This window comes from Dermochelys coriacea, chromosome 9 (assembly GCF_009764565.3).
Source record: "Dermochelys coriacea isolate rDerCor1 chromosome 9, rDerCor1.pri.v4, whole genome shotgun sequence".
In the NCBI taxonomy this organism is placed as follows: Eukaryota; Metazoa; Chordata; order Testudines; family Dermochelyidae; genus Dermochelys; species Dermochelys coriacea.
The window spans coordinates 67,522,837-67,644,732 of record NC_050076.1 but is presented as its reverse complement, the minus strand read 5'-3'; the positions used below and the strand labels follow the sequence as shown (position 1 = coordinate 67,644,732).

At 41.0% G+C, this 121,896-nt stretch overlaps 1 long non-coding RNA gene across 1 annotated transcript; it reads right to left on the bottom strand.

Annotated features, from left to right (window-relative positions):
• Window positions 1–740: 740 nt before the first annotated feature.
• On the bottom strand, window positions 741–103,841 carry LOC122455880. Its single transcript, XR_006274385.1, has 3 exons — window positions 103,503–103,841; window positions 3,259–3,385; window positions 741–1,790 (listed from the first exon to the last, which is right to left on the bottom strand). It is a non-coding gene; the product is annotated as an uncharacterized LOC122455880 (long non-coding RNA).
• Window positions 103,842–121,896: the final 18,055 nt, after the last annotated feature.

The following is a 121,896-nucleotide window of genomic DNA, read 5'->3' as shown; positions in this document are numbered from 1 at the left end:
CTGAAATGTGGAATGGTAGGCAAATTCATTCACTTTTGAGAAATTTAGGAGGGTGAGTACCTGTGCATGTGTGTAAGTGCAAGTCAGACTTATTATGGACAGCATATTTTCATTTTGGACAATGTGTGCCTTTACATGTTTAAAGAATACATATGATTATGAAGTGAATAACTTACAGAAATGTTCTGAATTTTTTTCAGGGACAAAAGAAGCTGTTTTGGAGGTTGGAAAAAAAATCAGAACTCTGCCAAAGGATGTTTGATCCCTTGCTAGATGATGGTTGCTGAGACTTCGTGGGAGAGTTTGGTAAGAAAATGGGGAATCCTGGATGTTAGAGTTGGACTCCAGAGGACCCCCAAAACATGGAATGTATAACTGTTTCATTACATGTCATGTCTGTCATTTTGATTGGTTAATGAAGCTCTACAGAGATTCTAAAAAAGGTACAACAACAATATGCAGATACATATATTAGTAAGCAGTATATAAGATTTTAGGTTTCAGAGTAGCAGCCGTGTTAGTCTGTATTCGCAAAAAGAAAAGGAGTACTTGTGGCACCTTAGAGACTAACAAATTTATTAGAGCATAAGCTTTCGATGAAGTGAGCTGTAGCTCACGAAAGCTTATGCTCTAATAAATTTGTTAGTCTCTAAGGTGCCACAAGTACTCCTTTTCTTTTTATAAGATTTTAGGTTAAAGCAAATGCAGTTTTCTAGCACATCATAATACAATTTGCACATAATTTTCATCCAAAATTCATAAGACTTTTTAAAAGCATTAACTATTCCTACACCCAAGATAGACAAATCAAGGTAGAGGAATTTTGAGTGACTTGGCCAAAGCTACAGTGAGCTAGTGTCTGAGACAGGATTAGAATACAAGGATCCTGACCTTCATCCCTCTGCCTTAATCACCAGAGTATACACTCTCTTCCATGATACACAAAGAAGGAAAAAACCACTCAAATGGGAGCTGGATAAGCAATAGGTTTTCTTGAGTGAAGACTCTTACAATATTTAACTCCTCTGCTACACTGCACCTGCTGTGTTGATGCATTCAACTGCAATCAATGCAATGTTCAGATCCAGACATACATGGTGCAATACGTTCAGCAGTACGGCAGATGCACCTTATCTGCAGGTTTGCAGTAGTCAAGTGGTTAATGTTTGACTAGAGTATGCGCCTTCCCCACATTGTGTGCAACTTTCTCATGACATTGTTTTAATTCAAACCCTGTAAGTTTAATTTTTTCCACTTTCCATTGGCTCACATTTTTGTGTTGATCCTCACCATTGCTATTTTAGAACACAGATGCACGATCAATACTTCACATCTTCTACTAAAAGTACTTTGAAAGCAAACCTTCAACCAGTTCTGTCACTGTTTTAACATTAAATAATCCAAACCCAAGGTACTGGAGTACCCATCTCTCCCCTTATGCTGGTCCAAGACAGATGTGATTGTATGGCTATATCCTTGCCCTCTGACCAGAGATTCTGTTTCTCCATCTGAAGCTGCCTGAGGGCAGGGTTTTTTCAGTTCAGGAACCATCTCTGTGGAACTCCCTTCCTATGGATGTCTGATGAATAAGTTTGCAGCTGTATTCAAAGCTTTCTGCAAGTAAGGCATTTCAGTTCATATCAGTTCATTTCTGTCCTTTTCTCCTCTTCTGTTCATTAATTGTTTTAGATTATTTTCTCTGCCCATGTTGCTTGAATGACTTATATTTCTTGTCTGTTGAGTCTACTATTTTAATTTTGTACTGAAGCTCATTTTTTGGGCAATGGATGCTTTAGAAAATAAAACAACAGAGGGAGCTATGTCAAGGTTAGAGGTTTTTTACTTGGCTTCTGCTGCTACATGATGTACAAAAATGCATAGTCAGAAGTTTTACTTCATACAGAAGAGTGCCCTGGAGAAACAGGTTATAGGCTAAGATGAAGATTTGTTTTGCTTAACATTATTTAATCCTCCTCCTCATCTTTGTGCTATCCATTGCCATTTTATTTTGTGGAAATAGCTTCACACCATAGGTTAACGAAGTTGACAACTGATAATACTTAAAGGGGGTATTAAGTTAATGCATTTAAAACATCAGAGGTTTACAGCCCAAAATTGATCATCCCAAGCCATTTTAAGTAAGAGAGATCAATACAATCAGCTCCTCCTCTTTAAGTGTAAATAAATGCTTTAATAGACATAGTCATAGACACTGGCTGTAGATTATAATCAGATTCAGGATTTACTTGCTACATATTGCAGAGAGGTCCCTTTAAATACCCAGATAACCAGCAACAATTATTAATGTTGCTTGATTTTCTAGCATTACAAATATTTGAATGAATACACTGGCACTAAAACCCTTGATGAAAATACCAGTTAAGAATCTAGACTAAGGATAAGATTTTCAAAAGTGACTAGTGATTTTGGTCTCCCAGATTTAGGCACCATATAGTCTTTGAAAATCAGGCCACACTGAGGTGTCTAAAAATGGGCACTCAAAATCACTACTCGCTTTTGAGAATCTTAGCGAAGGTGATTGTTTGATCTTTGTGCATGTTGGTGGGGACATATGCAGCACCATAGCCTGTGCTATACCTGTTACATGAATATATTACTTACTTCAGTCTCCAATGTTATCAGTCCAACACTTTTCTTCAAACCCTCTAAAATTCACTTTGAGAGGGAAAAATTAAGATCAGTTCTACCTTAAATCTTTTCTGGGGCCCCACGGGGGGACCACATCTTCCCCCTCCTCTCTCCCTAGTACTCACTCCATATGACCTGTGATTTTAAAATTCTGGGGACCAGACAGTTTGTTAGCTTGGAAAAAGCAGGAATCACATATTTTCAGAATCAATCCATATGAATGCCAGCCAATTTGTTCTACAGCCTGTGCCCATTTTAAGTGAAACAATGATAAACAATTTTATTGAAACCACCACTTGGATCACTCACCTACATCAGTATATTTATCACTTAATACACAGTGGTCAGAGAAGTGCATTTTATTTATTAAATATTTTCTTTTGGGTGGAACCAATATCTATTTTCTCAAAGAAATCAATTTTAACTAAAACCAATGCATTTTAAATTTTCATGCAAGTCAGGACTAAGTATTTATGTTATTTTTCTTTATACAGTACTGCATGTGGTATGTTTTACTTGGAAAGTTGAATGCATAGGAATAGGGGTTCAGTGGTATATCTTTCCCTCATACTCCCCAACTTTCACAAAAAATAAATTAGGTTTTCTTACTGTTTTGTCTTCATCATGACCAGGAAAATCTGCTGCTGGTGAAACTTTCCTTGTGATGCCCAAAGCCTTTTCAAACAGATCCTTAGTTATAGAAGACAGCTGTGGGGTGGATGTAACTAGCAAGCATCTGCAATAATTCAAAAAGGAAAGAAGCAATGTTAGTGCTGGGCAAATAGATTTGGATAAATAAAAACAGATCCAAATGTAATGGGTAAGTCAAACAGAAACTGAACCAAAAGATTTTAGGAAGTTCAATAAAGTTCAGTTAAACTAATAATAATATTTTTCACTTGTCTTTGCCTTTCATAGAATATCAGGGTTGGAAGGGAATTCAGAGGGTCATCTAGTCCAACCCCCTGCTCAAAGCAGGACCAATCCCCAATTTTTGGCCAGAGATCCCTAAATGGCCCCCTCAAGGATTGAATTCACAACCCTGGGTTTCCACCTGCTGGAATGGTTGGTGGAGGAAGTGCCAATATACAGCAAGGGAGGTTCTACTGGCAATCATTCCAGCCTGCCCAGAAGCTGGATGTACTGAAAATTTCCCCCAAAGAACCATTCTTGCAAAGTAACCACTATGGTTTGGATATACTCAGATATATCTGAGTTTTGAGAGTGGCTATCTGGTCAAAACCATTTTTCTTTTTTTTAGGTTTGTCTACTGCTAGAAAATAATCCAATACCTTCTAATCTCTATAGTTACCTGTGTAAATGAAAAAGAATTTTGACAGATTAGCACAGGGTTTATAAAGGACATGTAGAAAGACAATATGCCTCTGAAGAATATGTGACCTGAGGAAGAGCTCTATGTAAGCTCTAAAGCTTGTCTCTTTCACCAACAGAAGTTGATCCAATAAAGGATATTACCTCACCCTTCTCATCTCTCTAATATCCTGGGACCACCATGGCTACAACAACACTGCAAACAACAAGTCTCTGCTCATTTTCTATGTGCAACAGGAGACCTAGTGGACGGTCAATAAACAGGGTTGTCATTATGCCAAAAGGGATGAATAGAAGCGATGGGCCAAACTGGTTTGGTAAAGAAGAGATGTCTCTGAACAAATCCTGAGGGCTACTGTTAGGCAATATATTCCATCTATCTTGAATTTGTGCTATTTTTTGGAAGAGCCATCCTTATGTGTGATAATTCTAGAGATGATATATTAGACAGGAAGCGTGATCTAAAGAACACAGAACTGAGACTTAAATGTTCTGGGTTCTAGTCTTGCTTTTCCCTGCAGACCTCCTGTGTAACTTTATGGAAGTGCTTAACCCCACTGTGCTTCAGTTTTCAACTATAAGCATAAAATACATTCCTATCTCAAAAGGAGGTATGTCAGACTTAAGTCACTGATGCTGGTAAAGAATACAATGTACTTCTAGAATGCTCTCCATCTGAGAATTTCAAAGTAGGATCAAGCAAAGCCTACTGGAATATCATACTTGAAACTCAAACAGTCTTAGGACATTCACTAACAGCATCAGCTGAGAACCTGGTTGTGGGTGATAATGGTTATTCTTCAAGGAAAACACTTTACACCTGTGTTTTATTCTCTGCACAGGCTGCTATTTGACTGCCAGGTGAAATTATTGGTGCTGATAACTTACATGGAAAATCCTAAATGGAACAGACAAGGATAAAAAAGTCCTCTCCACCTCTAGCCCATTGTGCCACCTATGCTCATCCAGGACACTGCAACTCCATTGTTTGTGTGAAGTTTGTGGGAGTTGAAGGCAGGGCATTCCCATATCTCTGTAACTTGTTCCCACTCTAAGTATGCTTGGGTAAACTTGGATCTTTCAAAGCATGGCCATCTCTCTGCCTGGCTTTTCCAACTGAGTAAAGCTATGAAATCCTTTATCCTTCACTAACTGACTAGATATGTCATGTATCTGTGGAGATAAAGGAAGAAGGAGGCATGCCTCGGGGTCCTATTTCACCCTGCGGTGTTCACTGCTTCCCACAGGTGTACTTACCCAACACAGATGTAATGAGGTTAAGTGGTGTCCGTATAAAATAAGTAAGAACTACTAATTATTCCTCAAGAAAGGCTTTTAATGATTTTCAACTATAGTAACAGCATAAACAAAACAAGAAAAGGAAAACCATACACCAGCACTGAATAAGAATTAATACAAAAGGCAGATTATATTGAAGACAAGTTCAAGTACATGTAATATTGTGGACTATTTGCAAGTTTCTGAACAGTGACTCTACATATGCTGGTCCTGGCAGGTCACAATAAAAGACCCGAAGACAAGCATAAGTAAAGCTATTATTCACCAGCTCTATATTCCTGGTGACAAACTATTTCAAAGGCAACATAAAGCTGATGAACAACAGCGGTACATGCATTTGCTCGGACTGCTTAAAAGACAAGCACTAATACATGCAAAGCTATTATGCATCAGCCAGCTACTATTGATTTTATACTATAGTATCGATACAGCTATGATCAATTCGGCTCGAGCGACCAGACTTCTTTACTCCATAGACTTATCCGCATTTGTCCAAAAATACATTACCCTTCAATCGGCTGCTTTCCGCACTGGCCAGGTACAGACAGTTGAGAAGTGCACGTCCCTTCAGTTCAGGGGGTGTGGGTACTGAACACACACACACACACAGTCCTGTGCCTTCGTTCTTTTTATCTGATCTGATGGCTGTGTTTTAGAACAGATGAACCAATCAGGATGGGCCACATTGTTTATGTGGTTGCCCTAGTTGTAAAATTGATGCATATTTAATTTTTATGTCCAATTGTTAGTTGTTTGTATAATTGAGGCCTATTTGTTTTCGGTAGCCAATTAGATTTTGAATGTGGGTAATTTGGGGTTGATAAGCACATAGGAGTCAGCATAAATTATTATCTGGTTGCAGTGCGTCCTGACGACAAGCCACAAGCTTAAGTTTTGTTTTTGCAAGGCTTGCATTTTAAAGCATATGGAAGTTTGAGGCCTAACATTTGCAATACTTCTATTTTGTTCAAGCTTGACAAGACAGTTGCTTAATTTATTCAGTGTCTAAATGCAGCAAGCAGCGGGGAACCATTGTGTTTTGTTCATCTTACATTTAATGTTAAGTACTCAATCATGTGAACTACTGTGCTTAGAAACCATGAATGATGGGAGTTCTAGAATTGAATATTTAAATACTCCTGTAATTATCTGAATAGTGTATCACAGATCCTTTATTGATTTAGCTCAGGTTTTAGAGGGGCCTGCGCTTTTGGAGAAGAATAGTACTTCTGTTTCCCCACTGGCTGTCAAATGGCCAGGATGTTCATTGTACTGATGTATGTGAAAACATCATACCTAGGTAGCCAGGGCTTTGTTAAAATTATTAATATAGCTATAAATATGCTAGCCAGCATATATTAGCCAACACGGTATTTAGTACATATGACAGTTTACACTTTTAGCACATTGTAAACTAACTAATCCTCACTACATTATCCCTATTTGATCTATAAAGTAGAATCATAGACTTTAAGGTCAGAAGGGACCATTATGATAATCTAATCTGACCTCCTGCACAACGCAGGCCACAGAATCTCACCCACCCACTCCTGTAACAAACCCCTGACCTATGTCTGAGCTACTGAAGTCCTCAAATCATGGTTTAAAGGGCCTCTTCCAATCTGCCCTGGAGGAAAATTCCTTCTCGACCCCAAATATGGCGATCAGTTAAACCCTGAGCATGTGGGCAAAACTCACCAGCAAGACACCCAGAGAATAAATTCTCTGAAGTAACTCAGATCCCACCCTATCTAGTGTCCCATCACAGGCCATTGGGCATATTTCCCGCTAATAGTCAAAGATCAATTAATTGCCAAAATTAGGCAATCCCATCTACCATCCCCTCCATAAACTTATCAAACTTAGTCTTGAAGCCAGATAGGTCTTTTGCCTCCACTGCTACCCTTGGAAGGCTGTTCAGTACTTCACTCCTCGGATGGTTAGAAACCTTCATCTAATTTCAAGTGTAAACTTCCTGATAGCTAGTTTATATCCATTTGTTCTTTTGTCCACACTGGTACTGAGCTTAAATAATTCCTCTCCCTCCTTGGTAGTTATCCCTCTGATATATTTATAGAGAGCAATCAAGTAATTGTGTCTGATTTGGAAGGACTCCAAATGACTTACATTGGAGTTGGATTAGACTCTCAGAGATGCTAACTATCCCTATGAATCAGTGGAGAAGAACCAGGATGAGAACTCAGGAGTTCTTGGCTCCCAATCCTATGCTATTAGCCACTAAGTCTCATTCAATGAACATTCAGCACATTTCACACTCCTTACTTGGGAGGACACCACTAATAGAAGAGGGAAAACATATAATTTGTCTGTATCATAGAATTATAGAACTGGAAGGGACCTCGAGAGGTCATCTAGTCCAGTTCCTTGCACTCAAGGCAGGACTAAGTATTATCTATACCATCCCTGATAGGTGTTTGTCCAACCTGCTCTTAAAAATCCCCAGTGATGTAGATTCCACAACCTCCCAAGGCAATTTATTCCAGTGCTTAACGACTCTGACAGTTAGGAATTTTTTCCTAATGTCCAACCTAAACCACCCTTGCTGCAATTTAAGCCCATTGCTTCTTATCCTATCCTCAGAGGTTAAGAAGAACTATTTTTCTCCCTCCTCCATGTAACAACCTTTTATGTACTTGAAAACTGTTATCATGTCCCCTCTCAGTCTTCTTTTCTCCAGACTAAGCAAACACAATTTTTTTTCAATCTTCCCTCATAGGTCATGTTTTCTAGACCTTTAATCATTTTTGTAGCTCTTCTCTGGACTTTCTCCAATTTCCTGAAATGTGGCACCCAGAACTGGACACAATAATCCAGTTGAGGCCTAATCAGTGCGGAGTAGAGCAGAAGAATTACTTCTTGTGTCTTTCTTACAATACTCCTGCTAATATATCCCAGAATGATGTTTGCTTTTTTTGCAACAGCGTTACACTGTTTACTCATATTTAGCTTGAGATCCACTATGATCTCCCAGATCCCTTTCCGCAGTACTCCTTCCTAGGCAGTCATTTCTCAGTTTGTATGTGTGCAACTGATTGTTCCTTTCTAAGTGGAGAGTACTCCACTTGCATTTGTCCTTATTGAATTTCATCCTATTTACTTCAGATCATTTCTCCAGTTTGTCCAGATCATTTTTAATTTTAATCCTATCCTCCAAAGCACTTGCAACTCCTCCCAGCTTGGTATCATCCACAAACTTTATAAGTGTACTCTCTATGCTATTATCTAAATTATTGATGAAGATATTGAACAGAACCAGACCCAGAACCGATCCCTGCGGGACCCCACATGTTATGCCCTTCCAGCATGACTGTGAACCACAGATAACTACTCTCTGGGAATGATTTTCCAACCAGTTATGCACCCACCTTATAGTATCTCCATCTAGGTTGTATTTCCCTAGTTTGTTTATGAGAAGGTCATGTGAGACTGTATCAAAAGCCTTACTAAAGTCAAGATATAGCACATCTACTGTGTCTCCCCTATCCACAAGGCTTGTTACCCTGTCAAAGAAAGCTATCAGGTTGGTTTGACATGATTTGTTCTTGACAAATCCATGCTGACTGTGATTTATCACCTTATTATCTTCTAGGTGTTTGCAAATTGATTGTCTAATTATTTGCTCCATTATCTTTCTGGGTATAGAAGTTAAGCTGACTGGTCTGTAATTCCCTGGGTTGTCCTTATTTCCCATTTTATAGATGGGCACTATATTTGCCCCTTTCCAGTCTTCTGGAATGTCTTCCATGACTTTTCAAAGATAATTGCTAATGGCTCAGATATCTCCTCAGTCAGCACCTTGAGTATTCTAGGATGCATTTCATCAGGCCCTGGTGATTTGAAGACATCTAACTTGTCTAAGTAATTTTTGACTTGTTCTTTCCCTATTTTAGACTCTGATCCTACCTTATTTTCACTGGCATTCACTGTTAGATGTTCAATTGCCACCAACCTTCCTGGTGGGAAAACCAAAACAAAGAAGTCATTAAGCACCTCTGCCATTTCCACATTTTCTGTTATTGTCCCCCCCCCCCCCCCATTGAGTAACAGGCCTACTCTGTCCTTGGTCTTCCTCTTGCTTCTAATGTATTTGTAGAATGTTTTCTTGTTTCCCTTTATGTCCCTAGCTAGTTTGATCTCGTTTTGTGCCTTGGCTTTTCTAATTTTCTCCCTACATACTGGTGTTATTTTTTTATATTGACTGAGTTTCCACTTTTTGTAGGACTCTTTTTTGAGTTTTAGCTCATTGAAGATCTCCTGGTTAAGCCAGGGTGGTTTCTTGCCATACTTCCTATCTGTCCTACAAGTTTGCTCTTGTGCCCTTAATAATGTCTCTTTGAAAAACTGCCAACTGGTATGAACTGCCATCAAGTCAATCATACTGCTTGTGAAAGGGGCAAGAGATGCTTGACATGTATGGAAAAATATCTGTGAAAGAAGGTTATATTGTTAGCTCTGAAAGGGGAGTGGGGTTCCTTTTGTTAGAGCGTTGCGGGTGGGGGCGGCTGGAAACCAGGATGTGTGACTCTGGGAGGGCAGCGCTCCTGCAAAACCTGAATGTGTTCCCCCAGTGCCTTTTCCTTTTGCCTGCATGGCAAATGGATTACATGAGAGAGAATTCTTTTCCTCTCTTTTTATTTTATGTCTGGCATTTAGCCAAGGTAAGTGCTTTAATCTTATGTATAGTTAAAATGTGGCTTTTTGCCTAGGAATTCCTAACATATTGGCATTTTGCCTAAAGTGCTTTATCATACACTATCTATAAAATTAGTTACTTAAAAAAGGCATTTTGCCATAGTATTGCTTATTATAGAACTCCATCCCCGACCCCACAGCCTGGCCTGGCCATCTGCACGAGTGTAAGTTAAATTAACAAAAACTAGTTAACGACCCACAACTTAATGACCATTATCCCCCACCAAGCAGTTAGGTAGCAACCCTGTACTGCTTGGTTTGACTGATCTTTTGGCTAGATGGCTCCTGGCTAACTCACCAATTTATTGATAAATTGTATAATCAATTGCTTGAGCACACATTGTGCTGTTATGAAATATATTCAAGAAGTCAAGTAACCAATGTCAGTCAGGTTTATTGCTCTAAGCCAATAATAATATAGTACATGAAAAAAACTTCTATGCAATAGCAGTCTCCAGAAAACCATCTTGTATAGTGATGTTACATTCACTTTATGCAGGTATGCTCCAAAGTTACACATTTCAGCTAGTATTGTTTATATGATGATATTACAAATTACACCTCTCAACACTTCACTAAAATCCAGCCCATCAGTTTGTCCCAGTTCCTAACACTTTTTCCTTTTCTTCCTTATCTTAGTTTTGGATACTAGTATTCCAGGTATTGGTCCATGAAAGTACTTCCCTAGGTTACACGAAGACAAAGAACAAAATGTATCTTCATTTCGCCAAGTTTCCTATCTGTTTATACAAAATGCTTTCTTCAGCAAATGCAAGGAATTATGGGCTACTTAGCATAAATGAACAGAATTATTGTACAGTATAGGCCAGTTTAGGCTCTATCACTGTTACAATATTTGTTCTTAATTTTAGGGGTGCTTAATGTACACTAATATTTATATAAATATATATGGTGTGGATAACACATATAATACATATATATATATATATATGCTAGCTAGCATGTATTTAGTCAACACAGTATTTAGCACATATGACAGTTTACACATTTAGTGCATTGGTAAACTAACTAATCCACACTACATTGTCCTTATTTGATCTATAAAGTAATTGTGTCTGATTTGGAAAGACTCCAAATTATTTATATCGGAGTTGAATTAGAGCCTGAGAAAGGCTGGGTGACAATCTCCAAGGGCACATGAGTCAATGGAGAAGAACCAAGATTAGGACTCAGGAATTCTTGGCTCCCAGTCCCATGCTTAGCCACTATCAGGCTCACTGAACAGCCAACGCATATCACACTGCTTTCTTGGGAGGATGCCACTAACAGAAGAGGGAAAATGTGTAATTTGGCTGTATGGTGTGTACTGCCATCAAGCCAATCATACTGCTTTTGAATGGGGCATGAGAGTGTCACAAGAATTTACAGTAACTATTAAGTCACTTACTAAAATAACTAATGCAGGTCATTGAGCTCAAATTGATTTTCTCTCTTCTTTCTATTCCCTCTCCTCAGTAGGCAAACACACATATTCTTTATGAATATACATCACAACAGACTGACAATCACTGAGCAACCCAAACAATTTATCCACAAATCTATCATTCATATTACAATGTATCCAACCACCACCACATGCTTTGCTTCAGAGAATGAACTATATAGAAATTGCTGAATAAATGGTGTCACCACAAGACAAGGCCAGAATAAAGAGTCAGTGGAGTTCTGAGCAAGACACAAAGTCCATTTTTTCACCCCCTCTTCAGGGTGCTGGAACAATTTTTATTATGGGGGTGCTGAATTGTTGAACCAAACTGTAAATAATTAAAACCACTTCAAGTCAGGGGGTGCGGCCACATGTCCAGAATCCCTGAATAGTTGTCCAGAATAGTTCCAGTGCTTATGCCTCTCTTCCTCTTTTCTTGTCTTCTCCTGCCTTTCCTGCTTTGTTCTCTGCCTTTTATCATTTTTCTGTCTCCTTCATACTTCTCTGATTCTCCATTTCTCCAAACTCATGCTTGTAGATGTTCATTCCTCTTAAATATACCAGGGTGTCTTGTTTTGTCCATTTCCTCTTTGCCTTTTTTCCCATGGCTTAAGGAGGGTGATTCTAAGCACCTGAGGTGGTTTGGTGACCAACCCCCATTGAATTTTGGTGGGAATTGGTCACCTAATTCCCTAAGGAATTTTTGAAAATAGGTGTTTGCAATATTTGTGGAAGTTAGTGGTAAACTACTTTTACCTTCCAAAAAGGAACTTTGAAAATGACAGCTCTTCCACAGTCTGAAATCACAGGTTTCAGAGTAGCAGCCGTGTTAGTCTGTATTCTCAAAAAGAAAAGGAGTACTTGTGGCACCTTAGAGACTAACAAATTTATTAGAGCATAAGCTTTCGTGAGCTACAGAGGAATGCATCCGATGAAGTGAGCTGTAGCTCACGAAAGCTTATGCTCTAATAAATTTGTTAGTCTCTAAGGTGCCACAAGTACTCCTTTTCTTTTAGTCTGAAATCAGAATCTCAAAACAAAAATTACTCTTCCTTTGTGTCTACCTACTGGTTCAGCCCTCAAGAATTATTATTCTGCAACTGCTTAGTATCAATTTCCATTTCCATTTTAAAATTTGAATGAATAGAAGGTCCTACTCAAGGAGACAGAAACTGGAGCAGCTATTTAAGTCACCTCTCATCAAGTGTGAACTTCCTGAACACAGAATTGAATAATTGAGTTGATCGGAGGATAACAATGCTGTTTCATGGCAACTTTTGAGGTTTCAAAATTTGTTTTTGATCAGTATTGGAACAAAACTAAAACCTGTCAAACATTTTCACAAAAATAGAAGAAAGTGTGTATGTGTCTTTGTGTCTATATCCTGGGTGGTGTGTATGTGTCAGGGTGCTGGCCAGAGATGAGAGAGATCCAAAATCAAGTACCTACTCTGCCTGATTTAGAACAGAGTTTTTTATCCCAGATCACTCCAAATCAGGAATTTGTATCTGTCTCCCCCACATCCAGTTCCATAACCACTGAGCAGCAGAGTCTCTCTTTCTCCCCTTCCCTCCCTAGTTTAATGGAAACTGATTCAGTTTCAGCAAAAGTTCCAACCAGCTCTGCTGAACAACTTTCAAATGATGTATACCATTCTCAGCCCAGTGGGCCGAGCCCTACTTGCCTTTCTACCACAACTCCCACTGACATCAATGGGCGCTTAAAGGCAAGAAAATAGAACAGAATTTAGACACTCACAGAACTTACTTCACCCATATCTGAGTCAGAACAGAGCAGCAATGCTGCACAACAGTTCAGGAAATGGGGAGGGGAATAATATAGTGTCCAAATTAAACTGATAGGGGAATTTTAGGTAAGTGGAATGTAATGATGAGATTGGAATTTGGCCAGGACACCATCGAAGGAGTTGTGAACTTGCCAACCAGTCATGAAACAACCTGCCTCAGAGTTTTCCCTAAAGTAGTGGGGAAAGGACAGTCTTTCCACGGACACAATGTTGGATAGGTCAACAATTAAATTCCTTCCTTGTGGTCCCATAGTATCAAGGCAAACAGGAAAAGAAAAATTCTGCTTTCGGCCTAAAAAAAACCCGAAGTGGCTTTGCAGGATATTCAAACAAATACAGAGAAAAGTGGTATACAGAGTGAATAATATCAGTGAGTTTCACAATATATATTTATTTTGTCTTGTTTTGTTAGTAGGTGGTAAGTATAAACACTGTATCTAATGTTCACAAGAGCCCATAAAGCATCTTAAAATATGCAGACTGCCTTTCTCTAGGTTGTGTTAGCTTTCAACCAGTGTTTTATGTCATAGTCTTTTGTAAAAATGCATAGAGAGGAAATTTAGGTGAAAAAATTAATAAAAATCCAATTTTATGAAGCATTCAAGCTGACTAAACAGAACTCTGTGACTGGTTATTAAGTTATGAAAAGACCTTTATCATCTCCTCCCACTTACACGCAATCTAGAAATCCTGTTTAGTGAAACCATGGAATTTTCAAGAATCAGACAGTGCTGTCAATCAAGAAGCCAGGCAGCCTTGTGGTTCTGCTGCCATTATCAGAAGTAAGGGTGAATTTGTGGTGCTTCTGATCAGGTTCAGAATTGATACCACAGTAATTAGAAGTGATTTTCCTGATTTTTTCCCCTCCTTCAGTTTTACTGTGCATGACATTCTCCAGAGATTAAGGTGACAGTTTACAGTTCAGCTAGAAGGGACTACATCAGAAATATCTGCCTAGTGCAGAATTGTCTGCATTGGATTGCAACAAGGTCCTGAAAAATTAATGTTGGAGAGAGAGAAACTTTAATTTTTATCAAAGTTTTACCACTGTCCCTCCTTTCCTCAAAGAAGTGCTGATTTTAAAGCCCTGTCTGTTTCCATCAATCTGTTGGAATTAATCCTATTTAAATTTGTTTCAGTAAGTTCTTTTACTTCTCATTAATTTTAAAATATTTTTCTTCAGTTGAATGTAGTCCAGTGACTGCTAAGTACATAAGTCAGTGTCTGACGGGTTTTTTGCCCATTAGTACTGCTGTTCAATAAAAGATGCAACTCAGAACCACTGCTTACACTAGATAAGTAAATGACAGTTTCCTTAATCAGATTGTAGGGAGGGGGAAAAACAGAGAGATTTTATTTGGAAACAAACTGTTTAAGTTTTGATTCCTTCAGAAATTAAAATGAACTGTTTTACATAAATGTTCCTGCTAAGTGGCTACACAGGAAAACATCCCCTGCTAATGGAATATAAAATAAATGTATACAATTAAAAAAGAGAACACTTTTTGATTTGTAAAATTTAGTATAATTAGGTAATTTCCCTTTGTGTGCAAGCAGCCTTGGCATTGAACTCCCACAAAGTGATGAGTCACGTGAAGCTGATTATTGCCTTGTAAATAGCAAGAAGCAAGCAAAAATTATCATTTGAATACATTAACCTGTGAGTATAATGCATTCTTATAATTTTATTGCAGAACCAATAGCAAAAATGCACCCTGATGGTTGAGGAAGTTTTACCAACGTTGTTTTCTGGAACTCTTGAGGGCCTGACAGAATGTATGTGACAAATAATGTTATCACACTCCTTTGCTGAGCTGTGAAAACACTTTCAAACACTACCTGTAGATGAATTTACTCTTTTAAAGGGCTCATTTCTTTGATACCTTTGTAGCAATTTGGTAGCTCTGAGCATTTCTTTGATATTTTTATGCACTGTCAAAGGTACATAGTACAGAAATTTGACAAATCCTTACATCAAACTTTTCAGAATAAAGACCTCAACTAATGTAGAAGCAAAACTATATACAATTACTCATGCACAGAGTCTAGGCTGTAATGAATATATGGGGTCAAATTCCCTTCCAGTAAAAATCCATTGAAGTCAGTAGAGTTATGCCGTGAGGTAATCTGGCCCAAATCCTTTAGTATGTATAAATGAACAGATTTACAGAATGCTAATCATAGTGCAGTTGTGTTTGGTTTTCAAACTCATTTAGTGAGCTTCTTATCAAAGGGGGAATTGTATCTTCTTTAGTGAATGCAACACCCACCAAACCCTAGGATCCAAACCATGGAGTAAATATAGTCTTTACTCTTTTGCATAATTGGTAGCAATGAGAAACCTTCTGGGGTTTAACAATTTTTTTAAAGTTTGGTTTTTACATGTATCTTCTCCATAAACTATTAATAAAACCAAATTGTAAACATAAATATCCTTGTTTGAAAGGAATTGTCCTGATTCTGGAAATACTGTGCACTTCCTTCTTTCCTTCATCTCCAAAATGTGGCCGCTCAGAAACTCACTTTTCACCAGAGCCAAAAAAACCAACCCTTTAACTCTGATTTAGCACGTGTTTTGCTAGCTGGTTCTGAATTTGGCAAGAGCAAGTGGCCTCATCTCTCATCATTAGCATGTACATGACATGTTCAGAGGGCCATACCAAGTGCCTTTTTATAGTACATATGTGGTGTGACTTGAGACTCATTAAAAGATAATTAAGTATATTAAAAATAATTGATTTACTTATTTTTTTTTGTTTCAAATAGGGACATAAAAATGATTCATGCCCACTTTATTTCCCAAGCAATATCTTTCATAGTATCAATGTACATTATGTAGAAGCAATGCTCTCTCTACAACACTTCTTGTGCAGTGTCAAAGGAACAGGCAGATTGTAATCAATAAGTCAGAAATATAAAATAGGATGAAAATCTGTACAGGTATTTAGTTTGAAAAAATCCAAAATCCCTGAGTACATCTAAAATGGTAATAATAAATTGACCAGTGCAAATAATATGAGGGAAAGTACACAGCTGCCAGCCCTTAACTACAATGGAGAGAAAAACACATATTTTCCTGCCAGAACAGGGGAGACACTGGAGAATAGCACTGTCACCAGGAAAAGGCAGGTCTATGTGATCGGGGACTCTTTATTGAGAAGAATAGACAGGCCTGTAACTAGAGCTGATCCTGAGAATAGAAGGGTGTGCTGTCTTCCGGGTGCTAAGATACGGGATGTAGACCTGAGGTTGAAAAGGATCCTAAAGGGTGCGGGAAAGAATCCCCTAATTATCCTTCATGTGGGAACAAATGATACGGCTAGATTCTCGCTGGAAAGTATTAACGGAGACTATGCTAGGCTGGAGAAGACGCTTAAGGAAATTGAGGCTCAGGTGATCTTTAGCGGGATCCTTCCTGTTCCTAGAGAAGGGCAACAAAGGTCTGACAAGATTATGACTGTCAACAGATGGCTTAGGCAGTGGTGCTATAAGGAGGGCTTTGGGATGTATGACCACTGGGAGGCATTCATGGACAAAGGTCAGTTCTCTCGGGATGGACTTCATCTGAGTAGGGAAGGAAATAGACTTCTAGGATCGAGGCTGGCACAACTGATAAAGAGAGCTTTAAACTAGGAATTGGGGGGAGATGGATGGGAGATGTCCAGAAAATCTCCACGCCAGATTTTAGCATTGAGAGGGAAGAAGATGAAGTAAGAATGGATATAGCCGTGGGTAGGAGAATGTATATAAGGAGTGAGGGCGGTGTGGATACTAGTCTAATAGGTTATACTGGATGTAGAATGACTGTGCCTAATAGGGTACAAAATGTGAGCGAGGCCAAACAGCAAAAATTAAGATGTTTGTACACCAATGCGAGGAGTCTAGGTAACAAAATGGAGGAACTAGAGCTACTGGTGCAGGAAGTGAAACCAGATATTATAGGGATAACAGAAACATGGTGGAATAGTAGTCATGACTGGACTACAGGTATTGAAGGGTATGTGCTCTTTAGGAAAGACAGAAACAAAGGTAAAGGGGGTGGAGTAGCATTGTATATCAATGATGAGGTAGAATGTAAAGAAATAAGAAGCGATGCAATGGATAAGACAGAGTCTGTCTGGGCAAAAATTACATTGGGGAAGAAAACTAGTAAAGCCTCTCCTACGATAGTGCTTGGGGTGTGCTATAGACCTCCGGGATCTAATTTGGATATGGATACAGCCCTTTTTAATGTCTTTAATAAAGTACATACTAATGGAAACTGCGTGATCATGGGAGACTTTAACTTCCCAGATATAGACTGGAGGACCAGTGCTAGTAATAATAATAGGGCTCAGATTTTCCTAGATGCGATAGCTTATGGATTCCTTCATCAAGTAGTTGCTGAACCGACTAGAGGGGATGCCATTTTAGATTTAATTTTGGTGAGTAGCGAGGACCTCATAGAAGAAATGGTTGTAGGGGACAATCTTGGCTCAAGTGATCATGAGCTAATTCAGTTCAAACTAAATGGAAGGATTAACAAAAATAAATCTGCAACTAGGGTTTTTGATTTCAAAAGGGCTGACTTTCAAAAATTAAGGAAATTAGTTAGGGAAGTGGATTGGACTGAAGAACTTATGGATCTAAAGGTAGAGGAGGCCTGGGATTACTTTAAATCAAAACTGCAGAAGCTATCAGAAGCCTGTATCCCAAGAAAGGGGAAAAAATTCATAGGAAGGAGTTGTAGACCAAGCTGGATGAGCAAGCATCTTAGAGAGGTGATTAAGAAGAAGCAGAAAGCATACAGGGAGTGGAAGATGGGAGGGATCAGCAAGGAAAGCTACCTAATTGAGGTCAGAACATGTAGGGATCAAGTGAGACAGGCTAAAAGTCGAGTAGAGTTGGACCTTGCAAAGGGAATTAAAACCAATAGTAAAAGGTTCTATAGCCATATAAATAAGAAGAAAACTAAAAAGGAAGAAGTGGGGCCGCTTAACACTGAGGATGGAGTGGAGGTTAAAGATAATCTAGGCATGGCCCAATATCTAAACAAATACTTTGCCTCAGTCTTTAATAAGGCTTAAGAGGATCTTGGGGATAATGGTAGCATGACAAATGGGAAGGAGGATATAGAGGTAGATATTACCATACCAGAGGTAGAAGCGAAACTGAAACAGCTTAATGGGACTAAATCAGGGGGCCCAGATAATCTTCATCCAAGAATATTAAAGGAATTGGCACCTGAAATTGCAAGCCCATTAGCAAGAATTTTTAATGAATCTGTAAACTCAGGAATAGTACCGAACGATTGGAGAATTGCTAATATAGTTCCTATTTTTAAGAAGAAAGGAAAAAAAAAGTGATCCGGGTAACTACAGGCCAGTTAGTTTGATATCTGTAGTATGCAAGGTCCTGGAAAAAATTTTGAAGGAGAAATTAGTTAAGGACATTGAAGCCAATGGTAAATGAGACAAAATACAACATGGTTTTACAAAAGGTAGATCGTGCCAAACCAACCTAATCCCCTTTTTTGAAAAAGTAACAGATTTTTTAGATAAAGGAAATGCAGTGGATCTAATTTACCTAGATTTCAGTAAGGCATTTGATACCGTGCCACATGGGGAATTATTAGTTAAATTGGAGAAGATGGGGATCAATATGAACATCAAAAGGTGGATAAGGAATTGGTTTAAGGGGAGACTGCAACGGGTCCTACTGAAAGGCGAACTGTCAGGTTGGAGGGAGGTTACCAGTGGAGTTCCTCAGGGATCGGTTTTGGGACCAATCTTATTGAATCTTTTTATTACTGACCTTGGCACAAAAAGTGGGAGTGTGCTAATAAAGTTTGCAGATGATACAAAGCTGGGAGGTATTGCCAATTCAGAGAAGGGTCTGGATATTATACAGGAGGATCTGGATGACCTTGTAAACTGGAGTAATAGTAATAGGATGAAATTTAATAGTGAGAAGTGTAAGGTTATGCATTTAGGGATTAATAACAAGAATTTTAGCTATAAGTTGGGGACGCATCAATTAGAAGTAACGGAAGAGGAGAAGGACCTTGGAGTATTGGTTGATCATAGGATGAGCTGCCAATGTGATATGGCTGTGAAAAAAGCTAATGCGGTTTTGGGATGCATCAGGAGAGGCATTTCCAGTAGGGATAAGGAGGTTTTAGTACCGTTATACAAGGCACTGGTGAGACCTCACCTAGAATACTGTGTGCAGTTCTGGTCTCCCATGTTTAAAAAGGATGAATTCAAACTGGAGCAGGTACAGAGAAGGGCTACTAGGATGATCCGAGGAATGGAAAAGTTGTCTTATGAAAGGAGACTTAAAGAGCTTGGCTTGTTTAGCCTAACTAAAAGAAGGTTGAGGGGAGATATGATTGCTCTCTATAAATATATCAGAGGGATAAATACAGGAGAGGGAGAGGAATTATTTAAGCTCAGCACCAATGTGGACACAAGAACAAATGGGTATAAACTGGCCACCAGGAAGTTTAGACTTGAAATCAGACGAAGGTTTTTAACCATCAGAGGAGTGAAGTTTTGGAATAGCCTCCCAAGGGAAGCAGTGGGGGCAAAAGATCTATCTGGCTTTAAGATTCTACTCGATAAGTTTATGGAGGAGATAGTATGATGGGATAATGGGATTTTGGTAAGTAATTGATCTTTAAATATTCAGGGTAAATAGGCCAAATCCCCTGAGATGGGATATTAGATGGATGGGATCTGAGTTACTATAGAAAATTCTTTCCTGGGTATCTGGCTGGTGAATCTTGCCCATATGCTCAGGGTTTAGCTGATTGCCATATTTGGGGTCGGGAAGGAATTTTCCTCCAGGGCAGATTGGAGAGGCCCTGGAGGTTTTTCGCCTTCCTCTGTAGCATGGGGCATGGTTGACTTGAGGGAGGCTTCTCTGCTCCTTGAAGTCTTTGAACCATGATTTAAGGACTTCAATAGCTCAGACATGGGTGAAGTTTTTCATAGGAGTGGGTGGGTGAGATTCTGTGGCCTGCGCTGTGCAGGAGGTCGGACTAGATGATCAGAATGGTCCCTTCTGACCTTAGTATCTATGAATCTATGAGTGCCCATTCCCAGTTATGAATCTAAGTAGCCATTTTCATGTGCAAAACCCCAAACTCATTCTTGGTAATTACTCTTGAAGTTTTGCATGCATGATTGTGTGTCCAGGTATTTGAAAGTCAGGTCCTAAATTTTTGTGAACGTTCAATTTAACAATAATTTCTTCTGTATTAAACTAATTTCTAAAGTATGTTCTTCCATATGAGCAATCACAGGGGTCTGAGTCAGTTCCATGTTGTGGTGGACATAATATCAATAACCTAGGAACAGTGATGGATGACTACTAATAGGCAGGTGGAAAAATACATGCTACCCACTACTAGTGGGAAAAGGATATTTTATTATATTTATTTATTTAGCAACACAGTGACCTGTTTGTAAATGTTATTGTTGGAGTTTGTTTTTGATACTCTTGCTATTAATACTGAATTGTGAGAATGTTACTTGGACTGACTGGATGTGATTTATTTTTCAATCATACGCACCAAGAATGTGCTGATTCTGGTTTCTGTGGTCTAGAAATTATGACAAGGCTCTGGGAACCTGCAAGAAGCTTCTGTGCTCCTGTTTTCTTGGATTTCACTCAGCCAATAAACCTGCAAAACTGAGCAAGTAACAGGACTTCACTGAAAGAATGATGTAGCTTCAGATGTAACCATTTTTTGGTAGGAATTGTGTAACTAAGGAGTTGGCCCACTCAATTAACGTTTATTTACTCTGATTCCACTTCTCTTGGGTTCCATTGGAATCCTAGTTGCCTCTGAAACAGCTCCAGTCCCTCCTCATTCCTAAAAGATTATTGACACTGTCAATATTGGAAGATTCAGTTGACTGAAAAAAGGGGATAACAAACCAAACAGCCTAGTACTTAGAGCTCACCTAAGAGGCATTCAAAATATAATCTATCCTCTTTCCATTCCAGTACCAACTGATTCAGCTGACTAGAACATGAACATTATCAGTGTCCCATTATTGTATGACATCAGTTATACAGGGCTACTTTCTACATCTTTTGCAAAATATCTATTCGAGAACTGTAGTAGGCTTGTAAAGAAGAGAAAAATATCCAAAGGCAAATGTGTATACAAAGATAAATGTTCCTCTCTATAGGTGCATTTCTTAAAGGGGTAAAAGCAACATGCAGAAAGCATGTGCCAGCATTTTCTATTAGAAAGAATGGACGAGTTGCAAATTTCTACACTAGAGATTTTTTTAAGAGTTATTTTCTGCTCCATAGGAAAAAAAGGGGCAAGATAGAGATCTAGGGAGAAACATAGTTTACATTTAAGGAAATAAAGATGTGAAAAATAAGAGGAAAAAAGCTGATTGCTATTTTGAGAGTTATCTTGGTTATGTGCATGTAGTCACCACAGTTGTCTGAATAATTAATTTTTTGGTTCAGTGGCTAAAATAAGAAAATTTTAAAAAATCATTTCAGGGTTATCCGAAACTAAATTTTTGCAAAAATTTTTATGAACCAAGAATGCTGAAAATTATTTCTGGTTAAACAAAACATTTTGTTCAACACAATATAAAACTTTAATTTATGTTTTAAAAGGTTAATAAAGTAAAATATGAAAAAAGTTTTGAATAAAAACCCAAACATTTTATGTAAAAATTTTTTTTAAAAAGTTTAGATTCTTAGGGATTTCCCTCCATTTTTTTCAAATGAAAAAATTCAGACCCAAACTTGCAAATTGTTCTAGCTGATTTAAATCTACATCTTTTATTAAAAAAAGGTTTTACATGAAAAATTTCACCCTTCTCTAGTAGTCACATGCTTTCTTCATACCACTTTAAACCACTATGCTCAGTATGACAGCTTAGACCAGCCATGTGTGGCACTAAAGATTATTGGTGGGCTAATGAAACCCTGATCCAAATTCAACGAATAATTTTCATATCCATCCAGATTACTTAAAAAATTCTGTTTGAAATATTTTAAACACAAATCTTTTGTAGCATTTGGGACTCTATCTTGAAACTCTCCAAATCTAAGGAAATTCATTTGGTAAAATATAGCACATGATCCAGACTTCTATAGTATCATTCTGTGATTTCTAGTCATTTAAGTATCTGATTATTTGTGACCTTGGACACTCCTTATCTGAGATTATTGTGTCAGAAAGCTTGGCAGTCAAAATATCCTTGCATGGAAATGAAGGAGAAGAAATAGCAGACAATATTCATGATTATACTTATTACATCTATAGTTTCTTCCATCAGGAATCTCAAAGCACTTTGTAAGTATTAATGAATTAAGACTCATACATATTCCTGGTAAATATCTTCATGTTACAGGTAGGACTGAGCTAAACCCTTGGAGCTAGATCCTCAGCTGCACCAGGGCATATCTTGGCATGGGTGAGGAGTGGGGCAAGTCCAAAGTCACCTTTCTTTCCCCTGCTTCCAATCCTGGGGCTGTTTGGAGGCCAAATTGGGTCTTGACATAAGTTAAAGTAGCCCTTTTAACTTGCATCAGCTTGTAATAATCACTAGGAGCCATTGCGCTGGAAAGAATCTCTGCAGCCCAGTCCTCTCCTAATAATATTCTTCAGATTCGCATGCAATAGTGAGACAGGAATCATGAACAGTTTGTTCAACTGCATCAGTCCCTGCATATATGAGAGAAGATGGCTGTCTGGTTTGAAGATACTCCTCAGTAATTCCCTTTTCCGACAGGTCTGGCACCCTGAAAATCATTCACATCTGGCCACATTTTGTAATATCTCTGATTTTAAATCCAAAGATTCAGCCCTTTTTTCCACTGTGGCCTAGATTGCAAGGCAATGCATAATTCACAGCCCTGTCATTGACAGCCAGTCCAGCTCATTTCTGATGTTTTTTTAAAATATGCTCAGATTCTGAGGGAAAAGCCAGGAAGTTGCTCTGATGATAGCTGAAGAGAGTGCACTGAATGAAAAGAATTAAGAAAAAAGAAATTAAGCTAACTTTCCCAACAAGAATTTCACTCTGACATTTCCCTAACTTGACATAGTGTTTAATTATCAATTTATCTTCCACTTCGGTGATAAGGAGTATACATTTAAATAAACAAGGTAGCAGTGATGGCTTGTCAGCCCAGGCAAGCAAGGCACAGCTTAGCCAAGAATTCCCAAAAGCTACACAATAAATTGTGCATATTCTTTTTAAACTGATAAATATATATAGATTTAAGAATGAATTGTGATTTGATTTAAATATCTCAACCCACTCTCTTAGGAAGTGAACTGCAACACCAGAAAGTTCAAAGAATGTAGTGCAGTGTGAGGCTCAAATCTTGGTGTAGTTAATAGTGCCTCACAAAGCTGCCTTGTTACCATGGTAATTTACCATGTCCAGGAGTCACTTTACAAGGACCTTTCTGTGGTAACCACAGCTTGGTGTGCCCACAGCAGGACTGTAGCGGTTAAGCCCTGGCTTCAGGTGTTTTGCAGAGGATAAGGCCTGTGCCTCGCTGGCCCCCTCCCTAAGGGGGCGGGCTGTGTGTGTACATGAGGAACCAACAGTGGTGGCTCCAGCTCCCAGGTCTGCCTGCTGCTTCTTCACTATAAATAAGGTAAGATTTTAATAGCTATTACATCATATGTTGGATGGGCGTGAAATAACTATTTTGTGATTTGTGCCTCACCCATCAAAAAATTCATCAGCCACCACTGCAAGGTAGGAGTATTATTTATATAACCTTAGCACCAAGGAACCCTAGTTGTGGATCAGGATCTCATCCTTGTAGGCACTATACAGACATGTAACCGTCTCTACCCCAGAGTCTTTACAGTCTACAGGAGAGACAGGGTGCAGGAGCAGGACAACAGAGAACATGTGGGTTGAGTTGGGCGATGTAACAAAATGAATAGAAAAAAACCAGAAAAGCAGAAGTTGCAGCTTTTCATTTGCCTAAAGCAATGACAATGTATTAGATAGGGCATTTAAGAGAGGCATTAAATATTATCACCATAAATCCAAAGGAAATTATGTGCCCACTTAAGAAAACAAAATATTTTAAATTAATATTTATTTTCATTGTCTGAAATTATATACTTATATTATACTTATATAATTATATACCTTTCCTCTACAGATGGTGTCAATTGAAAGAGGTTTGAAATTTCTTCTAAATATTCAGGTTGCTTACATATTTGATGAGAGAGAGGGGTTATTTTTTTTGTTTCACATAAAGCTGAAATGCTATGTTCTATATCTGAATCTTTTGAAAATTATTCAGAATTCTGGTGGAAGATCCAGGGCTGCTCCTTGGGAAGAGTTGGACGCCTGGGGATGGTCTTAATATTTTTTTAACAAGCTGAATTGTTATTAAAAATAGTTCTCAAAAGCTAAAATATTTTGGTATTGTTTTATTGTGAAAAAACTAAAAATTGCAAAAAGGCAAAAAAATTCAAAATGTGTGTGTGTGTGGGGGGGAGGAATTGGCAGTTTTTGAATGTCTTTAATGACATCTAAGAAAGTTGGGAACATCTTGGCCAGAGAGAGTTTCCAATTACTAGCTTTAAGACAGGTTTCTATTATTCTGCTAGCTGACATTCTCAACCACAGCCAAGGCAAAACTTTGGAAGAAGAACTCTCATGTTCTAGCTTTTCAGATAATATTCCCATTTTTTATTCCTGAGGATGCGATTCTCTGTGTTGTCTACATTTATTTGAGACTTGAATCTTATAAGACAACACCACAGTGGTTGGGAAAAAAGAAAGAATGGAGAAATATACACATGAAAAAATATGCGTATGGAAAGTTAACTCCCATTTTCAAGGTCTTAATATTTCCAGTTGGTTTGGGAATTCCCACAGTTAGCTCTATTATGGGTAAATTACAAGTTTGTATTACGTAGTTCTCAAATTCCCCCAGCACCTGTTTTAAGGGCACACTGTTTTGCTGATGAATAACCCAAGCCTTAGATAGTGATTTGTCATTAATCATTATAAGCAATAGATCTAACAAGTTATAAATTCAAAGTAAGTCTGTTTTACTAGCTCTGTATTTATTAAAGATGAAATAGTCTATTAATTTCATTACAAAGGAGCATCTAGAAATGTTTTTGTTGTGATAGGCCCTTTGTCTCTAAGGGACATCTCATATTCTGTCAGGATGGCCAAATGAAACAACTTTTTGCCTCTGCACGGAAACTGTGACAAAGCCCATTCTTAAGTTTATCCAGGTACTTGAACAAGCCTCATCACTATTTTGTCTTAACACCTTAGTCTGACTCCATGTTGCATTTGTTCTAACACACCAACTACTGCCAAAGCATCTGCCAGTCATTGAAATCTAGTCCTCTCACGCATTTCATGCATGGAATGGGAAAATTGTTTTGTCTGGTCATTATAGCCTGAAGCACTAGGAGAGCAGGATCAGTAATCAAGATTATTTCCCCAAGAGTCAAGTTGAAGTTGTGTTTATCAAAAACTACATTATTTTAAAATGTATCTAAGTTACTGCAAGCAAGACAAATAATTGGCCCAGTCTTTTCTCTAAAAGCTATGTTTTGTTAAAACTGCATCTTGGTTTTAAAGGAAGAAATGCTGAGAAAAATCACCCATATGTTTTACTGAAATGTATTTCCTTTCTATACTATTTTTCCAGGACAGCACATAATTGCTCCTTGAGTAGTCCCAGTCTTCAAAGTTGTATTAGATTTTTATGGTTTTCATATGCCCTTTGGAATCATATTGACTTCATCACAGTTCACAGTGATTTTACATTTGCACTGTATCAAACCACATAATTACATGACCAAAACGCCTATCTGTTTAACTTTGGTTAATGACTATAACATATTACCAGCGTGTTGAGTAGTTGGTGCACTTGGATGTGAGAGAGTCCTCATAGAAATGGAAATGTGAGGACAACAGACATAAGATTTGCTCAGATCAGTCCCACTTAACTATTTATAAATATAAGAGTCCAATGACTGTTATGTATTTTAACAGCAGGCAGTATAATTCACAATTGCTAATGGAGACTAACTTTTAAAACTTTCACCATGCATGCTTGGACACTCCTTGAGTCCACTGGGCAGAAGGTGAAACTTCTCTTTTTTTCTAATGTTCAGTTCCAGTTCACTGAAGCCATACCCATCCTCTCAGGGAAGGAAAACTCTGAAGTTTCCTCTCATTGTCCTTCCTCAGAATTCTTCTTTTTGAGAAGGCAGGATCTGAACACCCTTCCTATTGAGTAAAGAGGCAAACAAACCACAAACCCTTCAATATTATCTTGAAGGTACTGGACCTACTCTGCAGAGGCCATTTGCATCTGTTCCACCTCTTGGGACCCCTTTCTCCATTGAGTTTCAGGTAGCATATCCTCAACATACCCATATTGCTAAAGACTCCAGGACAGCCACTGCTCCACACCAGTTTAAAATGACTGGGTCCTCCAGTATAGAATCTCTGCATAGAAAGTTGTACCAGTCTAGAACAATATTACCTAGTCTGCGGAATCTACCAGAGGTCTGGAGGGAGGTATGTCCCTGCTGGGTACTCTCCTCCATGTGTGGATAGTAGATCCCCAAAAGGCATCTAGCAGATCTTGGGAAGGTGGGGTAGTGGCCAATGACTAGAGCTGAATCAGATAGCAGGGACTTGAACTGTGTCTTGACATCCCAGGTGAGTTCCCTAACCACTAGCCTGTTAGTTCTCACTGTGTTTTTTCATGAAAAATCTCAAAGGTCCTGGTTTCATCTTGATGCAGAACAGAAACACATGTTAAAACCTTGATTTTCCTGTGAAATAGAATTCTTCTTTTCTGTCCAGCCCTACTGACCACCATCCCTCTGTGAGGAGTGGAGGATATTTGAGCATTGAAGGTCTCCTCTCTGTGCAGATCTGTAGGAACAATCGAACTCCATGTGTAACTCCTCTGAACACATTAAAGGATCCTTAGCCACATGATTTTGGAGCCCTTGATATGCTTAAAGAATGAAGTCTCCTGAGCTAACCCTCAGAACAGCCCATCTAGGAACAAGGAGTACGGTCTAGAGCAACTCTGTCAACACTTGAGAGATGCAATTTAACAGCTCGTATTATCTATTCACTGTCTCCCTCATCTTCCTCCTCATTGGCTTAATGGTACCTACTGTGCTGTGGAATTAACTAATCTAAACTTTGTTCTTGACAAAGTAAGCCCTTTGGTCTGAAGTCTTAGAGAATGGGCAGTGCATATAAGAGGCTTGGGAAGGTTAAGCCTCCCCCAAAAGAGCTGGACATGCAGGAGGGCCAATTCCAGCCCACAGCCTTTGGAGTGCTAGAAGTGAAGCTCCCTAGAAGCGTGGGGGGGGGGCACCAGCATCGGCACCATGGCCCTGCTCACACTTTGCCCCAAGGCCCTGCCCTCATTCTGCCTCTTCCTCTTAGCTCCCACCCCACCTACCACTCTCCTTACCCATCAGGGTGGTGTATATAGTTGCCTAGATTTCTAGGTGGAGCTCAAGCAGGTGTTAGTTTAAGTCTTTAAACCCCTAGAAAACTGAACCAACTCTTTCTGCTCCCAATACCCGGCAGAAGGGTTACACCTATATTCTAGTGGGGATACATGCTGGAATAGGCAATTCTTCCTCATTTCATGACATCTATTTCCTCTAATAAGTTCTTTACCAGTTTTGTCAAATCCTATAGCTAAGTACCAGTACATTATTGAGTCTGAAGAAAGAAGCTAAGTTTTTAAAATGACAGAGTTGGGGTTTCACTGATTAAAATCAAGATAGCATGATGCCAACAACTTTGTAGCTAATGACTTTGGAAAACATGATCCGTAACTAGCACTAGGTTTTTATAAGATAAGTGTGTCTGCATAAACTCCACAGTAATATTTTACATGTGTCCTGTTGATACAAAGCATGTTGGGAACTCAGTAACAGACAAATCTCAAACATATTAACCTTTATGAGCATGATTTTCAGAGGTGCTGGATGCCCATATCTTTCGTTGACATCAACTAGAATTCTAGGTGTTTGTTAACGTCTCTAAAAATTTTACATTTCTTATGCATCAATTGGAAAAAACAACAAAACACACATCTACTTTTAGAAAGAAAGTTCACATCCACTTCAGCAAGGTAGTGACTTAAAATGTAGAGAGGTGACTTTTCAGTCACAGCTGCAGGGGCTATACTTTCATATTCAAGCAACTGTAAAGTCAAAAAGCATTATTCATCAAAATTTCATCTGTTTACCTGTATTATTATGAAAGTTCTTTGTCAGTGTAGAAAAGTCTGTTCATGACACACTTATCAAAATAAGAGGAGAACCTCTTAAACATGTGGATGCTTCACATACCAATATGTGCACCAGTTTTAATCATCCATAATACTCGATTGTGGATTTCAAGTAGAAAGAGAATTCATACATATATTTATTTCAGGGGCTACATAAATAAATAGAGAGAATAAATACATATATTTATTTCAGCAGAATAGAATCATAGAATCAGAGGACTGGAAGGGACCTCGAGAGATCATCTAGTCCAGGCTCCTGCACTCAAAGCAAGACTAAGAATTATCTAGACCATCCCTGACTGGTATTTGTCTAACCTGCTCTTAAAAATCTCCAATGATAGAGATTCCACAACCTCCCTAGGCAATTTATTCCAGTGCTTAACTACCTTGACAGGAAGTTTTTCATAATGTCCAACCTAAACCGCCCTTAATGAAATTTAAGCCCATTGCTTCCTGTCCTATCCTTAGAGGTTAACAAGAACAATTTTTCTCTCTCCTCCTTGTAATAACCTTTTATGTACTTAAATTGTTATCTCCCCTCTCAGTCTTCTCTTCTCCAGACTAAACAAACCCAGTTTTTTCAGTCTTTCCTCATAGGTCATGTGTTCTGACCTTTAATAATTTTTCTTGCTCTTCTCTGGACTTTCTCCGATTTGTTCATATCTTTCCTGAAATATGGCATCCAGAATTGGACACAGTATTCCAGTTGAGGTCTAATCAGTGTGGAGTAGAGCAGAAGAATTACTTTTCATGTCTTGCTTACAACACTCCTGCTAATACAACTCAGAATAATGTTTGTTTTTTTTGCAACAGTGCTACACTGTTGACTCATATTTAGCTTGTAATCCATTATGACCCTCAGATCCCTCTCTACTCCTTCTTAGGCAGTCATTTCCCATTTTGTAGGTGTGCAGCTGATTGTTCCTTCCTAAGTAGATACTATGCATTTGACCTCATTGAATTTCATTCTATTTGCTTCTGATCATTACTTCAGTTTGTCCAGATCATTTTTAATTTAAATCCCATCCTCCAAAGCACTTGCAACCTCTCCTGGCTTGGTATCATCCACAAACTTTATAAGTAGGGCTTTACCAAATTCACAGTTCATTTTGGTCAATTTTACAGCCCGAGGATTTTAAAATTAGTCAATTTCACTTTTCAGAAGTTTACATCTGAAATTTCATGGTGTTTTAACCATGGGGTTCTTGATCCAAAATGCGGTCAGGGTTGGGGGGGGGTTGCAAGGATATTGTACAGGGATCATGGGATTGCCACCCTTGCTTCTGTCCTGCTGCTGTCAGGGGCACTGCCTTCAGATCTGGCCAGCCAGAGAGGAAGGCTGCTGGGCACCCAGATCTAAAGCCAGCACCACCACTAGCAGCAGCTCAGAAATGTGAGTCACAGGGTATGGGGTGGGGATGGGTTACCATAGGTCTGGTTTTGCTCAGCAGTCTCCCTCCCCAGTGAGGGTGGGGGTGTGACAGCTTGAGCTGCAGCCTCTCGCACGAGGTGGTAGTGGTGACCGCTCAAGCTGCCAAGCTTCCTGCAGCGGGGGGAGATCCTAGAGGTGGGTGTGACCCACCCTGGGAGTGGGCCCTACAGGGGAAGAGGAAGTCTTAATCCCTAGCTGGGACTAGCATCTGGAGCCGTGTGCAGAGTAGGAGCCCCCATCAAGGTGTCATGTTTCACGGGGGAGATCATATTTCATGGTCCATGACGCATTTTCCATGGCCATGAATTTGGTAGGGCCCTATTTATAAGTGTACTCTCTATGCCATTATCTAAATTATTGCTGAATATATTGAACAGTACCAGACCCTGATCCCTGTGGGACCTCACTCACTATACCCTTCCAGCTTGGCTGTGAACTACTGATAACTACTCTCTGGGAATGGTTTCCAACCAGTTATACATCCTCGTTATAGTAGTTCCATCTAGTTGTATTACTTTAGTTTGTTTATGAGACAGTCATGAAAGAGAGTATCAAAAGCCTTACTAAAGACAAGATATACCACATCTACCACCTGCTCTCTATCCACAAGGCTTGTTACCCTGTCAAAGAAAGCTATCAGGCTGGTTTGACATGATTTGTTCTTGAAAAATCCATGCTGTTACTTATCACCATATTATCGTAGAACCATAGAATATCAGGGTTGGATGGGACCTCAGGAGGTCATTTAGTCCAACCCCCTGCTCAAAGCAGGACCAATCCCCAACTAAATCATCCCAGCCAGGGCTTTGTCAAGCCTGACCTTAAAAACCTCAAAGGAAGGAGATTCCACCACCTCCCTAGGTAACCCATTCCAGGGTTCCACCCTCCCAGTGAAAAAGTTTTTCCTAATATCCAACCTAAACCTCCCCCACTGCCGCTTGAGACCATTACTCCTCATTCTGTCATCTGGTACCACTGAGAACAGTCTAGATCCATCCTCTTTGGAACCCCCTTTCAGGTAGTTGAAAGCAGCTATCAAATCCCCCCTCATTCTTCTCTTCTGCAGACCAGTTCCCTCAGCCTCTCCTAATAAGTTATGTGCTCTAGCCCCCTAATAATTTTTGTTGCCCTCTGCTGGACTTTATCCAATTTTTCCACATCCTTCTTATGGTGTGGGGCCCAAAACCGTACACACTCCAGATGAGGCCTCACCAGTGCCAAATAGAGGAGAATGATCACGTCCCTTGATCTGCTGGCAATGCTCCTACTTATACAGCCCAAAATGCCGTTAGCCTTCTTGGCAACAAGGGCACACTCTTGATTCATATCCAGCTTCTCATCCACAGTAATCCCTAGGTCCTTTTCTGCAGAACTGCTGGCTAGCCACTTGGTCCCTAGTCTATAGCAGTGCATGGAATTCTTTCGTCCTAAGTGCAGGACTCCGCACTTGTCCTTGTTGAACCTCATCAAATTTCTTTTGGCCCAATCCTCTAATTTGTCTAGGTCCTTCTGTATCCTATCCCTACCCGTCAGTGTATCTACCTCTCCTCCCAGTTTCATGTCATCTGCAAACTTGCTGAGGGTGCAGTCCAAGCCATCCTCCAGATCATTAATGAAGATATTGAACAAAACCGGCCCCAGGACCGACCTTTGGAGCACTCCGCTTGATACCACTGCCAACTAGACATGGAGCCATTGATCACTACCTGTTGAGCCGAATGATCTAGCCAGCTTTCTATCCACCTTATAGTCCATTCACCCAGCCCATACTTCTTTAACTTGCTGGCAAGAATACTGTGGGAGACCGTATCAAAAGCTTGCTAAAGTCAAGGAATAACACGTCCACTGCTTTCCCCTCATCCACAGAGCCAGTTATCTCGTCATATCTTCCAGGTGTTTGGAAATGGATTGCTTCATTATTTGCTCCATTATCTGTCTGGGTACTGAAGTTAAGATGACTGGTCTGTAATTCCCCGGGTTGTCCTTTTGCAGCTTATATACATTGCATGGGGCATGTGCTCAGGAAATCAGAAGCAAGAGCTGTGGTAAAACGGTGTTAGGTTGGGAGAGTTTGGAAGGTTGACTTAAGTGGATTCCAGCTTTCCTAGCTTTTAAAGCTACTCTCCCCTCCCAGATCCACAGAGGGGATGATGTGATGATGCAATAATGGGAAGGTGCTACAGATATGTTCCTTTCTCCCCTCTTGTTCAAAGGGAGGATTTAGTGTTTTTGCAGTGGGCTATAGCACGAAGCAAATTATGCCAGTGCTCACTACTGAGTTCAGCAGTCCGTTCTATCTATCCATTTATGTTAGTGCACTATAAGAATCTATTACCATGGTGTCTATGTTCTTTCCAAGTAAAGAAAACCATTTTTACCCTTTACTTAGCAACATGGAGAATAGGTTCCAGTAGCAGTGGAATAAGTTGACTGCATGGCATTTTGCAAGATAAATTCCTCACCATAGTCTGTTTCTTTTTGCATTGTTGCTTGCAAAACCTTCAAAGTTACTGTCTCCTCATCCACTGCTGCTGGTACCACTGTACACACTTGAGCTATGGATCAGTGGGTACACTCTGTACCTTTGCATGCCACGATGGGGAAAATCAATTTCAGTCTTGAAGAGATGAAACTAGTGTTGCAGAAGATCAGTGCGACTTCCAAGTGCTCTAGGGCACTGGTGTCTTAATGGGGATTCAACAAAACATGACATAGGTATGGAACAAAATTCTCTATTCTAATGCTAGGGATACTTTTAGAAAATCAAAGCACTCTAAAGGAAGAGTAAATGTTACATTGCTTTAACTGCAGTAAATACTAATGCCCTTTTACATTAGTCACATTAAATACTATATGTTATAATGCTAACTATATATTATAACATAATAAAAGTGTAGGTAAACTAAGAAAGGGAGAGATAAAAACATCAGGCGTGATGTTGAAGGAAAGCCAGTGTGTGTATGAAGTATTGCTGAGATTGTCTAAGAGAAATCCACCTGTAAGAAATATTTTGGTTGTCACTTATCTAAGTAGAGATCATGTAGGAAGAAATATAACTTTGTTTTATTGCTTCTTAATTCTTTTTACCCCTATAAAAGTTATGTATGTTTACAGAACCTGAAGTAGTAAACACAGGGTGTCTTCTTTCTTCTTTAAAAATCCTCATTTCATTATATATCTCGCATACATTTAAAAGTATGAGTAATGACTGTTCTTATTTTTCATGTTTTTGCTGGAGAGTTCTTTGGATGACCTAGAGATGCAGATTTTGAGTTTTCTTAGCCATTATTTGAATGGGAGGTAAAAGGCTGAATCATTTACAAAGAGAACTTTTCTACCAAGTACTTGAAAAAAAAACTGATTGAAATGTTAATTGTCTGCATAAAAACCCCACACAGTTCATCAGAATTAATTTACAGGGCTTCTCTGATGTCATAAACCATTTCTCTAGCCATGCAATTAGACAAACAGAGACAGAGAAGAGTTCAATTTCTAAATCAAACAAGCAGGGTGAGGGATGGAAATTTCAAGTTATTTTATTCACCAAATGAAAAAAGACCTTGGATCTTGCAAGGAACAGCACATGGACAGACCCTTGTGCCCACAGAAATCCCTACTGGAAACAATGCACAGAGAACTCATTGCAGGATCATGGCCTGAGCCAGGAAAAGCAAGAATGGGAGCATCAGAAAGCTAGACTTGTCAGGGGCTTATTTCACTCATGCACTCAAGCTTTCAGGAAATTCTATAAAGTTTTGCAGGAATGATTTTCATCCCTTTCACATTCTTCATATATCGAGTATTAGAGATTTGTGGAGGAACAGACAAAACTTGCTTAGTCATGCCATTTTCCTGTCTGCTGTGTTTGGAAAGAAAAAGGCAACCACGTATCTTGTCACATGCTAAGAACTCTTTTCTGAATATCAATTTTGCTCAACTGGCTGGGGAAAAAAAATCAAATATAAAGCAAAGCTGATGTAAGAAAATCCTAGTATAGAAGTAACAAGTCTTTCATAAACCTGACTTTTACTGAAAGATGGAAATACACCAGTAGTTTTGAACTGTTTCCTTATGAGGAAAAGAAGATACACTTTGGATTTTTGTTTTTTTAAAAAGTGGTGATCTAAACAATTGTAGGTTTTCCTTAATGTACACCATCATTTATAATGATATATGGACAAAACAAACATTCATTATTTAACCTTTGGCACTATTTACATAATGAACTACTAAATTAAACAATTAGTCTGCATACATACTTAGCAGCTAGTGCTTTCAAAGAAGGTCAAACATTTCAAAAGGATTAACTTTCAAAATATACAGCACAAAAACAAATTGAGTCTTTTGTAATGGAGATAAAACCCTCACAGACCCTATAAAGCCACAAAGTCTGAGTTTGAGATGATGACAGGCCGTTAATACCCTTATAAATTTCAGGTGCAGTCTCTACAAATGTATAGTACACACTGTCACAGAGCTAGGATCAGCATTCTGGATCCCACATTTTATCCAATTCTTTATATACTCAGGACTACAATGTTACTTTCCACATCATAATTCCTGGAAACTGCCTTGGCCCTGATCTTGCAATGAGCTCTGCACAGGCAGACCCTGGATGCCTTTAGCTTCAATGTGGCTCCAAGAGGATATCAGAGTCTGCCTGTGCAGAGCTTATTGCAGGATATTATGGAAATGGAAGTCTCTGGACAAGTTAGAAGAGTTGGTGCTTTGGGGATATCTACAGGCCCAGATTTATATACCTGTATGTCCTTTATAGAAAGCAAAGATGACCAGTTTGCTTTTGTATTCTGTGAATAACTCATGCTGTAGGTAACTGTTACCCCTACATTTTTAAATCTTGCATCCTTTTTCTTTGGTTCATCATAAATCAGAGTATCTATGACTGAAATCATTAGCTGTTTCTCACTTAGACCAAGTATATTGAGGAGGGAAGGTTTTAAGCCCTGTAAGTTTAAATTGTGCAAGATGCCTTGCTAATTGCGGTGCTAAATATAAGAACCATCTCTCCTGGTTCTCAGCTTCTGTGTGGTATAAGTGATACATTTCAGCAGTTTTTCAGTCAAATGCGAATTATGGAATATCACTGCCATCATTGTAGCTTATACGGGCAACTGGGGGTATGTCTACACAGTAAAGACAAACCTGCAGCTGGCCCATGCCAGCCAACTTGAGCTTGTTGGGCTTGGACTTTGGGACTGTTTCATTGCTGTGTAGATCTCAGGATCCTAGAGCTTGAGCTCCACCTGAGTCCAGAAGCCTACACATAATGAAACAGCCCACAGCACAAATCCCGTGAGCCCAAGTTGACTGGCATGGGGCCAGCTGTGGGGTTTTCTTTGCTGTGTAGACATACACTATCGCTTTATTGACTTCCATGTAACAAATCTGAAGCCATCTTTGGAATAGTTGTTGCTATGGTGCACAGCAGAGCCACTTGGAACTTCACAGTGACAGCAGGCACAGAACTCAGATCGTCCCTTTCCAGCACTGCAAGGACTGACCAGTTGGCTCAAAGGTCCACACCACTGAGGCATGTAGTTATACCAACATAAGTTGGTTGTGAAGACTCAGCCTAAGTTTAACTGAGGAAACAAATTGGCAAAAGAGAAAAAGAGGTTGTCAAGTTTCCTTCCCCACTCTGAACTCTAAGGTACAGATGTGGGGACCCACATGAAAGACCCCCTAAGCTTATTTCTACCAGTTTAGGTTAAAACTTCCCCACGGCACAAAGTCTTTGCCCTGGGATTAGGTAAAACGCTGCCACCACCAAGTGTTTTAGACAAAGAACAGGGAAAGGACCACTTGGAGTTCCTATTTCCCCAAAATATCTCCCCAAGCCCTAACACCCCCTTTCCTGGGGAGGCTTGAGAATAAACAAGATGAGCACAAACCCCTTGGATTTTTAAGACTCCAAAAACCCAATCAGATTCTTAAAAATCAGAACTTTATTAGAACAACAACAACAACAACAAAAAGATAAGAGAGTAACTCTGTAAGATCAGAATGGAAGATAATCTTACAGGCAGTCATATTCAAAACATAGATAATCCCTCTAGGCAAAACCTTAAGTTACAAAAAGACACAAAAACAGGAATACAGATTTCCTCCAGCACAGCGAATTTACAAGCCAAAACAAAGAAAACCTAATGCATTTTCTAGCTAGATTACTTTCTAACTTTACAGGAGTTGAAGGGCTTGCATCATTGATCTGTTCCTGGCAACGGTATCACACAGACAGACAGACAAAAGCCTTTTTCCCATCCTCCAGATTTGAAAGTATCTTGTCCCCTCATTGGTCATTTTGGGTTAGGTGCCAGCGAGGTTACCTTAGCTTCTTAATCCTATACAGGTGAAAGGATTTTGCCTTTGGCCACGAGGGATTTTATAGCACTGTATACGGAAAGGTGGTTACCCTTCCTTTTATATTTATGGCAGAGGTACATAATAGCTGGCCAGCCTCAAAAACAGACCAAAGTAGGGAAATCAAGTAGCGTGAGACCAGATATCTTCACTAGTTTTAGTTATTCTGAGGGAGGCAGTCCTATAGCAGTTATCCTTTTCGTCATCAATCAACACTATGCTCCTCTACTTCCTTGCTTTATCTAAACAAAACAAATATCACCTTTCTTCTGAGATTCTTATGTCAGGGACCCCTAAAAAATAAAAAAGCTAATTACTAAAATGTCTGGCTTAATCTAAAACACAAATTTCTCCAATGGTCAGTTTTTCTTTTCTCCATCTGCTGGGATTTCATCCGATAAGATGAATCTGTGTGTCTTACAGAATAAAAAGTTGGCTAACTGAAACAAACTGCTCCATGCTAGCTCCACTCCCCTAACTCTTCATATCAGAATTCTGGGTCCAAATCGCAACCTGTTTCTGTGGCCTGATCCAAGTAAGTATTTTGGGCAGGGGAACAGGATCCATGTGTAAATTGCTCTTGACTTGCCTGTGTTGCAGTGTCTAATAATGATAATCCATAAAAACTTTGAAAAGATGTCTATTGACTGATCTAATTGCTACAGAATCTGTTAGTCAGAGTTTGCCCTTTAAAAGTTGATTAAAATCACTGAATGCAATAAAAACTGGATCAAACACAGCGCATAGCGGACTAATTGGTCTACAGCACTGAATTCAAAATCTTAATCAGAGCCTCTAAGAAATGCTGTGTAAAAAAAAGATTCTTAATAAATTTTGTCATAAGATCCTCCTTATGTTCTTTGACTGAATGCCATTGTGAAAATGCCTTTTCAGAGATTGCCTACTGGCAAAGGCTTTGTGAACTTTAATGTCCTCCTTTCTCCTTTTCTGTTCTCTGTAATATATTTTACATTTTTTTTTTCCTTTTGTTCCTATAGGAAAATTCTCTCAGGGACAACCTCTTTGCTTTTTCTTCCTTTGGGTACGTCTACACTGTCAACAAAACAAAACAAAAAAACTACTTGGCATTGTGGTTTTCCAAAAAGGAAAAAAAAGCAGCACAAAACCAGCAGCAAAAGCAGCTATAACATTTGCAAAGGCATTCTAAACACCAGGTTATATTTACCATATAAATACCCAGTTTCTTTTTGTACCCTGCCACACTGGTATCGTATGGTTGAAGCATCTGGTCATTCCTACCCATGACAGGTTTCAGAGTAGCAGCCGTGTTAGTCTGTATTTGCAAAAAGAAAAGGAGTACTTGTGGCACCTTAGAGACTAACAAATTTATTAGAGCATAAGCTTTCGATGAAGTGAGCTATAGCTCACGAAAGCTTATGCTCTAATAAATTTGTTAGTCTCTAAGGTGCCACAAGTACTCCTTTTCTTTATTCCTACACATGTTTTTCATAGACAGTATTTGTTAAAATCATGTATAACATGGCTTATTTATGTGCTGTGAGCAGGAAGTGCCACAATGGCCTTATTGTGTATGCTAATGGAAGCAATAAAGATAGGCACAACTGTTAACCTACAATTATCTTCACAGCCTAGTCTAATTTAAGCAGGTTTCTAGTCTTTTGACTTTGAGTTGCTGAAGAAACATGCTTTTTATAGTCCTTCATGCTTTTGCAGCAAAATTATAAAACCTCAAACCACAGGCTACAAATGCAAGTGCTTCTCATGAAGGTGAGAGCAAGAAGTGAAGTAACCAAGGTGGAACAATTTACATTTGTTTCTAACATTCATATTAATGTTCTTAGAAAAGACCTATGAACTCAAATAATGAATTTTGTGGTATTCCTAATTCTGTCATACTTGGGTTACTGAACCATTCATATTTCCTTACCATGACCCTGTACCTGTGACAACAACCATCTAACTTTCCAATGGGTGGATGTTATTCATTCAGCACCTAATCCTGCCAGAGACTATGTGCGCATATCCCTGTGCCTGTTCACAACCCTATTGAATTCAGTGGGATTATGAGTGGATGTGGGGTTCATCTGCCCAGTTTCTTCCAGGATCAGTAACTAAGGCACAGATAATTGATTTCAAGAGGATTTAGGTGCCTAATTACCTTTGAGGATCTGGGCCTAAGCGAACAGAGAATCATTATTAATGTCTTCCCATAAGTGCAAGCCAGTTTCTTGACCTTTTGCTTTAGCAGACATTTTAATATGGTTTCTGGCCTAGGAGTCCATGGTTTCAAACTAACTATAAAAGTAAGCAGAACACACCCACCAACCCTTCCTCCATACACACACTTAGCTTCAGAAAGATGTCAGATAGAAGAAGTAGGGCTAGAGCGCCTACCCTCTTGTCAAAGTAGATTCTACTAAGTACAAAGATTCTATATAGTTGAAAGGACCTGCATCCATCCATCACTTTTCAGAGCAAGGGAACGAGATTCTGAAAAGCAATTCCTCTGTTGTAGACCATTAGCGATTACTCCTCTTTCCCCCCCTCCTTTATTAAAAAGGGATTATCAACAAGCTGTTTGACATACTGACTACAGTATTTGGAAGACGTTAAGAAATTTAGGCAATCTAAGAGCAGGTTGTCATATGGCACAAGCTGGCAAATCCAATCACAGAAATCACTTGCATAAATTGGATCACTGGGGTACATTTTTGGAAAAGGCTAGAAAATAACTAGATTTCAGGGTAAGGATGATGGGTTAAAGTTTGTCTGGTATTGCCTGTAGTTATGTGGGCAGGCACTGATGGACTTTGAATGTTCCTTGCTTTTTATAATGTTGTTTTACTGTGGTAACAATGATTTTGGGCTTTGTTTGTGTTTGTTTAATGAAGACACGAAGAAGTTGAGAGAGAGGTTCCTACTCTTCCATTAGAAAAAGAATAATCATAACATTCCAAACTATGTGGAACAGTTTAAACTTTTGCTGGGAATCCTCACTATTGATACTGCAAGTGTCAGGCTACAGAATTTATTCATTTGTATTATATCTGTAAAAATCCACTTGTGTGAGCCCTAGCATATAATCCCAAACTGTTCTCATGCTGTTCAAGGGATTGTTCTGCATATAGATTGGTTTGTGTAACCATATGTTTAAAAGTTCATTTCACAGGAACAGCTGAATCAGTTGATGAGATTGAAGTGTATTCACATTGTCTCCACAGTCTTCATTAAAGGAGATGGGGGTCAATATTCATTCTGGAGATTCCTGTGTCTAGCCGATATTTTGAGTGAAATGGAACTGGAGGAAAAAAATCTCTTGTCCCCAATTTATTTTCCATCTTTATCAATATATTTCAGATGCTGCTGCTATTCTGTTTCTATTCATTAGCATTACTGCAAATTGTGTTATAACTGAGGATTTAACTAGTCTCAGTAACTGGCAGGATCCTCCTTAGGAAAAATATCCATCTCATCCTAGTTCTTTGCTCATTTCTGAACTCGGCAGATGGATCACTGTTCCTTTTCATCATTTAACTTTTTAAAATTATCTTTACTATGCCAAAACTAAAATCTCGGTGCTTTGAATTATAAGAGATTTATATTAAATTTACTATGGGAAGAAAACTTCAATGAATCTCTGTAAGTTAGAATTTTTTGTTTATGGGAAGAAAATGTAACAGTGAAATAATAATAATAAAAATCGCCTCTAGTTTTCCAGTGCTAAAGCCTTGCATATCTCAACTAATCACCGCTTCTATTAGTGTATTATGTAAAATCTTTACAGAGATTACTACATGCAGCCCACAGGTACAAAGAAACTATGAACTCATTTATTAGCTGAGTAAAACTGCTTCATTGACTTGAGCTGCCCAATATTGTTCCATTTTGATTCTGGTACATCTCATTTTGAAACTGAAAATAAAAACCCATCAGTGTTTTGTCTTACAGCCCATATTCAAAAAGGACTTATACATGTATTTTCATGCTTATGGCTCTTTCCACAATCAGCAGCTGTATAGTCCAGAGCCCTAAACTTTGTTTCTTTTCCTAAATCCTGGGATAAGGTATTTACCCTCATCTGAACATCTTAGTCCTGTAATATTTTTAAATATTGACTAAAAAGCTAATAGTTCATAGGACGTTAGACAAGCCTATTATATGAACTTAAAGTTGTTTCACTGGAGTTTAGCACTGTTTTCTCACTATACTTAATAGAACAAAAAAACTGTTCCTGTTCCTTTTAATACAATAAACTTATTTGGGAGTGAGTCTAAAATCAAACATCTTACCTTCACATGAAATGTTGTGACAAATTGGCAAAAATGTTAAAATTATTTGCTGAGTAGGCTAATAAAATCAGCTTGATACATAAGCATGAAAATGTAGTAGAAGGATAAACAAAGATAAATTAATTACTTGAACTTGGAAATCTCTGTTAGGTTTCATACAAACATCCAAAAACACACAGGCTGTATATTTTGCTCTGGTCTTGCTGTTTTTTTTCCAGTAATAACCTCCTATTTTTTCCTCTATTTCTAGTAAAGTGTTTTTATGACACTAAGAAAAACAATAGTGCTGGAACAAAATTCCCTTTCATATGCAAGTACCCTGTGTTTTAGTAGTTAGTTAGCAAACAACTGGAGTTTAATCCTTATTCAGTTTCATTTTGGCAAGCTTAAGGCCATCAGTCTGTTACAGAGACAACAAAGCTGAGTATTACTCTTTTGAGTTGGTATCTTTTTAGACCATTGAACTTGAAAGAAATGTGATGAACTAATTTATTTTTAAACTAAGCATATAAGAAAAGACAATGCAGTGGTCATTCACACTTTTTCTGGTGGGAAAAAGATGTGTTTTAATGCAGTGCATGTTTTTTGGTTCTATTTTTCCTTTTCATCTAACACTCCTAACCCCCATGAACACCCCCTTTTTGTCTCCCTCCCCCTTTGTTTTCTAGTGTCCTTGTTTATATGACTCTGTTCAGTCCAAAATTTAATTCCTGCATTGGGCTAGGGTAGAATGAGCATAATACCTCCAACAGTCTGGGTGTGTCCAAGGCAAAAGTGTCATATAAACTCTGACATACTTACAATACAATTCCAAATCCTCAAACCTCACATTTTGCTTATTTGAGAAAATGGTGTGGTCTGTGCAAATCAGTTTTTCTATTTTAAAGCATAAATGTAGATTTATAAATTTTCATACTTTACATGTCCATATTCCAAGTTAATGTTTGGACAGAGATCAATCTTCATAATGGAACATGCAAACCTGTCATATTCTGTGTATCTAACTCTAATTTTATGCAATCTTGAAAGGGACGGAGGGAGGGCAGACAAAGAGACAAAAACAAAGTCTTTGACACAACGTTGCAAAATTTTTGTGATTTTTTTTCCCCCTACAATTATTGTGCACAAAAAAAAATCCCTTATTTAACTCTGAACTTCCACTCGCAATTAAGGTTATGCTGTTCTCCCCTCCTACTTTTCAGTATGGCTAATTAATTTTGTTTACATCCACATAGCAAGAAGGACTGGAGGGAGAACAATCAGGGTCACCAAAAATTGTGGATATAAATTTTGTTAATCACTGATGTATATTAATGAATGTCGGACTGAAGGCTTAAAACTTCTGTATATTGTAAGAAATAAAATGTAACCTCTCACGCAGTTTGTTATTTCAAACAGTGCAGTGAAACTGCTATAAAAGCATGTCAGCTGAAGTTATTTTTGTTGTTGATATGGAGTAAGACACATACCTAACATGATGTCCCGGTGTATGTTTATGCATCTTTGAGGAAGACATCACAGAACATAATATAGGCAAGATTTTGTATCCAAGCAGCTCTTTGCTGAATAGGTTGGCAGATTACAAGAATGACATTTTGACCTCTGATTATTTTAAACAATATGTTAAAGAATAAAAATACACACTTATCAGCAGAACGACACTAGCTGGGCACCAATCTTGTAATACTATTTGATCACACCTAAAGCTTCATTTAACCAGATTCAGCATCCATAGAACAGTTGTTTCTTCCCTTGATACTTGTGGCATCAGCCTTTCCCCTGAATTTTTAATAATAAGCATAGTATTGATACATTAACCCACAATGATTAATGGCCTTACTAAAGAAAAGTGTCAAGTCAATGCAACATTTTTTTTTTGAATAGCACCATTACAGTTTTCTCACTGAGAGACTGTCAAGAGACATTGTCCAGATAGTCATTTAAAAAAAAAAGTCATTATCTGTGTTGTCAACATAGGGTCAGAGCATGGCTTGCGCTGCATGGCTGCATAAGGGAAGAGCTTGTCTTCATTTGAAATGCTACGGCAGCTGTGCAACTGTAGTTCATCAATGTAGATACTACCTCTGCGGACAGGTGGTTCTCCCATCAGAGTAGGTAATCCACTTCCCCAAGCAGCAGTAGGTAGGTTGACAGAAGAACTCCTACATTGAACTAGCGCTGTCAACTGCCGGTTAGGTTAGCTTAACTATGTTGCTTAGGAGTGTGGATTTTTCACAGCCCTGAATGACATAGTTAAGTCAATTTAAATTTAGTTTGCCTTAGACAACTCTATCTCCACCCCTTAATAGAGGTTCACATACTTTGTTACTTCAGTAGGCTGAGCTCCTTGAATCTCTCTCTTCTCCCCCCACAAGCTTCATGTGTGCCACCCTCTATTTCAGGGACTGTCTGCAACTCCCACATCCCCTCCTTCGTATCAGGGACTCTGTGTTTCCCATATTCTCACTTCTGTTGTATGCTAGGGGTACTATGTGCCCCTTATTTCCCCAGTGTACTTCTTCCATACTGTGGCAGGGGCTCCCCCAATATGTCTCCCAATATGCAACATGCCAGTGTGGCTCTGTATGTTCTTCATATCCCCCTCCCATCATATCACTGTCTCCCATTCTCCTTCCCTTGCCAGAGAGGTCCATGCCCCAGTTCCCTTCCCCCCATTCTACCCTCCCCACCAGGAATTCTTTGTTGTTACTTTCCCCCTACCATTCTTATTTCTTTTCTTTGTCTGGGAGAGAAATCATTTAAGGCGTAAACATTTTTAAACTGTATTGGGAGGATGGGCAGAGCTGAGCTGAGGGTACTGGTTGCCATTAAATGATGGTTCTACAGACAGTTACAAAGGTGGTTGAAGCTGGTGGGTCTGCTACCAGATTCCAAATAATTGATATGTCCTCCATTTTCCCCTTCAGGTTTTCCAATTTTCACCATCATCATTGGGGTACTGCCAATTGATTCCTAGAATATTCCCTGAAATATTGCAATGTAGTGTTAAAAAGTTATTACATCAGACAGACAGACAAATAGGGTATGTCATAAATATAAAGGGAAGGGTAAACACTTTTAAATCCCTCCTGGCCAGAGGAAAAACTCTTTCACCTGTAAAGGGTTAAGAAGCTAAGACAACCGCGTTGGGATCTGACCAAAATGACCAATGAGGAGACAAGATACTTTCAAAGCTGGAGGTGGGGGAGGAACAAAGGGTTCTCTCTGTCTGTGTGTTGCTTTTGCCGGGACCAGAGCAGGAATGCAGGTCAGAATTCCTGTAAAAAATCAGTAAGCAATCTAGTTAGATATGCATTAGATTCTGTTTTGTTTAAATGGCTGATAAAATAAGTTGTGCTGAATGGAATGTATATTCCTGTTTTTGTGTCTTTTTCTAACTTAAGGTTTAGCCTAGAAGGATTCTCTATGTTTTGAATCTGATTACCCTGTAAGGTATTTACCAACCTGATTTTACAGAGATAATTCTTTTACTTTTTCTTTAATTAAAATTCTTCTTTTAAGAACCTGATTGCTTTTTCATTGTTCTTAAGATCCAAGGGTTTGGGTCTGTGTTCACATATGCAAACTGGTGAGGATTTTTATCAAGGAAAGGGGGTGTAGGGCTTGGGGGGATTTTGAGGGAAGACGAATCCAAATGGGCTCTTTCCCTGTTATATTTGTTAGATTCTTGGTGGTGGCAGCAATAATGTCCAGGGACAAAAGGTAAAATAGTTTGTATATTGGGGAAGTTCTTGGGGGCGTTTTAACATAAGCTGGTAAAAATAAGCTTAGGGGGTTTTTCATGCAGGTCCCCACATCTGTACCCTAGAGTTCAGAGTGGGGAAGGAACCTTGACAGGGTATTTGTGGCACCTTAGAGACTAACAAATTTATTTGAGCGTAAGCTTTTGTGAGCTACGAAGTAAGCTGTAGCTCACGAAAGCTTATGCTCAAATAAATGTGTTAGTCTCTAAGGTGCCACAAGTACTCCTTTTCTTTTTGAGAATACAGACTAACACGGCTGCTATTCTGAAACTTGACAGGATATGTTTTCACTGCAGAGTTTGCCTGGGTATGCGAACTCAGGTTAGCCAAGCTCAGGTATGAGTGTCCATACTATTAAATGACACTTGAGTCTTGGTTTGCAGAGGAAAGTGTGATGTGGAATAGTTATTTATCTGTGCTATAGATATCTACTGTTATTGGGAGACTTTATTAAAAGTTTCTGTTTACACTTTCTGCCTTTGTTTCCCAAACATTCACATGCCAGTGGATTGTGCAACCAAATACTTTATTTTTTTTAAAAAAACAACAATTAAACAAACAAAAAAATCACCACAGGTAGCCCAGTGCAAATGTTAAGAAAAGTGCAATGCAGAAATAAAAAACAAGGCTAATCAGTGTTATAGCACTGGTAATGGAATTGCACATTGCCACTGTACTATTCTGCCCCCATGGAGGTAGTGTGAACAATTACATCTTCCTATGCACACTTCCATTTCCTACCTAGAACTGTCCACTTGTTTCAGGATGTGGTAGCGTGGAACAATGTTCATTGAAAATTGCTGCATCAGGGCCTGAGAAGGGGCAGGGGCCTGCTATCTCCTGGTTACCAGGCTAAGTAGCCACTCAAATAGTTCACTCTGCTGCTTTCAGTCCTGGTCCCTTGTTGCCCTGTTGTAGTCCACCACCATTCTCTCCTCCCTCTCTCTGTCCTGTTCCAGCATTGCCCTCTGTATTTCTAGATGCTGGTCCAACTTCTGGCCAGAGTCCTTTTGCAGGTCCCACGGCAAGTTGTTGCTGTCCCTTTTCCTTTTTCCTGATTCACGGTCCTCACCTCAAGAGGCCTGGGTGGATGCCTTGCTCCAAATGAGAAGAAAGGCCTGGCACAGGCAATAAAAGGGCTTATTTTGTTGTTGTTTAGGGAGAAAAAGAAAATTGTATCTCCTTTAATATTCTACATCACAGCAAGACTACAAGTTGTAACTTTTATCTCCTGGATGTGCCTTAATTCTTTCTCTTTATGTAGGGCTGGATTTAAGGACAGGTGACCCAGGCAACCACCTGGGCTGCTAGGCTTGGGGTATGCTGGGCTCACAGATTTACAGATCCTAGCGTGCAAATTTATCATATTATATGACAGGGATACATCATTTATGTAAATCATGCAAAGTCACAAAATGGGCTACAAATAAGTTATGCAAAAGTTTAACAAATGCAGGTGGTGAGGTGGGGAGTGCATGGCATTAGGCTCTGTGCTTTGGACAGTGCTGAGCACCTACTCAAATTTATCAGGTTCACAGTAAGTTAAAAACTTGCTGTTTGGTGTCTTCTGCCTTGCAGCTCATGGCCTTCCTGTTTTTTCTCCTTTTTCTATACTGAATCACCATCGTTTTATTCCAATTATCTACCAGCCTGCCATTTGGAGAGTTAGAATCATAGATTCTTATACAAGTGATGATTATCAGTGATAGATTTCAGGTGTACCAAATTGTAGACTTTACTGACCACACACCAGACATCCACCAGGACCCTAGTGTGAGCCTCTGATCAGCTAGTAGCATACTGAGATGAGGATCTTCTAGTTGGCATCTCTCTGAGTACTATGTAGAAATGGCGCAGATCATGTGGAATGTGGGGTTTAAATATTGACCAGATCTATATAATCTGATAAGTGATTTCCAGTGCAGAAGAAGAGAGTAGTTGGAAAAGCAGAAAAATACAGGCCTCAGGAGACTGTGGGAAGTCACTGGAGGACTATCAGCTCTCACGTTCTGTAACCTAGCTCAGAGCCTGCATCCATACTGCAAAGTAGGTGGGCTAGAGCTTGTGTTGAAGAAAAACCTGGGCTCTAACCTATGCACCCAGCAAGGTAAGCAAGTCTGGGTTGAAAACATATGTAAACCCCAGGTAAAAGGTTTGTGTGTGTGGATAGTAGGAAAACTGGTTTAACTCTGCAGTGAAGACATGTGTAACACCGACAGACCCTGGTCGGCGGGATCGAACCTGGGAATTCTGGAGATAAATGCATGAGCTAAATGCCATACAGCTGTTAGTTAAGGCTGTAGAGCAGACTCATTAATCTCTAAGTGGTCTCGTGCCACTAGATGGCACAGAACACCATACCCAGAAAGTGTATAGGTTACACACCTCCCATAGTTGAGGAAGCATGTCCCGAGCTTCAAAGACTTACCAGTTGAAATCCTGGACAAGCCCCTTCTTGTAACACGACAGACCCTGGTGGGCAGGATCGAACCTAGGACCTCTGGAGCTAAACGCATGAGCCAAAAGCCATATGGCAGTTAGCAAAGGCTGTAGAGCAGACTCATTAATCTCTCTCTAAGTGGTCTTGGTGCCACTAGATGGGATATACCACCACACCTAGAAGGTATGTGGGTTACACATGCCCACAAAGAAATGCCATTAAGTTGCATGTAAGACCTCACTTCACTCAACCAAATAGTGTAGCCCAGAGTGTAAAATGAATTTTGAATTGGGTATGCAGAATTGGTTTTTAACTCTTTGCCTTTCACTCATCTTGACCATGAAGACTGGTTGGTTTTGTTTGTGTATAGTCTCCTTCATTCACTTCTTCTTAAACAATGTTTGGGGGTTTGTTTCCGCACACAGTTCAATAGCAAAATCCCACTTTACATAGATATATAAATTATTGAAAAATACCTATTCATAGTAAGTTTTTATAAACCCTTACCTAAAAATACTCATCTAAACTATTGGATTAACCCCACCTTAAATTCTCTTCCCCCCGCCCCCCACCACAATCAAATCAGGTTCCTTGCAGACTATTTTATAATATTCAAGATGATTAGATTGAAAGCTTCCATTTGTTAGAAGTCTAATTTGAATGTTTATGGCTATTTAATTATGTTAATTGTTAATTTAATTGTGTTAATTAATGTTTAATTGTGTTAATACAGTGCATGCCTAGAATTAAAATCCATCCTCCCACCCCAAGGCCCTACAAACATGGGTCAACATTCTTCAGAAATGTTGTATACTACAGAATATAGCATGTAAAACTGCATGACTCCCTGAGTGCACAGAATCAGTGGCACCGAAGAGGTTAATCAAAATAGCATTACTCCCTGTAATATTGAATACTTTTCAATTTGCTGCACAAATATTTAGAAATAATGTACAGTAGAAAAGATAATCCCAGCTATATATATAAAATGGTGGGGTCTAAATTATCTGTTACCACTCAAGAAAGAGATCTTGAAGTTATTGTGGATAGTTCTCTGAAAACATCCACTCAATGCAGTCAAAAAAGTGACCAGAATGTTGGGAATCATGAAGAAAGGGATAGATAAGACAACAGAAAATATCATTTTATAAATCCATGGTACGCCCACATCTTGAATACTGTGTGCAGATGTGGTCGCCTCATCTCAAAGAAGATGTATTGGAATTGGAAAAGGTTCAGAAGAGGGCAACAGAAATGATTAGGAGTATGGAACAGTTTCCATATGAGGAGCGATGAATAAGAATGGGACTTTTCAGCTCGGATAAGAGATGACTAAAGAGGGATATCATAGAGGTCTATAAAATCATGACTGGTGTGGAGAAAGTAAATAAGGAAGTGTTATTTACTCCTTTTCATAACACAAGAACTAGGGGTCACCAAATGAAATTAATAGGCAGTAGGTTTAAAACAAACAAAAGGAAATATTTTTTTCATACAGTGCACAGTCAACCTGTGGAACTCCTGGCCAGAAAATGTTGTGAAGGCCAGGACTATAACAGGGTTCAAAAAAGAACTAGATAAGTTTATGGAGGACCAGTCCAACAATGGCTATTAGCTAGCATGGGCAGGAATGGGGCCCTTAGCCTCTGTTTGCCAGATGCTGGGAATGGGTGACAGGGGATGGATCACTTGATGATTACCTGTTCTGTTCCTTCCTTCTGGGGCACCTGACATTGGCCACTGTTGGAAGACAGGATACTGGCATAGATGGATCTTTGGCCAGACCCAGTATGGACATCCTTATGGTCTTATGTCCTGGGTGTTTTGCTACTTAAAATGCTTTCTTTACCAGCAGAAAGAAAAGGATTTTTTCTTTGCATTTCTGTCATAAAACAATTGGTGTGTCACGTTGCATTACATCACATTGCATTATGAAATGCAAACTGACATACTTTATCCTTAAGGTATTTGAACATATCATGTCAAACTGGAAGAAAGAATGCTCTCTCTCTCGCTCTCTTTTTCTCTGGGTAGTAGCTGTTTTTTATTCTTGTTTTAATTTCTCTGTAGTCTCTATTTAAAAAAGTAGTAAAGGACAAGCAGCTAGCTCTCCTACCTAAACTCAATGTCCATTCTAACTCCTATTCTTTTCTTAAGCAAACTAAGAAAGAAGAGAGCCACGAGAGCTGGAGAAAACCCACCAGATGAACAAGGTCACTTTAAAATAAAAATAAAAATCACTTGCCCGGTTTGAGTGCCTGAGGAAAAAAATAATTAAAGTCAATGGAGAATTTAGAAGTGAGAAAATATAGGGCAACAAGAAATCATAATAAAACCAGTCCCTGGGAAGCCAGAGGGGCCTAATGCCACTCATCATCAATTTGTGGGATGGGATATGTCAAGGATTAAAAATAAAAGTTTATCAGAAAATACAAGCCAGACCTGGACTTTTGTACAAGGAGGAAATCAGGGATCTAAATGGTGTTTTGGTGTCATGGCATTCAGGGCCACCCCTTGGCATTTTGTTGCGGTAGGCGAATTACAATTTGTGTACCCCTGCCCTTTTACCTTATCCACTTTACATTTTTATTGTCCATTTAACTTAACATTTTGGCATTTACACTTTCTATCCAGCAACTTTTTTTTGTCTTTGGAAAAGTTATTTTCCAAAATGTTGCTGCCCCCTTGAGTCTGACATCCAGTGTAGCTCCATGTCTAGAAGGAAAGGTTGATCTTGGTAGGTATTAACTGTCAGAGACTTATTTATCTAAGAATTCATTTAGCTTTGTAATGACAAAGGGCTTCAGGTGACCTCTGTAAATTGCAAAATCTCTATATTCCTGTGGGCCACAAATCCAAAAGCAACATTGGGGTGGCTTGTTTTTGAAAAGCAACACAGTGATTTGAAGTGACTAAAAATCTTCAGCGTAATGGTCTCTATTTAGTGGTAATCCAAACTTTTCTTATTAGTACCTCACTTTCAGAAGCACTGAAATTGACTTACTGTGCATTTTAAAAATCCCCTCCACAGCAGACTTAGATTTATTCTCTGCATTTTTTATGAGTTACAGTTTACAACTTACAGTACATTTCTTAATAGTCTCGTGAATAGGTTACTTGATAGATATGGACCTATTTATTCACTCTTTACTAATATCCTGAGTGACTTCTCCTAGATGTTGCAAAATCTGACATGAGTATTCCATAAACCTCCACTGCCCAGAAGGTTAAAACATGTTCTCATGCCCCTTGTCAGTGCACTTGTGCACTCATGTCCTGTTTTTGTTGGTCTGCCAGCCATTTTAAGATATTTTTGTTTTTTTATTAAGCTAGTTGGCACTTATTCCTTTTTTTGTCTGTCCATGTCTAGACTACTTTCCTGTGCGATTTGTGCTAGTCTTTATTGAAGGACTAAAATGCATGCACATTAGGCAAGCCAGACAGAAGATACTTCAATCCTGTCAGTTTTCTTAAGGAAATCTTTTGGGAAACATGTACTGCCCTTACCGTGCATACCTAGAAGGTGCCAGTGCAGCAACTTTCAGAAGCAATACATTTACTTCAAAGAAAACCTTTCACTATGCACTTCAACTAGTATAACATTCAGATTATGATAGAAATCCTTAGTTCTTTGCCTGTGTTAGATTGTCCTGTATAACATATTTCCTACTTCTTAACTCAGTCTAATTTTCATCCATTGCTGGTTATTAAAAGACAGAAGATCTTGTGATACCTTTATTAGTTCTTTGGTAATCCTCTATGCAAAATACTATATTGTATAACATTTGTTAAACATTATAAATTTGGGTTCCTAAACGCTCTATCCCTTTATTGTACTTTCAATCTTTTCCCCTTCGTGGGGTCCAGTATGTTGTTACTCTCCTGCTTTACTCCAGCATCTTTTCTAGTTCCTCAAATATGAAGTTGACTTGTGCTGGGATACGTATGGTAAGGTGCCTGAATTGTCCTGGAGGTTATTGCTGCTCCTACAAGGGACACGAAATGCAGACGTACTTACACAGTCTTTGTCCCTGCCTGGAAATCTGGCATGTCCTCCTGTGAGACAAATGTGTTGGGATTTGGATCTTTTCTCTAATACTAATTTAGTTGGGTGATTAAGTGTTAGAATTGCACAACAAGGCAACCCAGATTTCTCTCTCACTTATTGCCTTACCAACTTCCTTCAATTGTTTGTTTTGACATTTCTTTTGCACATTTTCTGTTTCCTTTTCTTACAGCAGTATGGTACATCTAAAGCTATACAAGTTGTTGCTACTCCCACCATATCCCTTTACGTAACATAATACTCATTTGTGTTTCACACTAAATGGTTTTGTTTTCACCTCCTAGTTACAAGAAGTCTGAAACATTCTACAGGAAAAGGCATATAAGGAAATATGGACTTAGCTATAACAGCTATATTTGAAATTGTAATAAACACTCAAAGCAATTATTGAGTTTCAAAAATATATGTGTGGTGTTGCAAGCAATATGTGGAAGTAATATTTAATATTCTTCTCTTAGTGAGATCTTTTGTTAGTTTTCTGAAACAATGATCTCAAAAGCACTGCAAAGCTGACTTTCTACTAGTTAGATGAAAGTAACTTTCTCCAAAAAGTTTAACACTTTCATTCAGAAACTTGATTGGTGTGGATCTATGGTTCAATAGTTATAGAACTTCTCCCACTGTCCTTCTAACTTTATTAAACTTAATTTACAAGCAGAAGAGAAACCCCTGCTAAGGCCAATGTGAGAAGATAAAACTACCAGTACAGGGTTAAGGACTACCTGCCTGACACATGATTCATTAGGGGATTTATTCATTCAACATCCTTCTGGAATTGTGGACACTAGAACTGGACACAGTATTCCAGAATGGTCGTACCAGTGCTAAAATACACAGATAAAATAATCGCTCTACTTATTGAAAGTTTAACTGACCTATAGAATTCTATCTTCCATATAGGATACATTTAAAAAAAATCCTTATTAGAAAGTGATCCTTTTCAAATTCTATAAGTGTCTAGAATAATTTCTATATAAATTGTAAAGGTCTTTTCCTTATGAGAAGCTTCATTTCTTCTTTTACGATACTTAAATTAAGGGAGACATTGGGAAATTCTAAACCATTAGAGGAATGTGGATCATTTGTTGCATCTATACTACTATGCCTTGGACACCTGGGAGCCCCCTCCAGGTTTCCAGCACAGGCTTTTTTATTGCCTCCCAGTTTTGTCAACTGAGTTGGGACTGAGGCTCTCTTAGCATAGCTCTGCTGGCTTCAGGAAAACAGCACCCTCTGTAGCCCCCCACAGAAGTTCTCCTTGTTGGCAAGCATTAACATTAACACTTTTCTAGGTTTTGCCTAGAGGGATTCTGTATGTTTTGCATCTGATTACCCTGTAAGGTATTTACCATCCTGATTTTATAGAGGTGATTCTTTTACCTTTTCTTTAATTGCAATTCTTCTTTTAAGATCCTGATTGATTTTTCATTGTTCTTAAGATCCAAGGGTTTGGGTTCACCTGTACAAATTGGTGAGGATTTTTATAAAGCCTTGCCCAGAAAAGGGTGTGTAGGGCTTGGGGGAAGACGTCTCCAAGTGGGCTCTTTCCCTGTTCTTTGTTTAACACACTTGGTGGTGGCAGCATAGGGTTCAAGGACAAGGCAAAGTTTGTACCTTGGGGAAGTTTTTAACCTAAGCTGGTAAAAATAAGCTTAGGGGGTCTTTCATGCAGGTCCCCACATCTGTACCCTAGAGTTCAGAGTGGGTAAGGAACCTTGATATGGTGCCGCAAATACTCTTTCACTTTTCAGAGAGTTCTACAAGACTGCAGGCTGGTTCTCATGCCACAACTGCTCTTTGAAAAATCATATCCTTAATATATTATAGAGATCTGTACAAGCTATGGGTTTTTTCATGTAGGAATATAGATTGCAATTTGTTTTGGCTTGGCCCTTTAAGCATATTTCATTTTAACGTATGCAAAAGTATTAATCAGCCCATATTCTATACACATTTCCAGTATTTGAAACGTACTCTTATCAGGCGGGTAACTGAGGTTTCTGACTAGATACCTCAAAGGGCTTCCACTAACTAAGCCTACCTAGGAGAAGAGATTATGTCCTACAATTACAGGCCTGGAAAAACAGAGCTCATGTTCTATTCCCACGTCAACCAATGACTTGTTTATTAGCCTTGGTCAGGATCCTTTTCTTCTGTGTCTTTTTACTGATTAGAATATGAAGATAATACTTAACTATCTCCAAGAGGTATGCAGAAGCTTGATTTGTTTGTAAAAATGCTTTTGATATTCTCTGATGAAAGACACTAAAGTAATTCAAAGTTTGATACCTACCAAGGAAATACCCTATCCCTCTTGTTTTAGCAACACTGGGAATATATCCATGTTCATTTTACTACAGCATGACCAGCTTTACTGCCAGCAAAGAAGCCATAATTCAAACTAAAGAAAATACAATTTATTCTATTGTTTGAGTACTGTCTAGTTGTACCTACAGATTTCATTTGACTATAGGACAAACAGAGTGAGCTATAACACTTGAACCACCAAGCTGGCCTGACTATATAGACAAGTTACTCAACTATGTCATTTTAATGTTTCCTACACATTTTGTTTTATATATTGTGTATCTCACTTGAATCTGATGTCCCAACCTCAATGCTGTAGGCTTAAGTTCCGTAAAAATGCTCAAGTGTAAAAAAGCACAAAGCAACAACTTGCATAGTGAAAGAGGGGAAAGTCTCAAGAAGGTTTCTGTAGCTACTCATGACTCCATTTCTCAGAGGCGGTTATGACTTATCAGTCAAACAAACATCAGAGCAGCATTAGCTGCTGCTAATACATCTGCTGGGAATCTTTCCATTGTCAGTAGAGTTCACACCATAAAAATAAATCTACACACTTTCTAAAGTATGGATTAGCACTAGTGCAGGCTGCAAATGTGTGAAACAAGTAATTGGATAGAAGAACCCAAGGGCTACAACTTCCTTCTCGTCTGAACAAAATGGTCACCCCAGGACTCTGATAAGAAGAAGAGAACTTGCAGCAGGTGCATGTAGAGACTAAATGCTATGATACCATCTGCACTCATCTAATTCTAGGCACATCGTTGCAGAGAACCATAGAAAAATCAGACAACAGCTTTGACTGTGAGATATAAATCGAGAGTATTGGCTCTGCTCAAAAGCAGGAATTGGAGATTAGTGATAATGGACCATTTTCTAGCATCAAGCCTGGGCCTCCTACCAAAATCTGGTGTCTCTTGGCCAATAGAAAATCAAAACAGCTGCATGCCAGCGACGTACAGCTGTTTATTGTTTGCTGATCCATGCTGCAGAATATGCCACATGCGATAAAGCAATTGCTGGATAGTGAGAGCTTAAAAATATTGAAACTAGAGTAATCTCATCTTGATAAACAGAGAGAAGAGTAACTAACAAACACACTTCAATTCTGTAAGCCAGTATCCCGAATGAGTCAATCTGCTTATTAAGTTTAGGGATACAGCATGGAATGCATATAGCCTATATTACGGTAGTGTTTCTCCAAAGTGTAATGATCATAATAGAACAGCAATTACTGGAGACCCAACACCACTAGGAGAAACTATGGCCACTTCTACCTGTTTTTGCACCTTCCGGCTCTTGAAGTTTGGTGTTTTATTTATACTTGAATAGTTTAATGGTCCTCCTAAAGCTACATAGCAGCCACTTAGGTCTGGAAAGCTATGACCTAAATTTCAGGGGTTTTTTGTTTGTTTTCTTTTAAACTAAAAGAGAAAGTAAATTGCAGATTTTTTCCTAACTTAAAGAGTTTAAATTGTAATGCAAAACCATAGCAGCACATTAGCATTTCTACTTTGGAACGAGCTAAAAAAGTTCTGAACCCCCCTCCTTCATTATAAAGAGACAAAAGTTCATACAGTAAAAATGTTTTTCCATAAAAAATGTAGCAAAAGAAAATATAGAAGAGGGGTCACATGACACTGGCAAGGAGAATGATGGTCTTGCAGCCAAATTCTTGTGGTCTAGAGGTCAGTCCCACTTTGTGCTGTTCTATTTACATTAGTAAATTTGTTTTTAAAGCACTTCCTGTACTGCTGTATTTCCTAATCTATGTATAGGAAATACTCTGATTACAAAGGTAAATATTAATTAGCATGACATACTAAATGTCTCTCTTCTTTTAAGGCCCAGGTCTGCCGTGACATTTTTTGATGCTGCATCTGCAATCCAGTGGTTGGGAGAAGGCTATTTAGATAGTCTTTGAGAGAACTTCAATACTTCTTCATTCTCAAAGCTCTCCTTCCTTGGAGTATTTCTAATTCACTTTCTATGACTGGTAAAAAGTGGTGCATCATGTTTGGGGAAAGTTATCTGTTCTCCCATCTGGTCAAAACTGGAATGTCTGGAAATTAAAACTCAACAAATTCAGACTAGAAATAAGGTGCAAATTTTTAACAGTAATGTTAACTAACAGTTGGAACAATTTGCCAAGAGTTGTGGTGGATTCTCTATCACTGGACATTTTAAAATCAAGATTCGGTGTTTTTATAAAAGATATGTTCTAGTTCAAGCACAGCTATGATTTGAAGCAGGAATTAATACAGCATACTCTTATGGCCTGTGTTATGCAGGAGGTCAGGCAAGACAATCACAACAGTCCCTCTTGGCTTTAAAATCTATGAATCAAAGAGATGGTAGCAGTTGTCTTTGCTTTGACAACCCTCTAGGGAAATGGGTCTGACACAGGGCCTCTCATATCCAGACATTCAGTTGAGCCACAGTGCCCCTAGTGTAGCAAATATATCAATCGGTGAAGTCATCCTTCAAAGAAGGGTCAGCACTTGAGGACATTCAGACCCCTGCTTTGATCAAGAATAGGAATGTCTCACTGTATTTGAATGAATACCTTCATTGATCTAAGGATATCGTAAATAGCACTGGCAAGGTTCCTTCCCCACTCTGAACTCTAGGGTACAGATGTGGGGACCTGCATGAAACCTCCTACGCTTACTTTTACCAGCTTAAGTTAAAACTTCCCCAAGGTACAAACTATTTTACCTTTTCCCTTGGACTTCCACTGCCACCACCAAACGTTTGACTGGGTTTACTGGGAAAGCGTTGTTTGGAAAAGTCTTTCCCCCCAAATCCTCACCAAAACCTTGCACCCCCTGCCTGGGGAAGGCTTGATAAAAATCCTCACCAATTTGCATAGGTGACCACAGACCCAAACTCTTGGATCTTAAGAACAATGAAAAAAGCATTCAATTTCTTACAAGAAGAATTTTAATATAAGAAAAGATAAAAAGAATCACCTCTGTAAAATCAGGTTGGTAACTACCTTACAGGGTAATTAGATTCAAAACATAGAGAATCCCTCTAGGCAAAACCTTAAGTTACAAAAAAGACACAAAGACAGGAATATCCATTCTATTCAGCACAGTCTAATTTCTCAGCCCATTTAAAGAAATCATAATCTAAAGCATATCTAGCTAGATTACTTACTAAATTCTAAAACTCCATTCCTGTTCTGTCCCCGGCAAAAGCATCATACAGATAGACACAGACCCTTTGTTTCTCCCACCCCACCCTCCAGCTTTGAAAGTATCTTGTCTCCTCATTGGTCATTGTGGTCAGGTGCCAGCGAGGTTATCCTAGCTTCTTAACCCTTTACAGGTGAAAGGGTTTTTCCTCTGGCCAGGAGGGATTTTAAAGGTGTTTACCCTTCCCTTTATTTTTATGACAAGCACAATAGGCACTTTACATCAATGTAGACATAACAGGCACTATTCTGAGTTCTAGCCAAAGTGCGCTTTGTGCAGTAGTCTAATACCAACTATCAAAGACCAATATGACTGTTTTCAGAGTAGCAGCTGTGTTAGTCTGTATTCACAAAAAGAAAAGGAGTACTTTTGGCACCTTAGAGATTAACAAATTTATTTGAGCACAAGCTTTCGTGAGCTACAGCTCACTTCATCGGATGCATTTAGTGGAAAATAAAGTGGGGAGATTTATATACACACACAGAGAACATGAAACAATGGGTTTTATCATACACACTGTAAGGAGAGTGATCACTTAAGATGAGCTATTACCAGTAGAAAGTGGGGGGGGGGGGGAGAGGAAGAAAACTTTTTGTGGTAATAATCAATGTGGGCCCTTTCCAGCAGTTGACAAGAATGTCTGAGGAACAGTGTGGGGAGAGGGGAAATAACATGGGGAAATAGTTTTACTTTGTGTAATGACCCATCCACTCCCAGTCTCTACTCAAGCCTAAGTTAATTGTATCCAGTTTGCAAATTAATTCCAATTCAGCAGTCTCTCGTTGGAGTCTGTTTTTGAAGTTTGTTTGTTGAAGAATAGCCACTCTCGGGTCTGTAATTGAGTGACCAAAGAGATTGAAGTGTTCTCCAACTGGTTTTTGAATGTTATAATTCTTGACGTCCAATTTGTGTCCATTTATTCTTTTACATAGAGACTGTCCAGTTTGACCAATGTACATGGCAGAGGGGCATTGCTGGCACATGATGGCATATATCACATTGGTAGATGCGCAGGTGAACGAGCCTCTGATAGTGTGACTGATGAGATTAGGCCCTATGGTGTCCCCTGAATAGATATGTGGACAGAGTTGGCAATGGGTTTGTTGCAAGGATAGGTTCCTGGGTTAGTGGTTCTGTTGTGTGGTGTGTGGTTGCTGGTGAGTATTTGCTTCAGGTTGGGGGGCTGTCTGTAAGCAAGGACTGGCCTATCTCCCAAGATCTGTGAGAGTGATGGGTCGTCCTTCAGGATAGGTTGTAGATCCTTGATGATGTGTTGGAGAGGTTTTAGTTGGGGGCTGAAGGTGATGGCTAGTGGCGTTCTGTTATTTTCTTTGTTGGGCCTGTCCTGTAGAAGGTGACTTCTGGGTACTCTTCTGGCTCTGTCAATCTGTTTCTTCACTTCAGCAGGTGGGTATTGTAGTTGTAAGAATGCATGATAGAGATCTTGTAGGTGTTTGTCTCTGTCTGAGGGGTTGGAGCAAATGCGGTTGTATCGTAGAGCTTGGCAGTAGACAATGGATCATGTGGTGTGATCTCAGTGAAAGCTGGAGGCATGTAGGTAGAAATAGCGGAAACCTACTGACCGCTATAGGGTGGTGTTTATGTGACCATCGCTTATTAGCATCGTAGTGTCCAGGAAGTGGATCTCTTGTGTGGACTGGTCCAGGCTGAGGTTGATGGTGGGATGGAAATTGTTGAAATCATGGTGGAATTCCTCAGGGGCTTCTTTTCCATGGGTCCAGATGATGAAGATGTCATCAATGTAGCGCAAGTAGAGTAGGGGCATTAGGGGACGAGAGCTGAGGAAGTGTTGTTCTAAGTCAGCCATAAAAATATTGACATACTGTGGGGCCATGCCGGTACCCATCGCAGTGCCGCTGATTTGAAGGTATACATTGTCCTCAAATGTGAAATAGTTATGGGTGAGGACAAAGTCACAAAGTTCAGCCTATGCCCCTCAGCCTCAATCCTCCCAAACCAGTAACTCATATAGTAGCTCTCTCTCTCTCTCACTTTCTCTCTCTCTCACACACACACACACACACAAAATCATGCATTCCCTCATAGCCTGGTCCTTCATTTTTCTCTATATATTCATCCTCTCTGGGCAGATGTGGAAGACACCACCTTGTAGGAGAAAAGCTTCAGGCAGGATTTGGGGCATTAACCAATACACAGATACAGGGTGTTTAAGGGCAGAAGGAACCATTAGGTCATCTATTTTGATGTTCTGGGTATCACAGGCCATATAATTTCACCCAGTTGAGCACAATACCTTGTGTTTGGCTAACGTGCATCTTCCAGAAAAGCATCCAGACATCAAAAGGTAGAGAATCCACCATTTCGCTTGGTAGTTTGCTCCAAAGCTCACTGTTAAGAATGTGTGCCTTATTTTGAAACGGAAGAGAGAAACAATGCTGGGGACTGTGATTGGTGAAAGGGAGGATGACAAATGGCAGAGATGGGTTGGAGAACGTGATAGCTTGGGAAGTCTGTCCATGTACCACTTATGAATTCTGATTAATTTTATTAACTCTATGCTTAACTCTGTGCATTGTTTCAGGGGCCATGTCACAAATCGTGCCCCATCTGGAAGCAGCTAAAGGACAACCAAAGAAGTTATTAACATGGAATGACTTTGTTCAGTGGCGAAATTAATATGCCAAAAAGAGATTGGCCAAGCTAAAGGAAGATGGTTATCCAAGGTTGTTTGCAGGTGGTAGGGGAGTAGGAATGTGGGGTTTAGAGAAATGGAAGTTCATCAGAAAAGAAGAGCAGAAAATCAGCATCAGAAGCTGCTATTAAAAAGACGCATGCTCTCTGAGCTAGAGGAATCATTTTACTACTGGACCTGAACAAGCCAGAGAGAGCTTATTGCGGGAGCAGGGAGAGAAAACCTGAAGGCTGAGTAAGAGGAGAGAGTCTTGGGACCGTGAAATGACTAACCAACAATCCAAAGAGCTCTTGGAGTAGCAAGGATGTAGGAGAGAGGTAGCATGCAGGTTTTGTTATTTGGTATGGATCCACAATTTTCTAGGCTTTGTGTGTGAATGAAGTGTGTACTGTGTGATTAATAAGTTATTTTGAAAAGTCTCTGAGTCCTTTACAGTAGGTATTGTGTGTCCCCAAAGAATAACACTGTAAATTGGAGAGTGGAGCTCTGGATAAGCTACTGGGGAGAGAGTTGGAGGGTGGGGAGTTCATCCCTGATCTTGGGGACCAAGGCAGCTAGACAGTGGGGTCCCACTTCTGAGAAAGGTACTAGACAGGGAGTCTGTATCCTAGGAGTGAGCCTGCGAGACCAGAGATGATGGCTGGATTCTGTTTGGACTGTATAGAACCACACAGAATTCTGCGGGGGCAGCTTGACCACATCTATGATGCGTGGACTGCGGGAGAATAATTACAGTGGCAGTCACTGAAGAAAGGTGAGAATGTGAGTGAACTGGTTTTGGGTGCGGGGCAGGGGAGGAAGGGAGCTGTATGTTAGAGAGGCGGGGGTGGGGACATCTGAAGGGAAGAAGATGGAGAAGAAGAGTGTGTTATTGGAGGACATCATTGGCAGTGGAAAGAGTCATGTTTTCCTCTCTGTGGAAGAAGAGATTTTACCAGGAGCTGGTAGAGCTTTCCATAAGTGCTGCTAGAGGGCTCAGAAAAGTATTGCCTAATCAGCCAGCTGAGAGGAGGTGGTGGGAGATGGATGGAATGGCAGTACCTTTCCATAGCAAGAGGCCTGTGGCCTAAAAAACAGAGGATCTGCACTGGTGAGCAGGAAGTGAATCTTTCTGATGTGGACTGTAGGGATTGCATGTGTGTTGATCTCTAGATTTGCACATATTTAGTAAGTGTCCCTGTAAGGGAAAGCAGTCTGTTGCCCACCAAGAGTTGTCTCTAGAGTTTTCCATGCCCTAAGCAAAAGAATAAAGTGTCCTCCTTCTGATAATCTTCAGCCACTAAATGTTTTGCTGCTATAGACAATTGTTTGTGTAGTCATCCCTAACCAACACTAGATGCTCATGCCTATTTGTTTGGAAGCAGGCTGACCACAGAATCCCTATTGCTAGCTCATTCATGGATGTGTGTGTGTGACCAGCATACTCGAGTGTTACTTAAATTTTCTGTCAATCAAATGATCAGAACATTCTGAAAGTGTTTTACAGTAAATAGCTGCTATTTTATTGTTAACAAAATTTTGTTATGTACGAGCCCACAAATTTTCCTTTGATACAGTCACAAATACAAGAGACAAGAAGAACTAATCAAAAAGAGGAATTCTTTTTATATAAATTCATCAAGGAAGAGATAACATTAAATAAACTAATAAAAAAATAAATCATATGGCACAAAGCCATTTGAATTTGATTCTAGTAAAAAATATCACTTATTTCTGTTAGAAATGTTTAACTTAATGTTAGAAAAAATACTATTTTCCGAATATAAATGATCCTGAGGAGGAGTAAATATACACAGACACACCATACTAGATTCATAAAGGGTACCCAAGTGAAACTTTTTGAATTCACAACGTGGGGTTGTGAATTCCACTAGGCACCCAAGGTCCCTATACAACGCATGGGGAGAGTTAGATGCCTAAAGATGGGATTCAAAGAAGCCTGCATGGTGAGAGGGGAATCACTTAAGCTAGTCAGTTGGAACTGCAGTTGAGAGGGAAGTGACCTTAGCACTACCCCTCAAAAGGAAGCTAGGTGCCTAACTCTGGACTAGAGGCAGATCCCAATCTTTGCTCAAGATTCACTGAATGAATCCTCTCCTGAACTCGGGCACTGAAGCCAGGTCAGCCCTTTCTCAAGAAAAAAAAAAGGGCGGGGAGGTGCTGCTTCACCTATTTTTGTCCAAATCCCTCTGCTGCCCACTTCCCAGGTAAGTAGCCCAGCCACGGCATTATGGAGTGATTCTCTCTCAGAGCCAATGATTATGGAAGTATTTCCTATGAAGTGAAACAGTTTTGGCAGGAGAGTGTGAGAGCCATCCTAAAATATCCTTGCATAGCACAGTGGTTAGGGCACACCTCTAGGAGGTGGAAGACCTGGTTTCAACTCCTTGCTTTGCATCGGATAGAGAGAAGGGATTTGAACCATGTCTCTTACATCCTGAGTGAATGCTCTAATCCAGCAGTTCTCAAACTGTGGGTCAGGACCCTAAAGTAGGTCACAACCAGTAGCGTAGCTATGGTGGTGGGGGGGGAGCGGGACAGCAGCCGCTCCCCTACCGAGCAGAAGTGGTGCCTTTTTAATTCTTTGGCACCTTTTAAATTTTTACTCACCTGGCGGCACTCTGGGTCTGGGGCGGCAGGGCAGGCGGCACTTCGGGTCCTTCACTCACTCTGGTCTTGGGCAGCATTGCAGTGGCGGGTCCTTCAGTACCGCCGAAGACAAGAGTGAGTGAAGGACCCGACGCCGAAGTGCTGCTGAAGACCCAGAGCACCTCCTGATCCACCGCCCAAGACCCGGAGCGCTGCCAGGTGAGCACTAGCAAATGGCGCCTTTTTTTTTTTTAAATCTCCGCTCTCCCTGTTTTTTCCACCTGGCTACACCACTGGTCACAACCCCATTTGAATGGTGTTGCCCAGGCTGGGTTAGACTTTCTGGGGCCCAGGGCTGAAGCCCAAACCTGAACCCCACTGCCTAGCAGGGCCAATTGGAGGAGGAGGAGGGCAGGACAGCCATGTGGTGTGGGCATCAGCTCAAAGGGGGCCTCAAAGTTAGACACGTGTTAATTTTTTGACATTTGATAAGTTTTGCAACTTGCTTTTATGCACATCCCTATCGGCCCAAAATTTGAAACACTCTCAGCTTAGAGCTGCAAATTTAAGCAAATAAGAGATGTGATTTGGTAAAAGATATAATTCTTTTGTTAACTGATATAGATTTTGTCATATTAAAGAGTTAAAAATTTTCATACATACTACAAAAAATATATCTGTTCTGAAGGCACAAGATTAGACCACGATGAACATGTCCTCTTACATCAGCTGATTATATAAACAAACCACTACTAGTGGCTAGTGCTGGATCAAGTGCATGTTGAAAGGTAGAGGATTGTTACATTTTAGTGTCTTTATCGTTTTACATCTAGTTGACTAAGGAATTATTTATGTGTGAGAATTCCTCATTATCATCTTCATATGGTAGCTAAAAGAGGTGACTGGTTCGTTGGTTGGTTGAGCCCTAGCTTGGCCATCGTCATAGGCTTTAGTAGTCTATAGGCCCAGATTCAAGATGAAAATTTGTGAGGACTATCTTGTACAGTGAGTTTTGTGAGGACACACATTTGACATATTTGGACATTATCTCTCGGTCTGTATCCATGTTTTTACTCACACATTCTAATCCTCCCTCCCTCTCCCTCTCTCTCAAATTCCTTTGTCTTCAGCTCAGCCTGTTATATTATACCTTGCGTGCTTGAGTTTTGATTCAGTGATACGGAAAATAACCTGTCTGACTGTTCTTAATTAGTATTCCTTCATTTGAAGTCCTTTCAGCATTTGTGTACCTGTTTACAGTAGAAGATTTCAAGTGTAGATAAGCTACTTATTTACAGCAGAATATTTCAAGTGTGGATAGGCTACATATTAACCAGATAGATCACTATGAAGGGGAGATTTGAAAGTGGTGCAAGCAAAAGACAGCGAAAACAACTGAGTGAAGCAGCAGCTAAGAGCTCAAAGCCAATAACTTCATTTCTCAAACACTGGAAAACACACCTTACCCAACAAACAATGCTACAGATAATGAAAACTCTGCAACTACAACAGGTGATATTTTAATGCCAATACCTGAACATGAGGATAGTAGTCAAGAAGGAGATGTGCCAACAGTAACAGATGCAGCAGAAGATCCTGTGTATGATCAAGAAACTCAACAGCAACAGGAAGATGTAGATCTTACACAGCAAGAGTAATTCATGAATATTACAGGTTTGACTGTGACTGACATTGGAATTATTGACAAGAGCAATGCTTCCCAAATGCAATCTTTTCTTCAAATTAGTTGTTTTGAAATTTCAAGCAACATTCCATGAGTTGCTGATAATCATGCCTTCCCTACTTGTCTGCTGACCAAAAAAACTCTTCCAAATTGTGAGATCTGCACAAGAGACTGGTTATGCTGTGTCATCCAGGGTTTTTTCAACCCAAAGCTCTTGGTAACTTTTACTCTTCCGAGGTGGTGTCAGGAAATAAATCAGGGGAGACATGGCCATCCAAGTGATAGATGGCTGGCACAAACAGGACAACACAAGAGTGCTTTCACTTAAAGCTAAACTTTACTTAGTCTCAAGCACTTATATACATGTCTGCAAAAGGTTAGTAAAACACCCTCAACCCTTGAGAATTACCAAAGCTGAGTGTGGCTCTCGAGTGGCACAATAGCAGCCTGCCTGCTAATGGGGAACACAAGATGCATCCAGAGGGAGAGTCCAGTCCTGAAGAGTCCCCCTACCTCAAAACGTTTCCCCCTTATTTATACATTAGTAATAGAATGACATGTCCCTTAAAGCAAACTTGTTAAGTAAGCAGTTTCAATGGTCAAGTGAGAAGATCCTTCTGATTATTGATTAACCAGGTGTGGGTTTTCCCAGAGTTTAAAGCCTTGAGGCCCCAGTAGACATTCCTGGGGCACATTATGCTCTTTAAGATGCATGTATCAGCAACTTCAACACAATTCTTATCAGGAAGGACGTGGAGTCAAGCTGCCCTCTCTTTGGCACCCAAAAACCCCCTTCCCCTCCTGCCTTGGTTAAGTTAAGTCTGATGACATGGCTAATTTACAGCCTGCTGACTTGGCTGCTTTTAGCAATAAGCCATAGTGGTTTCAGGCACTTCACTGGTTTGCCAAAGTCTCCCTGTACAGCTGGAGTATGGAAAAACAATCTCTGTACTGTGCAAACTGCTTCATTTTGAACAAAAAAGTGCTGCAAATGCATCAGTTCTCTCTGATCAATCAGGATGGAGCATCAACAGAGGTTGGAGGAAGTTGAAAGACCGAATACCATCACATGAGAGCTCAGCGTCACACAAAGAAAACTATGTTGCACGGAAATCAGCCAGTAGGGCAGTATCAGCTGAAAGTTCAGTTGAGAATTTACTCTTAACTGAACTCTCTACAGAAACTAACTGGAAAAAACTTCTTGAGCGCATCCTGACTATCATCCTTTTTCTTTCTGAGTGAGGATTGGCTTTCTTTGGTTCCAGTCAACGTATTGGTGATCGTACAAATGGAAACTTTCTAGACATAGCTGAGCTCCTCAGCAAATATGACCCACTTTTTATCGGAGCATGTTAAATGTGTTTGAGAATTGCAAGAGAGTCAAAAGTGCATGCAAGTCCATTATCTCTCCACACGCATACAAAACGAGTTTATTGAGCTACATGGGTCATTCGTACAAACAACAATTCTTGATGAGATTCGAAATGCCAAGTATTTTTCAATCATTGTTGATGCCATTCCAGATTGTTCTCACAAGGAACAGACTACTATGGTTATTCGATATGTTAAGATTGTAGGCAGCTCAAAATTTTCAATTGAAGAAAGGTTTATTTTGTTTGATAATTTCATGAGAAAAACTGGAAAAGAAACTGCTGATCAAGTACTAGCAATTCTAGAAGGTTTTAAGTTAGATTTTCAAGTCTGTATTGATCAAGCCTATGACAATGGATCTAATATGGCTGGGAAGTACAAGCAGATGTACAAGCAGTATACCAGCAGTTCTGCTTGAGCATAATTCAGACTATATTTTCTCCAGCTTTGGAAACCACACACTAAACCTTGTAGGTGTTGACTGTGGTGAATCATGCAAGGAGGCAATTACTTACTTTGGAGCTGTTGAGCAAATGTACAATCTCTTCAGGAGCAGTCCACAAAGATGGGAAATTCTAAAGCAATATCTTCCTGTTTCACTGCATGGGACATCCAAAACTAGATGGTCTGCATGTATTGATGGTGTTCAACCAGTTGCTCAGCATTTGAATTCAGTGAGAAAGGCTTTAAATGAGCTTTAATCTCTCAATCTTACTGCACAGGATCAAACTGAATTCAGTCTATTCAGAAGCACATATCCAAATTTGAATGCATTCTGACGTCATCTTTGTGGATGAAGCAGCTTACAATGATCCACCAAACTAATCTGGTAATTGAAGCACACAATGCTACACTTGATGTTGAGAGGGGTAACACTGAAAGTCTTATCAATGACATTCAACAGATTCGTGAACAATGGGAAGCGATCCTGAATGAGTCCAAATTAGTAGCACAGAATATTGGCATTTCATCCGAGTTCTCCACCAATCGCAACTTACCTACTGAATCCAATGCCCAGCCACATTATAGTGTCAATGTCTTCCTTGTCCTCATTGCACAATGACAGGTTTCAGAGTAGCAGCCATCTTATTCTGTATCCGCAAAAAGAAAAGGAGGACTTGTGGCACCTTAGAGACTAACAAATTTATTTGACATAAGCTTTCTTGAGCTACAGCTCACTTCATCGGATGTGAGCTGTAGCTCACGAAAGCTTATGCTCAAATAAATTTGTTAGTCTCTAAGGTGCCACAAGTCCTCCTTTTCTTGTCATCATTGACTCTATTCAGTCAGGTCTTACACATTGATCTGAGTCACTTGCAACTAATTTGTACCCTTTTTGGGTTTGTTTGGCAGTTCAACAGACTGAGTAATGAAGATCTACTTTCTGCAGCTGAACAGTTTCAGTAACAGTACAACAAAGAAATCACAAAAGATCTCAGTGATGAGGTCATCTTTCTCAAACAAATGTATTCCATGAACTTTAAATTGGATTGCAAGCCAAAGGAATTGCTTCAAGAAATACTCGAACTTGGACTCTCTGGGGTGTTTCCTAATATCACAATTGCATTGTGTATTTTTGTCAGTTTGCCTGCATCAGTGGCTTCAGGTGAATGCACCTTAAACATGTTGAAGCAGGTAAAGAACTATTACCGTTCAACTATGGGACAAGAGCGTTTGAAGTGGCTCGCCATACTTACTATCAACTGTGACATTGCACCAAAGCTAGATTTTTCTGCAATAATTAGTGCATTGACTTGCACGGAAAAAGGCTAGAAAAGCATTTGTTAAATAAAAAAATATTCAAATTATGCTTCACTCTTTTTTTGGTGCCTTACTTTTTCATGTGTCATCATTTTTTATTTTTATTACGGCTAGGGGCCTCAAAAGCTGGAAGTGGCTTGGGCCTATCTGGACCTCTGAGAGGGCCTGCTGCCTGGGGATGAAGCCTGAGGTGGAGGGGCTCAGGCTTCAGCTTCATCCCTGGGCAGTGGGGCTCAGATTACAGGCCCCCTGCCTGAGGCTGAAGCCCTTGGGCTTTGGCCCTCACATCCACGGTGGTGGACCTCGAACTTTGGCTCCCCCACCCGGGGCGGTGAGGCTCAGGCTTTTTTTCCCCCTTCTGGGGTCACGTAGTAATTTTTGTTCTCAGACGGGGGTTGCGGTCCAATGAAGTTTTAGAACCGCTGATCTTATCGTTGGACTATGGGGGGCGGGGTGGGGCAGGCTGATCCAGTAGATGGCTTCTCAGCATGCCTATCAGATTGGGCCAAGCAGGCAAGGTAGGCATGGAAATTCTGATGGAGGTGGTAAAGCTTTCCGTAGAAATGGCTACTGGATTTTTTTTTAAACACTAGCAAAACATTTCATTTTTCATACCTCATTCTTGGAAACAGCTGAATTGTTTTTGCTAAAAACTTTCTAAAAATATTTCAGCCTGAGGAAGACATCTGGCATGGAAATTTCAGCCCAAAGCATTAAAGTTTGGCAAAGTTACAACTAAATGTAAACAGGGACATATAACAGAAAGTGTTAGGCAACCTTAACTATAGATATTGCAGTGGTGTCCAGAGGCCCCTATAAGGTATGAGTTCTCCTATTTCTAGATACTGTACAAACACACAGGGAGATGTAGAGATCCAAACCTAAGTCAATCACAGTAAGTTTTATTTTGACAACCACCAAACAGCTGCAATACAATTAATGTTGTGTTGTGCATTCATAGGTTCAGAACTGCCATGTTGCAGTTATCTCAGATAGTGTGCTGTTTTAAATACTGACCATATAGACAGCCATAACCTAAGCATTAGAGTTAAGGAAAATGTGAAACCTCTCAGCCAAGTGCTGCTGTTAATCTAATACTACTATGATTTTGCTTTTTGATCCTGTAACAAGTAAATTGTTGATATTATAGTAGTACCTAAGGGCAAGGCTCCATTGTGTAACGTACTGTACATACCCATAGTAGGAGACAGTCCCATCCCAAAAAAGGTTTGGCCCAGATTTTTAAAAGGTATTTAGGCATTGTAACAATGCCTAACTGATTTAGGATCCTAAATATCATTTGCAAAAGGAATTTAGGCACTTAGGCTCTTTTGCAATCCCTTTTGCAAATGATTTTTTAGGCTCCTAAATCAGTTGGGTGTTGTAGTCCTCAGTGTTGAAACACGTAATACCTTTAAAAATCCAGGCCTTACAGTTGAAATAAACCAAGGCAAGGCATAGAGAAGTGAAGTTAATTGCCCAACATAACACAGGAGATCAGTGGTAGAGTCAGGAATAGGTCCAACTTCCAGTCCAGTACACTACGTTACATGTTGCTGTTTTATCCTTGAGCTTCCTCAGCTCTTAATGGTAGCCATAATCACCTTAGTTCCATGGGAACAAGATTTACATTTTCAATCCTTCAAAGCTGGTTCAATTACTTACCTTTCAAAGATTTTCCTTAACTACAATGTTTGTCTTGTCTCCTTCCACTAACATGTTATGACTGGAACGCTATAGAAGAGATTATACTAGGGCAGGGGTTCTCAAACTTCATTACACCGTGACCCCCCTTCCAAAACTAAAAATTACTACATGACCCCAGGAGGGAGCAGAAGAAAGCGCGAGCCCTGCCACCCTGCATTGGGGGAGAGGAGGAGCGGGGCCAAAGCTTGAGCCCCACTGCCCCTAGCAGGGGGCCAAAGCTGAAGCGGGGCTCTAACCTGAGCCCTGCCACCCAGGGCTGAAGCCTTCAGGCTTCAGAATCAACCATGGGCCCCAGCAAGTCTTAAGCCAGCCCTGGCAACCCCATTAAAATGGGGTTGAGACCCACTTTGGGGACCCCTGTACTAGGGATTTGAACAGTGGCAATAAGCACTGTATAAAATGCCCAAAAACAAATAAAAAGAGAGATCCAAATATTAGAGAGAGTATAGAAACGGTTGAAAAATGACTGGGGGAAAAGCCATTTTCTTCACAGCTTATCTGACCTGAACCCCTGAAACATTATCCTATCTGTAGTATATGACTTTCCCCCCAGATTTGCTGCATGCCCTTTTTTTCCCCAAAAGAAATAGATATAGAAACTGAAGTGGTCCTGAAAAGATCTAGATTGATCAACTTCATTTTTGGTGCTACATACTATGCAAAATGTGCTCTGTCAGAGTGGTCTTTTACGCCCCATCTCTTGCCTGTACCTATTTTACACCCAAGTCACATGACCAAGAACAGGCAACATCTGATTGAAGGTGTTAGGTGACAGATCATGTGATGGAGGAATATATAAGCTCCTTGCTCAGTATAGGAGAATATGGGGTTGAGACAACACTTGTGAGAGTTTGTCTGTTGGGGAGCCAGGACAGAAGCCTTGGGGGTAATAGCTGGTTGTTGGTAATTTCTCCAGGTAGGGAGCTGAGGAAAGGTTTAGAGACCCTAGACTTGTGGTTAAAATTTCCTCAGTTAACTAGGATAACTGCATTCTGGGAGGGCTTGAGAGAGAAGACCTAGAGACAAGCTAAAGAAAGATATTTGGTAGAAGTTTGTTTGCTGGGGAGCCAGAGGAAAAAGCCAGATTAGAAACAGACACCAAGGAAGAGGCCTTCTGAAATAGTGGAGTAGAGCTTTTTTTCATTTATGATAGAGGGCTACCCCACAACTTCAAGTCCTGGGGGTTTACAGTAGAGGGAGGCCAGGCCTAAAATGCCATCTAGAGAGGTAGTATGGAATGCTCTGCACCGAGGGACCTAAGATTGTTCAGCTTGAGGAGGTCAAAAAAATATACTGAATTGGCATTTAGGAGTTTTGAATATGGAGAATTGGGCATAGCTATCCACTTAAACTTTTTGTTGCCTTAAAAAAGAAAAAAAGAACTTTTGATTTAAAGCACCAGTTTAACCTATCTGCTACAAAGAAAACTGAGAAAGATGACAAATCTCCATCCTTGACCAGGTAAGCACTAGTTTGCTGTTTACCTTTCCTCCCTCCACCTCACCTCACTTCCCCGCATCTGTGGCATCCACAGTTGGATCTTGTCTTAAGCTTAAGTTGTGAGCTTTTTAGGGGCACGGACAGTCTGCCTGCAACATGTTTTTACAATGCATAGAACAAAGGACATCATGTTCCTTGGTTACAGCCCCTAGATGCTACCAGAATACAATTAAACTTCCAAAGAACAGGTTTAGCACAGCCTTGTAAGTCTCTCTACAGTGTGAGGAACAAGACAATGTGCCTTAGTCTTGTCTTACAGGGGTCACTACTAAGTGGGAGAGTGCAGGTCAGTTTCCATGCCTGTTCAATTGTTAGCTTTTCTGCTGTGACAGCCAGCCAATTAGTGCAAAATGCATTGGTGGTTTCCACTTGTGATACCAATGATAACTGACAAGCCTTTGTATATACTAGAATACGGTACAGATGAAAATACTTTTTTGTAACTCAGTGTTTTGTCATGTCTGTATTCGGTATCCCATAGACTGTGTGTCTATCAACCTTTCACATGCTGAGAAAAATCTATTTGAAAACACTCTATCTTCAAGGATACAAAGTGGTATAAACCCTGACTTTTTTTTGTCTAGACTATAATCTGGTCTTCCAGAGCAGACTCTCTGCAACCTATTTCTTCACTGAAACAGCATATGTAATTTCCCCTTTAAAAAGAAACACACATCAAGAGGTGGTGTGATTGGGAAGACAGTTTTTTAATGGAGCTGTAGAATAGAATACACTTTGTACTTGCCACAGATTAGTATTTAAATAGCTTGCTTGGATGTATTCACAGGTAATTACAAAAACAAACAAACAAAAAACAAAAACAAAAAACCCCAACCACCCTAACCTTTAATTAGATACCACTTTCAGAATTAAAGTTATTTTGCCTCAACTCCATGAATATAGCCTTTTTTGGGGGCACTTTATCACCCCCAGGTGAACAGTTGCCTCTGCACATACAATAAATTCTGCCTCCCATCTGTACAAAAACACAGGAGACTTCCTGAAGCAACACATGGTTTGCTTGTTTTCTAGTGAAAAGTGTCATCTTAATTCTCTCTCTCGCTCTCACTCTCTTTCCAACTCTGCTTGCTTGTGTGTATGTGAGAGAAAGAATGTGTTTATTGAGGTTTGCTTTTCAAAAGCAAGTGTCCTTCAGTAGCTAACAAGTGTTTGGATTTGATATTTATCTTCATGGTTATTTCATGCTATAACTAGATATTACAGCATTTAGTTCTACATCCTGCAAGGACTTAACCACATGCTAAAGTCTGGTCTAATGAAGTCAATGGGGCTACTTACAGGTTATAAGCATGTCTTTAAGCTTAAAGGGAAGATCCTCAGTTGGTGTAAATTGTTACAGGCCCACTGAATTAAATGGCCCCATGACAATTTCCACTACCTAAGGATTGTCCCTTAAGTTTTTGCAGGAGCAGGACTAAGCTTGTCTACACTGTTGATTAGCTCAGCAAGCTGTGGTGTAAACGTAGAGGGCACTTGCCTCCTATGCATTAACTGATCATTAACTGGACTCTGCTTACAGTAGCATGCTTTGATTTATTGCTATTTCAAACTACAATATCAGTGTATATGGAGCTTTTAATGTGCAGTGAGGATGGTCCACATAGCAAATTTAGCATTCAATAAGCTGAAGTGCTGTACGTTCACACACTAGTTTGCTGAGCATTAAGTCTCTGTGTGAGGAAGCCCTTGGAGAGCAAGTTCTCTGAAGCAGGACCATCTCTTCATACCTGTGTGTCAAGCACCTATCATGTTTTGGGCACGCTATTGTATCTACTTACCATTTCAAGTGAGTGCTATGGTTTGAGCCAGTGAATCTTTCATTGAAAGCCTCTTAAATTAAAACTGGCTTTTTGACAATGAAAAAATCAATTTTTTATTTTGCTAATGAAAACTGGACATCTTTGGTTACCTTTTTAGTTTTCAAAAACTAAAAATTCTTTCAAGGCAGTTCTAGAAAAGCAAGTACATTTTTTGGTTTTAGTTTTTCAGTGAAAAAGCTTTACTGACCATACCAAAAACATTTGCAGAAAGCTAGGGATTTTTGCCCCCCCCCTCCAAATTTGCATTAACAACTAACTCTAGTTAGGTTACTGGGTTAAAACTCACTGAAGTGGCTTTATCCTGATAGAGGTATTGGGCTTCAGTGAAATTATTCTTACATCAATGTAACAGAGTAGAAATAGGCCTGCTGTGGGTCTGGCCAGTTTTACTAGTAATAATGCAATGATTTCTCCACTTGCTCTCCTGATCCCTTTTCCCCTAAAAAAAAAAAATTAGGAAAAAATATCCTTTGTTCAGATTCAATTTGTATGGAATTTTCCTTTAAAAATGTTTGGAATGAAATTTACTGCTCTTAAAAGCAGAAGATTAACAGCACAAAATGGGGTATTAGAGAAGGTGACTGAAACCTTGCCATTTGTGACCTGAGCTAGGAAATAAAAGGCAAACATATTATCTCACTACACCACCCAACCCCTCCAAGCCCTGGTCTACACTAGGCGTTGAGGTCGAATTTAGCAGCATTAAATCGATTTAACCCTGCACCTGTCCACATGATGAAGCACTTTTTTTTTTACTTAAAGGGCTCTTAAAATCGATTTCCTTACTTACCCCTGATAAGGGGATTAGCGCTGAAATCTGTTTTGCTGGGTTGAATTTGGGGTACTGTGGACACAATTAGACGGTATTGGCCTCTGGGAGCTATCCCAGAGTGCTCCATTGTGACCTCTCTGGACAGCACTCTCAACTCAGATGCACTGACCAGGTAGACAGGAAAAGTCCCACGAACTTTTGAATTTCGATTTCCTGTTTGGCCAGTGTGGCAAGCTGCAGGTGACCATGCAGAGCTCATCAGCAGAGGTGACCATGATGGAGTCCCAGAATCGCAAAAGAGCTCCAGCATGGACCGAATGGGAGGTATGGGATCTGATCGCTGTATGGAGAGAGGAATCCGTGCTATCAGAACTACGTTCCAGTTTTCAAAATGCCAAAACATTTGTCAAAATCTCCCAGGGTATGAAGGACAGAGGCCATAACAGGGACCCGAAGCAGTGCCGCTTGAAACTTAAGGAGCTGAGGCAAGCCTACCAGAAAACCAGAGAGGTGAACGGCCACTCCGGCTCAGAGCCCCAAACATGCCACTTCTATGATGAGCTTCATGCCATTTTAGGGGGTTCAGCCACCACTACCCCAGCCGTGTTCCTTCAATGGAGATGGAGGCAACACGGAAGCAGGTTTTGGGGACAAGGAAGATGATGATGAGGAGGTTGTAGATAGCTCACAGCAAACAAGCCGAGAAACAAGCCGAGTTTTTCCGACAGCCAGGAACTGTTTCTCACCCTGGACCTGGAGCCAGTACCCCCCGAACCCACCCAAGGCTGCCTCCCGGACCCGCCAGGTGGAGAAGGGACCTCTAGTGAGTGTACCGTTTAAAATACTATACAAGGTTTAAAAGCCAGAATGTTTAATGATTAATTTGCTCTGGCATTCGTGGCTCTCCTGGATATACTCCCAAAGCCTTTGCAAAAGGTTTCTGGGGAGGGCAGCCTTATTCCATGCACCATGGTAGGACACTTTACCATTCCAGGCCAGTAGCATATATTCAGGAATCATTGTAGAACAAAGCATTGCAGTGTATGTTTGCTGGCATTCACACAACATCCGTTCTTTATCTCTGTGTTATCCTCAGGAGAGTGATATCATTCATGGTCACCTGGTTGAAATAGGGTGCTTTTCTTAAGGGGACATTCAGAGGTGCTGGTTCCTGTTGGGCTGTTTGCCTATGGCTGAACAGAAATGTTTCCGCTGTTAGCCATGTGGTGGAGGGAGCCAAATGTGACCTTGTAATGAAAGCACATGTGCTAGGTATGTAATGTTAACAGCAAGGCTTACCGTGAAAGTGTACCCATTGTTCTATAAAATGTGTCTTTTTAAATACCACTGTCCCTTTTTTTTCCCTCCACCAGCTGCATGTGTTTCAAGGATCACAGGATATTCTCCTTCCCAGAGGCTAGTGAAGATTAGAAGGCGAAAAAAACGCACTTGCGATGAAATGTTCTCTGAGCTCATGCTGTCCTCCCACACTGACAGAGCACAGACGAATGCATGGAGGCAGACAATGTCAGAGTGCAGGAAAGCACAAAATGACCGGGAGGAGAGGTGGCGGGCTGAAGAGAGGGCTGAAGCTGAAAGGTGGAGGCAGCGTGATGAGAGGAGGCAGGATTCAATGCTGAGGCTGCTGGAGGATCAAACTAATATGCTCCAGCGTATGGTTGAGCTGCAGGAAAGGCAGCAGGAGCACAGACCGCCACTACAGCCCCTGTGTAACTAACCACCCTCCTCCCCAAGTTCCATAGCCTCCTCACCCAGATGCTAAAGAACGTGGTGGGGGGGCCTCCGGCCACCCAGCCACTCCACCCCAGAGGATTGCCCAAGTAACAGAAGGCTGGCATTCAATAAGTTTTAAAGTTTTAAATGTTTAAAGTGCTGTGTGGCCTTGTCCTTCCCTCCACCACCCCTCCTGGGCTACCTTGGTAATTAACCCCCTATTTGTGTGATGAATCAATAAAGAATGCATGAATGTGAAGCAACAATGATTTTATTGCCTCTGCAACTGGTGATCGAAGGGAGGGGAGTTAGCTTACAGGGAAGTAGAGTGAACCAAGGGGTGGGGGGTTTCCATCAAGGAGAAACAAACAGAACTTTCACACCGTAGCCTGGCCAGTCATGAAACTGGTTTTCAAAGCTTCTCTGATGTGCACCGCACCCTCCTTTGCTCTTCTAACCGCCTTGGTGTCTAGCTGTGTGTAACCAGCAGCCAGGCGATTTTAAACATCCAAATGCACATTTTACCATCATTCTGCACTTGCTTAGCCTGTAGTTGAACAGCTCCTGACTACTCTCCAGGCTGCCTATGTATGGCTTCATGAGCCATGGCATTAAGGGGTAGGCTGGGTCCCCAAGGATAACTATAGGCATTTCAACATCCCCAACGGTTATTTTCTGATCTGGGAAGAAAGTCCCTTCCTGCAGCTTTTGAAACAGACCAGAGTTCTTGAAGATGCGAGCATCATGTACCTTTCCCGGCCATCCTATGTTGATGTTGGTGAAATGTCCCTTGTGATCCACCAGTGCTTGCAGCACTATTGAAAAGTACCCCTTGCTGTTTGTGTACTTGCTGGCTTGGTGCTCCGGTGCCAAGATAGGGATATGGGTTCCGTCTACAGTCCTGCCACAGTTAGGGAATCCCATTGCAGCAAAGCCATCCACTATGACCTGCACATTTTCCCAGGGTCGCTACCCTTGATATCAGCAGATCTTTGATTGTGTTGGCTACTTGCATCACAGCAGCCCACACAGTAGATTGGCCCACTCCAAATTGATTCCCGACTGACTGGTAGCTGTCTGGCATTGCAAGCTTCCACAGGGCTATTGCCACTCGCTTCTCAACTGTGAGGGCTGCTCTCATCGTGGTATTCTTGTGTCTCAGGGCAGGGGAAAGCAAGTCTCAAAGTTCCATGAAAGTGCCCTTACGCATGCGAAAGTTTCGCAGCCACTGGGAATCGTCCCAGACCTGCAACGCTATGCGGTTCCTCCAGTCTGTGCTTGTTTCCCAGGCCCAGAATCGGCGTTCCACCACATGAGCCTGCCCCATTAGCACCATGATGCCCACATTGCCAGGGCACGTGCTTAGAGAGAAGTCTGTGTCCATGTCCTCAACGCTCTCGTAACCACGCTGATGTCACCTACTCGCCCGGTTTCGCTTTGCCAGGTTCTGGTGCTGCATATACTGCTGGATAATGCGTGTGGTGTTTAAAGTGCTCCTAATTGCCAAAGTGATCTGAGCGGGCTCCATGCTTGCCGTGGTATGGCGTCTGCACAGAAAAAAGGTGCGGAATGATTGTCTGCTGATTGCCCTGATGGAGGGAGGGGCGACTGATGACATGGCTTACAGGGTTGGCTTACAGGGAATTAAAATCTACAAAGGGGGTGGCTTTGCGAGAAACTGAATAGCTGCCTCAAGGATAGAACTCGAAACTTCAAGGATAAAACTCAAAACTGGGTTTAGCAGGCCATCGATTTCACAGAGGGAGGGAGGAGAAAATGAATACAAAACAAATCTGGTTTATTTCTTGTTTTGAGCCACTTCATCTATCTTTATACATCATGCTGGCAGCAGACTGTGCAGTACGACCACTAGCCATCATCATCTCCTAGGTGCTCGGCAGATGATGGTGCAGTTTGACTGCTGGCCATCATCTTCTGCTGGCTGCAGATTAAAAGACAGTGCACTGCTGGTAGGACTCCATCGCCATGAGATGAAACAAGGGAAATGACCTGGCTGAGTCACTCCCATGTTTGCCCAGGTGCCTGGTTAAAAGAGCACCCAGGACTATGTCGATGACGTCTACCAGTCATACTTCACTGTCTACTGCCAAAAGGCAATAAACTGCTGCTGTGTAGCAATGCAGTACCACGTCTGCCAGCACCCAGGAGACATACCGGTGATGGTTAGCTGAGTGGGCTCCATGCTTGCCGTGGTATGGCATCTGCACAGGTAACTCAAGAAAAAAGTTGCAAAACGATTGTCTGCCCTTGCTTTTACGGAGGGAGGGAGGGAAGGGGGGCCTGATAATATGTACCCAGAACCACCTGCAACAATATTTTAGCCCCATCAGGCACTGGGATTTCTACCCAGAATTCAAATGGGCGGTGAAGACTGTGGGAATTGTGGGATAGCTACCCACAGTGCAAAACTCCAGAAGTCGACGGTTGCCTCGGTACTGTGGACACACCGCCGACTACATGCCCTTAGAGCATTTGTGTGGGGACACACACGCTCGACTGAATAAAAACGCTTTCTACAAAACCGACTTCTATAAATTTGACCTAATTTTGTAGTGTAGACATACCCCAAGTTTCCTCATGTTTCTCACACACAACTAAAAGTCCCCACTGGGCTTTTGGATCTGAACCTTGACAGTCTGTTACTCTGAAACATGACCAACTTATTTTACCTAGTTTTACAGAAGCTAATGGAGACAGAAATAAGCTCTTATGATGTCTCTTTTTCCAGTGAACCTTTCTGCAACTGTTTATCTTGACATTCTGGAAAGTGACTGTGCTTCATCATCCAGTTATGAAACTAGATATAAGAGTAGCACTATGCCTTACTACTAGGTGCATCAGCTTAGGACAAAAAGTTGATTGCTTCTCGCTGGGAAAACTGATTTAAATGAGAAAAATACTTGATGTGCATGCATGCCCCTCTGGTTTCCTGCACTCATGTCCATCTTAGTTTGGCACTGTGCTTATTAGTTGGTTGGATCATCTCACTATGGTCAAGATGCCAAGCACTAACTGCTTTATATGGGTACTCTGCATAATCAGGCAAGTGGCATCATTTGCAACTGGAATGCTCTTCTCAGTGACATACTTGAAGCATTGGTGACTCATGCCTCTTAACAATTGAGTACCCCTGTTTGTGTGCCCAAAAAGCAAAAAGAGCCCCTTAATGGTGGATAAAAGGAAGACATGGAAAACAAGAGCATTTTTAGCTTCCAAAAAAGGCTGGTTGTAGTGCAGCTGGCAATTTGGACAACTTACAATATATTCATTAGGAAAATACTGTTTATACTGCAGCAACAGAGAAACTAAACCACCTAAGACTGAGGTTGTGATTTGAGAAGTTGGCTGCTGTCTGTATAAAGGCATAGAGTGGAAGAGGTACAACTTTGTACAAGTCTAGGTGGTTCTATCAAAAGCTAAAGTCTCTGTGCCACAGGAATAGTATGGAAGGGCTATCTGCTTCTCCTGAATTAGGGTATGGCTTTACGTCAGGTGAGCTATAGGAGCTTGCCCAGAGTCCACAGCCAAAAACTATTGAACTCTGACTTTCTTCCTTGCAGAATAGAATCCTAAAATATTGCAGTAGTAAAGTGTGAGAGATAGTATGCAAAAAAAAAATAGATGAGAATGCTTAATATACTAAATCATTACATCACCAGAAACTCGATCATGAGTGTGTCCTAAATAATGTACAATTAAAATCCATTTAACTGATAATGATTTTGGAGGTATCCAGTCCTTAAGGATAGGTGCTGTGTTCCCAGTGCTGCACTGATGAGCCTCTGCCCATAGCTAGTTTCACAAGTAGCTTGGACAGTTCTAGTTTTTAAAGGTTTTTTTTTTTGGTCCCAAGTTCCTTTCTATATGCCAACGCATGTGTATTTAAAAGCATCTGTTGTTTTGTTCAACTTCTAGGAGGAAATTAAATGACATGGAGACAGTGTAAGACAAGAACAGTGAAATTTTAAATATTGTCATTGTTGGTATGATGACCTACTGGGGTCCTTATGTCAGATAATGAGGTATGAACAACTGGATCATGTTTTTGCTACATAGTTAAGCACCAAATCCAAGATCTGTTGGTGACAATAGCCCATGAGGATATGAACTTAGAAAGCATAAGATTCAATTCTCAGGGGATATTTATGACAAATAGGCAAATACTGCTGCATCTACCAAAAAGTCTTCTTTAGAGAGTCTATCATGTGTACTTTCACATATTTCCATTCCAAATATAGCATACTGGGTGCTAAGGTCATGTAATGTCATGTTCCGTTATATACTTTCCAGTTACATCAATTCTTGGAATTCTAAAGAGAGTGAAAAGAATAAACTCTTGTTCGGTATAGTTCTCAATGTGAAACAGTACCTCCTGTACCCGGTACAAACACCCACTCCCCTATCAACCATCAAAGGCCTTTCCATCCTCTACACAATCTGTTGTGCAGAATTAAATCACTGTTCCCTAGCCATCCTCTGTGTCCCATCTCCTCTTAGCAGAGAGCATCACACATGTCCGTACTAGCTTGCCTCACTTCATGGAGCCAGTTCTGGGCTCTCTGCTAGTAAGATTACAGACCTAGCTGCTGTTGCTCTGCATGAAGCAGCAAACACTTGCACCTGGCAACAAGGGGAGGCAAGATCAAAATCACTGGTGAGCTGAGATGCTGCCAGCAAGGGAGACAGGGAATATTATGACTGGTTTTCTGGAGTCCGATCAGGGCCTCACAGTTGCCACAGGCCACGTATGCTTAAAATCCTCTAACCAACAAGAGCGATCAGTCCTGATTTGCATGGAGGAAGGTGGGGCAGCAGAAAATAGAGACAAGAAATGTATATTTTCACCTGTATGCAATTATTTGTGTTCTAGCTCAGTAACCTAGCAATAGACGTATTGAATTGGCTGTGCTGGAATAAATGTGTAAAACCTAATCATGGATAATAAGTCTCTTTAATTCTACATAATCACTTGCAGTGTAGGTTGCAGAATGTGGCTTCTCATCTGAGCAAGGTTAGCCAAAAGGGTGACTTGGTGAATGCAAGGCAAGGCTTTGACTTGGATATCTGAAGCTGGATTCTAGTTATCTCAAATTGCCTACTTTGCCTTTCCATGTATTATATTAGCTAATCAACAGAAAAGTCCATTTCCCCCTCATCTGGAATTTGTTGCTAGTTGTGTGGTATATTGAAACCCATGTTTAAAACAACAAGCAGCTATCCCTTTAAAATCCTAGGGATTTCCTGGTTGCAGGCTAGTAGACTCCGAGGAAAGTGTGCAATCTGTGTCCTCAGTCTGCAGAGAGTCAGTCTTCAAGATGTTGGAGTACAGTAAGCTGGGATGAGTAGTGCCTGTCTGCATTAGGAAGTAGCCTGCTTTGTGTCTCTCTGGTTTTGGTTCTTGTGTACTAGGGAGGGTTCTAGATTCTAAGAAATAAAGTAAAGTAGTATTATATACAATCCTCCAGAAAGATTTAAAAACAATAAAAGCTCTACCTTTTCTGTATATATGCTGTGAACATAATACTAGTTTGATGGTATCCCTGCTCATCTAACACAGTCTGGGCTTTAAACTATAGTGTAAGGCATCCCAAAGTTTCTTAAAAATTGTATTTTCTGTAGATTGTGTTTTTACACATGGGAACAATTTATTAAAATGTTTACATCTGTTTACATTACTATATCTGCATTAACATTAATATACTTTTTTATATTTTCAGATCAACAAATTTAAATGACAATATCAGATTGTGTGAGAATGTAACACTTGAGAAGTGTAAGACTGACAGCTTTGGAGAGTGGAAAACCTCTAGTTATCTATAAAAATTGCTGTAGTCTATGCTGTGGTAATTTAAACATCCCACACCATCCTGTCAGTTGTGCTGTATGTTGCTGCGTAACTACAAAAAGTGATGCTATTATGGTTTTCTGCACTCTTGTTCTCCTCCCTGCTTCAGGAGCAGCGGCCTTTTGTGTTTCAGTTTAGATGCAGAATGTTAGAGAGAGTCCCTGAATGGTTATCTTTTCTCTCATGGAGCTTTTTCCCTTCTTTATGTTGCTGAATCCTGAAATTATTAATGTGGATTGATATCAGTTATAGGATTAAGATATCCCTTGTGTCTGAGGAAAAACACAACATAATTTACTTGAACACTGATCTAGAGGAGCTCCAGAGGAACTCCACATCCATGTGGAAAGAGAGAGGAATGCTGGTGTTCAAAATATTTTCAAGCGTGAGAATTGCCTCGGAAGGTGCCAGTTTCTTCAGGCCTTCACTATTCTTTGCCCCTATCCAATGGCTCTTGCTGCTATCAGACATTCCTATCATACACTCAAAACATTATTAGTGCTGCTTCTGGTTCCAAGCTTTGGCTATCAAAGAAGACTTCTTCCCACTGCCTTAGGACTGTCTTCATAAGGGTCATCATGGCCTATTCAATCTTGGCTTTTCTCTAGAGATTGCCACTTTCTTCAACTTATTCATTTTACAATATTTGAGCAGATTTTAATCTTTTGAACCTTGTGCATATTGATTTTGGTATGACTTTCATACTATTTTCATTCTGGGTCAAAATGTGCAGTCTGGGCATATGCAGAGGGGCAGAAGTAGGGGCTTTAATATCATCTTGGTTGAGAAGATGTGGCTATGAAACAAACTTCTAGAGATTGGGTGAATCCAGAGTCTTACCATCTTTAGGAAAAACGGCAAGACTTTCCACATGAACCCTCCTCTAATCAAGTACTTTGTGAATGAAGAGTTCTAAGTTCCTAGTTTCCCCAATGTATAGGATGGTTGTCTACTGTAACAAAGCCTTGTCATAACAACACTTTTCCCACAAACATCTCCTTCTGCCCCTCTCAGAAACAGAAATTTAAGATTCTTATTTAAAAAAACAAATAAAATTCCTACCAGAGTGTGTAAGCTGGGGGGGGGTGGTGTCTCTCATCAAACCAGGAAAGAAACAGCACCACACCAGTGTGTACATCAAGTGTATGCTCAGCATCCGTTATTGTTCAGACACTCAGTTACACAAAAACAAAGCAATTCCCGTGACCAACACTGGTTTGCAATCTCCAGACACCTTGCCCCTTGCTTCTCTCAGACCCTGCTAAGAACGCAAGCCCCTTTTAAGTCCCCATGTGAATCTTGGAACAGGTGGGCAATTCTCAATCTTTTCCTGGCTGTTTCATCCTTTCACTCAGAGACTTCACTCTGAAAATGGGGAAAAGTGCTAAGGATTTCCCTGCTACCACTGATTTTACATGGAAGTCATTCAGATAATTACAGTGATGGGCTACTGTACAAAACTCTAAAATATTTTTTTGCCATATACATATGCTATTGGATTTTTGCATTCTTTTTAAACTAAAATATCTAAATGAAAACCTGAATGGAACCAAAAGCTGTAAGTCCCTTTACCTATTCATGAACATAAAATCAAGACAGTGCCTAGAGTGTTATCCTCCAAGTTTTTACTAATATCCATATCAATTAATATCAAGCTCACTGATTTTTCAAACACTCTCCACGTCAGCTACCAGATGTTAGAATGACAAGATTAAATAGTTTCAATTCTGTAGCATCCATAATCCTATTCTTAAAATGCTTACCTCCCTGACTAGCTTTACATAGTATTTTTAAATAAAACAAAAACACAATGCAGTAATTCATTTAACAGTGTCCTTGGAAAGGTCACCCTAATGGCTGACACTTAGCAGTAATATTTTATTATGACACTGAATTGTACCAGTTCAGTAAATATCTGTACAGACAATCTATTCTAAACAAAGACAGGGTCAAATAATTTGGTTTGGCAGAATGGAATATACCCAGTCTTTGTTATTTAGAGATTAAACAACCAGTGTTAGCAAGAGAACAGTGCTACTGGATTTAAATTACATACTTTTTCAGCCTTTCCTCTACTGAAAATCCTGCTATCTACAATTTCACGAAGAAGAAGAAGATTGGGTATAAGTATTAAGACTGAATTTTTATGATGACTGAAGGAAAAATATCCCCGTTAAGAAGAAATGATTGCTATGAAGCGGACTGGCTCATTCATCTTCACCTAAATTGATCCATAAAACTATAAACTTTGACTTGGCTAATCCACCCAATTTCATTCTGTCAAGCATTGATACCAACAAATGATTGTTTAGTTTGCGCAGTCTCCCCTCTATCATCCCCTCCCCCTGCCCCAGTTGCATATCTTGTTTGTGCTGCCCTAAGTTCTCCTTGGTGATGAGAGGGAATTTGCTTTGTAGGAAACTGGGGGAGGTTTACTGAATTTTCTGATGAACAGACATTGGATGGGTAGCAGCCTGGAAAAACTTTCCATTCCACCTCTTTTCTTTTGGCACTTATCTCACTGCATTGTAAAGGTATCAAAAACAGGTACTGGAATAATGCAGAGAAGAAGAATATGTGAAGTGGAAATGCAAATAGAAGGCAATGTGGAGAACTGCCTTCTACCTTTCCTCTACAAAAGATTTCTGGGTAGCCTCTGAAAGGGAGAAAGCTAGCTTTCTCTCTCTCGAATAAAAACTTGTAATTTGGAGATAGGAAATTAATTCTTCTAAGACAAAAAACTAAATTATATAAAAATATACTGTGTTAAAGCAGTTCCACAACAATGACTCTGATTAACAAATAGCAGGTCTTGTGATATAAATTATCTTTTAAAATTAGATTTAAATAATGTAGTAATGCTTTCATGTATCCCGTATTTTTTTCAGATAAACAGATTGGTTAACTTCCTAATATTTCTGAAAGATGCAATTCCATCCCAGCTCCGAAGGAACTGAGAAACTAGTGGTTTACAGGTTTCAGAGTAGCAGCCGTGTTAATCTGTATTCACAAAAAGAAAAGGAGTACTTGTGGCACCTTAGAGACTAACAAATTTATTTGAGCATAAGCTTTCGTGAGCTACAGCTCACTTCATCCGATGAAGTGAGCTTAGCTCATGAAAGCTTATGCTCAAATAAATTTGTTAGTGGTTTACAATCATTCAATTATAGACATTCAATGCTATTTTCTAAAACTTACTTTTTGCTTACATTTAATCAGCCTCTTTGTGCTCGTAGATTTGATTTTTTCCCAGTTGTTTCCAAAAAAGTATCTGCTGAACATTAGTTACTACTGTACCCATCGAGACATTTATTGATACTGTCAAGATCAACATAGTGCCCATAAAAGAGAGCATGATTAGACATTTTAGTATGTCCATTTATCTTAATATTTCTGCCCATTACCAATGAACAATTTAAATAACTCTTTCATATACGATATAGTAAGCTGAGGGGAAGAGCTCTACCATTTTTTTTATTAATCTGATGGAAATGTTAATACATTTTAGATAGTTATGCAGCAGGAAAGGCAGCACCAAAGTTGACTGATTGCTGTAAGAAAATGTAGAATGCAGCATAAACCCAACAGCACTATAGCCTTAATACACAAGTCCCAGCACACTTACAGCTATCACTCGGGGCCCAATATATGACCTAAATTGGTGGCAGATTAGACATTCAGCATGAGCTTCCTTCTGCTGTCTAACTTTGCTGCGACTAGGGACATCCTGCACTTCTTTTTTCCCTCAGCTACCTCGGAGGGCACTAGTATGAGATAACTGTGGCAGGCCTCTCTGGGGAGAAAAAAAAAGTGGTGGAAGAGATAGTGCCTGGTTTCCTCCTGCTTCCCACAACTCTCTAGCAAATCACAGTATGTCTCCTAAATGGGTAAGAAAAAATATACCACACATACACAGAGTAAATGACTAGATTGTAACTTGGACTTACATCTGTGAAACCCCCTTCCCCTGCTGAGCTGTAGGGAAAGGGACAGAGAGTGGAACAGAATGAACCTGCACAATACAGAAAGCATGCTCAGTTGTGTGGAGTCAAGATTCCATGGTACTTGGTGGGGGGGGTGGGGGGGAGGCTGGAGACCCGCATCTGAGGTGAGGGTCTCTGCTAACAATGGCTCTGAGAAAACAGAGTTTTAGTGGACATCTTGTGACCTGCTGCCTGGCTCCAGTCACTGTCCATGATTGCTCTTGATTTGTCCCATGACAGATGGTAATTAGGAAGACTGGAGAGCTCATTCCCATAGACAGTCACGAGGACTGAGGAAGAGTAGGGTTGGGGTGAGTTGGCTTTTCTGGATGATAGTGTGTTTTCTTGGTGGACTGAGAGTTCATGGCGGGAATGTGTTAAATGTCATATGAGTGTCTTTAAACAATCTCTCATTTGAGGGTGGGGTTTTTTTGTTTTTATTTTTATAAAGTAGTTTGTATTTTGGTTAATTTTTTATTAGCCAGAGGTTTGAAAGGATTTGCTGCACAGCTGAGGTACTAGCTAGTTCAGTTACAACCTGAACTTGGTGGAGTTATGGGCAGCATTCTGCATCACTGTTGTATTGTATGTACAATGGGCATAAGGTGGGGTAAGAACTACCAGTGCCTGTTCATGGGCTCCTTGGACTTGTGGCTGATTCCATAGCAATAAGAGAGCCATGTGCACCCACTATTGAATTGCTAACCCTTTACCCAGAGAACAGGATCATGGCTTAGCCACCATCATCATGCTGAAAACAGTGGGTGAGCAAGAAGTTGAGGTGGTGTGGGCATAATTTGCTGTGAGTATAGGCATCCCCTATGAGAGCAAGAGAGAAGCAGAGAAAGGTAATTGTACCTCTAAGAGTATATCTAGACTTCTGTCTTGTGATGTGATTTGCAGCTCGAGGAGACAGACCTGAGCTAGCTTTATTCTTGCTAGCTCAGGTACTAGAGCAGTGCAGTTGTGGCAGCACGGCCTTCAGTATGGACTGTACCAAGCATTTCAGGTGGGCTTGCCTGCCTTTAAACATGCACTATTGTGGCTTCACTGCTCCGCTACTGGAGCTAGATTTGATCTAGTTTGCTCAGATACTTCTTTTTGAACTGCAATCGTATCCTGTGACTGCTATACAGACATATGGTTAGAGGCACACGTTCCACATACGAGCTGTTCCTGGGGAAGCACAGTTTTATGCCACTTCAAATGCATGAATTGTGTCAGAGCCAGTTTATCCCTGAATTGTATTCACTTTCCATCAACTTTCTCAATTCTTTTCACACATGTGCAAAACACATGGTCCTCACTGAGAACTTCCGGAACAAGAACATCTGAGTTAGAGCGCAAACAAGCAAAGGAACAACTTTCTCAGGGACATATCTAGTCTCGCTGTCATCAATTGTCCACTGATTTTAAATAGGACCATCATTTGGTTCTAAAAGTGCAAACACTATTTTTTATTTACACAAATAGCTGGAGAGACTTATGTATCCTAAGTCCCTGGACTTCAGCTGCAACATTTTTGAAAGAGCACAGTTAAGAGATGTTGCAAACCAAGAGCTAATTCTTCTTAAAAACTGAACATGTAAATCTGGAAATTAGAATAAAAATGCCTTCTTAAACATAAAGTTCACTTCCATGATGCTTTAATTAGTACTACTGTCAAAGCAGAAAGATGGACAATCTTTCCCAAAAGGGTATAGTGCAGGCACTAGGGATCTCCTCTGAGATTACTTCCTTCTAATGGCTTCAAACCTTCACTCACAGATTACACTAGGTAGATGGCATTTTATGAGCAAAAATGGAAGACTAATCCTGTTCTTGCTGCAGAGCCTGTAAGTATTTGAATATAAAAAGACTACTATGTCTGCTACAAATACGTTAGCACAAACTTATAAAGATATATTAAAAGCACTCAAAGGCTATCACTAATTCAGACTGTCTCAAAATTGACAAACTTCTATTAAATCAATCTCAACTTTTATTTTTTTAAATGGTTTGTATCCTTTATGGCTGAGAAGGCAGTTTGAAAATGTGACCGGAGTACAACTGCCTGTGTGCACACAGCCTGAAACAATATCTTAAGAGGTTTGAACTGATCCCCTATATCTTAACTCTGAAATCTGCCACCCTGGAGGAGCTGCCAACACAAGACTCTGGCACCTGCAAAGGCTCCCAAAGACATTCCATCATGGGTCTGATGGGTTGGTGTCACCAGGCCCTTTTCCACTCTACAGCATAGTCTTCTCAACTTTAATATGATTTCATTTTTAATTTAACTGATGAGACCTGGATGAAAATTCAAGCCCATCTCAATGAAACCTAGGTTTTCAATAATTTACGCTTCCTGGGAAGTAGTCATGCTAACTGTTTTTGTTTGGGTTTTCTTTGTTATTTAGTTGTGACAGTGAATACTTTTCCCAGACCTGAGGAAAAGCTTGAAAGCTTGTCTCTCTCACCAACAGAAGTTTGTCCAATAAAAGATATTACTTCCCTTCCCAATATCTGGGAACTGACACAGCTACAACAGCATAGAAAGTAGGCTTCATGAGATGATATGCCAGAAGTTGTAGTGAAAGGGTACTACCCTCACTTCAGTGAGGAGAGAGGACTCTGTGCTTTTTTTCCTTCATCAGCTATAATTTTGTAAGGAATTGACTTGGGTTTCAATTTGGCATTAGCATGTGGTGTGGAGAATCAGTTTAGCTTCCTCCCAAGTGGGAGTATCTCCTGGAGATGCACACAGCTCTGTGTATTAGACATAGAGAGACCAGATAAAAAGACTGTGTGGAAGATTCCATATTCAGTATGGGAAATAAAGTAATAGTTGGGAGCGGGGAGGGAGTTGGTCAGGGAACTGCCTTCCAAACTAGCATCATGTGCCAGAAAAAGCAAAAGCTGCAGTAAATGCTGCCTGTAGGGGAAACTGCTACATTTGCCACAGTGACAGTGCTGAAGAATCTGAAAGAAACAAGTACTCAGGAATCATCTGTTAGTGACCATGAAAATGTGCAGACACTGTCACATGGAAAGAAAACAGGCTGAAGAACTATAAACAAAGTAATGATAAATGGCAATGTATTAAGCTGAAAAGGGGAAGTTGTCCACCCCTTCTTCCATGATACATCAGAGTAGCCCCAGTCTTATTTAATATCTTTATTAATGATCTGGAAGAAGAGGTAAACAGCACATTAATTAAATTCACAGTGTGGCAGATACAAGTGAATACATAGAAATGATAGAAAAGATTTAGAAAAATTGTCAAGTAATAAAAGATTCCGCCTGGGAAAATAAGCTCAGATACTGAGGGAGAAAATAATTCAGAACACAGACTGTTAATGAGAGGCAGATTCTTAGAAAGGAGTTATGCTGATTCAGACCTGAGGAGTGGCAATGGAGAACAAAGTTATCTAGCGTGGTGTGGAAATAGGAAAAAAGAATTTTTTTTGCTGCAGAGGCATTGTGTCATCAGCTGGAGCAGGGGTTAGCAACCTTCAGCATGCAGCCCATCAGGGTAATCCACTGGTGGGGCTGCGAGACATTTTGTTTACGTTGACCGTCTGCAGGCCTGGCATGGCCCCCTGCAGCTCACAGTGGACGAGCCTGTGGGACACCACTATAGGTTTGTCTGGCATAAGTCTCTGTTCAAATCAGTCACACACTTCCATTGCAAGCCAGGCAGTTCACTGATAGACTCCTGATGCATGATCAATAGTGCTGTCTATTCTGGTAGGCATTCTCCCCCCCACCCCATGCCCACCCCTTTTTATGGAACTCCTGTAGGTGCCAGTGATGAATCTTTACTTACTGGAGGAAGATCTCCGCAAAGATGGGATTTTTAAAATTAATGAAGAGAATGTAGTGCTGCTGAGAAGTGTTGGTTTGATAGGCCTGGAAAACTGTTCCTAGGTTATTCTTAGAGCATGTACAGGAAAGGGACATCAGGACAAGGTTTTTCCATATCAGCCTGCCACTGACACCCACTCTTGATTTCTAGGTGTGACAGGGCAATTCATTCTCTGTGCCAATTCATTCCTTAATCATCTTTTGAGAATACCTTTAACAATGCCAACTTTGTTGAAGGTTTGTGATGTGGACATAAACACTAGAAACTGGACTGAAACCATCAGTTCATTTCACATAGAGTACGAAGCAGCCATTGGGTGGCCATGACTTTCAGCCTTTACTGAAGGGGCAGAAGTGAGCTAGTAATCTTTACATGAAAGGCACTGTCACCTGCCTGAGCCCTTTGGGGTGACCAGTTGTCCTGATTTTAGGATCTTTTTCTTATATACGTTCCTATTACCCCTCTCCCCCGTCCCGATTTTTCACATTTGCTGCCTGGTCACCCTAGAGCCATCACAGTAAGTGGTCATTTAGAACACTGCTGGAGATGCATCATAGTAACTGACCAAACAATGTTAGTGATTGAAAATATGGGGCAAGTTAGTTATCAAAATAAATTGGTTTGAGTAGACCCTTTTAAAGGAGAAATCCAAGGGCCATGACAGAGTCCTTGAAATGGGATTATACTTGTAAATAGACTAAAGTAGCTATTTTTCTTAACATGGGTTCAATACACTTATTAAGCATTGACTAATTTTTATAGCCCTCATTTAAAGTGATTTAAGTGGTTATGCCATGCTTGGCAGAGGCTAACATGGTTTGTGAGATTTGGACACATATCTTTGATATGCGAATATATGTTAATATTCCATTGGCTGAACTTTTTGTAAATTATAGAAATCATTTACAACATTTTTGTCAAAAGCAAAGCCTGAAGCAAAATATCTTCAGGTTTGCCTGTCCATACAATAGACCGAGAAGATCAGAAGGAATACAAAAAGTGTATATATGAAAACACATTTGTAGTGGGGGAAATTAGAGGCAAGGAACTCATTTCCCCACTGCCCCACTCCCTCCGCCTTTCTTCCATCACAGTGTCTTTCCTAATGATGGAGGTCTGTATGCAGTTTCTCTGGACCTCTGCCATACTGCTTTGCCTGTCTATTAAGGAAAGACAATCAGAGATCAGTACTTAAGCAGTCCCCCACCATAGATACTATTTACATTCTTAGTACTAAAAGAAAAGGAGTACTTGTGGCACCTTAGAGACTAACAAATTTATTAGAGCATAAGCTTTCGTGAGCTACAGCTCACTTCATCGGATGCAGTTGGTGGAAAAAACAGAGGGGAGATTTATATACACACACACACACAGAGAACATGAAACAATGGGTTTATCATACACACTGTAAGGAGAGTGATCACTTAAGATAAGCCATCACCAGCAGTGCGGGGGGGGGAAGGAGGAAAACCTTTCATGGTGACAAGCAAGGTAGGCTATTTCCAGCAGTTAACAAGAATATCTGAGGAACAGTGGGGGGTGGGGTGGGGTGGGGGGAGAAATAACATGGGGAAATAGTTTTACTTTGTGTAATGACTCATCCATTCCCAGTCTCTATTCAAGCCTAAGTTAATTGTATCCAGTTTGCAAATTAATTCCAATTCAGCAGTCTCTTGTTGGAGTCTGTTTCTGAAGCTTTTTTGTTGAAGGATAGCCACTCTTAGGTCTGTAATCGAGTGACCGGAGAGATTGAAGTGTTCTCCAACTGGTTTTTGAATGTTATAATTCTTGACGTCTGATTTGTGTCCATTCATTCTTTTACGTAGAGACTGTCCAGTTTGACCAATGTACATGGCAGAGGGGCATTGCTGGCACATGATGGCATATATCACATTGGTAGATGCACAGGTGAACGAGCCTCTGATAGTGTGGCTGATGTGATGAGGCCCTATGATGATATCCCCTGAATAGATATGTGGACAGAGTTGGCAACGGGCTTTGTTGAAAGGATAGGTTCCTGGGTTGGTGGTTCTGTTGTGTGGTGTGTGGTTGCTGGTGAATATTTGCTTCAGATTGGGGGTCTGTCTGTAAGCAAGGACTGGCCTGTCTCCCAAGATCTGTGAGAGTGATGGGTCATCCTTCAGGATAGGTTGTAGATCCTTGATGATGCGTTGGAGAGGTTTTAGTTGGGGGCTGAAGGTGATGGCTAGTGGCGTTCTGTTATTTTCTTTGTTGGGCCTGTCCTGAAGTAGGTGACTTCTGGGTACTCTTCTGGCTCTGTCAATCTGTTTCTTCATTTCAGCAGGTGTGTATTGTAGTTGTAGGAATGCATGATAGAGATCTTGTAGGTGTTTGTCTCTGTCTGAGGGGTTGGAGCAAATGCAGCTATATCGTAGAGCTTGGCTGTAGACAATGGATCGTGTGGTATGATCTGGATGAAAGCTAGAGGCATGTAGGTAGGAATAGCGGTCAGTAGGTTTCCGGTATAGGGTGGTGTTTATGTGACCATTGCTTATTAGCACCATAGTGTCCAGGAAGTGGATCTCTTGTGTGGACTGGTCCAGGCTGAGGTTGATGGTGGGATGGAAATTGTTGAAATCATGGTACTGTACTTAGTACTGTAAGCTCAGGATTCACCTTGAGACTCAAACGTCAGTCACTGTTAGCAGTGCAACATAATGCCTATTGTTGTAGAGCTAGCTCACTTCCCACCCTCCTCTTCCCTGATGCCTGAGAGCCTGAGCTCCAACTGGAGATGCAATGTCAAAACAGCATCTACACGGTTATTTTTAGCACACTAGTGCGAGCCCTGCTAACACAAGCCTCCTGCTCCCTCCCAGATGCAGTGTAGACATATTCTCAAAGACTGTTCAGAAGGAAAATCTGTTGCAATGCTTGAATGTACTTCAAAGATGCCAGAGAGGATTCCTTCTGTTGTGTTTAATAACACTGGCATTTTCTTACCCCAGGAACTTTTTTCCTGCCTGAATCAGGTGACATTGGATTGAGCTGCATCTCTATCTAATGTATTCACTTCAGCACACAACAGTGAGTTATGTTAGAGATGGTAAGAAACCGACCTTTTGTTTCCCCTGCAAGAAGTAGTGTGGTTTCTAGACTATAATTGGATCGTTTGAGATGTTGACATTTTTCCCATTTTGACAGCCAAATCAATATTATTGAAAGCAGTTTGTAGACATTCTTGACAGCCTAAGGATTAATACCTCTAGTCTATCTCAACGTGGCTGCCATTTATAGTATTTATAAATAAAATAGCGGTGGTATTTTTTGGATGAATCAGAAATGTTTTAAGTTGGTAGTAAAATAATTGCTGCCAATAACTCAGTCATTAAAGGGGAACCAAATACCTGCAGTTAGCAGGAGTTGGGAAGCGGATTAATTAGATATCCAGTATCTGGTGCTGGAGAGGACACATTAGAATTGTGTGTTTGAACACAGTACAAGAAATCCCACCTAACCTCAGAACTCAAAGGACAGAGAGAACTTCAGAACTCAGAGTAGCTGAGACTTGTTTACTCACTAGTGATCGATGGGTGAGCCTCCAGAGCTTCACAATTAAGCAGCATCAAACAGCTAAATTGAAGTATCTGAGCTTCCAAACTCCACAATATTGTATTGAATCGCCCCGAAACCTTTCATGGTATATTTTGCATTTCTATTTCCAAACAAGGGGGTAGAAAGACATGCAAAAATAAAAGTAATGTGAATTTAATATAGAATAACAATTTTAGCTTAGAGTTAGAGTTTAAGCCAGAGATCTGGAGCGTGCTGATGATATTCAAATGGCTTTGCCAATCTCCAACAGCAACCCACCTTATACTGACTTCCCATTGCCAAGGTTGACAAGAATGGTTGGAGAAAAGTTACACCATACATAGCCAATTGCAAGATGTTTTCAAAGCTAAATGCAGCATACACCACCATCAAAGGAAGGGTTGTAATTTTGTTTTAAAAAAATGTCTAGCAACTTAGGACACCAATTTTCAGGAGTGATCACAGCAGGGAGAAGAGCATGACCAATAGCTTTTAGTTTGGCTACTATTTTTAGTTCTTGGTTTTCAGTTCAGTGTCAGATGGTCCTAAGCCGTGCTGAAACTGGGAAATCACGCTCATCCAGCATTTAACAAGATTGTCTCCAACAGTCTGTAATTTTGGATATAAAAGATTAAAAAGCAGTTTTTATTTGTGCATCATTCTATCCAATATTTACCATGTTTCATGCCTCAGAACTTTGAGTGAGAGGGTAGAACTTAAATTTTAAGTTTTTTATTTCAGTGTGTGAAAGGAAGGGAAATAACAGTGATGCCAACTTACTTTTTTGGATTCTCCGCTTCACAGCAATATGTCCTTGTGCGCCTGTCAAAGTCTGATAGGTTCCAGCATACTGTGGCTTACTCAGATTTGTGGCAACAAGTTACTTTGGTCTTGCTTGCTTTAAATTAGAAAATCTTATGAAACAATTAAACTGCCATACATTAAAGGAAGTCCTTATAATAAACATAAGTTTTCTTTGTAAGTAGTAATAAAATGCTCGGCAGTTCGAGTTCAGTTAGTTTATTCATGTATCTAAATCTTTTCAAATACTTATGCATTTTTGGTAACTCAGCTCTATGCCTTTATGTAGAACGTATTCCAGACTGTCAGAAAATCCCATAAAAGATCTTAAGAATCTAAATTTGTGACATTAATATAGTCAAAGATGAAAATACAGCTTCATGATCCCTCCCCTCCGACCTGCTTTTATCTATACAAAAATGGGAAGCAGTGTAGCATCCACAACAGGAGAAATGATGTCACTTTATCTCTGGAAAGTGCACAGCTGACTGACTGAATAACCTGCACAGATAATATGCTAATAAAATGGCGCTTGGGCTGTATAAAATTGGATTGGCTATAAACTGGTTCCTGAAGGGAAAGAGCTTGGTATGCGAGTCTCCTATTGTGAGATTTTTTTTCATTTAACAAGTAATTCATTGTAATTAAAATAAAAATGAAATAGCTTTCACAATACTCTAAGAGAGTTTATCAAAGCCTATCTGAAGACTGAGGTAATTTTGTATCCAATAACGTAGTTATGCAAATGTCTCTTCTTTCCCAAAGCAGAAAAAGATACATCTTTTTATTACATTTTCTAACAGGAAGGAAGCCTTTTGTAATAGAAATTTGTAGGTAGTGAAGAATCTGTGGATTCAGAGAACAGATAACGTAAATTATACTGTGATTAACAGCTGGCTTAAAGGTTAAGGAAGCTCTTGGCAAGAAGGATCATTATGATCATCTATTCACTCCTCTTCAACATCTGACCCAGAGGTGTGCAGGCTGTTCTTGCAATGGCTTTATCCTATTTGCATAAAGCCAAATATTCACATGGTGTCTCCTGGATGTGAGCAAGGGAGCATGCTGTCCAGGCCTATTTGTATTTGCCTCAGTTAGAGGTAACAAACTCTTACTTTGTTTGAAAGTACCGGATTTTTCTCTTACACTATTTCTAATACAAGCTGTTTGCAATAACAAAGGAAAAAATAGAAATTTAAGTGACAGGTCAGTTATGTTAGCACCTCATCACTAGCTAATCGGAGACCATCTGTTCCTCAATGGCCTGAAAAGGTGAACAGCATATGGACACCACACCTCACCACATATCCAAATACAGTCTGTCTGGGAAAGGCATAGAGCTGGCCAGGAAATGGCTTTCCTATTCTGTGAAAACATTTGAGATTTTGAAAAATGTCCCATTCCTGATTGGGATGAAACAGACCTTTTAGATCCTTCCCCCACCCCCAATGAAAAAAACAGACACATATCCTGACCCCCATCCAGAATAGCCAATAGCCTGGTGGTTAGGGCACTCCTCTGGGATGTGGGAGATTCAGGTTTAAGTTCCTGGTCTGAATCAGGTGGAGCAGGGACTTGAATCTGTGTCTCATCCTCGGGGAATGTCCTGGTCTCTGGGCTATTGGCTACTCAGGGGTATGGTGGATCTCTCTCCTCTTTGACAAACAATTCTGTCCTGGATCTGAGAAACTTTTCCAGACTAAAATTTCATCAAAACTCATACGGTTCCACAAAAAGTTTAGCTTTTGACAAATCGGCATTTTCCAGGACTTTCATTACAAGCTTCCCAACCACCTCTAGGAGGGAATGTGGCTTGACAATATGGCCCACTATATGGGACTGGAGCACTACCCATACTCACAAGGAATGCCCATGCATTTCACTAGATCTCCCTGGGAGGAACAGCAGGGTGCACATCTCCATTGGTGTCAGCAACTGCAGGGATTAAAAAACAGGTAAGTGAAGCGGTAGTTTTATGCCCTTATTTTAAAAAGAAACTGGCAAGGGTAGAGTGTTGAACTACAATTTTTTTTTAGAAAAAAGAACAGGAGTACTTGTGGCACCTTTGAGACTAACTAAATTTGTTAGTCTCTAAGGTGCCACAAGTACTCCTGTTCTTTTTGCGGATACAGACTAACACGGCTGATACTCTGAAATCTGTCAATTTTTTTAAAGAGTTTATCTTAAAAATAAACCAGGCTGAAATTGACTGACCAAGCTGTGTACTAGCTGGCCTATGCAATTACATAATTATCTCAGCAAAACTTTTTTTTGGTCCCTCTTTTTTGTTGTAGTGTGGAATTTGAATCCTTCCCTCACCATTAAACATCACTTAGAGCTAGAGCAAAGCTCCACCATCCCTGTTTAGCCTGGGCTATTCTTTGCATATCTTGTAAATTGTTAAGTCCCATAATCTTTCCCTCCCTGAGTAGCCTGACTGAGGGATTGTTTTGGCCAGAGCCTTTGCAATAAGTTATCTTAAGATTGGATTGTAAACACTTTAGGGGCAGAGTCTATTTCTGTGTCTTTGTACACAGCCTAGCACAATGGAGTGTGATTCTAATTAGATATTTTTGTGATACAATTAATACGAAATGAAGGTGGAGACAGACCAAATAGTTGATACTTAACACATTTCAGGGAGACATGGATATGCGTATTAACTTCAACTGTTCCGTCCCTCCATTGCCAGCATGATAATAGGGAGGATGGGGAATGGCACACCCCACTCAACATACTCAGCCTGGGATGCAACAATGATTCCTCATCCTCCAGCTTTAAGCTGGTTGTGAGAAGGCAACAGAGGATACTTTTTGCAGCAGCACAGAGCTGTCTGTTCCTCCCTCCTTACTGGCATTAATGATCTGGATGATGGGGTGGATTGCACCCTCAGCAAGTTTGCGGATAACACTAAGCTGGGGGGGAAAAGGTAGATACGCTGGAGGGTAGGGATAGAGTCCAGACTGACCTAGACAAATTGGAGAATTGGGCCAAAAGAAATCTGATGAGGTTCAACAAGGAGAAGTGCAGAGTCGGAAGAATCCCATACACTGCTACAGGCTGGGGACCGACTGGCTAAATGGCAGTTCTGCAGAAAAGGACCTGGAGATTACAGTGGAATCATATCCAGCTTCTCTCAACAGTGCACCCTTGTTGCCAAGAAGGCTAACAGTATATTGGGCTGCATTGGTAGAAGCATTGCCAGAAGATCGAGGGAAGTGACTATTCCCCTCTATTCGGCACTGGTGAGGCCACATCTGGAGTATTGTGTCCAGTTTTGGGCCTCCCACTACAGAAAGTATATGGACAAATGAGAGAGAGAGTCCAGTGGAGGGAAACTAAAGTGATTAGGGGCTGGGGCATATGATTTATGAGGAGAGGCTGAGGGACCGGGGCTTATTTAGTCTGAAGAAGAGAAGAGCGAGGGGGGATTTGATAGCAGCCTTCAACTACCTGAAGGGCGGGATTCCAAAGAGGATGGAGCTAGGCTGTTCTCAGTGGTGGCAGATGACAGAACAAGGAGCAATGGTCTCAAGTTGCAATGGGGGAGGTCTAGGTTGGATATTAGGAAATACTATTTCATTAGGAGGGTGGTGAAGCACTGGAATGGGTTACCTAGGGAATCCATAGAGGTTTCCTTGCATGGGTTCTCTTGCTGGTTCTGTGGATCTGCAGAGCTGGAGATGTATTGCTGAGGCAGCACATTTCCCCACACATTGTTAATGCTGGTAGGCAGCTGGAGAAGACAGGTACAAGGGGAACCCCTGAGAGCTATATGAGGAGAGAAAATAGAACTATTTGAGAGAAGAAAGACTGGGTTGAGAGGCAGTTTGTGTGAGAGGATGAGGGACAGAATGAGATGAGTTTGTGGAAAGGGATGGGAAAGAGTGGATGTGGTCTGTGGAGATAAAAGGCTGGGGTTTGAGAAAGAGTCCGTATCAGAGGAATTTGGGGAAGTAGAGGAATGAGGTTGCATTTCACATGTAAAGAAGCCTGCAGAGGAAATGAGGAAAGAGTGGGGGAGTTAAACATGGTATTGTAGACAAGAGCCAATTAGACTACAACATAGGAAAAGCAGAACTTGGCCTAAAACAGCTGGAAAGCAAGCTCCATCATGCCACCCTAGGAAATACCTCAGTGCTGAGGGCCACTAGTAAATGCAGACCTAGCTATGCATCCGTCTGCCTTCCAGAAGAGCCCCTGCTTCTGTCAGTGTTCTGAGACATTCTGGATCTGCTAGGTATGTGTCTGAGACAGCATCTTGTCTTGGCTATTTCCTGGACTCCACCAGGCCCATAGCCCCAGGAAATGACCGACAGAAGCCCTCTCCCATCTCATTGCAGGGCTGTACATCAGCATAGCCATAAATCTAGCTTGAGAGCTATGTATAAAGCATTTCCAAAGGTTAGTCTAATAAATGTAGTTGGCCTATGATCATCAGTCTTTTTCCTTGAGAAGCAGTTTCCTCTGCACCTGAACCCTGTCTCACCTCATATGTCCATGTGAAATGGCTTACAACTATCCCTTTTTAGTTTGAGGAGCCAACTAATCGGGAAAAATTTGTTGGCTTCTGACTCTGTACCAGTAGCATCATTCTAACTTGTAAATATAGCTATCTCCTGTGATAGAAATTCCTAGACCACTGCTTGAAGTTTGGATAGTCAGTGTCTATTTCAGTTTTGTTGCCATAGAGTGGAGGGAAGTGGAGGAAAATAGTCCGCCATAACCACAAATCAATGGTAAAATCCCTGATCAATTGCCATGAGGTCATTCAGCTATCTGAAGTATTTCTATGCAGTCTGGCAAACCTCACAATCAGGAAGCAATCTATTAGGGTCTGAAAACAGGAAAACAAATAAGGATGGGCTAGATGCCATACTCTACCATCTCACACAGTTCTACTAATGCTTAGCTCTCAGTGTTTGTAGAGTGCTTTAAGATCTACAGGGAACAAAGAGGCTAAGTATAACTATTTAGGAGAAGTATTCCTAAACCAGAGCCCCTACATAAGGAAAAAGGTCCATATCCTCCACAGCCACTATACATTTCTCAATTTTTCTTCCCTTCGTACAATTCTCCAAACAAATCACTCATACAACCATAGAAAGCAAACTTTTCCTCTGAATCTGTCACAGTATGCAACAGTGCAATGTCTTTTCTACAGCTGGTCAAAACACTGACATTTCATTTAAATCTTATCTAAGTTCTGACAAAGAAAATGGAGAAAAATTGTGAAGATTATTGGTATGACATTATATGGCTGAGTTTGAAAATGTTGGCCTTGACCTTCCTGTGCCTCAATTTCTCCAGCTGTAATTTGGAAAAAATATTTAACTGGGAGGGCTTCAATGGAGGAGTTTACTGGTCAGGTGCCAAGTACTATTGCTATTAGAACTGGGACATAATGGGAAGCCTTCCAAAGTGCTGGATGTGGGGAGGGATAAGAAAGCAGGTAATTTAGAGTATTTTTTGAAGAAAGAGGGCATATTGTGTAAAAAAGCAAATGATTCTTCTGAAGACTGCAAAGGGAAATGTTAGGGTATATGTAGCAGGAGTTGGAATTACTGGGGAATTAAAACAGTTGAGGATGACTACCACTGTGTTTTGATGTATTAGAGGTTGCAGAATTTGAATCCAGTTTCACATTGAAGCATTGACTCTGCAAATTGTGAAAGTGAAAGCAAGAACTTGCCGTTTATGCCTGTATTTGGGGCATGATCATGGCTGCACACCTCTGATGGACGAAAATAAGCAGTTTAAGCAGTTTACTTACCTCATTTGGCCACAGTATGACAACAAAGACTGATACAGCTTGCAACAACTTGCCGCTTTATGTGGGAGTTTAGTTTTTCTTTGCGTGAAAGGTATTAGCCTGACAGCTTTGGAGACTGAAGTTCTTCATTGACAGAGCTGGTACCACTGGCAATATTGCTGGAAGTTTCAGCAGGGAAACCAAGCACTGAATAGATACGTGTAACTACCCGAGGTTTGCTTGGTCCAGAACAGCATTCAGGTATGTTAGTTGCAACTGTTCTGTTGGTAAATTATGGATTTCAGTCCCAACAGCTGTCAAGTTTTCATTTTTCACCAGTGCTAACCTTACTTTAAAAAGAATAAGGGAAAAGTGAATCCCTGTGAGAAACTGTGATGTGGCACGGGTTGTGGCCATCATGTATTCTCATACTGTGGTTAAGTGAGTTGAAAATAGTGTAATGGGAAGTGCTGACACAGATGATGATGTCTGGTTTTTCTATCCTAACATGCTTGGGATTTCCATGTACATCCAGACAGGAATACACCCTTCACTGTCACAGATTTCTAAGTCTAAATGACTAGGTAATCACATACACAAAGATACAGTTTCTTTCAGGAAGAATATTTATAACAGAGGAGGTTTAGAAAAAACCCAATTCTTGGGGGCTCAGATCCAGTACATAAGTGATATTGGATTATACTAAAGTTAACTCTTCTGTCTTGTTTATATTATAATACATAGACAAGGACAGACTGAAAGGGAAGGAGGAAGATGCATTAAGAGCTTATGAGTTGCAGAATTAATTAATGGGTAGGGCACAGAATAGGAACTCTAAGCCAGGTTCTAGTCATGGCAGTGCCAGTGACTTGCCAATCTGGACAAGTTACTTAACCTTTCTGTACCTCATTTTCTCATCACTGTAAAAAACTAAGTGATTATTCCTGTCTTTTATAAAGCACACTGAGATGTCTGGGTAAAAGTAGTATTTTAGAATTAATTCTATCTTAGGTCAATTTGCCAATTTTGTTCCACTAGGAATTAGGCGAGAAGAACTGGTTTCTTTAAACACACAGGTTTCAGAGTAGCAGCCGTGTTAGTCTGTATTCGCAAAAAGAAAAGGAGTACTTGTGGCACCTTAGAGACTAACAAATTTATTAGAGCATAAGCTTTCGTGAACTACAATGCATCCGATGAAGTGAGCTGTAGCTCACGAAAGCTTATGCTCTAATAAATTTGTTAGTCTCTAAGGTGCCACAAGTACTCCTTTTCTTTAAACACATAGAATCTAAGTATTATTTTACCTCTTTATTCTAATCTAAAAGCTCTACAACTCCCATCTTATACTGTGGGAACCTACTTCCATTGGTGAAGGGTTTAAGCACAACTACAGCAAAAAAAGGTGTGTTTAAAAAAAAGGAAAAATAAGATAAAACTTCATTTACAGTTTCAACCACCTTCAGAGGAGAGTCTGAAAGTGTATTCACACATTGTTTCAGGACCACTTAAACTGATACCAAAGTGGTTTGAACAATGACAATAGCTGAGTAGAGCTGGGTAAAATTTTTTTATTGGAATAACTTATTCACTGAAAAAAGCAGATTTGGGTTGATTATGGTAAATTTTTCCAGTTGAAAAAATTCAGAAATGTCTAAGCTGTTTGTTTCAGAAAGATGTTTGGTTTTGGAATTTACTTCAATTTTATTGAACAAACATTTAAAAGTTTAGATCGCTGCAAAACCCAAAACAAAACAGTTAATTTCTGGTCAATGAAAATGTTTGTTTGTTCGTTGTTGGACCAAAACCAATTTGGGGATGCTCTTTTGTTTTGCCAGTTTAAAAAAATGTTTTTATTTCAAATGGACCTGAAATTTGAAATCCCGCCCCCCACCCGTCACCTTCATTTTTCAACCACTGAATGGAAAAGTTTTTTGCTTAGCTCTATAGTTGAGTTCCTGTGTGCTCTGCAGAAAGCTGACCTAACTGACACTTATGTGTCAAGGTTCTCTAGATTTTGTTGCACTCCAGTGCAGCAGGCAAACGACCCTCATAAGCACAGTAGCATGTGATTATTTCTTGAACAATTACACAGTGTACCTTGGGTATTGTCTCGTGTGTGTGGAGCTTGAAAAAGTATGTTGCTTGTGCCCTTTCTACAAGTCTAACTCCTGTCTGTGAAGAACTTGCATAAGCACAAAAGGACTCAGTTTAAATCTCCCCCATATCCTCCTTTTTTTAAGGATTTTGAATCGTTTGCTCATTTCAGTGGGTAAGGATTTATATGCTATTACTTGTGAATTGAAAAGAAAATTGAAAACATTGGAATTAAATATCTCCAACTTATAAAATCAGTATTTTCTTTTACCAGAACTAGAGAAGGCCTTAATCATCTCTAAACCCCCTTAAACTGCTGGGAAGTTCAAATCTGGAACTAAACTCTCTGGGAAGTCCCAATTAAAGATTGGTGTAGGGTTTTTCCTTCATGTTTTAAATGAGGTCAGATTTTTTCCTATGAAAACAAATCCCTATGGACTTCTTCTGTTAAGTGCTTATTTTATATAATTATTTTTGAACACATGATCAGATTCAGAGTTACTATACAGTTTCATTGCCAGGCTGTACAAGCTGGGGAGAAAAGTATGCATTGTTTGTATGGTCTTGCAGGGGCTTCTGCTTTAAGGAGACCAGAATTTACTGACTCTGCAGCACTTAAGCCTTTATATAACCATTCAGCAGTGTTTAGATATTTTTAACCTGTTCTAGACCTAGAACCCTACATGATTTCCTTAAACATTGCTGCAAAAGTAAAAAAGCAAACTTACAAATAACACTGTACTGCTTTTGGAAATAAAATATCGAAAAACAAATCGCAGTGCCTTAACCTTCCACCTCTCTTGCCGGAGGTCTTTAACTTCTTCAACTATGGATCCATTTTTTCCATTTAGGGGTTTTTAAGGTTGCTTGGCTGTTTAATATAATGGTCATCTTCATACCTTAATAAAACAAAAATTGAATTATATGCACTACTGGGAAAGCATGACATGACTTTTGCTAGCATATGTATGGTGTGAAAACCTGTGGGAAAATCCTATTCAATTTAGGTTCCACTTGAGCACCCTGCAGTGCACTGGAAATGAGTTCAGTCTTAATGTTACTGAAAAAGGTAGAAGCTGAGGAAAGGTGGAGATTACCAATTTGAACCTAATTAAAAAGACCTGATGATAATGTGAGAAAGCCAGATGGCAAAGTCAATTTCTCAGCTCTATACTGGCCAGGAGATGGAATATGTTTAGCCAGTGACATTCTGCAAGGGTAGTCTGATAATATCAGCAGGAAAACCAAAAAGATTTCTCCAGCGGTGTTGGATCTTGTATTTATAACTGTTGTTTACCAAGGCCTAAAGAATAGTGTAAATTTTTTACTTTCAGTGAAGTTCTCACATACTACAGTCTTCTAAGATATGGTACTTGCAAAACTCACAGCTCAGGAACCTTGACCCAAGTTTTCCAACTTGGGTGCAAATGCTAGACACCTAACTGTGCCTTTATTTTTCAGATGTGCTGACCTTCCAAAGCTCCTACTGAAATTAATCTGAAGGTGTAGGTGCTCAGTGCCTTGGGAAAATAGAAGCACTTATGTACTTAAATCTGTTTAAGCTCCTAGTTTTAGGCAACCAAACTTGGAAAATTTTGGCCCCCAATTTTAAACCCAATATCCTATACTCTGCTAGAACTCTAGGATATTCAATGCCAAAATTATGAATAAAATCTGGATTAAATGGATAATATAACATTACATCTGTGGTTGTGGTAATAATTGGTCACCATTAAAGCCTAAATTGAATAGGGTTTTCTCACAGGTTTTCACACCTTACATACCATTAAAAATAATGCCTTTGCAAGACACTGACTTTACTGAGGTATGTGATAATGCCTAGGTACTAAATTGAAGGAATACTGTGCTAATACTCTGTATTTGCAAAGGCACATTGTGAATATTAATAGTGGCCAAAACGCACACCGGTTTGTTTACAGTGTGTTAGTCTGCACCAATGAGGTATAAATTCTAATGTACACCAGCATGCTGCTCACTAACTGGCCCATGTGGACCCTGCTGACAAGTTTTAAAAGTTCCCTTGTGTATGTTAGTGTAGTACTGTTTGAACCAGGAGTAACATGCACTAGAAAACTTTGTGTGCCACAGCTCTCTTCACCCCAGACAGTTGGCGCACAATATGTTGGTGCGAGTTAGACTTTACACCCCACTGCGTGGACTTATGAATGATGTGGACAAGCCCTTAATAGAGGAAAGTAACTATCTTATACATGTACAGGAGACTAGATTATTATATGCCACAGGCAGAGAATAGGTGGTACTCCCTGGCCTCTCTCTGAAGGTCAGCTATAGCACCGCTAGCAGTTTGCTCTATAAGAGATTCAGAATCTCTGGGTGGGAAACCCAGAGAAATGTAGCATAATAGGTCAGAGACCCTGGCCACTCAGACAGTGACCTTCAAACCTCCTTGTTTTGAATTCCCTATCCAATCAGCATCCACAATATGTCAGCTTGGCGTGATCCATTTTCCCCAGTTAAAATGTTTCACATTTTCTCCACCCTTTCATAAGTACATGTACCATATAACTTCCAAAAAGAAAACCCAAACAACAACATGGAAAAACCCTGTACAGAAATGCTTTGGGGCAGAGCTATAACTCATGTAAATTAAGCCTCTAGAGCTAGCTAGCTATTCTTTTCTCTTACAGAGGAGCACAAAACTTCTTTTCTTTTTAAATCTTCCAGCTCTCGGATTCACAGATATGCTGAATACTAATAGCATCTGTAAAGTATTAGTTCTGGAAAATCCTCTGCAGAAACAGACTTTTCTGAATATCTTTCTCTGCCGCTTCACACTGCCCTCTCCTAACTCCCTTGGATATGTGAGAGCAATATTGCTATAAGTAGTGATCCAGAGAAGGGCACTTCCAATTACCAAACCATTTCATTTAAAAGTAAAGAATAGTATTTATTTTATGTCTTTCCTAACTTAATCATTACAAAGACCTCCTTTTTCTCTGGGAGCTGAGTTGGCTCCAAACTTGGCATTACTTGTCTCTACCATCTTGCTGAGAGAAAGTTCTCAGATGGCCTTAATCACATCTCTCACAGAGCAGCACAAGCAGTCTGCCATTTCCTTTTTTTTTTTAAACACACAAATGCATTATAATATGTGGCTTATTTTATCAGCAAAAATACAAAGGGAGATAAATTACATTAACTATTAACCTTTTATATCATAGCAGCTTGTATCTAATATCCAGTTGTGTGTGTGAATAAAATATCAATATTGCTAGCATGTCCATTACCCAACCAGTCTCATCATGAGTTTAGACCATCTAAAGCATAAATTAAAGCTATTGAAAACATTGGATGACTAGTGGATTTGGTGACATTTCTTTCTTTCAGTTACATATAAACCAGTTTACACACAATTATCTTTGTCAGTCTGTATGTAAACTGCTCATTAAACCTGCTTTAAGAAGCTGGTCTGAAATATGACACAAACGATAAAGTGTCCCCAAATACAAAATTCAAGACAAATTGGCAGTTAATGTGCATAGTCAAGTACCCAGTGCTCTAGAAATAGTTTTGAGGAATTCACTCACCCTTGAAATCCTAGTGAATCTTGGTTTCTTGTCCTTTGGCACAAGTTATGCAGTAATCCTTAAAAGTAGAACTGTTGGTTAACAAATGTCATATAGCTCCAATAGGAATGTTGGTCTCTTGGCTTTAAACTCCACAGGAAAAGAAATAGCTATCTTGTTTCAAATACCTCCAAAAGTAGACAATTTTTAAGTGGGTTTTTTGAATCCACAGCATAAGTATGAAAAGACTGACCAATTTAGGCTTGGTTCATGAAGGGATACAATTATAGAATACAGTCTTAATGTTTAATTTGATTATATCAAAATCTTGGTTTCTCTCCCTGCTTCCTAAGTGTTCAGATTAGATGAGAAAAAAAGAAAAGGAGTACTTGTGGCATCTTAGAGACTTACAAATTTATTTGAGCATAAGCTTTTGTGAGCTACAGCTCACTTCATCGGATGCATTCGGTTGAAAATACAGTGGGGAGATTTATATACACACACAGAGAACATGAAACAATGGGTTTTATCATACACACTGTAAGGAGAGTGATCACTTAAAATGAGCTATTACCAGCAGGAAGGAGTGGGGAAAGGAGGAAAACCGTTTGTAGTGATAATCAAGGTGGGCCATTTCCAGCAATTAACAAGAATGTCTGAGGAACAGTGGGGGGTGGGGTGGGGGGAGAAATAACATGGGGAAATAGTTTTACTTTATTTAATGACTCATCCATTCCCAGTCTCTATTCAAGCCTAAGTTAATTGTATCCAGTTTGCAAATTAATTCCAATTCAGCAGTCTCTCATTGGAGTCTGTTTTTGAAGTTTTTTTGTTGAAGGATAGCCACTCTCAGGTCTTTAATCGAGTGACCGGAGAGATTGAAGTGTTCTCCGACTGGTTTTTGAATGTTATAATTCTTGATGTCTGATTTGTGTCCATTTATTCTTTTACACAGAGACTGTCCAGTTTGACCAATGTACACGGCAGAGGGGTATTGCTGGCACATGATGGCATATATCACATTGGTAGATGCGCAGGTGAACGAGCCTCTGATAGTGTGGCTGATGTGATTAGGCCCTATGATGGTGTCTCCTGAATAGATATGTGGACAGAGTTGGCAACAGGCTTTGTTGCAAGGATAGGTTCCTGGGTTAGTGGTTCTGTTGTGTGGTGTGTGGTTGCTGGTGAATATCTGCTTCAGGTTGGAGGGCTGTCTGTAAGCAAGGACTGGCCTGTCTCCCAACGAGAGACTGCTGAATTGGAATTAATTTGCAAACTGGATACAATTAACTTAGGCTTGATCTGAGACTAGAGGAGCATTCTTCAGTGAATGGTAAATGATTACTTAACACAGGTGGTAAATCTCCCTTAAACAGAACAGCTTGTGACAATTACTGAGTAATCTGGTTTCAGAGTAGCAGCCGTGTTAGTCTGTATTCGCAAAAAGAAAAGGAGTACTTGTGGCACCTTAGAGACTAACAAATTTATTTGAGCATAAGCTTTCGTGAGCTACAGCTCACTTCATCGGATGCATTTGGTGGAAAAAACAGAGGAGAGATTTATATACACACACACACAGAGAACATGAAACAATGGGTTTATCATACACACTGTAAGGAGAGTGATCACTTAAGATAAGCCATCACCCACAGCAGGGGGGGGAAAGGAGGAAAACCTTCCATGGTGACAAGCAGGTAGGCTAATTCCAGCAGTTAACAAGAATATCAGAGGAACAGTGGGGGGTGGGGTGGGGGGGAGAAATACCATGGGGAAATAGTTTTACTTTGTGTAATGACTCATCCATTCCCAGTCTCTATTCAAGCCTAAGTTAATTGTATCCAGTTTGCAAATTAATTCCAATTCAGCAGTCTCTCGTTGGAGTCTGTTTTTGAAGCTTTTTTGTTGAAGTATAGCCACTCTTAGGTCTGTGATCGAGTGACCAGAGAGATTGAAGTGTTCTCCAACTGGTTTTTGAATGTTATAATTCTTGACGTCTGATTTGTGTCCATTCATTCTTTTACGTAGAGACTGTCCAGTTTGGCCAATGTACATGGCAGAGGGGCATTGCTGGCACACGATGGCATATATCACATTGGTAGATGCGCAGGTGAACGAGCCTCTGATAGTGTGGCTGATGTGATTAGGCCCTATGATGGTATCCCCTGAATAGATATGTGGACAGAGTTGGCAATGGGCTTTGTTGCAAGGATAGGTTCCTGGGTTAGTGGTTCTGTTGTGTGGTGTGTGGTTGCTGGTGAGTATTTGCTTCAGATTGGGGGGCTGTCTGTAAGCAAGGACTGGTCTATCTCCCAAGATCACCTCTGACCAACATATTAACCCACAGAGACCTTCCTGCCAACACTACAAAAAGAAGGATTCTGGGTGGACTCCTCCTGAAGGTCGAAACAGCAGCCTGGATTTCTACATAGACTGCTTCCGCCGACGTGCACGAGCTGAAATTGTGGAAAAGCAGCATCGCTTACCCCATAACCTCAGCCATGCAGAACACAGTGCCATCCACAGCCTCAGAAACAACTCTGACATCATAATCAAAAAGGCTGACAAAGGAGGTGCTGTCGTCATCATGAATAGGTCGGAGTATGAACAAGAGGCTACTAGGGAGCTCTCCAACACCACTTTCTACAAGCCATTACCCTCTGATCCCACTGAGAATTACCAAAAGAAACTACAGCATTTGCTCAAGAAACTCCCTGAAAAAGCACAAGAACAAATCCGCACAGACACACCCCTGGAGCCCCGACCTGGGGTATTCTATCTGCTACCCAAGATCCATAAACCTGGAAATCCTGGACGCCCCATCATCTCAGGCATTGGCACCCTGACAGCAGGATTGTCTGGCTATGTAGACTCCCTCCTCAGGCCCTTCGTTACCAGCACTCCCAGCTATCTTCGAGACACCACCGATTTTCTGAGGAAACTACAGTCCATTGGTGATCTTCCTAAAAACACCATCCTAGCCACTATGGATGTAGAAGCCCTCTACACCAACATTCCACACAAAGATGGACTACAAGCCGTCAGGAACAGTATCCCCGATACTGTCACGGCTAACCTGGTGGCAGAACTTTGTGACTTTGTCCTGACCCATAACTATTTCACATTTGGTGACAATGTATACCTTCAAATCAGCGGCACTGCGATGGGTACCCGCATGGCCCCACAGTATGCCAACATTTTTATGGCTGACTTAGAACAACGCTTCCTCAGCTCTCGTCCCCTAATGCCCCTACTCTACTTGCGCTACATTGATGACATCTTCATCATCTGGACCCATGGAAAAGAAGCTCTTGAGGAATTCCACCATGATTTCAACAATTTCCATCCCACCATCAACCTCAGCCTGGACCAGTCCACACAAGAGATCCACTTCCTGGACACTACGGTGCTAATAAGCGATGGTCACATAAACACCACCCTATATCGGAAACCTACTGACCGCTATTCCTACCTACATGCCTCTAGCTTTCATCCAGATCATACCACTCGATCCATTGTCTACAGCCAAGCGCTACGATATAACCGCATTTGCTCCAACCCCTCAGACAGAGACAAACACCTACAAGATCTCTATCATGCATTCCTACAACTACAATACCCACCTGCTGAAGTGAAGAAACAGATTGACAGAGCCAGAAGAGTACCCAGAAGTCACCTACTACAGGACAGGCCCAACAAAGAAAACAACAGAACGCCACTAGCCATCACCTTCAGCCCCCAACTAAAACCTCTCCAACGCATCATCAAGGATCTACAACCTATCCTGAAGGACGAGCCATCGCTCTCTCAGATCTTGGGAGATAGACCAGTCCTTGCTTACAGACAGCCCCCCAATCTGAAGCAAATACTCACCAGCAACCACACACCACACAACAGAACCACTAACCCAGGAACCTATCCTTGCAACAAAGCCCGTTGCCAACTCTGTCCACATATCTATTCAGGGGATACCATCATAGGGCCTAATCACATCAGCCACACTATCAGAGGCTCGTTCACCTGCGCATCTACCAATGTGATATATGCCATCATGTGCCAGCAATGCCCCTCTGCCATGTACATTGGCCAAACTGGACAGTCTCTACGTAAAAGAATGAATGGACACAAATCAGACGTCAAGAATTATAACATTCAAAAACCAGTTGGAGAACACTTCAATCTCTCTGGTCACTCGATCACGGACCTAAGAGTGGCTATACTTCAACAAAAAAGCTTCAAAAACAGACTCCAACAAGAGTCTGCTGAATTGGAATTAATTTGCAAACTGGATACAATTAACTTAGGCTTGAATAGAGACTGGGAATGGATGAGTCATTACACAAAGTAAAACTATTTCCCCATGGTATTTCTCCCCCCCACCCCACCCCCCACTGTTCCTCTGATATTCTTGTTAACTGCTGGAATTAGCCTACCTTCTTGTCACCATGGAAGGTTTTCCTCCTTTCCCCCCCCTGCTGTGGGTGATGGCTTATCTTAAGTGATCACTCTCCTTACAGTGTGTATGATAAACCCATTGTTTCATGTTCTCTGTGTGTGTGTATATAAATCTCTCCTCTGTTTTTTCCACCAAATGCATCCGATGAAGTGAGCTGTAGCTCACGAAAGCTTATGCTCTAATAAATTTGTTAGTCTCTAAGGTGCCACAAGTACTCCTTTTCTTTTTGAGTAATCTGGTTCATCTAACTAGCTCCCACCTTTAGTTACTGTATACCAAAGCTGCAGCTAACATTTCATTGTGTGTGTGAATATTATAAAATGATGGCACTAAAAAAAGTCATATTAATGAGTATCCTTAAAGTCTTTGTCTCTGTGCTTAAAATAATAGTTTATTGCCTACCCCCAAATTTTCCTGCTGTGGAATTGTTTAATTGTGGTAGCATTTACTTATCTGCTGATTTTGTTTGAGAGACTGAAATTAACACTTGGTCTATTCAGCACAATTTTTTCCTTGTATATTACCTGCTGCAATATAGTTCAATAAAGTACATGATAGGTGATTAGGTTCAACTTTATTTTCCCATCAATATAACATTCTGAAAATTGCTTTAATGCATTTAATCTGTATTTTGTGCTACACAGACAAATATGAAACTTTTCCTAGTGAAAATGGCTAATAGAGTTTCAAGGTCTGAAGTTGAGATTGAAAGTGCAGTAATAACTTCTTGGAGTTTGCAGACCAGTTTTTAGCCTTTGTTTGTTTGTTCTTATCTATAGTTGCCTTAGTCTTTTTTCCCTAATAAGTTAACATGTATAGTATTCTAGCTTTGTTTTTATTGGGGCTGTAATTAAGACCATTTTCTACAATTGAATCTGTGTGGCTGCAGGGGTCCACCTGTGCAGAACTCATTGTACGATCAAGCTTTTTGTCCCTGGGGCAGACTTCTCTGAAGTGCCACGGAAGTCATACAGGTAAAAGTGCTTATCCAGAAGATAAGTGTACCAAACCCCCCACATTTTGATTTTTAAAATGGTTTTTTTTGGACTTTGCCTGAGAAGAGTGCTGGCCAGGATGCATATCTTTTTCCTACACACCCCCATTGGGAAGCCGTACACAAGCTAATATTCAGTGTTAAATTGATGCTTCTCCCTTCCTTGCTATACAGTCCCTTTGAAGATGATGATGATATGAGCTCAGAAATGAGCACCAGCTTGCTGATTCCTGACAGCTTGGTTCCAGTATCAGTGAGCAGGATTGATGGGGTAACTGGCATGGAGTTGGTGCAGAGCAAGTTTAGGTAGAGTCAGTTGTACAAGTACGGTGCTATGGTAGGGTACACCGTTGTACACTGTTGTAGCTAGTATGGCGTTCCGGAAAGACACCGGAGGAGCCCGCCTTCAGCTCCGCCCCCAGCCTTCCACGCAGCTGTCTCCTGAGTCCTCCTGCCTGGGGTCTGTACAGCAGCATCTCTGGAGGACAGGGCAGGGCTGGGGAGAGTACAGCTGCTGCACTGAGGAGCTGCCGGTGTGGGGTGCCTGGTGGCCCCACCTTCTGCTCCTTTAACTGCTGCAGTTCCCGAGAGAGCCCTGTGGTTTAGCAGCCCTATGCCGGCAACTCCTCCAGCACCAGCAACTCCTCCACCCCCAGCCCTTCCACTCAATTGCATCTCCTGAGTTCTCCTGCCTGGGGTCTGTACAGCAAAAGTCTCTGGTGTAGAGGGAGGAGGACAGAGCCTCCCCCAGGTAATGTGGGATGGATGTGGATCATGGGGAGGGGATGGAGAGAGCGTGGGGGCCCTGTGCTGGGGGCAGGGCAGGGAGGAGTCACATGGGGGGTCACATATGGGGGTCATGGGCCACCCCCTTTTGTGTCCCTCCTATGCATGCAGCATATCAGCAAGAAATTATTTCTACTTGCACTGCTGGATAGAGTGAGCTTCCAACAAATGATAAAAGTGAAGTGACTAATTTAAGTATGTAAATAAAGACCTTATTCATATTTTGGGATTTGGGAATGGGGATTACCTTACTGAACCACTGGGGCTTTGTCTGAGCTAGAAGGGATTCAGCAGCAGGAGAGGCCAGACAGTATTTATACAAAAACAACAAGGAGTCCGGTGGCACCTTAAAGACTAACAGATTCATCTGGGCATAAGATTTCATGGGCTAGAACCCACTTCATCGGTGCATCCATTTCTTGCATGAGCTGGTCAGGAAATTGGACTACCTTTTTTGTTGGAACAAAAACTCTTCCTGTAAAAGGGTTGGTTTTGATCACAATTTGTTCAGAAAATGTTTCTTGGGTCCAGGATGGATTTGGGAGGGGAGAGAGAGCAGGGGAGAAAGAGACACCAACCAACCTCTCCTCTCCCAGAATATTGAATGGCTTGATGATTAGGGCACTCATCTGCAATGTGAGATACCCAGCTTCAAATCCTTGATCTGAATCAGACAGAACAGCCACTTCAACTTAGATCTCCCACATCCTAGGTGAGTGCCTAACCACCAGGCTGTTGACTATTCTGTGCATGTGTCTCTTGTTTAGAAGTTTTTCAGTGAAAAAGATCTTGGGGAAATTGGGGAAATCTCAAAGTTTTGTGGGATGGAAAAACGATTTCCTGCCTAGCACTAGTGAATGGGCTGCGGATCTCCTGGCTAAGGAGGTGGTTTCTACATGTCTTGTATGACTGTAATTAATCCTCCATATGGACTTGTTGACACTAGCAATTCTGTTTCTTGGATCATCCTGCCTGAAGCCAGACTTGCCTCGGCCTGAATATGGCCCAAAATCTTGCAGTCAACTGCAACTGGATCACTGTATGTGTCTGAAACCCACAACTAATGAGACTTAAAATTTCTTTTATGAATACATCAGGGGTGAAAGTGTCACAGAAGACTTATCAGTATGGGGGCCTGGCTTCGGGTCCTGGAAGGGCTAGGTTATCAGGCAGAAAGGGCGGGACTGGAGATCAGCTTCCCCCAGCCAGCCCATCTGCACTGCCTGGCCCTTGCCGCCTGGGGCTCCAGCGGCGATTTACAAGGACCCGGGGCTCTGGCCGCTGCCATGGTGCAGCCTACTTTCACCCCTGGAATACATGTAATTAGTCATATTAGCTGCTAAATTATTGCTGTGGATGTAGAATTAAACAAACATTCAAGGTGCAGGCAGGAGCGAAGTGACCCATTTACAAACAATAGTTTTCACATGTCAGCCTTGCAGGAGAAAAAGTTTGAGATAAATGTGTGACAAACAAATCACTTTTTAATCTCTGAGTAGATTTTGATAAGTGAAGTACACGCAGAGTTTTATTACGTATAATGGCAAAAATCTTGTAATTTATAAGCTGTTAGAGAATGGGTTCATTGAACACAATATCAGCTCATGGAGAATAACCTAAGCAAAACCAGACCCTATATTTTTTGTGTTGGTATACAGCTGTATGAACAAATCATGGAAGATTTTCATCACAGTCAATGATATTCTATCACTTACTGGTGGTAAAGTGAATCCACATTTTTGTGAGTCAGCTTCAACAAACTGATAAACAGGTCAGGATAGGAAAATCATTCATTTCCTTTTAAATTAAATGAGTTGGCGATTAGAATGCCATACTCTGGATCATTGATTATGGCAATATTACTTACACATACTTAAAGAAAACTGATTATTTGTATGACATTAAATAGTAGATACTTGATACTAGATAAAATATATTTAAAATACAGTTCTAATCTGGAAAGTGACTGTAAAAATGACTCCTGTTCATTTGGAGAACATCAGCTTGTTTTTCATTCCATTGGCACTGGGAGGCCAAAACATCTGAACTGAGAGAGCTGAGGAATTTGTTCCTCCTTTTGCATCAAAATAATTGGTTACTTAGCCCTGGTCTACACTACGAGTTTAGGTTGAATTTAGCAGTGTTAGGTCGATTTAACCCTGCACCCGTTCACACAACCAAGCCTGTTTTGTTGACTTAAAGAGCTCTTAAAATCGATTTCTGTACTCCTCCCCGGCAAGGTGTTTAGTGTTAAAATCGACCTCGCTGAGTTGAATTTGGTGTAGTGTGGACGCAATTTGATGGTATTGGCCACCGGGAGCTATCCCAGAATGCTCCATTCTGACCACTCTGGACAGCACTCTCAACTCAGATGCACTGGCCAGGTAGACAGGAAAAGCCCCAGGAACTTTTGAATTTCATTTCCTGTTTGGCCAGCATGGTGAGCTGATCAGCACAGGTGACCATGCAGTCCCAGAATCGTAAAAGAGCTCCAGCATGGACCGAACGGGAGGTACTGGATCTGATTGCTGTATGGGGAGAAGAATCCGTGCAGGCAGAACTCTGTTCCAAAAGAGGAAATGCCAATATATATGCCAAAATCTCCAAGGGCATGATGGACAGAGGCTACAACAGGGACACACACAGCAGTGCCATATGAAAATTAAGGAGCTCAGGCAAGCCTGTCAAAAAACAAAGGAGGCAAACGGTCACTCGGGGTCAGAGCCCCATACATGCTGCTTCTATGATGAGCTGCATGCAATTCTAGGGGAGGCCCCTACCATTACCCCACCATTGTCCGTGGACATCTGCAAGGGTGGAGTCTCATGCAACAGGGATGAGGATTTTGTGGATGAGGAGGAAGACTCACAGGAAGATGATAGTGCATAGCAGGCAAGTGGATAATTTCTTCTCCCCGCAGCCAGGAACTGTTCATCACCCTCCCAACCCTCCCAAGGCGGGTTCCCGGACCACGAAGCCGGAGAAGGCAGCTCTGGTGAGTGTACCTTTGTAAATATAATACAGGGTTTAAAAGCAAGCATGTTTAATGAGTAATTTGTCCTGAAGACTTGGGATACATTCGCGGCCAGTACAGCTACTGGAAAAGTCTGTTAACGTGTCTGGGGATGGAGCAGAAATCTTCCAGGGACATCTCCGAGAAGCTCTCCTGGAGGTACTCTAAAAGCCTTTGCAGAAGGTTTCTGGGGAGGGCAGCCTTATTCCATCCTTCATGGTAGGACACTTTACCATGCCAAGGGGACATTCAGAGGTGCCCATTCCTGCTGGGCTGTTTGCCTTCGGCTGAAAATAAATCATTCCCACTATTAGTCACACGGTGCGGGGAGGCCTGTTCATGCTGACCTGTTCGTGTTTGGCTGACAGGGATCTTCCCTGATACTAGCAACGCGGAGTGTGTGTGTGTGGGTGAAGCAATCATCCCAGAGAATTGGGTTGTCGTGCACATTCACCCTAAAACTGCAGCCCCTCCTTTTAAATGGCCAACGGGCTTTGCTTGATATGAGAAGGGATGGCGCTGCTGTTTGAAACCATTCCCATATGTTATGAAGGTTGAAGAAGCCAATACCCTTTGCCTTACCATGGCTGCCTGCAAGCCAAATTCTGTTGCCCAGTTGAGTGTGTGTGATGTCTCACACAAAACCGGCAGGCACTCAATATAAGAGGCAAAATGCCACCTTGTACCAAAAGCACATGTGCTATGTAATGTGAATTGCTTGATTCAGTGTGAAATAGTCTTCCCTTTGTTCTCTAAAATGTATCTTTTTAAATACCACTTTCCCTTTTTTCCTCCCGCAGCTGCAAATGTTTCTACCCTCCCCCTATCATCTCCGTCCCAGAGGCTAGCGCAGATTAGAAGATGAAAAAAGGCACTCGCAATGACATGTTCTCAGAACTCATGCAGTTCTCCCGCACTGAAAGAGCCTCAGAATGTGTGGAGGCAAACAATGGCAGAATCCAGGAAAGAGTTAAATGAGCACAATGAAAGGAGGCAGGATGCAATGCTGAGGCTAATGTGGGAGCAAACTGACATGCTCAGGCATCTGGTGGAGCTGCAGGAAAGGCAGCAGGAACAAAGACTGCCTGCTCTCCTCCCCAAATTCCATATCCTCCTCACCCAGATGCCCAAGAATGCGGTGGGGGAGGCTACTGGCACACAGCCACTCCACCCCAGAGGATTGCCCAAGCAACAGAAGGCTGGCATTCAATACGTTTTGAACTGTAGTGTGGCCTTTTCCTTCCCTCCTCCCCTCATCCACCACCCCCCCGATGCTTCCCTCCTCACCCACCCTCCCGGGCTACCTTGCGAGTTTTCCCCCTATTTGTGTGATGAATTAATAAAGAATGCATGGTTTTGAAACAATAATGACTTTATTGCCTCTGAAAGTGGTGATCAAAGGTGGGAGGTCAGTTGGCTTACAGGGAAGTAGAGTCAACCAAGGGGGCGAGTTTTCATGAAGGAGAAACAAACAGAACTGTCAGACCGTAGCCTGGCCAGTCATGAAATTGGTTATCAAAGCTTCTCTGATGTGCAGGGCGCCCAGCTGTGCTCTTCTAATTGCCCTGGTGTTTGGCTGCATGTAATCAGCCACCAGATGATTTACCTCAACCTCCCACCCCGCCATAAACGTCTCCTCCTTACTGTCACAGATATTGTGGAGCACACAGCAAGCAGCAATAACAAAGGGAATGTTGGTTGCGCTGAGGTCTGACCTAGTCAGCAAACAGTGCCAGCGAGCTTTTAAATGTCCAAATGCACATTCTACCACCATTCTGCACTTGCTTAGCCTATAGTTGAACAGCTCCTTACTACTGTCCAGGGTGCCTGTGTATGGCTTCATGAGCCATGGCATTAAGGGGTAGACTGGGTCCCGAAGGATAACTATAGGCATTTCAACATCCCCAGTGGTAATTTTATGGGAAGTATGTTCCTTCCTGCAGCTGTTCGAACAGACCAGAGTTCCTGAAGATGTGAGCGTCATGCACCTTTCCCGGCCATCCCACTTTGATGTTGGTGAAACGTCCCTTGTGATCCACCAGTGCTTGAAGCACCATTGAAAAGTACCCGCAGCCAGTTTATGTACTGGCTGCCAAGGTTGTCCAGTCCCAAGATAGGGACCTGTGCTTTGAGAGAAGTCTGTGTCCATGTCCTCATCACTATTGTGATTGTGCTGTCGTCACCTCCTCACCTGCTTTTGCAGGTTCTGCACATACTGCAGGATAATGCACAAGGTATTTACAATGCTCACAACAGCAGTGTTGAGCTGAGCAGGCTCCATGCTTGCCATGGTATGTCATCTGCAGGAGAGCAGGAGAACAGAGTTGCAGTGGAATCGGTGGATGATGACGGATGTCACGAGAATAGATATTTATACAGAATGATGAGAGGACCTGTGAGATGGATTCATGACACCAGGAGAGCAGAGTTGCAGTGGAAGCCGTGGATGATGATGATGGTTAGCAGTCCTACTGCACCGTCTGCTGACAGAAGTATGGTGTCTGCATGGAAAAAAGGCGTGAAATTATTGTCTGCCATTGCTTTCACGGAGGGAGGGACAACTGATGACGTGTACCCAAAACCACCTGCGACAATGTTTTTGCCTCATCAGGCATTGGGAACTCAACCCAGAATTCCAATGGGCAGCGGAGACTGCGGGAACTGTGGCATAGCTACCCACAGTGCAACGCTCCAAAAGTTGACACTAGCCATGGTACTGTGGATGCACTCTGCCGACTTTGTGGGGACACACACACAATCGACTGTATAAAATTGCTTCCTAAAAATCAACTTCTATAAATTCAACCTAATTTTGTGGTGTAGACATACCTTAAATGCTATTCAGCTTCTCTTGGGTAAGCCCAAGGAAGGCAGTGGGGTTGCAAAGGTTTCACTGAGGGCATAATTAAGCATATACTAAGCTTTCTAGTGACAAAGCACAAAATGAAAAGAGCTTAGCTCAACTTCCAGTTTCCTGGTTGAGTTTGCAAGAATGGCAGTTAGAAAACAAAACTGCTTCACAAGCACATCTGATATAGAAATTATTTAAGTGTGAGATCTCCACAGCATCATTTGCCCCCATCATTTCTCAGTAAAATGCATGGTTAGTTCTATTCAGAAGTAACAGACTGGTGTTGGTATGATGGTAGAACAATGATTCTCAACCTTTTCCATATAATGATCCCATTGTGCAACAGAGAACAGTTTTGGGACCCTGTCCCATCTAACTATTGAGAAAGGGAGGATGGTTGTGATTCCTGAAACTTATCAGGGAAGCAGGATTAAAAACTTATTTAAGCAGGGTCTGAATGAGCTCTCCCCTCTCCAGCCAACAGAAAGTTAAAGAGAATTAATAAGAAAATAGGAGCTCTGTCGCCTAAAAGACAGTGAGCTGAATACAGGTGGTTGCCTCCAATTTGGACAATTAAAATTCTAAAGCAAGATTTGTTGAGTAGAACAGAGCAGATGGCCCCTGAAAGAGGAAATGAGATGACTATTTGTGTATGTGATCACGTTATATAATGCTCTAAATTGTAAAAGTGATACAAGAAAGACAGGAACCTAAGATGTTTGTCCAAAGCAGTGAATACAATACTGAATGTTTCATAAGCAGAAAAAGATGTGGAAAACAGGTACTGATATAAGAAACAGAGCTTTATTAAACATGCTAAGAAGCTAATGTTACATGCTTACTTTCTGTTTGTCTCCCAGGAGCCAGCCACAGGCTTTCATTCCTGAGCTTCTAATACCTCAACAGTCTAGGTCCCTCCTGAAACTTGACTTTCTTTCTTTAGTTCCACTCACCCCATTATGCAGAAAGAGATGTGGAGATTGGGGGTCGGAAGAAGATTGATATCCTCCCCAGAGTGTGGGAATACTTTTGTATTTGAGAGATAACAGGGATTCTAGGGACATGAAAGGGTGAGGAGAGAATCAGTCTTGAAACTAAGAGACTAACAAAAACTCTAATAAATTTGTTAGTCTCTAAGGTGCCACAAGTACTCCTTTTCTTTTTGCGAATACAGACTAACACGGCTGCTACTCTGAAGTCTTGAAACTGAAATTATCAAACGTGGGTGCCTAGATTAAGATTTGTAAAGCCATATTTGGCACCCAGTTTGTGTCCTCATTTTCATAGCTGCTGTGCCATCCTATTGAATTGAAACTGCAAATGCTTAGTGCTGCTGAGAAATAGGCTACTTAAATTTAGAAGCCTACATATGGATTTAGCCACCAAGTCTGAGTGTTTTGGCCTGCGTCTGAAAGGCTACGAAGCTGAAGTCAGAGGAAGAACAAGGGAACAGTAAAGGGTGGGGCTGGGCACTTGAGAAATGTAAAATATTTGTTCTGAGTAATAATACAAATAGTACTGCTCCACCTAGTCTTTGAGAAGTTTTAGACTAGACATAATTTAAGTCTTTTTTATTTGTTTGTTTCTTTGTAATTTGACCCCTTGTCTTGAAAGTTTACACAAGTTGTTTCGCCCTTTTGAAACAATCTACCTCTAAGGAAATGTAGTGAAGAAAGGTGTCTGGATTCTAATCCTCTTGGGACTTTCAGTAAAAAAGAATATGGACTAATATGGACCTCTCCCATAGGGTACATCTCTTGGTATAAATCCTAAGTATTCATGGGAAATGCTTAATGACCATAAACAAAGTTAAAATGTTTGCCTCTTGCCTAACTTCCCTTACAGTCTCATAACCAGATTTTAATTGTTCATATGTGCTGTGGTTTTTTCTCATATTTTGGACGATTCATTTTATTATCTGAGTAATATAGTGAAGGTATGCTGAAAAACAATAGTAAGAGGGAATTCAGAGAGAAGCAAATTACTTTGATATAAAAAACTGAGAACAGCTGCCTACTGCAAATCTTTGAAGATTCCCCAAGAAATAGATATTGAGGAGATTTCTTGTCTGCATAAAATGGTGCTTGAGAGTGACATTCTTTTGAAAATAAAACTAGTTTTTAAAATGTGCAAAGTTTGATACAGATACTGGTCAGCCAAAATAATTTGCTATTGAATTTTTGGATTCCTAACTCTGTATACTTTCATATTTTTACTGAGTGCCACAGCTTCATTAATTCAACCCAGTTAACATGAGCAAAGTAAATAGTTTTATGAATCCATTCAGAAGTAGCTGAATTTGTAGTATATGTAACATTGTTAGTGTTTCTTGGTGATAATGGAACAAACCATGTTAAATTATCCCTACAAAGTTTCTCTACTGCAAAAGCACAACAAATTATTGGATTGTATAGCTGAATGCATAAAACCATTTTAGTCACTTGTTTGAAATTACAATTTCCATACTTATCTTGTAATCACTGTATACCACTAATCTCAACATAGCAGGGAAGGAAAATGCTAAAACCAGGGATGTTCTGGGGAAATGGGGTAATAAGATTCAAAAAGTCATTAATAGTTAATGGAACTTGTAACAATACTTGACCTTTTCACTGATTCCAGAGTGGAAGATTTTAAAATGAGGAAGAGCTAGTAAAATGACTGTTAAAATACAATATTTGGCAGTACAGTTCAGTGTGTTTCTGTAATGTAGAACAAGTCAAATCCAAGGATTCAAGACTATAGTATGACTATTTGGAGTGGGCTTTGAATTTGTTCATGATCAATACCTACAATATAGAAGAGTTTCCTCTTAAATATAGTGTCATGTTTGTCCTTTATTTTCATTTAATTTTGTCCTTCATCTTTGACCACTCCTCAGATAAAAGTGAAGTCTTGTTGTAAGTGCTACTTGAAATGGCTATTGGGAAATAAAGCGTGAAATAGGTGGCATCACATAGACAGATCAACAAAAGGTTGCCGTCTATTTTTTATGTATCAATCTGAATAGGTATGGACACTGAGCAAAGGCTAAAAGATTAATAGGTGATTTTTTCCAGATCAGTATATTTTGAGAAGGGAGTCCTTGGTGTCTAGAGCAATCCATTGTAATACACAGTTTTAGTTGTGATTATGCTTCAGATAGCTGAGACTATTTCTCAGCGTGACAAAGCTCTGTTCTTGCTTCCATGGGTCCCGCGTTTCCTGGCGGATTTCGCTAGCCTCAGAGGCTCACTGTGACCCTTCACATAACCCTTCTTTCTCTAGAGACAAGGGTCACAGTCTACTGAGCCATTTTCATCATAAGCCAGTGAGGGAGGTGAGGAGAAGTTATCCTTCCTTGCACAGTCTCTGTTGTCTCCCAGTCTCAGTGATTAATCAGAGGGCAAAGGTGGGGGTGAGGGGGGAGCCCGGGCCCACCCTCTACTCTGGGCTCCAGCCCAGGAACCCTAATAGTATCAGCTATAGTAGCTGACCTTTTAGAAACATGACATATGCAATTCCCTGGGCTACTTTCCCCACAGCAGCCCTCACTTCCTCAAGCTCCACTTCACCCTTACCTCAGGGCCTCCTTCCTTGTGCCTGATTTGGTGTGTACTACTCAGCCTCTCCAACCGCGCAACTTCTTCCCACAGCTCCTGACATGCACCCCCACCTGACTGACTGGGAGGCTTTTAACTAGTTTCAGCCAGCCCCTGTTTGGCTTCAGGTGTCCCAATGAACATAGCATTCTCCCTGCCTTCTGGAAAGTTCTTAATTGGCCCCAGGTGTCTTAATTGACCTGGAGCAGCTGCCATTTCACTTATCCTGGTACCAGGGATTTGTTTAGCCTGGAGCTAATATATCTATCTCCCACGACTCTTCCATAGCCTTCTAGCTTGGAGGGAGGTGGGAAGCTGCTACTCCTGCTGTTAGGCCCTAAGCTCTCCCTGCTGCTCCAGCTGCTCTCCTGGCTGGGCCAGACACCCCCCCCCCCATTCTCTGCTACCTGGTTGGTGGACCCCCCACTTTCGGGTACTGCTACTGCTCCAACTGCAGCCCCGGGGGGGGGGCTGCTGGCCCACTCCCCGGAGAGGAGGAGTGAGGGACCCCAGCCACTGCTGTTGTGGACATCATCACTACCACCACCACCACCTGAGAGGGGTCCTTTCTGCCTGCCTGGACCACCACTTGGAGTTCCTGGAGCTGCTGCTACTGTGGAGTCTGCTGCCTGGAGCTGCTGAAGCCCCAAGGAGGAGAAGAAGAGGACCATCTACCAATGGGGAGCACCTAGAGACTTTGCAGATCACCGTGGAGGGGGCCTTAAGACTGAGTAACTTTCGAACTGTGCTCTGGTGGTGGGGGTCCTGACTTTGTTTGTAGGGATACAGGTGGCGTAGCGTGGAGCTGCCCCCCGATCCATCTGTGTCCAGAGGGACTGCCCCTTGGCCTGGCAAGGAGGGGGATCCGGGACCCCCGAGCCCTGACAGGGCACCGGTCCCGTCATTGCTGGCGCTCATGGCTGCCCGGCGCCCAAAACCACCTTCCCAGTCCACCATTGCTCCCGCTCGGGCCCAAGGGGCACCTCCCCAACTATGCCCAGATGAGCGGGAGAGCCCCACCCCCGCTGCTTGCAATCTGGCGGGGCCTGTGGAGGAGGGTGCGGCAGGGACACCGCCGGGCATGGGAGAAGGCCTGTCCCAAGGGGAATCTTCCCTCCCTTGTGCTGCCCCACCATTATCCCCTCGAGTCCCTGAGCCATCGCCTTTGCCCCCTGACACGACCCCTGCTAGCCAACCCCCGGATGATGCCATGGAGGGCTGGGCACTAGTCCAGGGGAAGCGGGGCAAGTGGAAGGCTCGAGCTCCGCTCCTCCCATCTGATGCGGAGGCCCCCCGGAAGACCAGGAAGGGGGGCACTGATGCCGAGCCTTCTGCTTTACTCATGGATGTGTTCCATCCACTGGTGCCGGCTGGGGAAGATGTGGCAGCAATGGAAGGCAGTATTTCCCCTCCACGGGAGTCCCTCCCCTCCAAGGCCCCCAAGGGAGCCCCCCCTTCCCTGGCACCATCTGAAACCTCAGTGTGCCCCAAGGCGACCGTCACATCAGGTGCCAGCGGGGAGAATCCCGAGGTGGCAGAAAATGATTTCCCGTCCATATATGAGGAGATTGAGGTCCTGGGTCTGACCCCGGTCACCCAGGGGGAGGACGACCCTATGCCAGCGAGACTCGATCTGGGCAACTTCACTCCAGCCCCCCTTTCCCCATGCTCCCTCCCCCAACCGTTGCTTCCGCTCCCACCTCTGAGGAGCCCCTGGACTCCTCCATCAACCCGGCTGCAGATGGCACCCCGCTGAGGGTCACCGAGCCTTTTGAGGTGATGGCCAGTGCCATGTGGCCAGGACCCAAGCCACCGAGGGTACCCCTCGTTGGTGAAGAGCATTCGACCTCCTTCCCGGGAGGGGGCCCTACAGAAGAAAGTCCACCTCCTGATGCCGTGGCTGCCAAATCCACCATAGAGCCTGTGCCCGGCATCACTGAGAGCCCTTTCCCCACCCAGAATCTCGCCTCTAACCCTGCCCCTGCCCCTGTCTCTATCCCGTCCACCTCCTGAGATGTTATTGCCGCCCCTGGGGCTGTCTCCTTCCCTTTTCCAATAGATGACCCCCAGGGAGCGGCCTTTGTGTTTACCCGTCCTGACCCACCAGGGGCTGCTATCCTCCCTCCGCCGCCCCCCTATCGCCCCAGGGTTCCAGGTGGACCTAGTGGCGCCAACCCATCAGGAGCCCCGGTGGGGGTCCGCACCCTGTCTGCCCATCTCGGTGGGCCACAGGGCTGTACCAAGGGCCCCGTTGAGGAGTAACCAGGAGACCATAACCACACCCCCCATGCGCTGCGAGAAGAGTTGCAGGAGTTTTTAGAAGACATCCGTGACCCCTGCAACAAAGTACAGCTTGCTCTCCAGCGATGAGGGGACTTTTATCAAATCCTCCGGGCCGCAAGGGCCCTCATGGGGGAGGGTAAAAGGACCAGGCGGCAGGGCGCCGTGGCCTACCAGCAGGTCAGCCTCTTCCGTGACTCCTTACTCACCTACGGGGTAGGTCACGGACGGCTGCACGGCCCGTTGGGAGCCGCGAGCGTCCCTGCCAGCGAGGATCCCCCCCCCAGCCTTCATCATGGCACCTCTTACCATCGCAACATTGAACACCTGCGGCTGTAGGATGGATGTCCGCAGGTCCCAGGTGCTCTCCTTCCTTCGAGGGGGGAGTACTCTTTGGTTTTCCTGCAGGAGACCCATACGGATCCAACCGCCGAAGACAGCTGGCGGTTGGATTGGG